At 45.3% G+C, this 144,179-nt stretch overlaps 2 protein-coding genes and 2 pseudogenes across 13 annotated transcripts; all 4 read right to left on the reverse strand.

Moving 5' to 3' along the window:
* Positions 1–16,020: 16,020 nt before the first annotated feature.
* Positions 16,021–20,989, reverse strand: LOC136395467 (regulator of nonsense transcripts 2 pseudogene; annotated as a pseudogene).
* A 6,539-nt stretch (positions 20,990–27,528) lies between these two features.
* IL10RB (interleukin 10 receptor subunit beta) lies at positions 27,529–50,396 on the reverse strand. Its single transcript, XM_066370324.1, has 7 exons — positions 50,241–50,396; positions 48,231–48,354; positions 44,904–45,061; positions 41,395–41,561; positions 35,296–35,443; positions 29,722–29,879; positions 27,529–28,190 (listed from the first exon to the last, which is right to left on the reverse strand). The coding sequence occupies exons 1-7, from the start codon at positions 50,287–50,289 to the stop codon at positions 28,020–28,022; spliced, it is 975 nt and encodes a 324-aa protein (XP_066226421.1). The 5' UTR covers positions 50,290–50,396; the 3' UTR covers positions 27,529–28,019.
* A 733-nt stretch (positions 50,397–51,129) lies between these two features.
* IFNAR2 (interferon alpha and beta receptor subunit 2) lies at positions 51,130–85,884 on the reverse strand. 12 transcript variants are annotated; one of them, XM_066370313.1, is made up of 12 exons: positions 85,636–85,884; positions 79,456–79,732; positions 79,162–79,254; positions 77,134–77,224; positions 74,613–74,654; positions 72,694–72,808; positions 70,449–70,621; positions 67,486–67,646; positions 60,173–60,341; positions 57,810–57,893; positions 55,603–55,733; positions 51,131–53,424 (listed from the first exon to the last, which is right to left on the reverse strand). In XM_066370313.1, exons 4-12 carry the CDS (start codon positions 77,186–77,188, stop codon positions 52,699–52,701), a joined length of 1,656 nt encoding a protein of 551 aa, XP_066226410.1. In that variant the 5' UTR covers positions 77,189–77,224; positions 79,162–79,254; positions 79,456–79,732; positions 85,636–85,884; the 3' UTR covers positions 51,131–52,698. The 12 variants fall into 12 exon arrangements, with proteins under 12 accessions (XP_066226414.1, XP_066226419.1, XP_066226415.1 ...); XM_066370317.1 differs by lacking the exons at positions 79,162–79,254; positions 79,456–79,732 and adding an exon at positions 81,000–81,082 and having other exon boundaries at positions 51,130–53,424; positions 70,449–70,618; positions 85,635–85,649; XM_066370322.1 differs by lacking the exons at positions 79,456–79,732; positions 85,636–85,884 and adding an exon at positions 81,000–81,084 and having other exon boundaries at positions 51,130–53,424; positions 74,613–74,721.
* On the reverse strand, positions 65,223–66,928 carry LOC136393959 (eukaryotic peptide chain release factor GTP-binding subunit ERF3A pseudogene; annotated as a pseudogene).
* Positions 85,885–144,179: the final 58,295 nt, after the last annotated feature.

Raw genomic sequence — 144,179 nt, forward strand, 5'->3', positions numbered from 1 at the left:
AGTTATAGGGTCATTTACTTATAGGAAAAGTGGTACAAATAGCCCAGCAATTCTATGCACATTACTCTCTGCCACCAGACCCCCCCATGACAGTACCTTCTCTATAGTATAACTTGGGTACTAATGATTGACAAGGCAAAGGGACAAGGACTGCAGTCACACCAGGGGCTATCCCTCTTGGTGGTCCTGTGATAGATGATTGTTTACCATCAATACTATTACCAATTTGATATTTATCTCAGTTATCATGCTGTTCTGGCTGTTGTTTACAGACACATTTATGGTTACTTTTTTTTTTTTTTTTTTTTACAGAGACAGAGAGAGTCAGAGAGAGGGATAGATAGAGACAGACAGACAGGAACGGAGAGAGATGAGAAGCATCAATCATTAGTTGTTCGTGTGACACCTTAGTTGTTCATTGATTGCTTTCTCATATGTGCCTTGACTGTGGAGCTACAGCAGACCAAGTGACCCCTTGCTGGAGCCAGTGACCTTGGGTCCAAGCTGGTAAGCTTTGCTCAAACCAGATGAGCCTGTGCTCAAGCTGGTGACCTGGGGTCTCGAACCTGGGTCCTCTACATCCCAGTCCAACGCTCTATCCACTGCACCACCGCCTGGTCAGGCTATGGCTACATTTTAAGGAACACAGGTAATCATCAACTTTGATGTTCTTGTTAAGGTTGGTCAGAAGTCACAGCATGAGAAGATGTCTGGGACTTGGGGGTGGAGCTGGCTTTGTTTACATCTACTCTATACAGTGACCATGAGTGTTTTTAACTTCAAAACAAAGGTTGCCACTGAGGCTGTGGTTTCTAACCCATTTTAGCAACAAATAATAAAAAATGGAACAGAATTGAGATGTTGTAAAATTCTAAGTGACTCCTGATGTATAGTTGAGGTTGGGAAACAACATTAACTCAGTTTAAAAGTACTGTAGTCAGAATAACCTTAGAGCATCAACCCTTTCCCTGGATTTGCTTCTCTCTCTCTCTCTCTCTCTCTCTCTCTTTCTCTCTCTCTCTCTCTTGTGTTTTCTGGTGTTTTGTTAACTTATTTAAATAGAATTACTCTATTTACTCTGCACACGTCAACAGCTCTCTAATCTGCACGTGTAATTATATATTATGCATTCAAGAAGGTTTCAGTTCACCAGTTGTTATTATCCATGAATTCAACAAATATTTTTCAGTACTAGGTGCTGTATTAGGTGCCAACACAGAGAAGGGGGCGTGTCATGTGGTGGGGAGCAGCTTTCCAGGTGAGCAGTGGTGCGTGGACTGATCAGAAGCCTGGATTAGTGCTAGGAGGAAAACGTGTTGGTCATGAAAATATGTCCCAGTGATGCTCACCACCCCGAGTAACTACTGACCTTCCTGCAGAGGCACAGGGTGATGGGTGGACCCTGTTGGCTGGGTATTGAAAGCAAGAGTGACCCCTAGGACTGGAAGCCATCAGACAGATGAAGCTCCCTGGTGTCACCAGTGCATGACCGCACCTGGGAAAACCATGCTCTGGCTCCTACACTGTCTTCTGTGTGTGTATGATGTGGACAACCTCCTGTCTTTCTGGAGACTCATCTTTCCTGGCTGTGTGACACAGTCCACCTTGTTAGGCTGCGAGACTTCACGGGATCATGTTACCCAAGTGCCGATCAGTTGTGGACCCTGGCGCTGGCTGGACAGCCCTGGTGTCCATCCCCTCACCTCCTGATCGTGCAGCCAATTTGAGCGGAAAGAGGGCCTTATAGGCCTAAGCCTTATGTGTTTTATTTGAACTTCGGATTAACTTTTTGTATCTTTCCAAACTGTAATTGACATCCAATACACTGCACATATCTATATCTAAATTACAATTTTATGAGTTTTGACATATGCATGTGCCCTTGAAACCATCATCATAATTGAGACAGTGAACTCATCTATCACCACCAAAATGCCCTTTTTTTGGAATCCTTCTTCTCTTCAAAAAAAAAAAAAAGAAAGAAAGAAAAAAGAGTGACTTCTAGGAAGGCTAGAGAACAGGATTAATTCCAGGAGAGCTGGTGAACTGGTACTTAACAGCCTTCATACCGCTGTCCACCTTGGTTGCGCACTGGAATATCCTGGGGGAGCTTTAAAGATAGAGATGCCTGCATTCCAAGTGGGAGTTAAGCGGTTGGGGTGAGGTCTGGGCATGGTCATTTCTAAAGCTCCGGATGGTGCAATGAGCAGCCAAGGCTGAGAACCAGTCCTGAGAGGAGGAACAGGGTGCCTGGAGGCCAATCCAGCCTGGGGGCAGGGCAGGAGCCCCATGAGGAAGTATAGTGAGCTCCCTGCCCATAAGCTGGGCTGCCAGAAACAGGCCAAGTGAAGGGGGGAGCAGGGGGAAGGGAGGAGGAGAGGGTAGAGGGTAGCATAAGGAAGGGGGAAGGAAAGGAAGGGGAAGGAAGGAGGAAGAGGGAGGAGGAGGAAGGGGAGGAGGGAGGGGAGGAGGGAGGAGCAGGGGGGAGGAGGAAGCAAGGAGCAGGAGTAAAAGGGGCAGCTCACCCCCTGGCTCCCCTCAGGAGGCCTTTCAAGCAAACAGGACACAACTTTCTGTTTCAGTGGCTTTGTGGGAGCTCACAAGCTGACCTGCAGAATCCCCTTCTGGCCTCAGACATTTTCTCACAACTGGGTTTTCCCTTCCATCTTCACTTCCTACCTGCAAACTGCAGCCTCATAGCTGGTTGGTTGCCCACATCCTTCTCAGCACAGCTGGGCTCCTGAGCCTTGGCAAGGCTGCCAAATGCACCGAGTACCGCAGGGCACATGCCACGACCTCTGTCCAGTGTCTGGATGGACTCCTTTCTTCTGTTACATAGTTTCAGATGTTCTTGCTGAAGGTTCAACCACAATCAATTAGATGATAAATGTCAAGTATCTCTGACAAAGCCTGGCACATGGTAAACATTTAGTACATGTTACCTTTGTCATTATGATTAAAGAGAGAAAAAAATGAGACTCATGTATGTTTGAGAGGAAGACACCTCAAATAGTTCTATGATGTGAAAAAAGAGATCTGAACAATTCTGGGGAGAAAAGGCCCCTGAGGGTCTGAGCTGACCATGCAGTGAGCAGGGGAAAAGGAATCAGTTGGCCAAGCAGGGCTCGGGCCTCCAGTCCCGGCCAGTGTCCTCCTGGTGCAGTGGGACTGCCATTAGCCAGTCTTACAGTCCCCCCACCTCTCCAAGCATGCCCCTTGAAGGCTGTGCAGGGACAGGGACAGGCTCAGCTACTCCCTTACCAGCCAGTGTGGACATTGCATCCTGGGGTATGCTGCACAGTACTCTGCTGCTGTTTGCAGCCACCTGTCAGCACAGATGGTGTCCCTTCATGTTGGTGTCCTCCATAAGCACCTTCCTTGTCAAGCTGCAGTGGTACTGTGACCTGTCAGACAGAAAGACGCTGGGACAAAACACATATCAGTTTAAGCAGCAAAACAAATGTGAGATGCTGTAATGCTGGTGGCCGAGGCCAGGCAGGTTCATGTTGGATTCAGGCAGCTAGTAGAGGAACTGCAGAGCCAGAAAGCATTGGACCATTCCCATTTATTGGAGGCTCGCAGAGATGGGTGAGCAAATAAGAAAAGGAAAAGCACTGTGCTTTTCACAGTGGAAGGCAAGGGATTAGGAAAACCGTCCCTCATGGTGGCAGCTGAGAGAATCAAGGAACCACACTTCATGGTGGCAGGAGAGCAATCTGGGACAATCACCTTCAAGGGAAAGTACCCATAGCTTTTCACAGAGACACACATGTGGCTTTCTGCCACGTGTTCACGCACTAATCATGCAAAGTGCTTGCAGGCAAGAAACTAGCGAGCAAGCCTAACACAGTTGTTTTCCCCACAGATCCACAAACAGATTTTTCCCCCTGATACAGTGGCCCTCTACAGGCTGGTTTTAAGAATATTCTGGGTGTTTTCAACTCATATGGAAATTGAGAACACATTGGAATGATAACTATTTGTATATTCATTACAGTTTTCCCCAGCCTTTTATTTTAAAAACTTTTCAAGCTATAGAAAAGTTGAATGCCTGCATACCTTTCATCTAAATCAATATTAACAATTTCCACCTTGGCCAGTTGGCTCTGTTGTAGAGCAGTGGCCCGGCATGTGGATGTCCCAGGTTTGCTTCCCAGTCAGGATACACAGGAGAAACAACTATCTGCTTTTCCACCCCTTCCCCTTTCGCTCTGCTTCTCTCTCTTCCCCTCCTGCAGCCATGGCTCAATTGGAGCAAGTTGGCCCCGGGCACTGAGGAGGCCTCCATGGCCTCCGCCTCAGGTGCTAAGAAGAGTTTGGTTGCTGAGCAATGGAGCAACACCCAAGATGGGCAGAGCATCACCCTCTAGTGGGCTTGCGTGGTGGATAGCAGTTGGGGTGCATGTGGGAGCCTGCCTCTGCCTCCTCTCCTTTCACTGAATAGAAAAAAACAAAAAACAAAAGCCCCCCCACAATTTCCTACATTTGCTTCCTCTCTCTACATCAGGGGTCGGGAACCTTTTTTGGCTGAGAGAGCCATGAACACCACATATTTTATAATGTAATTCCGTGAGAGCCATACAATATGTTTAACATTAAATACAAGTAAATGTGTGCATTTTATGTAAGACCAACACATTTAAAGTACAATAAGTCTCTGAATTCTTTTTAATAATGTTGTTATGCTGTTGCTAACCAATGATGAGTAAAGTACTTCTTAATCATTAATGCGACTTCTAGTGCTGCATGGTTTTGCTGATGGCTTTGTAGTCTGGTTGATATGTGGTGAGGTTAAGCTTCATGCAGGCATTGAGACTTCCATCCATTAAACATGATCGCAGGTTGGTCTTAACGTTCTTTAGATGTGAGAAAGACTGCTCACATGCATACATAGAACCAAACATTGTCAGTACAGAAATACTCACACGCTGCAGTGTGTGGTATGTGACGGGAAGTGCGTTCCAAGTTTTGACAATCAGCTGGTCCGTGGGATGAAGTTTATTCATTTCTCCCCACTTGTGTTTGCTCACCAACTCTGCTTGCTGTCGTGCAAGTCTTTCCAAATCTTCATTCAGTGACTTGAACTTATTCACCCACATGTCTGAGGCCTTCAGGTCAGGAGCTAGTAGCTCAAAATCTCTGATGGAGATACCGGGGATGTAACTCAGGTCGGCGCTGTCCACTGCACACTCGTGTGGATGGGTGATGAACCTAAAAAGACAATTGCACTCACGAAATTCTCCAAAGCACGCTTTGATTGACTGCAGAAGATTAGATGTGAAGCCCGCTAGCTGCTGGAGATGAAGATGTTGAGCAGGGTCACTTGCTGTGCATGCATCTTTAAACTCTCTCATTTTTTCAAAGTGTAGTAAATGACCTGTTTCAATGTTGGCGATGAAGAGTTCCAGCTTGTTTTCAAATGCAAACACTGCTTGTTGAAGGGATAAGACTGTATTTCCAACGCCTTGCATTTCCACATTGAGCTGGTTCAGATGTTCAGTCATGTCCACGAGATAGTAGAACTTCAGGAGCCACTCAGTGTTAGCTAACTCAGGATGCTCGACGTTTTTCATTTCAAGAAAAGTCCGGATTTCTCTCAGACAAGCCACGAAACGGCTGAGTACCTTCCCTCTTGACAACCAATGCACATTGCTGTGCAGAAGCAGACCAGGATAATTATTCCCAACTTCATCCAGCAGTGTTTTAAACCGGCGATCATTTAAAGCTCAGGCAACAATGAAGTTGACCACCCGAATGACCAGCAACATCACCTCACCAAGCTGCTCACCACACACCTGAGTACAAAGTGCCTCCTGATGTAGGATGCAGTGAAAACTTAGGATGGGTCTCTTTTCATGTTCATGAAGAAGCACTACGAATCCTCTGTTCTTCCCCACCATGCACGGAGCACCATTAGTACACACCGGAATAAGTTTATCCATTGGTACATTTTTTTTTCTTTAGCAAACTCAGTGAAAGACTTGAATAAATCCTCCCCTCTTGTTGTCTCTTTTATAGGCAAAACAGCAAGACTTTCCTCATGTAGTGTGTCACCGACAGCATACCTTGCAATCATGCTGAACTAGGATAAATGGCTTACATCTGTTGACTCATCCAAAGTGAGAGAAAAGAATGGTGCTGCATTTATGTCCTTCACTTGTGTTGCCTCAATTTGATTTGCCATCATGATGGTACAATAGTGAACAGTTCTTGCCAACAGAGGCATGTCTTTTATTCGTTTGATTATCTTGTCTTTATACGAAAAGTCGTCATAAAGTTCACTGGCAACATCAAGCGTGAATGTTTTGGCATACTCCTCATCTGTGAATGGCTTTCCGTTTCTCACAGTTGCTAAAGCACCAGCAAAGCTAGCCGAATCTAGTCGCCTTGTTGGGTCCAAACACAGAGTTGTTGCTGACTAGCTTGCACTCTGCACAGTAGCTCTTGACATGCTTTCTTCCTGCTGTTCCCCACTGGATATTTTGATGCAAATGTAGTATGGTGTGTGTGGAAGTGCCGCTTTATATTTGACCGTTTCATTGATGCAATTTTATCATTGCATATTAGACACACTGCAGAACCTGCTCTCTCCACAAAGGTGAATTCCTCTGTCCATTCCTGCTGAAAAGTACGGTACTCCTCATCTTTTTTTCTTTTAGCCATCTTCTTCGTCAAAAGGGTTTCTGCAATTAGCTAGCTGACTACTTGATTAAAAGGAGGCAAGTTTACTTCCTGACCTCACAACGACCCGTGTACATTACGCATTATCCAATAAAAATTTGGTGTTGTCCCGGAGGACAGCTGTGATTGGCTCCAGCCACCCGCAACCATGAACATGAGCGGTAGGAAATGAATGGATTGTCATAAGTGAGAATGAATGGATTGTCATAAGTGAGAACGTTTTATATTTTAACGTTATTATTTTTTTTATTAACGATTTTTCTGCGAGCCAGATGCAGCCATCAACAGAGCCACATCTGGCTCACGAGCCATAGGTTCCCGACTTCTGTTCTAAGTTATCTTGCAGCAACTGCCTTAGGATGGCCTGCAAAGTTCGAGTGACTCCTTCTGCAAATAATCATGTACTGGTCAGGACAATGTTCCATCCTGGCAGACTTGGTGTTTTGAAGTCCGCACACTTATCTGCGCCATGAAACATTCCAACCTCAGGCCATTTTCCCACACCCCAGTGTTTCAAACACTAACGGTGCACCTTACAATTCATCATATCTTAGATCCAACAGACAGAAGAATTGGTAATGTGCTCAGCACAGTGTGTGGCTCACTGCCAAGTCTATGCAGATTCTGGCTATTATTAATATATATATTATATTATTACTATATTAATACAAGGTGGATTTGTTTAGTTTTCTTATGCCTCTCTCAATTAGATCTGTTTTGAAGCAACAGTGTGTCCGGAAAGTCATGGTGCACTTTTGACCGGTCACAGGAAAGCAACAAAAGACAATAGAAATGTGAAATCTGCACCAAATAAAAGGAAAACTCTCCCAGTTTCATACCTATTCAGTGTAGTTCGATGTGGGCTCACGCACAGATTTTTTAGGGCTCCTTAGGTAGCTATCCTGTATAGCCTCTACAGACTCGTCACTGACTGATGGCCTACCAGAAACGGGGTTTCTCCACCAAACTGCCCGTTTTCTTCAACTGCTTATCCCACCGAATAATGTTATTCCTATGTGGTGGTGCTTCATTATAAACGCGCCGATATTCATGTTGCACTTTGGTCACAGATTCAAATTTAGCGAGCCACAGAACACACTGAACTTTCCTCTGTATCATCCACATCTCAACTGGCATGGCTGTGGGCTGCTCCGCTGTATACACGGTGTTATGTCATCATCTGCGCATGCGCACATGCTGCCACATCATCCTACAGAAACTGGGAGGGTTTTCCTTTTATTTGGTGCAGATTTCACATTTCTATCATCTTTTGTTGCTTTCCTGTGACCGGTCAAAAGTGCACCATGACTTTACAGACACACTGTATATTGTTAAGTGCATATGTATTTTAGAACTGTTTTATCTTCCCCATGAACTGAAATTTTTCATGCTCTAGAAATACTTTTTGCTTTAAAATCTATTTTGCATGATATTAATATAGTGAAATCAACTATCTTGGTTAGAATTTTCCTGGTATATTGTTTGTCCTCTTTTTACTTATATTTTTTCTATAGCCTTATGTTTTCTGTGGGTCTTCTAAAACAGCTAAAGAATTACTATTTTAAAAAATAGAGTATGATGATTTTGTTTTTGATTATTTGGTCCATTTAATTTTGGACTTATTTCTATTATATTACTTTATAGTTCTGCCCTACCCCTTAAAGTATCTTTTCTCCTCTTTTTTTATTTATTTTAATTTATTTTTTAGAGAGAGAGAGAAAGAGAGAGAGGGACAGACAGGAAGGGAGAGAGATGAGAAGCATCAACTTGTTGTGGCACCTTAGTTGTTCATTGATTGCTTTCACATATGTCCCTTCCAGGGACCCCTTGCTCAAGCCAGTGACTTTGGGCTTCAAGCAAGTGACCATGGGGTCATGTCTATGATCCATGTTCAAGCCAGTGAGCCCGTGCTCAAGCTGGTGAGCCCACACTCAAACTGGTGACCTCAGGATTTCAACCTGGATCGTTAGCATCCCAGGTTGACATTCTATCCACTGTGCCACTGCTTGGTTAGGCCTTTTTTCCTCTCTTGTTGGAGTAATCTCTTGGCTGAGTAGTTTTTCTCACTCCACTTTTCCTTCAGTATAGTTTCTCAGCCTCTACTCTGTCCACATTTTGGGCCGGATATTTCTTGCGTGTCTTGTGCCTTGTTGGGTGTTCTGCAGCAACCCTGCCTCCTACTCACTAGATGCAGTAACACCCTTCCTGCTGGAACAACCAAAAATATTTCTAATCAAATGTTCTACTACTCTTGTAATAGGCAACTAAATTGCCTATAAAAGAAAAAAACAAACAAACAAACCAAAAACTCAAACAAGGCTAATGCCTCTAGAAACCATAAACTGATTCTTGGTTTCTAAATCATTCTTGAGTTTTTATTTGACCTCACTGACATTTCCCTAATGTTAGGATCCCTGGTTAGGACCCTCGAAACATGGGCATATTCTTCTTCTTCTCTCTTTTTTTCTGTTGTCAAAATTCGGCTCTAGTTTTGAAACAATGGAACAGGTAGAAGCATCACCATACCTGGGTAACACTTGATCACAGGATGGAGCCTTCTGCCCTAGTGTCGAGCACCCTTTCAACTGTGGGTAGACGGAGGGTGTCAAGTACAGTGTAAGGTCAAAGCTCTTGCATTTCTTAGGTGGTGCCCTTGATTTAGCCTATCTGACTGCCTCATCTGTCCTGACCTTTGAGGTCTACTGGCTTACTATCTTGGCATTTGACTAATCATAGACTCAGACTTTACTTTCTGGTTTTCCTGACACTGCATGCTCCTTGGTTTCAATGTTAAAATCAATTTCCAACCTCTAACTTGTCATAATTCATATCAGGCATGGTTCCTAATTTATAGATTTTCTATCTTTGTGGTCTTCCCTAATGGCTCCCGTCTGATGATCTCACTGCCTGGCATGGCAGGTGTGTACTTTAGCAAGTGTTTTCAGTTGAATGTGTTTCTTACTAGTTTTCTGTTAAAAAGTATATGTAGTGCACTGATACTTGAACAAATGACAAGCACATGGTCTAATAACCCTTCTTAAACATTCTCAGAGACTTTATATAAAATGGGTTGAAATAATATTCGAGCAATATGACTTGCATTTCTACCTTCAAAAAAGTAAAAATTAGCCTGACCAGGCGGTGGCGCAGTGGATAGAGCGTCGGACTGGGATGCGGAAGGACCCAGGTTCGAGACCCCGAGGTCGCCAGCTTGAGCGCGAGCTCATCTGGTGTCAGCAAAAAGCTCACCAGCTTGGATCCAAGGTCACTGACTCCAGCAAGGGGTTACTCAGTCTGCTGAAGGCCCACGGTCAAGGCACATATGAGAAAGCAATCAATGAACAACTAAGGTGTCGCAACGAAAAACTGATGATTGATGCTTCTCATCTCTCTCCGTTCCTGTCTGTCTGTCCCTATCTATTCCTCTCTCTGATTCTCGCACTGTCTCTGAAATAAATAAATAAATATTAAAAAAAAAAAAAAAAAAAAAAAAAGTAAAAATTATCCAAAACCTTGAAATAAGGTCCAGAGCAGTGGTAGTCAACCTGGTCCCTGCCGCCCACTAGTGGGCATTCCAGCTTTCATGGTGGGCGGTAGCGGAGCAACCAAAGTATAAATAAAAAGATAGGTTTAACTATAGTAACTTGTTTTATAAAGATTTATTCTGAAAAACTTAGCAAAAAGCTGACATAAAGTACTTGGTAAGTAATTATTATTATATGCTTTAACTTGCTGTAACTCTGCGTTATAAATTTTATAAAGTAAAGTTACTACCCTACTTTATAAATCACCATTACTATGGAACCAGTGGGCTGTTAGAAAATTTTACTACTAACAGAGATACAGAAGTGGGTGGTAGTATAAAAAGGTTGACTACCCCTGGCCCAAGGGATGGCTGCATTATCTTTCAGCGATATATTTGAGGACCATCCCCAAATTATTGAATACACTATTATTAACTTTGAAATTTATTATTGATTGGTACCCAGACACTGTGGAGTTATGTAGTTAGATGTAATTATGTTTAGTAAAGATGCAAGTGATTTTTTTTTTTAATTTTTCTGAAGATGGAAACGGGGAGAGACAGTCAGACAGACTCCCGCATATGCCCAACCGGGATCCACCCAGCACGCCCACCAGGGGGCGACGCTCTGCCCACCAGGGGGCGATGCTCTGCCCCTCCGGGGCGTTGCTCTGCCCCGACCAGAGCCACTCTAGCGCCTGGGGCAGAGGCAAAGGAGCCATCCCCAGCGCCCAGGCCATCTTTGCTCCAATGGAGCCTCGCTGCGGGAGGGGAAGAGAGAGACAGAGAAGAAGGAGAGGGGGAGGGGTGGAGAAGCAGATGGGTGCTTCTCCTGTGTGCCCTGGCCGGGAATCGAACCCGGGACTTCTGCACGCCAGGCCGACGCTCTACCACTGAGCCAACTGGCCAGGGCCGCAAGTGATTTTTATCAGGTAAAACTGTTGCAGGAAAATGACCCTGATGGAGGAGACACTCAGACAACTTAATTAATGGAGGAAGGAGAATTTATTAGTAGCCTGCAGAGCACAAAAACTAGTAGCACAAAAGCATGAGCTCCTTGAATTAGATTTTCTTACAGGTTATAGACCAGGAGTCAGGAACCTTTTTGGCTGAGAGAGCCATGAACGCCACATATTTTAAAATGTAATTCCATGAGAGCCATACAATATGTTTAACACTAAATACAAGTAAATGTGTGCATTTTATGTAAGACCAACACTTTTAAAGTACAATAAGTCTCTGAATTCTTTTTAATAATGTTGTTATGCTGTTGCTAACCAATGATGAATAAAATACTTCTTACCATTAATGCGACTTCTGGTGCTGCATGGTTTTGTTGATGGCTTTGTAGTCTGGTTGATACGTGGTGAGGTTAAGCTTCATGCAGGCGTTGAGACTTCCATCCATTAAACGTGATCGTAGGTTGGTCTTAACATTCTTTAGATGTGAGAAAGATTGCTCACATGTATACATAGATCCAAACATTGTCAGTACAGCAATACTCACACGCTGCAGTGTGTGGTTTGTGATGGGAAGTGCGTTCTAAGTTTTGACAGTTAGCTGGTCCACGGTTTGAACTTTTTCATTTCTCCCCACTTGTGTTTGCTCGCCAACTCTGCTTGCTGTCGTGCAAGTCTTTCCAAATCTTCATTCAGTGACTTGAACTTATTCACCCACATGTCTGAGGCCTTCAGGTCAGCAGCTTGAAGCTCAAAGTCTCTGACAGAGACACCGGGGATGTAACTTAGGTAGGCGCTGTCCACTGCACACTCGTGTGGATGGGTGATGAACCTAAAAAGACGAGCATGCTCACGAAATTCTCCAAAGCGCACTTTGAATGACTGCAGGAGATTAGATGTGAAGCCCGCTAGCTGCTGGAGATCAAGATGTTGAGCAGGGTCACTTGCTGTGCATGCATCTTTAAACTCTCCCAGTTTTTCAAAGTGTAGTAAACGACCTGTTTCAATGTTGGCGATGAAGAGTTCCAGCTTGTTTTCAAATGCAAACACTGCTTGTTGAAGGGATAAGACTGTATTTCCAATGCTTAGCATTTTTACATTGAGCTGGTTCAGATGTTCAGTCATGTCCACGAGATAGTAGAACTTCAGGAGCCACTCAGTGTTAGCTAACTCAGGATGCTCGACGTTTTTCATTTCAAGAAAAGTCCGGATTTCTCTCAGACAAGCCACGAAACGGCTGAGCACCTTCCCTCTTGACAACCAACGCACAGGGCTGTGCAGAAGCAGACCAGGATAATTATTCCCAACTTCATCCAGCAGTGTTTTAAACCGGCGATCATTTAAAGCTCAGGCAACAATGAAGTTGACCACCCGAATGACCAGCGACATCACCTCACCAAGCTGCTCACCACACACCTGAGTACAAAGTGCCTCCTGATGTAGGATGCAGTGAAAACTTAGGATGGGTCTCTTTTCATGTTCATGAAGAAGCACTACGAATCCTCTGTTCTTCCCCACCATGCACGGAGCACCATTAGTACACACCGGAATAAGTTTATCCATTGGTACATTTTTTTTTCTTTAGCGAACTCAGTGAAAGATTTGAATAAATCCTCCCCTCTTGTTGTCTCTTTCATAGGTAAAACAGCAAGACTTTCCTCACGTAATGTGTCACCGACAGTATACTTTGCAATCATGCTGAACTAGGATAAATGCTTACATCTGTTGACTCATCCAAAGTGAGAGAAAAGAATGGTGCTGCATTTATGTCCTTCACTTGTGTTGCCTCAATTTGATTTGCCATCATGATGGTACAATAGTGAACAGTTCTTGCCAACAGAGGCATGTCTTTTATTCGTTTGATTATCTTGTCTTTATCCAAAAAGTCATTAAAAAGTTCATTGGCAACATCAAGCATGAATGTTTTGGCATACTCCCCATCTGTGAATGGCTTTCCATTTCTCACAGTTGCTAAAGCACCAGCAAAGCTAGCCGAATCTAGTCACCTTGTTGGGTCCAAACTGCTGACTAGCTTGCACTCTGCACAGTAGCTCTTGACATGCTTTCTTCCTGCTGTCCCCCACTGGATATTTCGATGCATATGTAGTATGGTGTGTGTGGAAGTGCCACTTTATTTTTGACCATTTCATCGATACAATTTTATCATTGTATATTAGACACACTGCAGAACCTGCTCTCTCCACAAAGGCGAATTCCTCTGTCCATTCCTGCTGAAAAGTACGATACTCCTCATCTTTTTTTCTTTTAGCCATCTTCATCAAAAGGGTTTCTGCAATTAGCTAGCTGACTACTTGATTAAAAGGAGGCAAGTTTACTTCCTGATCTCACAATGACCCGTGTATGTTACGCATTATCCAATAAAAATTTGGTGTTGTCTCGGAGGACAGCTGTGATTGGCTCCAGCCACCCGCAACCATGAACATGAGTGGTAGGAAATGAATGGATTGTCATAAGTGAGAATGTTTTATATTTTAACGTTATTATTTTTTTTATTAAAAATTTTTCTGCGAGCCAGATGCAGCCATCAAAAGAGCCACATCTGGCCTGACCAGGCGGTGGCGCAGTGGATAGAGCATCGGACTGGGATGCGGAGGACCCAGGTTCGAGACCCTGATGTTGCCAGCTTGAGTGCGGGCTCCTCTGGCTTGAGCAAAAAGCTCACCAGCTTGGACTCAAGGTCACTGGCTCAAGCTATGGGTTACTTGGTCTGCTGTAGCCCCATGGTCAAGGAACATATGAGAGGGCAATCAATGAACAACTATGGATGTTGCCAGGAAAAACAAGGATTGATGCTTCTCATCTCTCTCTGTTCCTGTCTGTCTGTCCTTATCTATCCCTCTCTCTTACTCTCTCTCTGTCCCTGTAAAAAATAAAAAATTAAAAAAAAAAATAAAACAAATGAAAGAGCCACATCTGGCTCACAAGCCATAGGTTCCCGACTCCTGTTATAGACCGTTGCCGTATCCAAGCAACGGGCACATGATTCCTTTGTTTAAGGTTTCCCAAGACTCAAGGAGAGGGGAGGAGGAGTTTTGGTGGGGTCAGCAAGGAGGAAGCAGTTTCCAGATTACTGGTTGTAGCTACATACAGATTCTGCTTTTCTTGCTTTGTGTTCCAAGTGGCTCTACGCAACCATTTAGAGAACTAAAGGATGTAGTTAATTTATAACTGGCTGACTCTGTTATCCCTGCTGGCTCCTTTTCTTTGTATTCTTCTGGTTTCTCCTCTCTCAAAGCAGAAGGGAGGCTTGCTCCCTCTTTAAAACAGATACACAGTGGTTTATTATCGTGTAGGACATTAAACTGGTTTTGTGTCAAACTAGCAACCTTATTCTAATATTCCTTTTTTGTTTTAGAAGCTGCCTATGAATAGTTCCTCAAAGTGTCTTTTTTTTTAATTTTATTTTTTTACAGAGACAGAGAGTCAGAGTGAGGGATAGACAGGGACAGACAGACAGGAACAGAGAGATGAGAAGCATCAATCATTAGTTTTTCATTGCGCATTGCGACACCTTAGTTGTTCATTGATTGCTTTCTCATATGTGCCTTGACCGCAGGCCTTCAGCAGACCGAGTAGCCCCTTGCTCGAGCCAGCGACCTTGGGTCCAAGCTGGCGAGCTTTTTGCTCAAGCCAGATGAGCCTGCGTTCAAACTGGCAACCTCGGGGTCTCGAACCTGGGTCTTCCGCATCCCAGTCTGACGCTCTATCCACTGCGCCACCGCCTGGTCAGGCAAAGTGTCTTTTTGAAACAATTCTATGTTCTACTGGTATCTTCATTAATCAATGAGTTGAATAAATTTTTCACATGTTCATTTAAAAAAAATGTTTCCAGGCATTGTTAAACACCTGCCCCCTCTATCTAACTGAGAACCACTTCTCTAGTGATAAAGTTACTCTAGAAATTTTATATTATTTTATTATTTTTTTTTATTTTTAACACTTTATTGCAGCATTGGCAAAGGTCAGATTTCTGAAGCTGGTGAAGATAGGGCAGCATTTCCATGTGAAATGTTACACCTTTACAAGTTTGGTTTCTTATTTAATTCTACATGCAGAAACTGAAACATGGTAAAAGAAAAAAAATGCAAAATAGCTAGAAAAAAGATGTAATCAAGTTGTAGCATACAGATGTGCTCTTTAACTAAATTTACTAAGCCTATTGAAAAGCAAACGAAAGACAACTATCCTAATAAATTAACAGACTGCCAGAAACAGACTAAGAACCCTCATTTCTATTTAGTAGGGGTGGGGAAGTGGGGAGGGAGGAACAAAACAAAACAAAACAAAAACAAAAGCAAAATAAAATCTCTACTGTTTCCTGTTTCCATACTTTGTTTAGAGACAGAGGCTGTAAACCCATGAAGGTCAACAAAATCTTCTGATCCACTGCTTGTTGTCCTTCATTCACTTTGTGACATGCTGACTGGCACGTTGTTTGTTTTCAGTGATACTTACAATGGGCTCAGTATCCCTCCTCTCAGGTTGGTGTGACTTCCCTAAGCCATCTGAATCCATGCTGTTATACTAACAGTCTTTCACATTTTTCTTTTACCCTAATAGGCAATTTATACCACTGGCTCTGGTGGATAAAACTGATTTTTCTCCCTTATCCCTTGCTCCTCTTGAAACAAATGCCTAAACAAAAGCCTTCCTGGTGGATTATCTGGTATTTGCATATCTTTTAATCATTTTGTTGTCCTGCACGTAAGTTTTTACTAGAAGATTTTACTGCTTGTGCTATATTTTTCTACTGTAGTCCTGGAGCCCCCAAATGTATCTTCTTCCAATATGGGATGTTCAATTCAGAGACACGGTAACTCAAACCAAGTTTAAAACTCAAGTTCTTTTCCCCCATACCATTACCATTACAACCATTTCTTCTCCGGCTCAGTCATCTTGTTGATGCTCTTCTGGGTGTAACTGCTCAGTAGTCAAGTTAACCATCTCATTTCCTGACTGCCATTCTCAAGAGAAGATTAACCCTCACATGGTTTCCATTACAAAAGGCTGTTGATGCCTTATCTGGAAGCGGCTTGTTCCGGTGTTGGCAGAGGCTGCTGTTTCCGCCTCCTGGCCCCAGCCTGTCCCAGGTTCATATTCGCAGACCGACATGCTGAGATGTGTCCACTGCTCTCATTCAATTGCTGGAGGACTCCACTATCCACAACATCAGATACAGGACCTAATGAAATGACACGTGCTGCTGGATCAACGTCTTCTCCCACCAGTCTTAAAGATTAGATCCGCATTAGGTACTCCCTTTGGGTGCTGGTAGTGCGGCCACCGCTCCTGATTGGTGTTTGCTGGAGTGGGGCGCTGGGCAAGAGATTGCAGCATTTCTTGATAATCTTCTTGTTTTTGTCATTCATTGATATCTAGTGTGAGCTTTTTCATTCTCATCCTTTCTTCTTGTTCTGCCTGTTGCTGGTTCCAATGATTTGCAGCAAGTTGAGAAGACATGAGTACATTAAGGATCTTAAACTGCTGTTTATTGCTTTTCCTTGTTAACATGACAAATGGCATTGTGTCTGCAGACTCTGCCTCTCCTTCCCACCACCAAGCGGGGGTCCTTTCCTCAGCTGGCTTTTGAGATGCAAGAGAATAGCAACATCAAGTTGGTGCACTTTAACAGATTTGCCACTTCGTTGCTGAAGATTTTCTAGCATCATTTTATCCAGAGCTTGAATGAAGTCCTCATCTTCTACACAGGGTACTTGCTTAAATCCACCTCCTTTGATCATTACCTCAGTGTTTTCTTCATCAGTTTCATTCTCCTTATTTGAATCTGTAAGGTAATCTGTATTCTCTTCCTCTTCTTCCTCTTCTTCATTCTCATTATTATCAGAACCCTCCTCTTCTTCTGGTTCATTTACTTCACTCTCATTTCCAGATTGTTCTTCTGTTTCAGCTTCTCCTTCTTCTTCTTCTTCATCTTCTTCAAGATTTTCTCCTTCTGTCATAGAATCTTTTGAATCTTTGTCATTTACTAGGCCTAGTTTTATTAAGAATTCTTGTTCCAAGTCGTGTATCTGCCTGATGGATTCTTCCAGAGAATTACAGAGTTTGAGCTTTGGTCTTAGCAGTTCTAGTGTGTCACTGATCATGTAATCTATGTCAATAGGAAATGGATGATCTTTTGACCAAACCTCCAAACTTTTCTTCCACCAAACATAACGCTGAAAATATACAAGGAAGCAATCAAGCTTTCGTTTACTGGAACCTCTGTCAAAGTACTGGCCACAGGTATCCAAAATAGTGCACACTAGCCTAATTCTGAAAAGGTGCTCAGGAGGATCCAGTGAACTTGGAGAGCCATCAGGATTATCACCAAATGAAGTAAAAGAATAAAGAGTTCTAAAAATAATAGCTGATTCCACCATTCGGTAATTATAAAGTTCCCCTAAGAACTTGGCACTGCTGATACGTCTCTGATTAAATTTAGGTTGATTAACCTCCATTCCTAATCGAATATCTTCTAACACTCCATCTACAACATGGATTCCAACATCCTCTTGGTAGAGCACTAGTTCTGCTAAAAGGTTGGCCACACAGTGAATACTATTATATTCATATTCCATATGTTTATCATACAACAAATAACATAGTCTTTCACTTCTTGGTCCTGCCAGGGCAACTTTCGCATCTGTCTCAAAACCTTCTCAGTGGTGACCTTAGAGAGATCTTTGTACAAAAGTTTCCGGACATATTCCTGAAGAGGTGGACGTTTCTTTTTCACTGTTTTTTCAGCTGAAGGTGGGTTGCAGTAGTAATATGCATTCTCCACCATTGTGACATATCTTGCATCAAGATGCATTGCTTGTTTCTTTCTCATCATTTATTCAAAAAGTACATTGGTCCTCAGGTGCGATTCTGGAGATCTGAAAAGAAATCTTCCACATGTTTCCAGTAAGGTGCATGCCATTTCAATATGGTGATGAGAAAAGTCTGATAGAAGCATCTTTAAACAATGTAGTGTATCAATTTTTGTGAACATCTTAAACTTAGTTAGTTCTCCAATAAAACGAACAGTTTTGTTCTTTGTTTCAATATTGATCTGGTTCTTTTTTCGTACATGAAATCTGAAATCCCCCCTCAGCATGGAACAAAGATCCTCTGCTACATCAGACATGCAGGGATGCAATGTAGCAACCAATCTTGCATAAAATGGTAGCAAATCCAACCTTTGTCTGGGAACTATAAAGAGTGCCCGTACCAACTTCTTCCTATTTGCTTTTGTGCTCATGTTCATGCAAAAATCCATTGCTGCCTTGTCTATCAGATCTCGGTTGACACAGTTGAGCAATTGCTGGAGGAAAGCATCTACTATCAGCTTGAGATGAGATCCAGTGCTGGCTTCTTCATCCTCTTGTTCTTGCTCATCAAGAAGTTTCTTTGTAAGATTTTCAGCTTCATCTGTACCCTCTAATTCCAAGGTGTCATCATTAATTTCTAGGTTCTCCAACTCAAGTTCCAAATCATCAGGATTTGATACCTCCTTATTATCCTTAGATTCTTTTGCCTCTTTAGAATCATCTTTATTAGACTCTTTACTCTGACAACCTTTTTCATTATCTTTAAACAAGATGGCTGGAACAAAAGCTTTCAAATCAATGAGGTTCTCATAAAAATTCCGAGCATCTTCATCTTCCCATATACCACCTTCCAAGTCATATTCTCCAGGTTTGCCAGGTATAAATATATCAATTCCAGGCCCATGCTCTTCTGGTGTTGGTTTGTCTTGAGGAAGATCTGGCATATTTTCATCCAGAAGGTCTGCTAAGGATTGAGAATTTGCCAGCAGCTTCTGATAAGACATAGCAAATTCCTCATACTGTTTATGTCTATCTTCACTTAGCTCCCCTTTAGAATGTAGAATACGCCTGTTTTGTCTCTCAGTATTCTGTAGCTCCCTGTGGTCCCTTTTCAGGTGTTTGGTCAAAGACGTAAAGTATTCTTTCAAAAGATTCTGGAAAGGCTGTTGTTTCTCTGGACTAATTATCTCACTAGGAGGAAAAGTCAAATGAAACTTCTCTGCAGCACTCTTTACCTTCCTTGGTATAAGTCCAGCAATGTCATCTCCACAATGTTGACAAAAACTAATCACCACAGAAACATGAATATGTGATTCCCGATCAGCATTAATAATATTTTTTAGCTGTTCATAGATCAAAGAAAGACCTTCCTTGTCAGTGAAAATTCCAACTATTGTCAGTTCTGCAATGAAACGCAAATCAGGTCTCAGTTTGGTAATGTTAGGTGTTTTCTCTTCTTTCCTTGCTTCAAAATGTTTTTTCCAAACCTGCAGAAGTGATGGAGCAAAGTCGATATAGCGCTGATGAAACAGAGAACATAAATGCACAGCACAATCCACATCAGATATTTTTAGTTTTGCTTCCACAATAGAAGCTACAGCTTCTGCAATGTATTTGCTTAAATTTAGGCCATTAAAATCATGGGACAAGGAGTCTCTCTGTTGTTCCGTAATAGTTTCTAGTTTCTTGACAAAAGCAGTATTTTTCTTCAAACTTGAGTCTAGTCGGCTAAAGAACTTTTCCTCTGGTTGGTTGTCTGGAGCATTTTGGTTTTTGCTACGAAGTTCCTTCCTTAACTGATGTCGTTCCCAAGCTTCCTGATGAAGCTGAAGAGATTCCTCCTTCTCTTTCAACTGGGCAGCTTCTTCCTCTTGCTGTCGTTTTGTCTCCTCTTCTTGTTTCTTTCTCTCTTCCTCTTCATGTTTCTTTTTTTTCTTCTTCTTCTTTTTTCTTTAATTCCTCTTCTGCCTTCACTTTTTCTTCTTTTTTCTTGCATTCCTTGTCTTCTTTTTTTTTGCTTATCTTCTTCCAGTTTCTTCTTTTTATCCTCAGGGACCTTAATAACCTCCTTCTTGGCAGGGAGCTTGATCTCCTCTTTAGGTTTCTCTCTGCTGCTCACTGGCCGCCTTTCACCACAGTCTTTTTCCTTGTTGTTTAGCAAGGATTCCTTTTCTTCCATACTTGCTGTCTTTTTACGCTCAGCTGGCATTATGTTACCCAGGACAATCTCGAGCCTGTTGTCAACATTAGCCCCGGGTTTCCCAGCACCAACTCGAGCGCTCAGACTCTCCCCTCCCCTCTACTCTAGAAATTTTAACAAATTTAACTATCTATGTCTCAAAGAAATCTTTTTAATTCTCTAAAACACAACAGGGACTTTAAAACACTTTATCTTCCATTTTCCCCCTCTCTGGGTTTTAGTTTTTCGTAAACCCAGAATATATTATTGTTGTTCTGTACGGTTGATATTTATTTGGATTTACTCATGTGTTACCAGTTTCTTTCCTATAAATTTCTTCTTATGTGTTATAATTTTCATCTGGGAGTGGTTTCCTTCTTAAAATACATTCTTTTAGATCTTTTTCTAATAAAGATCTTTTGATGTCAAAAGCTCTCAACTTTTGTTTGTTCCAGTCTTTATTTTATCCCTTTTCCTGATAGATTTTTTTGTTTGCAATTCTATGTTGACACAGATTTTTGATATCCTTAGAAAGCATTCTGTTACTTGTTGGCATCCATTACTGCTGAGATGTTATCCATAAATTTAACTGTTGTTCCTTCTTGTTTTTGAGGTCCTGAGGTTTCACTCTAATGTGATTTCTTCTGGTTTGTTCAGCTTGAGATTTGTAGGAATTCCTGAATTTATAAACTGGTATTTCTCATTAGCCATTGTCTTTTCAAATACTCAAATGCAGGCATTTTTTGGAAATATTGTGTGTTTAGTTCCAGAATACTGCAATAAAGCAAACGCCATAATTAAGAGAGTTATATGAATTTTTTGGTTTTCCAGGACACATACAAGTCATGTTCACACTATCCTGTAGTCTGTTAAGTGTGCAATAGTATTATGTCTAATAAGACAATGTATATACCTTAATGAAAAGAATACTCTATTGCAAAAACTGCAAACTGTCATCAGAGCCTTCAGCAAGTCATAATCTTTTTGCTAATGAAGGGTCTTCAATTTTTTTTAAAAAGCAATCTGTGAAGCACAGCAAAATGAAGTATGTCTGTATTGCATTTATCTCACTCTGTCTCACCTCTCCTTCTGAGATTCTGATTAGACACCTAATAGATCATCTCACTCTACTTCATAGAGCATGCACGTTAACCTCTCATATTTTCCAATTTTATGTTTCTCTGTATTGTGCCCTTGACAATTACTTCGGACTTACCATCTCACTTTTGGTTATGCTTATGTGTCCACTTGACAAAGCCTTAGTACCCAAACGTTTGACCAGTCAACACCAGTCTGAATGCTTCTGTAAAAGTATTGTGTCAGCCCTGGCTGGATAGCTCAGTTGGTTAGAGTATTATCTGGAAGCACAGAGGTTGTGGGTTCAATCCCCAGTCAGGAGACATATAGGAACAGATCGATATTCCTCTCTCTCTCTCCCTTCTCTCTAAAATCAAATTTTTAAGAAAGTACTGTGACAGATAAGATTAACATGTAAATCAATAGACTTTGAGTAAAGCAGATTACCCTCCATGGTGTAGGTGGGTCTCATTTAATCAGCTGAAGGGCCTAAGAGAAAAAAGACTGAGAGGTCTCCAGAGAAAAGAGGTGATTTTTGCCTTGAGACTGCTTTGAACTCAACTGAAATAGCAACTTCTACCAGTCAGTATTCCCTACATATTTTGGAATTGCCAACCTCTACAATCGAATGAATTGGTTCTTTAAAATAAAATTTTCTCTCTATATGTACACACACTCCTCTTATTGATTCTATTTCTCCGGGGAACCCTAATACCCTTCTTTTTCTAGTCAGTTAAAAAAAACATTTTTTTTTTTTTTAATTTAGTGAGAGAAGGTGGATCCAACTGGAATCCACCTGGCAAGCCCACTATGGGTTGATGTTCTGCCCATCTGGGGCCCTTTTAGCACCTGAGGCTGAAGCCATGGAGCCATTCTCAGTGCCCAGGGCCAACTTGCTTTAATCCAGCCATGGCTGCAGGAGGGAAAGAGAAGAGAGAGAGAGAGAGAGAGAGAAGCAAGAGGGGGAGGGGTGGAGAAGCAGATTGGCACCTCTCTTATGTGCCCTGCCCAGGAATCAAACCCAGGACATCCACACGCCGGGCCGACGCTCTACCACTGAGCAACCAGCCAGGGCCTATTTAGTTTTTTTTGTTTGTTTCTCTCTTTAGTTGTGTCTAATCTGCTGTTAAGCCCATTCTCTGACTTTTAAATTTCAATGGTTACATTTTTCATTTCTAGATGTCTGTCTGCTCTTCCTCCAAAGATATTTGGTAATTTCTTAGCATGTGGTAGATTGGAAATATTGCTCCCAATTATTCTCTCCCTTCCTTGTAAGAGAATTTACACATTCCCTCCTGTGGTTTTGTTACTGTATTTCTCCCTGGGGAGCTGTACACATTCCCATGCTGTTGACATGGAACTTTGCCATGACTTTGGCCAAAGGGACATGGGCAGAAGTGAGTGGCTCCATGTCTGAGCAGAAGCTTCAAGAATTATTGTGAGAGTTGTATTTCTTTCCCCTTCCTGTGTGTCTTTCAGCCTGGATCCCAGAACGAAGAAGTCACTGAGAGCAGGACAAAACCACAGTTGACCTTCTGCCACTCATAAAATGAATAGGAAACATGTGTTAGTTTTTGAAAGCCACTGAGATTTAGGGTTCCCGTGTGAATACTGCAAAGATGAATAATTGAGCCTCTGTGCTCTGTAGACCTTAGCATTAGCAATGCTTTCTTGCTTTCTTTCCGTGTGTGTGTGTGAGACAGAGACAGAGAGAGGGACAAATAGGGACAGACAGACTGGAAGGGAGAGAGATGAGCAGCATCAATTCTTTGTTGTGGCACCTTAGTTGTTCATTGATTTCTTTCTCATATGTGCTATGACCGGGGGGCTACAGCAGACCAAGTAACTGCTTGCTCAAGCCAGCAACCTGGGGCTCAAGCTGGTGAGCCTTGCTCAAACCTGATGAGCCCACACTCAAGCTGGTGACCTTGGAGTTTCGAACCTGGGTCCTCCGCGTCCCAGTCCAACGCTCTATCTACTGTGCCCCCACCCGGTCAGGCAGCAATACTTTCTTACGTTTATTGAACTGTACTCAGCACACTGCTGCAGAGTCCCTGGCTGCTTATGGCAGGATCTGAAGTCTTTGTGGGTCTGGTGTAGCTGCTTGCTGTTTCTGCTGGTTGCTCACGAGTTTCCCTTTTGGGTTCTGTAATGTCTAACAGCTAGCCCTGACATTTTATTTGACCCTCACTCCCAGATAGTGTGATTTTGGGGGCTGCAAACCTATACTTCAAGATGATAACTTCTCCAGAAAGATATATTTTGCCTCTCTTTACTTGGAAACATAACTGAAACCAAAAAATGATTCTTTGTAGTTCAGGTGGCGGGCAGTGTGTAGTAGGCTGAATAAGATGCTCCATACCAGGTCCTAGTGCCTGGTACCTGTGCGTGTGACTTGATTTGAACAAAAAAATCTTTGCTGATGTGATGAAATGAAGGCTCTTAAGGTGGGAGATGATTCTGGATTATCTGGTAGGGCCTTAAATGCAACCACAGCACCCTTATCAGAGAGAGGCAGAGGAGACGCATACGCAGAAGAGATCGGGATGTGACATGGTGGTGTGACGGCAGAGGCAGAGACAGGAGTGATGCCGCCACCGCCGAGGGGGGAGGCACTTGGAAGAGGCAAGGAACCGCTTGTCTTTTAGAACCTCTGCAGGCTCCCTCGAAACCTCCAGTGCAGCCTGACTGATACTGATTTCAGACATCTGGCCTCCAGAACTGTGAGAGAATACATTTCTGTTGTTTTAAGTCACCTGGGTTGTGGTACTTAGGGGCTGCTCCAGGGTGCTTCTATGAGGTGGGATGGGATTCATAATTTCCTGGTTCATCCTGACACAGTGAGGGGCTCCTGGGGATTTCCAATTTACGAGAAGTCTCCTTTAGACCCTGTCCTGAGGTGAGTCCTGAGCTCTGTCTTCTGTCCCCTTAAGCCTGTGTGAGTGGCTGACATCTACAGGGCTTATCAGATGACTTTACAGGAAAAGGTGACACTAGACCTTCTTGTCTAAGTTTAACCCTCTGAATATTTCTCTTTTAAAAACATTGTTTTAATTAAAAAATAATATTTCCCCCTCTGCTTTATTGGAGGAATAACTGACAAATAAAATGGGATATATGTAAAGTGTGTAACAGGATGATTTGAGAATACACATGCATAGCTAGATGATTATCATGGACGGGTTACTTAACGCATCTACCGCCTCATGTTGCTATCATTGCTTTGTGTGTGGGAAGAACACTTACGGTTTATTTTCTAAGAAAATCTCAAGTACACAATCCAGTACAACTGGACACAATCCGGTGACCATCCTGCCCTCCAGTTCCCAGAATCTATTCATAACGTGAAGGCTTGTACCCCTTGACCAGTACCTTCCCAATTTGCCCATCCCCAAACCTGGGGGACCACCCTTCTGTTCTTTGTTTCTTAGTTTGACATTTTTGTTTCTTGTTTTTTATTTTATTTTATTTTTTTTTGCATTTTTCTGAAGCTGGAAACGGGGAGAGACAGTCAGACAGACTCCCGCATGCGCCCGACCGGGATCCACCAGGCACGCCCACCAGGGGGCGATGCTCTGCCCCTCTGGGGCGTCGCTCTGTCGCCACCAGAGCCACTCAAGCGCCTGGGGCAGAGGCCAAGGAGCCATCCCCAGCGCCCGGGCCATCTTTGCTTCAATGGAGCCTTGGCTGCGGGAGGGGAAGAGAGAGACAGAGAGGAAGGAGAGGGGGAGGGGTGGAGAAGCAGATGGGCGCTTCTCCTGTGTGCCCTGGCCGGGAATCGAACCCGGGACTTCTGCATGCCAGGCTAACGCTCTACCACTGAGCCAACCGGCCAGGGCTCTTGTTTTTTATTTTATTTAAAAAATTTTTTAATTGAATATATTGGGGTGATATGAGTTCATAAAATCATATAGGTTTCACGTGTACAGTTCTGTAATACATCACCTGTATATTGTATTGTATTGCCACCACTACTCTTTCCTTCTTCTTTTTTTTTTTTTACAGAGACAGAGAGAGAGTCAGAGAGAGGGATAGATAGGGACAGACAGACAGGAACAGAGAGAGATGAGAAGCATCAATCATTAGTTTTTTGTTGTGGCACTTTTTTAGTTATTCCTTGATTGCTTTCTCATATGTGCCTTGACTGCGGGCCTACAGCAGACCGAGTAACCCCTTGCTCGAGCCAGAGACCTTGAATCCAAGCTGGTGAGCTTTGCTCAAACCAGATGAGCCTGTGCTCAAGCTGGCGACCTCGGGGTCTCGAACCTGGATCCTCTGCATCCCAGACCGATGCTCTATCCACTGTGCCACCGCCTGGTCAGGCACTCCTTCCTTCTTTGCTAGGAAACATTTGAAACATTGCTTTTTTAGACATTACATCCAGCATTTCAGTTGATTTAGTTGATTTCATCTGAGGGTCAGAGAGGTCACCTCTTCAACCATGTTGCAGGAAAGGGAAGTCTAATTGTGGCCTCCCTATCACTAAGATCTTCCATAGCTTGTAGCCAAATGTTGGACGTGTCCCCTGCTATTTATTGGACCAGACACATGAGCAGAGTTCATCGTTAAAGAGGGGGTCAGACATAAACAGGTTAGTAGGAGGACAGTGAGTTTGTGGGAGGACTTGTTTTCAGAACTAAACAAACACCCATCAGCACTGGGGGATATGTTTGCCGAGTGGAGGTGTGTGGGCAATAGTGTGAACTTCTCTACATGGTTCGAGTCCTTGGTCACTGAGATGCTGCTGGCTCCACCCAAACACCACAAAACATGGGTGCTTCTCTGCTGGGGCAGGGGCTCAGTCGTCAGTCCCAGGAGGACCCATGCCTTTCTCTCCCCTCATGTGCCCCCCCCTGCAAGTCTCCCCCATTTCTGGCAGGACGTCATAGGCCCCGCAGGCTCCAGTTGTCCCCCAAGGCCCTTCAGGACTCTCACCTCAGGAGGGAAGGCATTCTGTCCACTCCTCTACCAGGAAACCATGCAGAGAATGTGCCATCCCTATCTTGCTCCTGGGTGGACTGGGTCGAGTCTACCTAGAAATCACCCCTTTCGCTCTCGGAGGCCTGCTTGAGGTTTTAGTTGCAAACTTTAGAAACTGACGGTCTGATGAAGGTGCAGAAATTCTTGCACATGTTGATGTGCAAGGATGAAGGTGCAAGAATTTCTGATGAAGGTGCAAGAATTTCTGCACATGTTGGGGAACTCGCAGAATCTCTGGGAGGGGTGGAGGAACAGCCTTGGGGAGTGGGACACCAGTGGGAACAATGTCCAAATCAGACCCAGTCTAGGAGGGATGTCACTGCTGCTGGTGCTGGCACCCCCGGCTACTGAATGCTTCTACCAGAACTCGCTTTCTAACTCAAAGCTGGGCCAGAGCCTGGTCTGTGTGCCTACAGCCCAGCAGCAAGGGACATGAGGACATGAAGGAGAGAGGTTCACACTTGCAAAGTGGACATTCCTCACACAGATGAAGGGGATTCAGGTGCAAATTAGGCAAAAAAGAATGCCAAGGGTCCACAGCAGGGATAAGATAAACAATGGGGCATCTCCTCTTCTTCCCTCTTGAGCTCCAAGTATCCACAGGCCTCCTGTCACTCATCAGGGGGGAGGAGCCTAAAGGAAGGAGAGAACCAATTTCTCCCTTGTCTTCAGACCAGCCCCAACCAGAGTAAGGGGCATTGAGAATCGGAAATACGGTGGTCGCTCCCTCACATTGAAAATAATTTGAAAATACTGAACTGTAAAACAAATGTAAGGAAGGTGCACAGACTTCTGATCTTCCCCCCATGACGCTTCATTTTTTAAAATGTCAAGTTATTTCAAAACAGTGTTTTCCTGTTTGGGGGGGTCTTTGACGAATCTGCTTTACTGGGTGACCTGGCACAGAGAGAGGAACGTCTGTTGTTGAGTTAGCCACACCGTGAGGTTTTATCTTAGGTAAGAACAGCTTTAGGGAGTGCCTACTCCGTGCGGGCACTGCAGTCAGCGTTTTTAACGAAGCATGCGAACCCTTAGGTCTTTTCCTCCCCACAACCAGGTAAGGAAACAGAGCTCACAGGCTAGTAGCTGTCTGAGGTGGAGTTCAAAGTCCAGGGCCCTCTGTTCTCTGATCGTCTTACCCTGGGAGCTCCCAGGTGCTGTGGGGCCCTTGCACCTGGCTCAGCTCTGGGCTGACAGAGAGGGGGATGGAGGAATCCCCAGAGTGAGTGGACATCCAAGTGGCACCCAAGCGCCTCATTCAGTATCTGAGGATTCTACAAATGGAACACACTCAGATTAGAGAATAACACTTTAATAGAGCACCAGCACGGTATAAAACATGCACAGGTAGAAATATACAACCCAGTTGAAGCGTCCCTGAGAATCTTGGCGGTCTGCACTTTGCACAGCGCTGTTTTGGGGATGGATCATCTATCAGCCGTCGGGTCGGATTTTACAGCCTCTGTTTTCAGTCCTCGTTTTACGTATGTTTACTTCCTTATGTGTGTTTGGTTCCGTATGTAAGTGAGCCTAAGAACTGAAAATCAGCTTCAGCGAGCAACTATTGTTTAATCATGAAGGCCTTTATAAAGTAGCTAGTTCCCAAGACGGAGCCCTTGGGCCACGGGAGCCTTTAAAATCTAGCTCTTGGGTTGTTCAGATATGGTCCCAGCATCTGAGAGTTCCAGACTGGGGCTTGCTCCAGAGGTCTCAGCCTTTGTTAGTTGCTCTGATCACCCTCAGAGGCAGCCTTGAGAAGCAGGGAGTGCCCTTCTGCAGAGTCAAGACTAGCTGGAGGGCAAGCCCTGCCCAGGCGGGCTCCTGAGGTTGTCCCCAGGGTTCTGTTTGCTGCTTTCAGAGATGTCTGTGATGACACTCAGTTTGTCAAAAACTTCATTCTCATCAGAGAGTGGGAAGGAGAAAAACAGAAGCCTGTTGTGCTGAGGGTGGCTCAGAAACTGCCAGAGAGAAAAAGAAGGTGAATTCACCCCATCTCCCCACGTCTCATTATGTGCTTACAAAGATGTCCCTCAGGTCGCCCGGCTGGAAAATGCTCTTTTAAAAGTATGACAAGGCCCTGGCTGGTTGGCTCAGTGGTAGAGCATCGGCCTGGCGTTCAGGAGTCCCGGGTTCGATTCCCAGCCAGGGCACACAGGAGAAGCGCCCATCTGCTTCTCCACCCCTCCCCCTCTCCTTCCTCTCTGTCTCTCTCTTCCCCTCCCACAGCCAAGGCTCCACTGGAGCAAAGTTGGCCCGGGCGCTGAGGATGGCTCCATGGTCTCTGCCTCAGGTGCTAGAATGGCTCTGGTCACAACAGAGCAACGCCCTGGATGGGCAGAGCATCGCCCCTTGGTGGGCGTGCCGGGTGGATCCTGGTTGGGCACATGCGGGAGTCTGTCTGACTGCCTCCCCATTTCCAACTTCAGAAAAATACAAAAATTATAACAAGAACAGTATGAGAGTTTCCCCAAAACTTAAGAATGGAATGACCATGTGATCCAGCCATTCTCCTTCTAGGTAGGCACCCAGAAGACCCGAACGCAGGGCCTCAAAGAGATATGCCCCCCTTCACTGCAGTGCTCCAACCCAGTGTCCATTGGTGAGTGAATTGCACAGATGAGGGTCTCCCCAGGAGGTCCCCTTGCTTGTAACTCTTTCCTGGTCATAACCCACACACAGCCCACAGTTCATGTGGGGTTCACAGGCCCTTTGGCCTCATCTGGGAGCACCTCCAAAGGGCCACTGCAGCTCCAGAGACCCCCTGGGATTGGCGGAGGCCTCTGCTGTGCCTACATCATTGCTCACCCTTTCTGACTCCCACCATCTGGCTACTTTACACCCTCAGAGGTATTATTCCCAAGGGTGCTTCCCACTAAGTCTTTGAATGCAAATCTCTGTCTCAGAGTCTGTGTCCTGGTGAATGAAACCAACAATGGCTTAGTCCGGGCTGCGGCCATTGTTAGTGTGCCTCTGGAATGTCATTTCTCAGGGCCTCCAAGTCCTACCGTCTCCATCCAGACACTTCCTCTCTTCTTTCTAAACCTATGGAAACAGCTTTCCTAAAGTCTAGGATACACATCTCATAATTTCAGTCACTCTCAGGTAACCCTGAACTGAAAACACACCTGCCCCCCCCCCCCCCGTTTGCTGGCACACAGTTGAGGGCTTTCCCTTTCTACTCTTTGCCACTCTGAGCACTGACAGTTCTGTCCCAGAGCCTGCATCACCTTGGCTTCCTGACGCCCTGAGGCTTTAGGCAGGGAAGGCAGGCGTCCAGAGGGACAGCTGCTGGGACAACCCTGTGCCGCCCCCTCTGGGCCATGGCATGAGCAGGGGCACCAAGGAACTACCATTACGCAGACACATGCCATTCGCCAGGAGAACACGCTGGCCTGAACGAACGAGGCAGCCCTGACTTAGAAGGAACACGCCCGTGGTCAGGGTTTCTCCTCTACACCCAGCTGCGCCCACCTCCCGGCCACCACCGACCTCCTTCAGGTGCTGCGGGAGTGGGGTGCGATGGGCAAAGGTGTACTTGGTCCTCTTGTAAATGCACCACAGCAGGGAAAAGCAGCCCAGCAGCACTAGGCAGGCACACACTGCCGCGGCCAGGACCACGATGATGACGACCCAGGTGGGGGCTGTTTCTGCGGGAGGACGTGTGTGTCACATTCCTGTCCTGACAGGCTGGGCCACAGCGACCTCAGCACTGCCACGAACAAGAGTGAGAAGGGGCCCCTCCGTTCATCCCCGGAAGGAGGCGTGGGGAGGGGAGGAAGCCCAGCAGCTTTGGAGCGTCACTGTTTCAGACAACTGTCACCTTTTCTTATCTTCTTCCAAGTTCGGTTTCTGGCATGATTGCTGACGTGTACAAAAAGGATAATAAGCAAGAACTCCGATCCGCCTGCCCTACTCGTGGGTCACAAGGAATCTTCTATTCTGGATAGCCTTCTCTTCCCTGGGCCCAGAGCCCCAGACGCATGCACTAGTTTTATACTGAAAACTGTTGATGCTCTTGGCATGGACAGCTCCACCCAAACCCCTGCAGTCAGAGACCCAAACTCCTGCATGGCTTCCTGCAGCCTGAAGTCACCCTGCTGGGGCCGCCCAGCACCCTGTGGAGGGCCTATCTGGGCAAAGTCAAGGCTGCAGAAAGAAGTCCCTATTAGTTTCGCCACAATCTGACCTTCCTTCTTTGGAGCATTTACAATAAAAAGCTGTGAATCCTTCCTGTGCCCCTTTGGGAGGTGTCAGTACCTCCTACAACCCAGGAGGGTCTTCTGCAAGGACCCAAGAGCTATTCCTTTACAGCAGCGGTTCTCAACCTGTGGGTCGTGACCCCGGTGGGGTCGCCTAAAGCCATCGGAAAATACATAATGCATATCAGGTATTTACATTCCGAATCATAACTGTAGCAAAATTACAGTTATGAAGTAGCCACCAAAATTATTTTTTGGTTTGGGGTCACCGCAACATGAGGAACTGTATTGCGGGGTCACGGCATTAGAAAGGTTGAGAACCACTGCTTTACAGTGTAATCATCAGAAGGCCTGCTTCCCAATCTCTGTGGGAGGGCAGAAGCCTAACTTGATCAGGCCAGTTAGCATGAGACACAGATGGCTGACCTGCACTGCCATGGAGCTGCCCTGTCACCACCTTGTATAATTTGTCACTTCCCTTCCCTCCTTCTTCCTTTAAAATGCCTGGCGGCTCCTCCCTCTCCTGAACAAAACCGGTTTTTACTGCTTTAACTAATGTCCGACTTCACCTTTGACAGTATCTATCCAGGATATCACCCTGGTCATTGGGGGTCCTAGCTCCCCTGGTTCTGCACCAGGCCCAGTTGCCCACTTAACTTCCCTATGCCCAACCCTGGCAGCCAGCACCGCCCTCCGGATCGAAACCTGACGCATTTGGTGCTGAGAGGGGACAAGAGAAGGGGCCCTGCCCTTTTAAGAGCAAGTCATTCAGGGGACCTTTCGCGGGGGGGGGGGAAGGGGGGGATGTCAATTTCCGCTGACAGAGAAGATCAAAGCCCCTGAGACAGCAATTGCCCCTGGAGCCCCCTCAGCTGACCACACCTGCTGGCCTCTGCCAGCACCTGCCAGTGCACCAGTGCTTGGCTCACAGATGTTCCCTAAATATCTGATAAGTGGGCGTGGTGTTTGTAAGGGACAGAGGCTGGGGGGGGGGGGGCTGCCTCAGCTTCTGTCTGCCCCCTTGCTCACTCTGGGGGCCATGCAGCTCATGACCTGGCCACATTCTGAGGAATGCCTCATTCCAGTTCCTCTGTGAGTTCTTGTTTCATTTGCCACAATCAAGGGGCGGTGCTGTCTGACTCACACTTTCAATGCAAACATGTTTCCTTGGTGGGCACAAGGTCACGTGGCGAATGAGCTGGCTGGAGTGGCCCCCAGGCTATTCCGCAGTGGATAATAATAGGACATTGACTCAGATCTGACATCCCAGATCTTGAGAAAGTTCAAGGATCCTACACATTCATCTGTCTTTCCTTTTAATATTTCAATATTTCTCTAATTTGGCAAAACACTGCAATCACTCATTACACTCTGATTGAACACTGATTGCGGGGCCCACCCTAGCGCTCTGTGACACTGTGGTAAGCCCCTGGAGAACAGTGCCTGGGTCTCCTCGTGTCTCCAGCCAGGACATCTTAGCATCTCCGACAAGGACAGTCCATAGGCACACCTGGTTGATGGAGATGAAATCCAAAGGACGCTCTGGTAACTGACCCCGAGAGAGAAGGCGGGATAGGTGGGGAGGAGGGGACACGACTTTACACAGGCTGTGAGTGGTGGGAAACTCTCATCAACACCCTCTCTGCAAAGCTCTTGAACCTGTCAGTCCCATCCAACCACGTCGGCAGACCACCTTTCTCGGCTTCATCCACAGGGACATCGTGCCTTTGCTCCCCTATGGAATGAATCTGCAGGTAGTAAATCACAGCAACCATAACCTGGGCTGAGTCTGGCGTGTGTTCTGTCATTTCCTAGCTGAGTGACTTTGGAAAAGCCGCCTCATCTCTCTGAACCTTCATTCTCCGTCTGCAGAGGGAGAGAAGAGCCTGGCAGGGCTCTCCCTGAGAATGTGTTGTGAGGTTTAAAACAAACCTAAAACGATGGTTGACAAAAGCCAGTTTTCAATGGGCCGTACTTTTCTTTTAGAAAATGTTTGGATTTTGTCAGTTAATGGGTGATCAATTTATAGTCCCAAAATATTTGAAAAATTGTTCTTTTTGGTTAAATTAGATGCCTCATGCCATGTATTATAATATAAACCTTTAGGAATACTTAACAGTGTGATTTTAATGCCATTATTTTTTCTTTTTTTCCTTAAGTGAGAAGTGTTATTTCTTTCATTCTTTCTTTTATTTTTTTATTCAGTGAGAGGTGGGGAGGCCGAGAGACAGACTCCTGCATGTGCCCCAACTGGGATCCACCCAGCAAGCCCACTATATGGTGATACTCTGCCCATCTGGGGTGTTGTTCCTTGCTCTGCAACTGAGCTATTTTAGTGCCTGACATAAGGCCATAGGGCCATTCTCAGCACTTGGGGCCAACTTGTTCCAATTGAGCCATAGCTGCGGGAGAGGGACACACACACACACACACACACACACACACACACACACACACAGAGAGAGAGAGAGAGAGAGAGAGAGAGAGAGAGAGAGAGAGAGAAGGAGAGAGGTAGGGGGTAGAGAAGCAGATGGTCTGCTGTGTGCCCTGACTGGGAATCGAACTTGCGACATCCATATGCCAGCCCAACACTCTACCATTGAGTCAACCTGCCAGGGCCAATCATGCCATTATTAGCAACAGGAATACTATCTAACATGCGCTCAGCACTCACTCTGTGCAGGGTTTGGCTCGGAGTCCCCACCCCTCCCCACCCCAGTGTCTGGCAGCATTTCCCATTCCTCCCATCTCACAGATGAGGTAGCTGAGGCACAGAACGGTTCGGGACTTGCCTCATGTCACGTTATGTTGGGAGTTTCCAGTGGGGAAGGACGGGATACGGGGGTAAACGGCATGTACTGAAGGCTCTGGGAAAGCAGACAGCTGGTGTTTAGAGGAAAGAGCGATGACTCCAAGGTCAGGACTGTAGTGATTCAAGCAGGTATGGAATGCAAGTTCAAGCACAGATGGCTTATGAGGGATAAAGTGAGGGAAAAATGCAGAGAGGGTACATGGAAACAGCTAGTGGCACACAAAAGGCAGGGCTGTTGTTCCTCAGAGGTGCTGGTGAGGGGCTCAGTCAACTCAGACCATGGCAGGGAGCACAGGCAGGTCCACTGAGCCACTGACCCCGGGCCTAGGCTCTGGACTCGGGGGTAGGGCGACAGGAAGAGAAAGGAGAGTGATCCCCTCCAAAGAGAAAGCAGACTTTTCACCTTCTAGGTGGCTTTGCCATCCCGAGAACTCGGATGACTCAACAACAGAGTAGGTCTGACAGTGCTGCAGATCATGGACCCAGGAGAGAGGGGGAAGAAGCCTGGATGCAGGCAAGTTATTTGTGTGTTTACAAAAAAAAGAGAAAAAGCCAAGAATATTTGGGAAACTACAGGGCAACTGAGCTTGAGACAATCTCCAGAAAAAGATATAAATAGTCCAGAATGAATCATCAAGTGGTCAATTACTTACACTTCAAAAAGCTAAGGACATCAGCTAAGAAGAATAACATTAAGGCACCAGAAAGAACTTAGCTCCAAGTGGCTGCCTCTCCTTTTTCAGACTGGGTTAATTGTTGGTAAATCACAGCATATTACGGGCTGGTTTTGCTAAGCCTCCAAAAGGGTGTTGAAAGAGCAAAGATGCTAAGAATGCTGACATACAGGGCTCTGAGGAGACAGCACCCCGTCCAAGCACACGTGACTGTAGGGCTCTTAGTATGAGAAGTGTCCAAGCAGGGTGTCAATTTCAGCTGCTTATTTGCCAAAGCCCTTCACAGTGACTTTGTGGACCATAAAACATAGTAGCTTATATAACAGCATACGACATTGAGAGGGACTGGTGACCAGCAAGCCAGTGGTTAAGCAGCCTGAAGGAAGGTGTGTCCAGGAGCACACCAATCGTTTGAACAGCAAGGGGGTAAGGGTCCTTGAGTTCTTCCGAGCCCATCAGGAGATGAGACAAAGCAACAACTGGGTGAGAAACTAGTTCAACGACAAAAACCAACACTCAAGAAGAACCCGATCAGCTGCCATGTACGGGTGTGAACGCAGCCCTACAGTTTTCTCAGATCTGCAGTGACGAGGATGATGGCACACCCTCCTTTGGAGGGAGTTCTCCATTACTTCCCTCTGTGTTTTTGTGGCCCCAGCTCAGTGCCCTGCTCCCAGGAGGGCCTCAGGAAATGAAAGTGGCCAGGGTAGACCTATACATCTTCATCCTTTCAGGGTCTGAACTAGCTGAGCCTCTTGACAACGTCTTTAAATAATAAAAGGTTATGTTTGTGCGCAGATACCTGGCCATGTGTTTGCAGGTAAATCACAGCATCCAGGCCAACTAGTCCACGCTCCTCCCTACATGCCCTGTTTTTCTTGAGAAACATCAAGTGTGGAGGCCTCTGCTGCTCACTGTGTTGAGGTCCTGGCACCATGTGTTACAGTGGTCCCAACCCGAGCATCATTTGCTGGAGTGACAGGGTTTCCAAGCCCTCCCTGTCACGTGTCTGAAGGAACCACTGCTGTACAGCCTGGCGAGTGTGACAGGGCTAGCCCTTTGCTGGGTGGTTCTGGGGATACTGATAGACTTAGTTCAGGGAGCCTGAGAGGACTTACTGAGCATAGCACAGGTGGGTGCACGGAGGTGGACCCAGTGTCCCAAAAGGGAGATGTTTCCACCCATCCCTTTTGTCTAGGAGTGAGCGCACTGCCTCAAGTGGTGGTGGTGGTCCCATCTGTTAGGGCTGTCTTGGGTGGGAGTCTGAGCTGGACGAGGCGACATCTGGGGACCCCTCCAGCCCTCTCAGGTGGAGGTGTCTACAAAATGATGGAAGATGCCCGGAGGAGAGTGACAGAGGCAGTGCCTCCAGACTTACCGTCACTGATGGTGTGCTCACAGACAGGCTCACTCCACTCCCCGGTTTTGTTCCGATCGGGAAGAAACCCTTGTACACGAACGCAGTATGTTGTCCATGGCTCAAGATTTTGGAGGATCTCAGACTCATAGTGACAAGTAATTGGGTTCTAGTAATGAAGACAAAAATGAGAACAAGCCTCAGCAGTGACAGGACACCACCCTTTTCTCCCCCCACACCCACCAGTTACAAATAGGAAGATGGAGAAGGAATCACGCATGTCTCCCAGTGCACTGCGGGGCCCTGATCCGAGGGACGGGCAAGGACCGACTGGGATCCTCCCAAACGTTTTCATTCATGAATTCTCTAGTTTAAATGACATACACACCATCTCACTTCCTTCTTCTTCTTCTTCTTTTTTTTTTTTTAAGGCCAATAAAATTTAATGGATGGACCTTGAAAATCAAATCTCATACAATTTTCATGTAAGGAAATTTTATGTAAGTCTTCTTTTGAGTATTTTTCAACCACTTAAAAAGGGAATACACATTCTTAAGACTATGGGCCACACAAAAATTGACACAGCTGGATTTGACCCATGGGCTGTGGATAACCAACCCTGGGATAATATCAATACTATACCTGTATTACACATATTCTACATCATGTCTGTACTCTGCATATTATAATTAACACAGTATTATATTACTTGATAGCATATCTTTGTATTTACTGCATATTATTTCCATGCTGTCTCCATGGGCCACAGCACTCCAGGTAACCTTCCAGTTTCCTGGGCAGCAGCATTCTGGGTAATTGTCTAGTTTGCCGAGCAGCATACTGGGTAGTGGCCCAGCTCCCTGGGAAGCAGCCTTCTGTGTTAACTTCCAGTGTCCTGGGCAGCACTGCCCAGCGTAGTCCCCCATAACCCTGTGCAGCAGCATTTGGGGCTATCTTCCAGTTTTCTGATCAATAGTGTTCCAGGTATCTTCCAGCTTTCTGGGCAGCAGCACCCAGGCTAGTCCCCCATAAACTTGGGTAGCAAATTCTGGGTTATCTTCCAGTTTACTGAGCAGCAGCATTCCAGGTTATCTTCCAGTTTACTTTGCAGTAGTATTCCGGGTGATCTTCCAGCGTCCTGGGCAGCAGTATCGGGGCCATCTTCCAGTTTCCAGGACAGCATCATTCTGCTTGTGTTGTGTCCTGGGCAGCATCACCCAGGTTAATTCCTCATAAGCCTCAGCAGCAACATCATGGCTATCGTTCAGTTTTCTGGGCAACAGTGTTCTGATTTATCTTCCAGTTTTCTGGGCAGCAACACTCAGGTTAGTTGCCCAGCTCCCTGGGCACAGCATTCCTGGTTATTTTCTAGTTTGCAGGGCAGCAGCATTTCAGGTTATCTTCTAGATCAGTGTGTACCCGCATTCTGGGCAGTCCTCTGTCTCCCTGGGCTGCAGCAGTCTGGGTTATCTTCCAGTTTTCTGAGCAGCAGCATTTCGGGTCATGTTCTAGTTTCCCAAGCAGCAGCATCGCTGGCTATCTGCCAGTTTATTGGGAAACAGGATTCTGGGTTACCTTCCAGTTTACCAGGCAGCAACATCCTTGTTTATCTTTCAGTTTCTTAGGGGGCAGCATAGACCACTGAGCAGCAGCACTCAGGTTATTCCTCCTCTCCTTGAACAGCAGCATTGAGTTATTTCCAATTGCTTGGCAGCAGCATTCTGCGTTATATTCTAGTTTCTTGGGAAGCAGCATTTTGTTTTTCTTTTAGTTCACTGGGCTGAAGAATTCTTGTTTATCTTCCAGTTCCCTGATCAGCAGCATTCTGTGTAGTCCCCCATCTCTCTGGGCAACAGTACACAAGGTTATCTTGCAAAATTTTACTTCCTCACTCAGGTTTTCGGAGACATCGCCTGGTCAGACCTTACAGATTGGAAATTGACGACCTCCTTAACTGGATGAGAGACTTGGCTTGGCAAGGTTCTTTTCTTGAGTTCTCTCCAGAAGAAGCAATAATTTTCCAATTTTTTCTCCTCGTCACCCCTCACCGTATCCCTACTTCCTTCTTGAAATAGGTTAACTAGTTGTATACATTAATTGTGCCCCTCCCCAAAATCACATGTTGAAGTCCTAACCCCTTGTATCTTAAAGAGTGACTTAGTTGGATGTAGCGTACTTAAAAAATTTTTTTTAATTGATTTTAGAGAGGGAGAATGAAACATCAATCTATTCCAGTATGTGCCCTGACTGGGGATCAAACTGGCAACCTCTGTGCTTTGGGACAATTCTTTAACCAACTGAGCCATTCGGCAAGGGCTGGATGTAGAGTCTTTACAGAAATAATCATGTTAAAATGAGGTCATTAGGGTGGGTCCTGATCCACCATGACTGGTGTTCTTATATGAAGAGGAAACTGGACACAGACACACACGCAGGAAGAAGGCCATGTGAAGATGAAGGCAGAGATTGGTTGATGTTTCTACAAGCCAAGGAACCAAAGATGGCCGGCGACCATCAGAAGCTGGGAGAGAGGATGGAAGAAGTCCTCCCTCGCAGCCTCAGCTCAGCTCTGCTGACACCATGAGCTCAAATTCCAGCCTCCAGGACCTTGAGGCAACACATTCTGTTCTTCAGCTGCCCAGGGCAGCGTTGCTCTATTATAGCAGACGAGCTAACTGACACACCGGTCATCTGCCATAAGACTCAAGGTGATTTTCTAAGTCAAGAGCATGTGTCTGATCCTGGCTGCCTGGGGTTCTCTTCTGGATCACTTCTCTGGTGCATCTGGGCGGTCCTCCTCCCACAGCCCACCTCACCTTGAAGGCACATGCACCACAGCCTGCCTCGGGGGGCAGGGTAGCACCCCTGACTCCTTTTAGTTTAATCTGAATATAAGATGTCCTGACTGATGATATATTCCTGAACTGGAGAATCCAAATTAGTTTCTGGCAAAATAAAGAAAGTTAGGAGGCCCTGGCTGACTGGGTCGTGGGTCGAGTGTCGGCCTGGGTACAGATGTCCCAGGTTCAATCCCCAGTCAGGGAACACATGAGAAGCGACCATCTGCTTCTCTTCCCTCCTCCCTTTCCCCCTTCTCTCTCTTTCCCTCTTGCAGCCAGTGGCTTGATTGGTTCAAATGTTGGCCCTGGGCTCTGAGCTTAGCTGGGTTGATTCGAGCATCAGCCCCAGATGGGGGTTGCCAGGGGAGTGGAGGGGGGAGGTGGGTTGCCAGGGGGATACCGTTGGGGTGCATGCAGGAGTTTATCTATCTCCCCTCTTGTCACTTAAAAAAGGGGGGGGGATTAGGAGCATATACTACTTGTACTTCCATCATGAAATACAAGTTATGAAAGAGTCCTATGTAAAATCTGTTACAGGAATACGAAGTTATATAGGAAGTGAACAGATTTTTTCTTACTTTAGTAAGAAAATTACCTAATTTCTAGTAACTTTTTCTTTAGGGGTTGGGTCTGTTGACATCTTGTTGACATCCATTTACTGTAAGAGAAACTAAATTCACAGGGGCCAAAACTGGATTATACCAATGGAATACAGGAAGAGCCTGGTATGACTTCTAAGAATTAAAAACAAAGATAACAGGCCCTGGCTGGTTGGCTCAGTGGTAGAGCGTTGGCCTGGCGTGTGGGAGTCCCGGGTTCGATTCCCAGCCAGGGCACACAGGAGAAGCGCCCATCTGCTTCTCCACCCCTCCCCCTCTCCTTCCTCTCTATCTCTCTCTTTCCCTCCCGCAGCCAAGGCTCCATTGGAGCAAAGTTGGCCTGGGTGCTGAGGATGGCTCTATGGCCTTTGACTCAGGTGCTGGAATGGTTCTGGTCACAACAGAGCAACACCCCAGATGGACAGAGCATCGCCCCCTGGTGGGTGTGCCGGGTGGATCCCGGTAGGGCGCATGCGGGAGTCTGTCTGACTGCCTCCCCGTTTCCAACTTTAGAAAAATACAAAAAAAAACAAACCTCCAAAAAACCCCAAGAGTTCAGACTAATTAAAAACAAACAAACAAACAAACAAAAAAACAAAGATAAAACCCCAAATTCCTGGCTTTTACTTCCAGAAACCCAATACCTCTAAAACCTTGTAATGCTCTTTTCACAGATCACATGCAGAGGCTGACCTGTGGGCAGCAGCCAGGGAAATGGCTCACAAATATCCCTCTGATTGCTTCTCTAGCTTTCCTTCCCTTCTGGGCAGCTTCTGGTTTTATCTTTTCACTTCCTTCCATCAGAAAGCTATTAATGTAAGGACCTAATACGGCACCCTGTTGGGAGCACCTGCATTCTGAAAGAGAACCATACTAGTCTTCCTCCTTTTGGGAGTAAGACAGACTGGGTGGCTTTATAAACAACAAGTGTTCCTCACAGCTCTGAAGGCTGGAAGTCCCCAATCAAGATGTCTCGTGTCTGGTGAGGGCCTACTTCCTGGTTCATTGCTGTCAATTTCTCCGAGTCCTCATGTGGTGGAAGGGGTGAGGGAGTCCCTCTGGGCTCTCTTTTTTAATGGCAGGAATGTGACTCCTGAGGGCTCCACCTGCATGACCTAATCACCTCCCAAAGGCCCACTTCCTAACACCAACACATCAGGGATTGTTTCAACATATGAATTTAGGGTGGTATGGGGTCACAAATATTCAGCCTGTAGCACATATAGACCAGTAACGGTGACACTGCAGGCACCAGTGAGGGTGGAAGTGGCGAATGGGCAGCCAGTGCTCAGCCTGTCCCACCAAAGGCTTCCTTCCACACAAAGGACTCAGTGATAGGACAGATTTGTAACCAGAGATCCCTCCTGTATGCACATTCAAGCTCAGAAGCTATAGATAGGTTTTGCTTCACACCTGGTACAGGAGGCACTCGGGCAATGGCAACCATGGAGCCCAACCCTTAATTAAAGTTCGCGGCGCACACCTTGAGTGAGTGGGTCAAGCCTGTCTTATTTTTGCATTCCAGAGCTTAGCAGAGATACCTGCTTTTGATAAGTGACCATGAACTGTTATGATTCTGTATTGCTTTCTAGACATACGTTTTCTGGGGTCTTCCCATTATGGGCAAAATTGTCTATTTTGTTGAAGAAGGCAGATATCTCACATCATTTAATAGAGAATTTTCCAGGGGAAAAAAATGAACTTGAGCTATTTTGGGGGCTAAGCAGTTTGAACATGTAAATTTAATTACATCATTTCTAAGACGAGACACAAGGGTGATGCTTTCCTCCCAAACTTTTGGGAATTAAGTGATAAAGTCCACATTTAATGCAGAGATGAAAACATAAATATGTAGGTTAGTTTAGGGCCACCAAAGAGCATTCAACTCAGGAGCACGAGGAATAAGAATACAACCTGACCAAGAATGAATGAGAGTAACCTGAACATGTCTGCGTCAGGCATTAGTCAGGCAATGGGACAACTTTATTCTTCTCATTATGTCATTACATTCTCCAACAATCCTATGAAGCAGGTTATTATCCCTACTTTATTAATGAAGTGAGTGATTATGTCCATTTTGCAGACATGAGGAAGCTGAGGTCAAGCCTATGACAGGTCTTTCCTTTCCTAGCCCACATTTTAAAAGAATTTTCCCGTGAAAAGGAGAGCAATGGGGAAAAGTAGTTCAAACAACTAAAATGTAACACAGTTCACCCAGTATCCAGGGGCTGGGCTGCCTGACTATGGCCTTGACCACTCTGTGGTGTATGAGGAACTTAGCGTCCATGCCATGAAACAGTAGTCATTCAGCCGAACACCTGACTCAGCTGACCCCAAGTTCCCCCAGACAACGGCTGAGTCAGCTCTGCCTCGTCCTGCAACTTCCCTTCTGGGAAAGAAAGGCCTGTATTTGGGCACTAGCATCCTGGAAGTCTCTGTGCATTTCCCTTGGAGTCTGGGAAACATCAGCCAGGGATACTTGGTCATCAACCCTCAGAAGGGAACTTCTGGTGCTCAGAAGACCAGGCCTTAGATTCCCTGGACCTCAAGGTACTGTCACTTGGCAAGACCTTGACTAGGTGGCCTCCTAGCTTCTTCTCTCCATTGTCATGGCCTTGGACTAACAATGAGCAAAAGACAGAGAACCTTTATCTGAAATATACACAATTTGCCAAGCTTACCTTTTCATCAGAGCCATTCTTCCAATATTGTACATTATAAACCCACGAGTTATAAATACTCTTCATGGTCCACGTTTCATGTTCTGTCTCAATTTTGGGGGCTAAGAAATTTATGTATAAAGCATGACTAAGTGCTTCTAATTTTATTCCAGGAGGTCCAATAATGGCTAAGTAGGAAAACAAAAGCAAAATGACAATTACAAGACACATTTAAAAATTGTCTGAATTTGTTTTTCATAACTGTGCAGACTGTCTGGTCCACTGGTGTGCTGCTCTTTGATTGATGTAATTAACCTCTGCTTTTAAATCATTTTGGTCCATTTATATTTATTGTGATTTCTGATATATGTGAAATTATTCTAAGTACATTATTTTGTGTTTTTTGCTTTTTTTTTTTTAAGGTTTATTTCTCTCTTTTCTTTGCACTCAGTTGCATTGTCTTCATTTCCCTTGCTTGGTTACAAGCTACAGATAGTATTTCTATTTTTTTAGTGCCTAACATATATATTTAACCACATACATTTTCCAATAAAGCTTGAAGCTGTTCCCCTCCAAATGCTCTTTTACTAGATATTCATGTGGGCTGGCTCCTTTACTCCCTTTAGGTCTTAGTTCAAATGCCACCTCCTCTGAGAGGCTGTCTCTTACCACTTTAAGTCAAGAGCAGCTCCCGCTCTAGCCAGTTAGCTCAGTGGTAGAGTGTCGGCCTGGTGTGTGGAAGTCCTGGGTTCGATTCCTGGCCAGGGCACACAGAAGCACCCATTTGCTTCTCCACCCCTCCCCTCTTGCTTCTCTCTCTCTCTCTTCCCTTCCTGCAGGCATAATTCGATTGGAGGGAGCTGGCCCAGGGCGCTGAGGATGGCTCCATGGCCTCACCTCAAGCACTAAGAGCTCGGTTGCCAAGCAACAGAACAATGCCCCAGATGGGCAGAGCATCGCCCCCTAGTGGGCATAAAGCGTGGATCCTAGTCGGGCACATGCAGGAGTCTGTCTCTCTGCCTCCCTGCTTCTTATTTCAGAAAAAAAAAAAAGCAGCTCCCATCACTTCCTGCCCAGGTGCCTTGCTTATTTTCTTGAGAGCCACAGTCATTATCTGTCATAAAATATGTATCTATTTGTTTATCATCTGTCTTTCCCCATTGGAAAGTAGGCTCCACAAGGGCAGGGATTTTGTGTTGCTCCCTGTTGTAGCTTCAGCATTTAAGAATGTGCTGGCACACAGTAGGTGCTCAGTAATAACTGTAGAAGGAATAATGAATGGCTCAAAGCAATCACACTGTTGGAGTTACAGTCTGTGTTCTTTGCTGGCTGCCATTAATGGGCCCCCTTCGGGCATTCTACCCCATTTCTAATCTGCTGATCGCTAAAAACCAGGTTAAAAAACCTATTAGCTGTCTTTCCAAAGAAAGTATAAATAGGTTCCACATGATGTCTTGATGTGTTTTTCTATCATATAAACTTTAAGAGGTAAATATTCAATATAGGGTACTTGTTGCTAAGAGAATGGGTGCAAGAGCCTGGGTCTGAAGCCTTGTTTTGTGACTCTTTGCCTATGAGACCTTGGGCAAGCTGTTCATCTATTCTGTGTCAGTTTCTAACGGGGACTTCCAAAACAAGGTTCTCTAGAATAGATTCGTCACTAGTTAGGACCTGGTAAATCAGTTACAATTATAGAAGCAGAAACCTATACTATTATGTATTATAGAACTGTACAATTGAAACCTATATAATTTTATTAACACAATGTCACCCAAGAGATTAAAAAATTTAAAAAAATCCTCTCTCTCTCTCTCTTTCTCACACATACATACACACAAAGAAACCTGTACTATATACTCTGTAGACTTGATTGTTATTAAGCTGTATTTTTTAATGGTCACATTTTTTTCTTAGTTTTAGTAAAGACACCTTTTAAAAAGATAATATTACTTTGATATTTTATAACTCCAGAAATAAGAATTTTTTGTTTTTTTCCCCAAGCCTAGGACAGAATTAGGAAGGTGCAGAAGGACACCCTAGGTGCATTCTCTTCTCGAATGGGCAAAATTGTGGGAACCATGGGGGTGCACAGCAGGGGAGTAGTATACAGAAAGTCTTCTAACACTTCCCTCTAGCTATTCCTTGGAAGATTGTGCTTGAGTTTTTTAAATGACATTCTTGCAACCTCTCTCAATTACTATACAGTTTTCAATTCCTGATACTTATAATCTAGTATGTCCATCTCATGACCTTTGGAGGGTCCTCATGGCCCTCCAGATCTAACCTGGGAACACTTTTATTATGTGTACCAGCCAACCTGATCCAACACTTCTGCCATTAGCTGTCTCCACTCCTTCGTCCTTCCTTCTGGGCAAGCTGACAGTCTGCACCTGGTCTTCTTCCTGTCTCCACATCTGCCTAGAATACCTTTATTTTTTGCCTGTGTCACATTTCTTTAAGTCATGATTCCAAACTGACTTCCTCCTGGAAAATACTATAGTCACACCCTGTTTAAGGACGTTTTGGTCCACGATGGACCACATGTATGATGGTGGTCCCCTAAGATTATAATGGAGCTGAAGAACTCCTATTGCCTAGTGAAGTCATAGGCATCGTAATACCACAGAGTGACACACTACTAATGGGTTTGTGGTGATGCTGGTATAAATAAAGCTTATCTGTGCTTCCAGTGGTGTAAAGATATAGCACATAGTTACGCACAGTGCATCATACTGGATAAGGATAATGACTTTGTTACTCGTTAATGTATTTACCATGTCATACCTTGTATCACCATTTCAGAGTGTGCTCTTTCTACGTGTAAAATAAAAACTTTTGCTCTACAACAGTGTGCCATGTTATGCTGGAAGCAGCCTTGCAAACCACGTGTCTACAACATTTCTTGATTGTGTCACTTTCTCTTACGCTTGATTTAAGCTCACTCACTGACTCACCCACGGTGACTTCCAGTCCTGCAAGCTCCATTTATAGTAAGTATCTTACATAGGTGAACCATGTTTATCTTTTGTGCTGTATTTATACGGTACCTTTCTTATGTTTGGATACACAAATACCACTGTGTTACAATTGCCTACAGTATTCAGTCCAGTGATGTTCTGTGCAGGCTAATAGCCTGGGAGCAATAGGTTTAGGTGTGTAGTAGGCTGTGCCATCCGTGATGTTCACACAACAATGAAATCACCTAACGATGCATTTCTCAGACGGTATCCCTGTCAAGTGGTGCATGACAGTACATTAATCATTCCAGATCTCCTCATTAACAGCACTGGTCCCAACTCATTCTTACCCTGAAGGCATTAAAGCTTATTAAGTTTATATTGATTATCTGATTGATTTTATGCCTAATCCTTTCCTGTCTCGTCCATGAACTTCTTTAAGGCCACAGCCCTCTTTATTATATATACATTCCCTATGCTCCCTGGGCAAGGCCATCCACTCTGTGGGCACTCAAAGAACTCTTGCTGATGGGATGACAACATCACCACGAAATGGAAAACAAAGTGACTTACTGTCATCCATAGGATGGAAGGTGATGTTTACCCAGTCTGAATGCTCGCCTGCAAATTCTGCCCTGACTCTCAAGGTATATTCACCGTACTTGGAAAGACTTGAGAAGTCACACTGTGTCAGGGCAGTACTGTTGCACACGTCCTGGAATTTCCTGTAACTACAAAATCGGAAAAAGAACATCGCAAGCCCTCAAACCCCAGTCTCTCACAGGCTGACTGGCGCTTCATTCCTCCTGCTACCACAGAGGACAATGAGCAAAATAGAAAACAAATTCCTCCTCATCAATTCTGATGACTACTATGCATCATCATTTGTTAGCATTTATCAAACTTTGCTCCTTGCGGGGGGGGGGGGGGCTTAATAATTCTTGAGCTATTATGAGATGTTTAAAAAATAATCTGCTCCATGGTCACACAATTCAAGGCAAACACTGGGTTAAATGTGAAGAGGTGTCTGTCTTCATCACAGAACTTCTCAGAGACTTCCCTATCCTCCTGAGCACGCCTGTCCATAGGGGGGTCAAATATCCAACATATTTGATGATGGCAGCTTCCACCCTTGATCACGTGTTTCTGAGAACAGTGGGACAGGCTTTGTGCAATATTGATAGGCATGGGTTAGCTGCAATAAGTGTATTACAATGATTTCAAATAGTGTCCTACATGTGACAATTGTTGCAAAATGTACTGGAAAAATCAAACAATATGTTAACCTCAGATCCCTAGCCCTGACACCAGTCACTGAAGGGAAGGTGGCAGAAATGTGAAGGGGAAGAAAGGATGGCTGGGAACAGCCACCAGGTGTCTGGCACTGAACCTCACCACAGCCTCCTAGAAAGGCGGGCTCTAGTCTTGCCAACAGTGAGAACTTTGTCTGACCGGTTCCTCAGCATACTTTCCTGTCCTGGTGCGTAGCCACTGTGGCTGCGCTTAGAGGTGACAAGGAGGGTGATGATAAAAATACTGACAGCTAACACTTGTTGAGCACTCTGTGTCAGGCGTGGGGCTAGCTGTTTTTTCAGTGTCATGTCACTGAGTGCTCACCACCCCAGTTCTGGGGGCAGAACTGAAATCACTCATTTCATCGGTGACATACAGACATGGGGAACCTAAAAGACGTGTCCAACCAAACTCGGGGTCTACTGGACTTCAGAGCCCACAGGTTTCGGCACCGTGCCACACCCGACCATGTTCTTAGTGAAGCCTGGAACAACCTCTTGCAAAAAGTAGGCAGATATGATAGGGCTCAGAGTGGTTTACAACCTGCCTTTTCCAATTAATGTACCAAATATTTTTGCCAATTGAGCAATTCTTCATGGTTGCCTCGCGTCCTGCCGTTTGGAAAATCCAGGGGTCATTTCGTTAAGGGGCTTTTCTCACATGTGGCTGCTTCCTTCACTTAAACTAATTAATGCATCAATTGGCTGGAATGCAGAGTATTTGCAAAGTTGCAATGCAATAACTTCTCTTTCACTGGGTTAGTTTTATCACATTTAAAAATATTTTTCTCTCCATTAGACCCATTTCCCATATTTACATGAAATTTTTTTGGATGTTTCCATATTAAAACCATGAATACATGCTCTGAAGTGTCCCTCCTCTGGTCACCCCTGCCCAATGCACACACATAAGAGAGTCTGTTGCAATGTAACTGCTTTGGTGGAATTCTAAACAAAGCTTTTACAGAGCCAGGGAAGACTACTCAGAGTTTGCAGGATCTAATTTCTTCCCCAGGGACACACCCAGCACATTTTGTTGTCCTCAGCACTGTCAGGCTGAGGAACTTGGAACCCTGACTCTGTTACTGGAAACACTCATCTCTAAACCAAGAGTTCCACTACAAGGGCAAGGAACAACCACAAAATAAGCCACAGAGGAGAGAGACAGAAAGAGGGAAGTTCACTTTCCACAGGGAACTCTCTAGAGAGCTATGGTGACTGAGTAGAGAGAACAGCCTAAGGGGAAACCGAACAAAGCTGGGACGTGGACTGTAGATTAAACAAAAGCGTCCTATCAGTGTGAATGCTGCCCATTTAGCACTATGGTGATGGGAAAGACTGTCCTCGGTCTTATGAAATGCACAGTGGAAAATGAAGAGGCCAAGAGCATGATGTGTGAGAGGGAGAAAAGGTGGTGAATCTGGCTGTAGGCAACTAAGAGGTTCTTTGTGCTGAGCTTGAAATTTTAAACGTGCTGTTAGCTTGGAATGATTGAACTAGAGAGTAAACAAGGACTATCTGATTCACTTTTCTACTTCTTCTCTGACGTAGCTGGCCGTGGAGATGTTTGTGGAAGGAAAGCTGGATGGGAAGGAGTGTGGGGCTCGTGGCCTCTGGCACCCCTGTTTCTTCTTGATCCACTGAAGGAATTGTCTATCTTTGCATGTCTCTGAGTCACCCTGGAAGCAGGTAGCCCATTGCTGTCTGCACCTGGCATAAAGGTGTGTCACCTGCAGCCTAGACTATGGTGTGTGGTGGCAGGTGGCCAAGGGAGGGCTGACACAGAGAGAAACCAAGCAACAGGCACGGCAGGTCCTGGGAGGTCAGAGCACCATGGAGATAATTGTCTCTGGTACTCACCCTTCCTTCTTTCCTTCCTAAGTCTCCGATGTTTTCAGAGAACAGAGCTTTTACTAGCCAATAGCTGTCTTATGTTCAATTTCAGGACAGAGCCATGGAATAACTGAGCACCTACATTATGCAAATTACACTGGTCACAAAAATTAAGGGGATATTTTATCGCTTCATATTCATTTTGAAATATCCCCTAATTTTTGTGACCAGTGTAGTTTGCACGGAAATATCCACAGCACTGGGGCAAGCCTTGTCATCTATTGGAGGGGGTGGGTGCTAGGATGGTTAGGGCTGAATTTTTGACTTCCCTCCATTTCCTTGCATGGCATACACCTATATATATATATATAGATATCAATATATTGCTGATTTTTCGTGATGCTACTCTAATAATTGGGGATGGTATAAGTGACAGTTTTCTCTTCAGAAACATCCGTGTGATAAACCTGATATATTCGCCCTGTACTAGGCTACCACTGTGCCCGATGATATCACATCTGTAGGATAAAGTGTCTCTATCTACCACTGTCTCTGCACTGGCCCAACCATGAACCATCTCAACAAGGCAAAGTAAAAAAGAGTTTTGCTTGTCTCTTTTCAGAAAACAGAGCTTTCACAAGCATTTCTCAGACAGATAGGAAAAGGGCAGCAAGGAGACTCCCGGGGGTTGTCATGGTCTGACAGCAGTCAGATTTTCTCCTGTGGCCCAAGCCCACTGGCCACCATCCTCAAGCCAAGAACAGCCCAGACTCACCTTAGGTACTGAGCTTTGAAAGTCAGATTCCCTTTGGGAAAAGCAGGTGACTCCCACTCTAGAATGTTCTTGAAATTAACTGAATTCATTCTGACATTTTCAGGAGGAGGCACCATTCCTAATGCTGTAAAAATAAAGAAAAAAAGTCGCCCAAGCAAATGACCATATCACCCAACACTCGGATCTTCCCTACAGCTCCATGTCTTCAAATGGTCACATGGGTGAGGAAGAGAAATGTGTGAAGGGGTGGGCAGGTGGAGTTTAGACACATTCCTGGAGGTATAAACTCTAGACTTTCTGACACATTTGCTGTGAAGTAGAACCTAATCCCCATTCCTGGCTTCAGCACCTGATGCCTTGATTGGGGCTGGGGGCAGGGAAAGCCAGAATCCTATTCTAGCTGCATTTGGTTTGGGATGCTGAGATGTACACAGGGAATGTCAGGGATAGCAGGATGAAGGAATCCGGGGCATGCAGACGGAGACAGATTGGGCTAGGCATGGAAATCATTTTTAAACTTTTTTTTTTTTTTTTAGGTGAGAGGAGGGGAAGATAGTGAGGCAGACTTCCACATGTGCCCTGAGTGGGATCCACCCAGCGACCCCATCTAGGGCCGATGTGAGTACCAAGCTATCTTTAGTGCCTGAGACTGATATGCTCCAATAAAGCTATCCTCAGCACCTGGGCCATGCTGAAACCAATTGAGACACTGGCTGTGGAAGGGACAGAGGGATAAAAGGGGGAGAGGGAGGTGAGGAGAAGCAGATGGTTACTTCTCTTATGTGCTCTGACTGGGAATTGAACCTGGGACATCCATATGCCTAGCCAATGCTCTATCCACTGAGCCACTGGCCAGGCCATCATTTTAAAACTTAATAGAAAATGTCCAACACACACAAAAGCAGAGGGATGAGTATAAAATCCATCACTGGCCCATCGCCCACCTAGTGCCAACAGAGATAGAAATCTAGTCACAGGCCTGTGGCTGGTATTTAATGCCAGAGTTCTGCTGATATCCCCAAAAGGAACGGTGTAGGGGAAGGAGAAGAGGGCCCGAGATATGGCAGAGGTAGAGGATTCCAAGTGTTAACAGCCTAAAGGGAAGGAGAAAACCAGGAGTCTGTGAGTCCTGGAAGGCCGGGAACAAGTACGTCAGAAAGGGAGGGGGTTCATCATTATTTGAACCCGGGCAGGCAATTTAGAGAAGGGTGAAACCAGGAGTCCTTATGACTTTTATCAAATTTAGTTTTAAATTCTAGCGCTAGAAATCCCATCTCTTTTGACACCCCTGAGACCCAGACATCCCCCTTACGTGATCAGCAATCCTCCCAGGCAGCAGAAGACAGTAGCAGGGACCGGCTTAGGGTCGCAGGGTCTGATCTCTGCAGGCTAAAAATCACATCTTGACCTGAGATACCTTTCAGCTTCTGAGCCCTAAGGTGGACTGACCCCTTCTGCTTGCCAGAAACCAGAGGCACAGGAAACAGACCTTACAGCTGTTCTCAAGACCTGAAGAGATGACTGGCCACCCTTACCTCACCTCTAACAATCAGCTCCCAGAACGACCCTAATCTTTAACTCCGGTGGTCTGTGACTCTGCCCTATGTAATCTGTCATTTAAATGCCATCAGGGAGTTGGGGCTTTTTAGCATTAGCTTCCAGTTCCCCTGGATGGTGCCATTTGTGATAAAATAGCCAAATTTTCTCCCCTGTCATTCTGGTGTCTGGTGTCCGGCGACAGAAAAGTTTCACTGGACTTAGAACTGGGAGATCACAGAGCTTGAAGCTGAGGGGGTAGAACTGAGATGTTGGGGTGCTGGGCGGGAGGTCCCGGCAGTTACTTCCAGGGTGCGAAAGGGGTGGCCCCTGGGGTCATCGCTGCCCAACATCGCCGTCGAGCCCCCCTGCTGGCTCCTAAGCGCGCCTCGGTCTGGTTGCGGGGGGCCCAGGTCCCCGCGCAGGTGGCCCCCGCCCAGGGACCGCCCGGAGCCCCTCGTCGCAGAGCCTCACCTGACACCAGAAGGCAGCTGCCCAGCCAGCTCCAGAGGCCGCGCGCCATGGCCACGCGGGGGGGCCCGAGGGCGCTGGGACGGCGGGCAGCCGGCGCAAACACACCCTCCGCGCCACCACGCACCGGCCCGCCTAGCCCTAGGGCAGCTTCCGGGAATCCTCGGGGCGGGGCTACTTCGGGCCACACCTTCTCCCGCACCTCCCCCTTCCCGGTCCTCGCGCGGGAGGCCGCTGCCACTCTGTGGGCAGAGGGACGCGTAGGAGGAAGAGGGCGTTGCTCCTCCTTGCGTGGAAGAGAAACATGAGTTGCAAAGCTGCAGTGCAGTGCCCCGGAATGCACGCTTTGAAAGGACCCCTGGAGTTAAATACAGACCCCCGCCGTCCCGGAGGGGCCATCTGACTGTCGGACTGCGGGGCGGTGGCGGTGTCTCCGGGCTTTAGCCAGCGCTGTGCCTGTTCTCCATTCCTCCCCCACCTCCGGCGATCCAGCCAGCCCCCGAGGTCCCCTCTCTGCACTCTGACTTTAAAGCTCTCCATTAGCAAATCCAGTGTACCCCTGCCGCTCCAGGGACAAACGACACAAACCCACATCACGTATGTGGCAATGGCATCTTTCTATGAGACTGCCGGGAAAGATTTAATTTCCTCTTTCCAAGCTAGCGCGGTGGAGAGGCTGGAAAACCCAGAACCGGGTAAGCGCTGGGACCCTCCCCCCGCCCCGTGCCCACGCTAGAACATGGAACGTGTCACGAGCGCAGAGGGCGAATCCTCTCTCCCCCCACTCCGAGCACCCCACAGAGTTTAGTAAAGGCGGTTCTGTGCAACTGCACAGATGCCAGTAGGGCCACCAATCCGCTGCGTGTGCACGCTCTCTGATGAGAAACGACTCTCAACACCGTGTTTGTATTAAAAGGTGTCTATTACCCTTTCCCAACCTGCAACCATTATACAAAATTTAAAAACACACGCATACACAGGCTGTCATAAGAGGTCATCCCAGGAGATCTCTGGAAGACTTTCAATATATGACAGACGCATTGGAGGGCAGAGAAATGAACTATGAACATGACACAGTCCCTTTCCTACAGAATTTCATTAGATCACCACCTTCTCACGGATCTCTCCTTTGAGTTCCTTTAGACTAGAGCAATTGTAAAAATAATCTCTTCAAAGTCCTTAAAATAAGACTCATGTAATTTCTGTCTTTCCCAGAGGAAAGGTCTGAGAACTCTGCTCCTGGGAGGGAAGGGCCCAGGAAAGGAGGTTTCTAATCCTTTCATTCACTCTGGGAGACTCCCCCTGGAAGTAACACCCCCACCAGAGTCCTTAGGCCTCTTCCATTTCCTAATATTCCTCCTAGCATCATGGGATCTCAGAGATTACCTAGTCCACTCCCCTTATTTCATAAGTGAAGAAAGCCTGAGAGAGGCTAGGCAGAGTGCTTAGGGTCACACAGTGACATGGATTCAGAGGAATGAGTTCAGTCCTTGTACTGTTCTCTCGGGATATATTCTGGAACCCCTCCCCCAATCTCACCCCTCCATTCACAGGCACTGTAGTCACAGGTAGGACATTTGGAATCAGCATACATAGCACTTCTCATAGCACTTTACCTAGCAGTAAACATGACCTCTAGGAAGTTTAGGCTTTATTTCTTCTGAAAACCTTGAGGCACTTTTGCCTTTGTTGTTTCAAGTTGCTTTTATTTTTTATTTATTTATTGTTTTGTTTTTTAATCTTTTTTCCACCTGCTTTTTAAAAAAAATCTTAAAATACGGCACCGCGGTCCTACCCCATCTCCCTCATGCCAAATGTTTGTTTCCTCTCTTCACCACCTGCGTGACATTGGACAGACTGATGTGCGTAAATCTGTCTCCCTCACTCAGATTGAGGAGGGCTGGATGAGGAGCGGAGTAGCCAAATTCCACAGTGTAGGCAACAGAATATGTCCTCTGGGAGGTGCACAGCCAGAGTCGAGGCTGGATCTTCCTCACCTTGACTGGGAACAGGTCTCTTTATGAGTCCCCCTCCTGTGGTCGGCCCTCCTGCCTCTTTTTCTGCCGGTTTCCTGCTCTTTCCTGAACCCCATGGGAGCCACTGCCGACTCTTCCTGCTGTGAACCCTGCTGTCTTCCTGGTCTCCCTCCACTTAACTTCCCAGGGTCCTGGGCCACCCCTGCCAACACCAGGGAAGCCTGTTCCTTGGGGAAAGAGGCAGAAACATTACAAAGACGTGAGCATAGGGCAGGGCATTTTCCCTCCAAACACTGTTGCTTTGGACATGGAGAAAAAAGCACAGAGACACCAGTTTTCCTGCCACCCCTTCCCACACACTGGGAATCTGCATAGGTGTTGTCCCAGGAAAAAGGAGGCACTTGGCCCCTGGAGACTGCTTGCAGCCCATAGGAGCAGTGAGGGTATGCGAGAGGCAGCTGTTAGTTAATTCAGTATTTTGGGACTCATCTCATTATATAACCGTCCCTGATGTCAATGTCGGACTCGGAAGTGTCACTTTTATCAGAAAGAGCATCTTCAGGCCACAGGCACTCCACAGAGGGGCCAGAGAAAGACGGCTGGGTGCCTCCACTGGCCACCAGCAGGCTTGTCTCCGTTACGTCAAGATCCTCCAGGCCTACGGACTCTTCTGGAAGAGAGAACACTGGAGGGGCTTCTGAGTTGTCGTCGTCATCGTCGTCATCATCCAGGACTCTCACAAACACAGAGTTCAAGTTCACATTAAAGAAAATCCTGTCCCCAGAGCCCTCTGTGGAGCTGCTGTCCTCCCTGGAAGAGGGGGCTGCCAACTGAGTCCCTCTCTGGTCGTGGACCCTACTGGTGTATTCAGACTGCCAGGGCCCAGGCCCTGGAGCCACCAGAGACTGGGATTCATTCTCAGGCTTGGCCTCGGCCTCGACCAGCATGGCTTCCTGGGTGTCTGGGTCGCTGCGCTCCCCTGAGGTGTCCGAGAGGTTGGACGCCGAAGCCTGGGGGTTACACAAGCACAGGCCATGCATGGTGTAGCCCCCTGCGCTTGGTCGGGGTACCGCTTCGTTGTCGCTGTCACTTTCGTCATATGTATAGTCCCACACTTTCTTCTTTCTGTGGATAGCAATGACCTCCAACACTGCCACTGCTTCTAAGGGTGGCAGCTCGGGAAACACCCAGGCTGACAAGTTGTTAAACTTCTTTTAAAAAAAGAGAGAGAGGAGAGAGAATCTATCAATTGTGTTTGTTCTTCATTATTTTTTGACATAATAAAATGTTATAAATCAATGGCACAGTGATGAGCTCCGTGATGAAGACAGCAACATCACAGCTAACAGTTCTAGAGTATTCTCTGTGTGCAGGGCACTGCCTTGAGTACTTTACACATTCACTTTACCCTCACGACTGCTCTGGGAAGTAGGCTTACTATTCTCATCCCCACTTGATAGATGAGAAAGTGAGACAGAGAGGTAAAGAAACAGGCCCAGGATTCATGAATAGTCAGGAGAACCTGGATTTCAAACTAGGCAGGTGGCCTGGGCTTGCTTGGCTCAGACGATGTTCTGGTCCAATTCCCCCTGCATCTGCCCCTTGCTGCTGCCTGGGGAGAGTTCAATTCTGGATGGCTGAGACATTCTTGAGGGGCATAAGAATGGTGGTTGGGTAAGGAGACTCTTGTAGGGACCTGAATCCATTGGGATCAAAACCCCTTGGGCTGACCTCTGGGACGACAGAGCCTGGGTACACTCTATTCCAGTCCTGGGAAAGAAACAGCCCAGGACACACAGGTTGGGTGACCTAAGGAGAATACAGGCAGGCCGAGTTCCACCCTGTCTTCAGGTGACTATAGCGGGGCCAACTATGAGGATGGTGGTCACAAGACACCGATCACAGGCTGGGAACCGTCATCAGCATCCTCCTCCTCTCTGTCATCCTACAGCCTGCGTGGGTGGCTCCAGGTGACAAACCTGCCCCTGCTGGACCCAGACCCAGCCTTAGATGCATTTTTTTTCATTGGAATTTCATCTTTTTTTCTTATGGATTCACAGGGGCTCTTTATACAATTCCAGGGCTAATTATTTGTTGATTATTTGTTATATATACTTCGTCCCCCCCCCCCCCGTGTCTGTGATTTTATCATTTTACTCTCTTTATGACATTTGAAAAGAGGAAATTCTTAATTTTAATGGAAAAAATGTATCAATGTTTCTCCTTTATGGTGTTTGCATTTTGGGTCTGAGAATATTCCTTCCCCCAAAGTCACAAAGGATCTCCTATATTGCTTTCTAATCTAAAACATTCAACTTTTGCCTTTCCCATTACAGTGAGGTTGAAACCCAACACAGAGTGGTCTGCACCTCACCAGGCACAGCCAAAGGCCAGCCAAGTTCAAATACTAATGATAATTAAAATCTCCAAAAGTACACATACTTCCCCAATAAACAATCCTCCCCAAACCCACCTGAACCAATAGAAACAACAAGAAAAAGTAGTTTTATCAACTGTGGAGGAATATTTAAATAAGCAGCTGTTGAAAAAATTTGGAGTATAAGGTGAGTAAGTTCAAACAGAGAAAGAAGAGACAGCTCTGAGTGATAAATTACAAAACTAACCTAGAAAGAAAGCAATGGGACAGGGAAAATGATAAGCGATGGGCAAACACATTTGAGTCAAAAGACGGGAGGTTTTAGAAATCTGTAAAGCACTCAGCTGTGGTTGATGGATGAAAGGCTCTGAGCAGAAACCTGGTGCCTCGGGAAGTGCAGACAAGAAACGAAGAAACGTGGCCAGTTTTGCTCACAACGAAAGTAACGTGAATGATAGCAAGTATGGGAGAATGTCATGCACACGATAAATGGACAACAGCAGTAAAAATGATCACTCAATGTCAGCAGAGCTTTGGAGACATGTGCACGCCTGCACATCACCACTGGTGTTGTAGGTTCTCTTTTTAAAAGGTAAGTCCACTTTGTGTATATGCTGGACTGAAAGTCATCCAAAATAAAAAAGGATAAACTGTTTAAAAATGTTACTGCGTTATTCTTAGTGGCAAAAAAAAAAAAAGAAAGAAAGAAAACAGAGGAAATGAAAACGAAATCAAGCCAAACGCTCCACAACTAGGAAGCGATTAAGAGAAAGTTGATACATTCACATCAATGGAATGAGATGTGACCACTAAAAATAACAGGTGGACAAAGTAGAAAAAAGAAAACACAAAATGCAAAGTCTATGGTTAGGGTGAATAAGAACCCAGCAGGATGAAAACACTTTGGTGTTTTTAGAAAATGGGATTTTCTTCTGTGCAAAGAGTCAAGTGTAGAATAAAAACTCTTAAGCTAAGATAAAAAATAAAGACAGAAATGAAAAAGCCTACATACCAATACTTTGGGAAACTTAGGTCGCAAGCATATGTAACCAATCCGTTTCAATGTTGCTATGGTGCTTATGGAGACGGCTACTATTAAAAACAAAATGATCAGTCCTCCTATTCTGGCAGATTCTGATGGCTCTGTTGATGAAAAATTAAATGGCTTTATTTCAAAATAAACCCAACAGATGATGGCAGGTGGGAAATAAATGCACATTGGTCTAGTAATGAAGAAGACATCAAAGGATCAATAGTTGGAAAAACTATTGTCAAGTACAAAAAATATTGGGAAATTACCCAAGTATACATTTAAAAAATATGATAAAAAATGATTTAGTTTTTCAAAGTAAAATTAATTCTACTACATACCGTAATTATGTTCTATGATGGCACTGTCCAACATGGTAGCCATTAACCATGGGGGAGCTATTTAAATTTAACTGATTGAAATTTTGCAAACACCCCTCAGTTTCTGAGTCACACTGGCCGCATGTCAAATGCTCAACTGCCATAAGTCAGCATGCACTGTAGGCGGGAAGAAGTGGGCAATGGGAGTCTGCCTGAAATCAACAACTGGGTCATCCTAAGATGGACGTTGGGTCATGCTAGGACCCCACATCTGGCTCTGCTCAACTCTGTCATAAGTTAACCCTTAGAATCCTGTTCCAGATTCCTTTTGGAAAATGTCCACATTCCTATACAAAATAACTTGACTCTGTAAGTCCGACAGGACTGAGAAGAAATGGGTAGGTACATAATGACCGGAGAAAAAGAGAAAAGTGGAACGATTGGTAGACAGCTGTGGGTGACACCTGGGGCTACTCACATTCCTGAATGTCTGTGGAAACTGTGAATCAACTTCCAGGGGTTGGGGGCAGGTGAGGGGATAGCCAACCACCGGTTCATGCTTATACATGCACATCATTGCCCACAACCAATCAGGAAGTAGTCAACTATCCCGTGCTGGGCATGTCTTCTCCCTCTAGCTGGTTGCTGGTGGCTTAGGCTGCATGTCCCAGAAGCTGGTCCATTGTCCAGCTAACCTATGACTCAATTAACCTATTCTTTTTGAAAAGCTTTTGGCCAGAAAGACTTTTGTTTGACAGTAACTAGAGTTCAGGTAAATTTCCACAATGACCTTTATTAATATCAAAGTTGTAATCACAGCCTCAGGCAAAACAGATACAGGAGAGGAAAAAGGATAGGTCAACCCTCCTAAGAGCCAAGGGTGGTTGACCTTTAAGTAAATATGAGAAAAGGGCAGTGAAGTGAGGGCAGTGGCTAGCACTCCGGCCACCTGCATTCCGGAGGCTCTTAACCAGCAATGCCCGTCACCAGCTGTAACCTCTGGCTTCTCTTCCTTTGAGTTCTCATCCATAAACCGGGATGACCCCGTACCGTCCAGGGTGCTTGTGAAGATTTAAAAAAAAAAAAAAAAGTAAAAACAAGAGCCAGAATGTAGTCACTTTTACTATGCCACTGTCACCAAACCAAAACTTAATAACTAACCTAATTGCAGCCTCTCCCAGGAGTGGAATTTTAAACCCATCAGTCTGGAGTTTCCTGATCAACACTAGGGAGGCACTCTGCCTGATAAGACCCTGTTGTCCCTGTGGGGAAGGTGCTCTCGCCTGCAATAGTCCACTCTTCTCACTTCTTAGTCCCATCCTCTTTCTGCCTTTAGAAACATTCCATTTTGTGCAACTCATGGGGACAGCCTTTTTAGTCACTTGCTGGGATGCTGCCTGAATTGTCAATCACTTCCTAAAGCCAAGCAGTTCTTCATATCGATGTGGTTGAATTTTGTGCATTATGGATTTGAGTTTTTATTAGCATTGTTTATAAGAAATATATGTGTGGGCTTTGACCCAATTCCTGGCATAGAGCTCTGTGAGCTATCCTAAGTGACAAGAGCATGGGTGAAAGCCGTGTCTTTCATAATTCATTGCAAGCCAGATTTTCAACCACACTTGAGTTGATGTCAGTGAATGACTTTTGCAAGGCTCACAGGATGGGGCCTGGTTGCCAGGGAACCAACCATATGATTAGAAGGTTAGAAGTTTCAGCCCGAATGCCAGGGAGGGACTTGGAGGTTGAATTAATCACCGATGGCCAAGGATCGAATCAGTCATGCCTATGTGATGAGCCTCCTAAATGACTGGGTTCAGAGAACATGCGGGCTGGTGGGCACACGGGAGTGCAGGGAGGGTGGCTCACCTGAAGAGGGCACGGAAGCTCCCAGGCCTTCCCCCAAACCTTGCCCCATGTGTCTCTTCCATCTGGCTGTTCCCGAGTTGTATCCTTTTGTGATAAATTAGGAATCTAGTAAGTTAAGCTCTTTTCCTGATTTCTGTGAGCCATTCTAGCAAACTATTAAACCTGAGGAGGAGGTTGTGGGAATCTCTGATTTATAGATGATTGGTCTGAAGCCTAAGGGTGGGGGAAGGGCGGCCCTGTGGGACCAACCCTTTCACCTGTGGGATCTGCCACTATCTCCAAGTAGATAGTGTCAGAATTGACTTAAATTGTGGGATACTGAGTTGCCTTCAGAGGATTGCTCGGTGTTGGGGGGAAAAGTCAAACATTTGGAGTACAGAGTATTCTGTGAGTAGGGAAGAAAAAACAGTTTTTCCATTCAATTGGTTATATAACTTTGTTTACGAGATCATGGTATAATAATAATAATAATAATAATAATAATAATAATAATAAAAAAATGTGGGGCCTTTTCCCCAGTTCTTGGCACAGAACTGGAAAACCCATGGAATTTCCTGAGTGTCCTTGGGACCCTATCTGAGTTTAGGCAAAGGAAGTGGCTGAAGGGAGGGGTGCTAGACAGTTCCAGGCTGTGGGCTGCTCACCAGAAAAAAACAAGGTGTGATTCGAGGGTTAGAACTTAGGGCCCCACCTCGTGATGTCCAGGGACAGGGAAGGGGCTGGAGACTGAGCCAATTCACCAATGGCCAACGATTTAATCAGCTACATAATGAAACCCAATAAAAACTGGGCAGCCAGGCCTGGGAGTTTCTGGGTTACTGCACTTATCTAAGTGCAGGTGGCACACCCTGACTCTGAGGGGACAGAACTGCTCTGGGAAACAGTCCAGACAATGGACCTCTTCATCTAGCTGCTCCTCTGTATCCTTTTTATTAGTCGGTAACCCTGAGTATAGTGCTTTCCTGAGTTCTACGAGTCATTCCAGGGAATTATTAAATCTGAGCCTGTGAATTTGTAGTTAGACTAGACAGAAGTTTAGGGTAGCCTGGGGACCTACCACCTGACATCTCTCATGGTGGCAGTCTTATGGGACTGAGCCCTTGACCTATGGGGCCCGCGCTAACTCCTTGAATCACTCACTGGACATCTATCTGGTTGGTGTAAGAGAACTGGTGTTAGGACATACATATGGAAATCTGTTTGGGGTTTATGTTTTTGTTAAGAGCTACAGGCATAAAGATTCTAAGCACAGGATGTTGGTTTTCTCATATTTAATTGAAGATTTAAAAACAATTTAAGCTAAAAGTTTAAGATGCCTTGTCCTTTAATATCAGTCTGAGCATCAATCACTCAACTCCTAGTGACACCGGAGAATACAATTCTGCCAGGCACTGTTTGGCATAGTCCACTGAATCCACAGAGAAGCCACACCTCTTACAGTCACCTCCTTATCAACCCCACCTTACTCTACCTTTTACTCTGGTAAAACAAAACTTTAGAGGAACTCTCATTGGGGTCAGAAATTCAGAAAGAGTTCTTTGGGGGAGACATTCATAGCTTCTCACTTCTGGCCAAACAGCAGGAGAGACCTAGTGACTTTCTGAGAAAATAAGCAACAGTGAATGTTCCCCAGCCTGACTGTTCTCACTGTCAAGTTCTCCATTTGGAGGAAGGTGCAGCGATCAAACTATTTACTGTTCTGATGCCTTGGAAACAGGAGGGTGCTTAGCCTCCTCGGTGACAACCTGTTCACATGGGCAAGGTTGCCTTTTATCTCTGAGCTGCACGCAGCCAACTTTCTGAAGAGCCAGGCCATACCCACGAACCCCATCCGACCTCACTGCAGGCATCCACTGCTTGCCCTGCCCACCTGTACATGCACCTGCTTCTGCTATCCCTGTCTCCTCCATCGCTTGGCTGGAATAATGCCCCAGCTAAGGGCACACAGGACTGAATTTAATCCTGACTCCCTGAAATAAAACATTTCTACTGCAGGAGGACTTCTGCCTTAGAAAGGTAGAGATCTCATCGTCCCTGTGGTGTGGCAACCTAAAAGTGACTCCCTCCTTCTTAGTTGACACTGACTAGCAGAAAACACCTCCACAATGTGCCTTTAGTGGAAGACAAAGTATCTTCCATACTGTGCCCTCACTGGACATCCATCTGGTTGGTGTAAGAGAACTGGTGTTAGGACATACATATGGAAATCTGTTTGGGTTTATGTTTTTGTTAAGAGCTACAGCATAAAGATTCTAAGCACAGGATGTTGGTTTGCCCCCACCCGACTTTCAGATTCATTTCTTTAAAAAGGTTTTCCCTTGGAGTAAAAGCAAAACACGAGTTTTTAAAAAAATCTGTCATACCTGGTTCCTGTATAGGTGGAAGGCGGGTGCATTTCCAAGGAGATCTCTTTATTGTTTCCATGTCCCGAGGCTCAAAATAAACAGATACACAGTAGTTTGTGTTTGGAATTAACTCTTTGATGACATAAGTAAAATTCCCACTGGTATCTTCATTTATTTTGAGTGTATGCTGTAAAAAAAAAATCAGTAAGACTTGGAGTAGAGTTTTATTTAGAGGTAAGTCCTAAGAATATGTCTGAGGATTTGTCTTTAAATCTTAAATAGGGATAGAAAGATCATAGGCTTGGCAAGAAAAGTACTATCAGTCACTTGGGGCAAACAATTTATCAAAAACTACATGTATGTGGACACACACACACATACATTTTTAAACCATGAAATTTCATTTTACAAATGAGGAGAAAAAAATCCCAGTGAGGAATAAAGGTCTCCATGAAGTCATTTTTGCAAGCTTATTTTATCTTGCAATAAGATTATCTTGTTTTTTACATGCGAAGCAAACGCTCTTTCACTGAGCTACATCCCCTGGGGCATCATCTTGTTTTTTAGTGGTATGTATCTATTTTACCTTTCAGAAAGTGCTTTTATTTATTTATTTTTAATTAAGTGAGGGAAGGGGAAGCATAGGCAGATTCCCACATGTGCCCTGACGGGATACACCTGGCAAGCCCACTACAGGATGATGCTCTGCCCATCTGGGGCTGCTGCTCTGTTGCTTGGCAACCAAGCTATTTCAATGCCTGAGGAGAGGCCATGGAGCCATCCTCAGTGCCTAGGGCCAACCTGCTTGAACCAATCAAGCCATGGCTTCAGGAGGAGAAGAAAGAAAGAGAGAAAGAAGTGGGAGAGGTGGAGAAGCAGATGGTTGCTTTTCCTGTGTGGCCTGACTTCCACACACTGGGCCGAAGCTGAGCCAACTGGCCAGGGCCAGAAAGTGCTTTCATTAATACAAACTTATGGAACCCTCAAAACAGTCTGCAAAGCAGGCATTATTCCCATTCTCCAGATGAGGAAACTGGCACAGAGTGGTTAAGTAACTTCCCTGAGGTCCACACAGCTTGTCTGTGGCAGAACTGAGACTGACGTCCAGTTCCCTGTCTTCTGCCTTAAAATCCCTCGCTTCTCCTTTCCCAGGTAGTTCTGTTCCATTGGAATTAGAGAGATGTTATTAAGGTTCTTCTTTATAACGACTTAAGAGTTTTCAAAGTACATCCTTACTAGGTGTATAAGTTAGGATTTCTGGCTGCTCAAATACAGCCTTCTGTAATAATGCTCTTCTGCAAGTTTCTATTTGAAAAGAGGAAGAATTATTTAAAGACCAGCCAACAAACTAAAACCTCATGCACGGCAAATAAGCAATAAAGAAGAAAAAGGGGACAGAAACCAAACAGTGCCACAGTGGGAGATTTTGCGCCTTGCAGTTGGAGTTGTGGGATAACGGTCGCTGAGCATCACGACCTGTGGGCTCCACATCTGGCACTGTCATCGTCTGCCATGCCAGCTCCCTCCTGTATGCCTCTGTGCCCCATTCTCTGCCTCCACCCGTGACTAAGACCCATGGCTCCTGATCACAGCCAAGGTCTACTCCTCTTGTGCTCACAAAATTCCACCCACTCGCACCTCCTCTGGGATGTTGCCCCACCCTTTCTGGAACATTCCATCTACATACAAACATGGCATAATTTCTCCCTACTCATTCCTTGACCCCACTTTCCCCTCCAGCTACCACAGCATCTCTTTACTTCCCCTTCTAGAAAAACTCATGAGACGCTTTAGTTCTCCTCAACTGTCTCCTCTAATTCTTGCTTCCTCTTCCTATCCTTGAACCCATTCCCACCAGGCCTTTACCCCATGACTCGACCAAGACCCTCATACCAAGGTCACCCTGACTTCCAATTCTCATTCCTCAGTCCTCTTCTGAATAGTCCCATTTATAGGCTTTGACTCACTAGATCACTCGTTCCTTCTGGAACTTTCTCATCTCAACTATGAGGATGTCATTCTCATTCTCTGTCTCTTTTGCTCTTTCCCTCTCATTTGCTAGATCTCTGCATTTTGGAGTCCTCCAAGGGTTCTGTCTTTTTGTCTCTCTGTATGACCCCTCCCAGGTGACCTCATCTGGTCTCAAATTCAATAGACATCGAGAAGCCAACAGCTCCCCGGGACATCTCTCTAGCTGGGAGCTGTACCCTGAACTCCAGACACAGTACATTCTTTTTTTTCCTTTTTTTATATGAGAGGCAGGAAGGCAGAGAGACAGACTCCCACATGCGCCCTGACCAGGATCCACCAGGCAAGCCCACTAGGGGGTGATGCTCTGTCCATCTGGGGCTGCTGCTCCGTTGCTCAGCAACTGAGCTATTTTTAGCTCCTGAGGGAAGGCCATGGTGCCATCCTCAGTGCCTGGGGCCAACTTGCTCGAATGAGCCATGGCTGCAGGGGCAGTGGTTGAGGAAGGGTGGTGGGTAGAAGCAGATGGTTGCTTCTCCAATGTGCCCTGATCAGGAATTGAACCCAGGATATCCACACACTGGGCCAATGCTCTACTGGTGAGCTAACTGGCCAGCGCCCAGACACAGTGCATCCACTGACCTACTGATTGCTGACCATCCACTGCTCTGTCCATGATCCTCCCATTTTAATGAAAGGCACCACTTATCTACCCAGTGCTCATGCTGAAAGAGTTGATGTCCTAATGCCTCTCTTTCTTCACCACAATGTACATCTAGTCCCTCCAAAAATACTAGTGTTGCCACTTGCAAAATACATGCAGAATTTGAGCATTTCTCACCACTGCCACATGGTCTAAGCCACCACCATCTGTCACCTGGATAACACCAGTAACCCTCCCCCGACCTAATTTAATTTAAAGACTAATTTTCATGAACAAAAAAGGTGCTTATTCAGAACAGCTTTCTTCTTATACAGTGTGTTCGTGAAGTCATGGTGCACTTTTTTTTTTTTTTAGAAACATGAAAGTTTATTTATTTTTTATTTTTTTATTTTATTTTTTTGTATTTTTCCGAAGCTGAAAACGGGGAGACAGTCAGACAGACTCCCGCGTGCGTCCGACCGGGATCCACCCAGCACGCCCACCAGGGGCAATGCTCTGCCCACCAGGGGGTGATGCTCTGCCCCTCCGGGGCGTCGCTCTGTTGCGACCAGAGCCACTCTAGCGCCTGGGGCAGAGGCCAAGGAGCCATCCCCAGCGCCCGGGCCATCTTTGCTCCAATGGAGCCTCGGCTACGGGAGGGGAAGAGAGAGACAGAGAGGAAGGAGAGGGGGAGGGGTGGAGAAGCAGATGGGCGCTTCTCCTGTGTGCCCTGGCCGGGAATCGAAGCCGGGACTCCCGCACGCCAGGCTGACGCTCTACCACTGAGCCAACCGGCCAGGGCCCATGGTGCACTTTTGACCGGTCACAGGAAAGCAACAAAAGACGATAGAAATGTGAAATCACCAAATAAAAGGAAAACTCTCCCAGTTTCATACCTATTCAGTGCAGTTTGATGTGGGCTCACGCACAGATTTTTTAGGGCTCCTTAGGTAGCTAACCCGTACAGCCTCTACCGACTCGTCACTGACTGATGGCCTACCAGAATGGGGTTTCTCCACCAAACTGCCAGTTTCCTTCAACTGCTTATCCCACTGAGTAATGTTATTCCTATGTGGTGGCGCTTCGTTATAAACGCACCGATATTCACGTTGCACTTTGGTCACGGATTCAAACTTAGCGAGCCACAGAACACACTGAACTTTCCTCTTACCGTCCACATCTCGACTGGCATGGCCATGGGCTGCTCCGCTGTATACACGGTGTTACGTCATCATCTGCACATGCGCACATGCTGCCACATCATCCTACAGAAACTGGGAGGGTTTTCCTTTTATTTGGTGCAGATTTCACATTTCTATTGTCTTTTGTTGCTTTCCTGTGACTGGTCAAAAGTGCACCATGAGTTCATGGAGACACTGTAGTTTTGCCAATATCCTAATAAGAATAGGTCTCTTATTTTAGAAATCATCTGAAACAAAGTTAGTAGCTTATGGGTAGAATGTAAGTTAGATGTGGCTGGAATATGATATTTAATGAAACTTGATACAGTCTCTAAGCTACATTAGCTTTTTTCCCCTTTCCATTATTCTTGCTGTTCTGTGATCAAAGGCTTAGAGTGTTGATTATAATTAGGTGGATATTAAAGGAAAACTGCAATAATTATATAATTTGTTACATCTTATTAAGTAGATACCATCCCAATAGCCTCTTAACTGGTGTTATAATTAGGTGGATATTAAAGGAAAACTGCAATAATTATATAATTTGTTACATCTTATTAAGTAGATACCATCCCAATAGCCTCTTAACAGATACCATCCCAATAGCCTCATAACTTCTGCCTTTGGCCTCTATGGGCTTTTTTGGGGGGGAGTTCGAATGGAATATTTGTTATTTTACTAACATGGTAGTTTTCTTTGTAACATGGGCACACATACTCAGAGTGATCTGCCTGGGGGGTGGGGTAGGGGGGATAAAGTATGCCTAAGGGGAAAATGAAAAATGAAAAGATTTCTGTAGGTTTTCATTATTGTAGGCAATTAAGGCCACATCATGCACAAAGAAAGTTATTGTCAAACATATCCAAGGAGGAAGTTTGAGAGGGGAAGAAAATATTTTGGGGACCTCCACTGTGGCAGAGCAGAGCTCTCAGTAGGAGAAAGCTGGCAGGACGTGGCTTCTGATGTGAATTCTGCCTTTGCAAAATATGGACAGAGGTGTGATAATAAAGAAAAGGGGGCGTAAGGCTTGGTTAGAGTGAGTTGGCCCCAGGTGCTGAGGATGGCTCCATGACCTCCATCTCAGGCGCTGAAAATGGCTCCAGTTGCAACAGAGCAAGGGCCCCAGATGGGCAGAGCATTGCCCCCCTACTGGGCTTGTCGGGTGGATTCTGGTGGGGGGGGGCATGCAGGAGTTTCCTTCTGCCTCCCCTCCTCTAAAATAAAAAAATAAAAATAAAGAAACAAAGAAAAAAAAGGGAGTGTGACATCAGCTTTGCAGTCAATTTTCCTCACAGTCTGGGGCAGGGTCATCGAGAAAATGCTTCATCTCTCTCTGGAACCAGTGTCAGAACTTTTCCCATTGCAGTGTGTCTTCCTCTCATCCCTGAGGTCACTCAATCCACCCGAGGGACGCCTTTCAGGGTCTCAAGGCAGATGTCCTTCTGTCCTTAAATGAGCAATGCAGACTTGATCTTGTTTCACAAAACGGGCTCTAGTCTTTTTTCTCTCCCCTGATATTTTTTTTCCTAAGATGCAAATTAAGACTGTGATTTCAACTTTCTCAGTACAGGTTTGAGTACATAGCACCACGTAATTACCTGGGCAGGTGAGAGGTTTGTGCTCTGTAATCACCGTCTGAGCATCAGATGTGCATCCAGAATGACAAAGATTATTTGAATCCCAACATATGGGTCCTGGAAGAATCTCCTCTTCTCCAAGTTCCTTAAGCCTGATTTTGAGGTTTTCACTGGGGGCTGCTGGATCGGTTTCTACACCATCAGAAAGGATTCCAGGAACCTCCACCGGTGCTCATTCAGCATCACCATGACAAACAGATCCCGATTCCAGCTTCCTCAGGACCACACAGCCCCATATCTTTGTGTTTATTCACACCAGGCAGCCCAGCTGGTCCATTATCCCAGTATGGAATAAATGGGAATCCAATGTACCAAGGACAGAAATCTGACCACTCTTTTAAGATCCGTTCCAGTTGGTCTTGAGCAGGGCATCAACGAATGTCCCTTTTGGGATGGAAGCCAACTCTTCCCAAGAAACAGCACTGGTGTCTCTTTTCCATTCTTCCTGTCTCTCGTTGTGCCAGTTCTCTGCCGGGCCATCCACCTCGTCCAGGAGCAGTTAGGTGTTCTGCACCAGCTGCCTGGGCCAACATCGCATGTTCTCTCATCTGCCCTTCTTTTCTAAATCCAGGTTTAAACCTCGCTCCTGGCAGGCGTTACCAGCACAGCTCGGTCAGCTTGAGAAGCAACCCCCGTCACATCTGGGACATAACTGCTGTGACCAGGGGCAACTAGAGTTGTGAAATAATTCCCTTTCTGTTTTAAAAGAGGCATGATCCACTTCCCTCTGTTTTAATCCTGTCATTCTCCCTGATCTGTGTCTAATGTCCCATGGCAAGCACCAAGTTTCTGGGGTTTTTTCTTTAGTTTCTCTTTCATATTCCTCAAGTGTCAACAGTTCCAGTCAAACGCATTGTTTGTCCTCCACTGGCTGACTTTCCAGCATCTCCACGCCCAGTGAATACTAACAAGTACATGTTTATTTTTAGAAGCACCTGGTGGTGCCACCACAGATTTAGGTCTGGGTATTTCCTTTTCTTCCTCCCTAACGCTGTGGTCTCTTCTTAACACTTCAGCCAGGATGCTCTGTTAAAGCCGTGGGTCCTCCAGTGGCTCCATCACACTCCAGAGACTTGAACCTACAGAGCTCTATAACATCTGGCCCCATTATCTCTCTGACCTCACCTTCTTCTTGTCTCTTGTCTCGGTCACTCCATTCCAGCTCCCTGCTGTTCCACAAACCCACTGGCACCACTCTGGCCTCCAGACCTCTGACTTCCTGTGCTTTCTGCCTGAAATGCCCTGCCCCTGATATCTGGCAGGCTGATATGACCTGCAAGGGCTTTGTACTTGACAAAGGGCTAGGCAAGTATAAGCTGCCCCCCAGCAAGCACAGTTTGTCCATTTTCACCCATTTCACACATTCATTGTGAACAAATTGAGTATCCAATAATTCAAGATCCAGGTCTTTCTAACATCTTTCTAACACCAGATCATCCTGAGCCTACTGACATTCAGCTAGGTCCTTCGGGAAAATCAGGACAGAACAGGATTGCCGGAAACAGCCCCTTCCCTTAGAGCGCACGAGGGCTGGCATGGTGGAGACTGATACTTTTTGTGTGCTGCTAAACCCTCCATTTCAAAGAAAATCTTACGCTGACATGCCAAAATCTGCCTGTTCGCCCATCTACACCCCACGCCTCTCTCTCTGTCTTGTGTGTCCCTTGTGTGTAGCTTATTCTTTGGAAGGAGACTGCACCATTGGGCTGAATCAGCGTATTTCCGTGATGAATGAACAGCAGAGACTTTCTTTCCTAAAATCAGGCCGCACTAACCCGGTCCCTTTAGCTCTAACTGTTCAAATCATTACAAATACCTTTCTTCTTCTTCTTCTTTTTTTTTTTAAAAAAGGAGAGAGTCAAAGGTATTCCTTGCCAACTCACAACCGTTCTTACCACTTACCTTCTTCACAACCCCCTCTGACTCCACTTCGATGAGAAGTGATAAGTAAAGCCATATTTCTTCCCCATTTGGCATCTTGGGCATGGTGGGTGGGAATCTCAGTGTCACATTGATGTGGTCCATAACGTCAACAATGTCGAACTTCGGTGGTTCCAAGGACACTATTTAGGAAACAAAGTCAGAAACAAGCCCCACATCAGCCAGCAATCTCCCCCATGGTCGTGATCCTAACTTCTGTCCAGCTGCCTTCTTTTCCATCTGCCCATGGTCCTCACTGAGGTATGGGTTTCACTCATTCATTTATTTATTTTGGATACATTATTTTATTTCTTTTTTTTAATTGGTGGAAAACTGAGACCAACAAAATTGATTTGCTTAGTATAACCACAAGGAATAGAGGACAGATTTTGGGATGGAAGTCAGTACTTTCCCAATTTTCAGGCTATCTTTGAAATATAAAAGTAAAAGTGAGTTCTTCTCTCATTACAATAATAATATATAACCACTGTAAAAGTATCAGAAAAGATAGATAATTGTCTCTGAATGTGTGTGGTTAGTCATCTTCTCTCTGCTCTATGTGCATAAACATATATAGACATATATAAATGGAACTAGTATACACACACACACACCTTAAGCTAAAATTAAACCATTCTTTTCTTTTTAAAAAATTTTATAAGAAGTTTATTTGTGCATCTGTAAACAGATGGGCTGAGATCCTAGTGGTGTCAGCCTAAAATTTTTTTTTTAATTTTTATTTATTTTTTATTTATTTATTTTAGAGAGGAGAGGGAAAGACAGAGGAGAGACTGAGAGAGAGAAGGGGGGGAGGAGCTGGAAGCATCAACTCCCATATGTGCCTTGACCAGGCAAGCCCAGAGTTTTGAACCGGCGACCTCAGCATTTCTAGGTCGACACTTTATCCACTGCGCCACCACAGGTCAGGCTAAAATTTTTTTAAAAGAATTTTATTTATTTATTTTAGAGAGGAGAGAGAGAGAGAAAAGGGGGAGGAGCAGGAAGCATCAACTCCCATATGTGCCTTCATCAGGCAAGCCCAGGGTTTTGAACCAGCAATGTCAGTGTTCCAGGTCGACACTTTATCCACTGCGCTACCACAGGTCAAGCAATGTCAGCCTAAAATGAAACCATTCTTTATCCACACTGTTCACTTATTTCATAAACATACCAATGCATATTTATCTATATCAGGGACTGGCAAACTATGGCTGGTGGGTTGAATTTCTGCATAGCCTGCAAGCTGAGAATGGGTTTTTTTTTTGAGAGGGTTGTAAACCCATGAAGAGTATGTCAGAGACCAGATGTGGCCCACAAAATCTTACAGGGTTTTTTTCTCTGGCCCGTCACAGAAAGTCAGTTGGCCCCTAACCTCTGTTATAATTTTTTGTGGTTAATTCTATTCTACAAAGTGGCTGGACCATGACTGAATTGATTCACTATTTCGAACATTTAGATTGACTCCAGTTTTCTGAATAGAACTTGTGCATCAATAAGTATTCTTGGAGCTAAATCTTTGCTTTTGTCCATAATATCTTGAGGACAAATTACTAGAGAGAATTCTAGATGAGGGCAGGTAGGTGTTAAGATTTTTAATACAGACTGCAAATACCTTCAGAGAAACTGCCAGAGTATATACTCCCCACGTTTCCTCTAGACCCAGGTGTCTATGTAGTCTTAATATTTGCCATTTTGAGTCTTGAAAAATGATATTTCACTAATATTTTAATATACTTTCTCCTGACTAGGCAGTGGTGCAGTGGGTAGAGTGCTAGCCTGGGAGACTGAGGACACAGGTTTAAAACCCTGAGATCACTGGCTTGAGCATGGGCTCATTTGCTTGAATGTGGGGTTGCCAGCTTGAGTGTGGGATCATAGACGTGACCCCATGTTGGCTGGCTGGGGCCCAAGGTCGCTGGCTTGAGCAAGGGGTCACTGGCTCAGCTGGAGCCCCCTGGTCAAGGCACGTATCAGAAAACAATCAATGAACAACTGAAGTGATACAACTATGAGTTGATGCTTATCTCTCTCCCTTCCTGTCTGTCCCTATCTGTCCCCCCCTCTCTCTCCCCTTCACTAAAACAAACAAAAAACCCTTTAATATACTTTCTTTAATGATCTGAATACCATGACCTAGACATTGTACTTTTCTTTCTCTTCTATGTAGAGATACATAGCTATGCCTATTCACACATGGGCAGAGACAGGCCCACAACCCCAGTGACCCCCATAGGCATCCGGGTTTGGCACAGTGGGACTCAGCTGTTACTATCTTCGCTATGCACACCCGCACAGCCTTTAATAGGGAGCTAAACCGAATCTTGCTCTTGGAAACAGGTTGCAAATTAGGACATTGAGAAAGTGATAGAGTGTGGCTGAGGGCTACTGACACCTATCCTGCAGCTGTTAACACAAGTGCCACAGGAAGCTGGCTACCATCACTGGGAAAGAAAGAAAAGAGGGAGGACCCATTCCTGGGCTACAGCCTTCTCTGAGTTGGGGCTTCAGGTGCATGTACACCTCAGTGACCACAGGTCAGAAAGCACCTAGGGAATGCTCTGGGGCAGGGGTTGCAGTATTCAGAAAAGTGCTGGCCCAAAGAGTTGTGACAGCTCAGATAACAGGCTGTGTAAGCCTGTTCCCTACGTCCCATCAGGTTGTAAATAAACAGCAAAGTGGCAGCCACTGCCTGAATGTCTGCCTTCTACAGGCCCTGGGCAGCCATTGGCAAGTGCAGATGATCACCTCACTTTCTGAATAGGAAAACTGAGGCTCAGAGAAGCAGTGCAACCACTCCACAGTTACAGAGCTAGGATGTGGCAGAGCCAGGAGGTGAACCAAGCCCCGAGTTAAAAAGCACCTTTTGCAGACCTGCCCCTTTCACAGCGGGAAAAATAATGGTGATCTTGACAACCTATGAAGGTGATAAACAGGGACCAACTCACTTTGTGTGTCCGGGAAGACAGAGACCATACAGTTGACCTGTGTTGTGTTCCCTTGGACGCCAACAACATTGAAGATGTACGTATCAGACATGGTTTCCCATATGGATGTGAGGTCACAAAAAGATCTCGTGATGTTGGCACAATCCTCAGCAATCTTCATATCTTCTGACCTACTTTAATAGGAAAGGAAAACTTTAGCATTCATGGGCAGAGAATCCATTCAGTGCACATGGCCTGCGTCCTTGTTCCTCTATGGCCCAATCATCTTGTTTAAAACGGAACACCTAAAATAAAAATTTATTAAAAAAAAAAGGGGGGGGAGGGGGAGGGGTATGGGGAGGGCTAGATAGAAGGTGACGGAGGACAATCTCTCTTTGGGTGATGGGTATGCAACAGAACTAAATGACAAGATAACCTGGACATGTTTTCTTTGAATATATGTACCCTGATTTATTGATGTCACCCCATTAAAATAAAAATTTATTTTAAAAAAATAACAAACAAACAAACAAACAAAAATAAAACGGAACACCTCATCTGACCTGTGGTGGTGCAGTGGATAAAGCATCAAGCTGGAACGCAGAGATCACTGGTTCAAATCCCTGGGCTTCCCTAGGCAAAGCACATACGAGAAGCAACTACTACTATGAGTTGATGCTTCTGGCTCTTTCCTTACCCCCTTTATCTCTCTCTTTCCTCTTTCTAAATATTAATAAACAAAATCTTTAAAAAAATAAAAAAGTAAAATGAAACACCTCATCCTGCCCCGCCTAACTCTCTCCCCATTCCCCTTACCTGTATATTTTTATTTGTACCATTTCCCACCACCTGTCACATTTTATCTTTGTTTATTGATATCTGCACCTACTTTCAGAATGTCTGCACCAGCAGGGGCAGCAACTTTGGCTCAGGGTTGTCCCCTGGAATGTAGTAGGTGCTCAGTAAATATCTACTGGATGAACGAATGAGCGAACCTTGGGCTTTCACGGTGGAGGCCCCGGATCTGGCTTGCCCCTCCAGGACAATCACGAGTGCCTCCCCCACCGAGACCCTGTCTCACTCTGGCTGGGGATCCCATGGCCCAGTCTTAAGTCAGCCTGTATTACATAGGACAACACAGACATCTGATCTTTTCAGCTTCAGAGAGGCAGGTCGGTGATACATGTGACCACTTGGTGCAGAGAGAAACTTAAGACTTTAGTGGGCACCAGGGAGAAAATCAGAAGGTCCTCCGGGTCAGTGAGCCCACCTGGGAAGAAGAGCGCCAAAGGCGGAGCTGTCCATGAGCCAGGAATCCTGCATCAACCCTTACGTGGAAGGGTGAGCTCAGAAGACTTAGCTCTGGGCCCAGGGTCACAGCTGTGACAGAGCTAGACATTGGACCTGCATTTCTTAGTCTTGGCCAGAAACCTTTTTCACATGCCATCTGTCTCCCTGAGCAAATAAAAATGAATACAAACTATCGATCCGGTCACTGGACCTTTGGACTCCTGTCGTCAGAAAATGGAGCACTTCTAAACATTCAGATCACTGAATTAGAGAAATAATTGTGAAAACCATACAATACAATAATAATAATTTTTTTTTTTGCGTTTTATTTTTTATTTTTGTATTTCTCTGAAGTTGGAAACGGGGAGGCAGTCAGACACCCGCATGCGCCCGACCAGGATCCACCCGGCATGCCCACCAGGGGGCGATGCTCTGCCCATCTGGGGCGTCGCTCTGTTGCAACCAGAGCCATTCTAGCGCCTGAGGCAGAGGCCATAGAGCCGTCCTTAGTGCCCAGGCCAACCTTGCTCCAATGGAGCCTTGGCTGCAGGAGGGGAAGAGAGAGACAGAGAGGAAGGGGGGGGGGGTGGAGAAGCAGATGGGCGCTTCTCCTATGTGCCCTGGCCAGGAATTGAACCCGGGACTCCTGCACACCAGGCCGACACTCTACCACTAAGCCAACCGGCCAGGGCTGTATTATTTTGCTTCTGAGGATTTGAGCGGTAGAAATGGGATTTGGTTAAAAATATGAGTTTTGTCAAAAATAGTCTTGAGTTGTTAAAGTATTCAATTTAATTAAAAAAAGATTTGTATTTTGTCTTTGACCTTTAAAGCTCTGAATAAAACACACACACACACAGGGCAAGGGGGAAAAAGAAGAGAGAGAAAAGCTCTGTTAAAAGATCACCTCCTTCCCACTACCACATCATAGAAAGATAATGTATTCAGCCAGAGAAAAACAAAATGCCACACTAACCTCATGTATGTGTACCACAATGTGTAGTGAGTTGGCACAATGGAATGGTTTTTAAACTCCCATGATAACACTGGCCGGAAATTTCTTAATGTTATGCTAAAAATGCAAGCGTCATCTGAAAATTTTAAAGGGAACAGGAGGAAAAAAAAAGAAAAGATTAAAAATCTGGAACTCAGTATTGTTATTATTTTTTTAATTTTTATTTCATTTTTAATTTTTTGTATTTTTCCGAAGCTAGAAACGGGGAAGCAGTCAGACAGACTCCCGCATGCGCCCGACCGGGATCCACCCGGCACGCCCACCAGGGGGCGATGCTCTGCCCATCTTGGGGCATCGCTCTGCCGCAATCAGAGCCATTCTAGTGCCTGAGGCAGAGGCCATAGAGCCATTCTCAGCACCCGGGCCAACTTTGCTCCAGTGGAGCCTTGGCTGCCGGAGGGGAAGAGAGAGACAGAGAGGAAGGGGGGGGGGGTGGAGAAGCAGATGGGTGCTTCTCCTGTGTGCCCTGGCTGGGAATCTAACCCAGGACTCCTGCATGCCAGGCCGACGCTCTACCACTGAGCCAACCGGCCAGGGCCTGGAACTCAGCACTATATCTCAGCCACCTTCCAGACAGTCTCTTGGGATCTGGAGCCCACACTGTGAGCAAAAAGCCCTCCCCAGGGCCCAGGGGTCCTGGCAACACAGGAAGGAAGTGGTTCTACTGGATCATGAACTAATGCAATTAATTAATGAGCAGCACAACATCAGGGCAGGCCAGCTTAGGAAACAGGAATTCAGCAATGTGTAAACAGGCATGGGGCTTATCTGGTTGACACTGACTTTCAGTGGCTCACCGGATCACAATACCAAGTCATCCTGGGCCACTCCATTCTCTCAGCTTATCCCCAATTCCTCTGGCATCCCTCCCTAAGCAGCTCTGCCCACTGCAAGTGTCTCGCCCTGAACTCATTCCCCATCCCAGAGGGGCGGGAGACAATCAGTGTGCCCCGATTGGCCTGGTTCAGGTAGTTAATCCCACAACAATGCAGAAGTAGCTGTTATAGACCCATTCTACAGACTGACATTAGGAAGTTGAGTTCCCCAATGTTAAGCATCTGGGAAGTGGAAGCAGCCAATGAGCCTCTGAAACTGTGCCTGTCAAATCTGCCTCATGGCTATAGTTCTTAACACTGTTTATGTTTCCTGTGGTTAGAGCTGGGGCCTCTGCTTCTCGGTTGCCACCCCTCATCCCCAGTGCTCATCATAGACAGGACGTGTATCTCACACAGAGTAAAGTTTTGTGAAAAGATTCATATATGTAGGCAAAAAGTTTAGTTTAAACAAATTATTTTCCTGGCCCTGGCTGGGTGGCTCCGTAGATAAAGCATCATTCCAGAGCACTGAGCTTACTGCTTCAATGCTTAGTCAGGGCACATAGAAGAAGCAACCAATCAGTGCACAACTAAATGGAACAACTACGTGGAATGAGTTGGTACTTCTCTCTCCCTCTCCCTCCACTGCCCCTCAAATCAATGGAAAAAATTTTTTAAATTTATTTTCCTTTATCTGGTACTAGCTATTGAATAATAGAAGGATCCAAATTAAAGGGAAATGACTTCTGGGTCATTTTTTTGTTTGGCTTATTCTGTGTCTCCTTATCCTTCTACTAAGGGATTTTAAATGGAATATTCTTTTAAGGGATTTTAAAAGGACCTCTGGTGTTAATTTCTTACAACAGTTTTGTGAGACATGTGTGAAAACCAGAACTGGCTGACTGGCTTCTTGTACAGAGGAAATGTTTGAGAAAAAGGGTTCAGACAAAGTGGGCAACAGATCTGGGATCGGATATCCAATTTCCCACATTTTTAGACTTCTGCATGGTCACCCCAGGACTCTGACCCATATGTAAAATTCAGTCAAGGCACAAGGAATCTTACCAGGCAAAGCTTGTAAACTGCCAAACATGGGGCTGATGTAGGCTGGGAAGAAGAAGGAGACATTAGACAAACTGCGCTGTCTCTGGGCTCAATTCACCAGTCTGGCATTCTGTCATGCACATATGTTAATACTGAATTAAGACATTCTCATGCAAAAAAAGTAAAAAACAATAAATCCTCCCCCAAAACAAACAAAAAACCCCAAAATACCAATGCTCAAGGCAGTGGTTTTTATTTATTCTTTAAATTTTTACTTATATATAGTGTGTCCGTAAAGTCATGGTGCACTTTTGACCGGTCACAGGAAAGCAACAAAAGATGATAGAAGGCCCTGGCCGGTTGGCTCAGCGGTAGAGCGTCGGCCTAGCGTGCGGAGGACCCGGGTTCGATTCCCGGCCAGGGCACACAGGAGAAGCGCCCATTTGCTTCTCCACCCCTCCGCCGCGCTTTCCTCTCTGTCTCTCTCTTCCCCTCCCGCAGCCAAGGCTCCATTGGAGCAAAGATGGCCCGGGCGCTGGGGATGGCTCCTTGGCCTCTGCCTCAGGCGCTAGAGTGGCTCTGGTCGCAATATGGCGACGCCCAGGATGGGCAGAGCATCGCCCCCTGGTGGGCAGAGCATCGCCCCTGGTGGGCGTGCCGGGTGGATCCCGGTCGGGCGCATGCGGGAGTCTGTCTGTCTCTCCCCGTTTCCAGCTTCAGAAATGAAAAAAAAAAAAAAAAAAAAGATGATAGAAATGTGAAATCTGTACCAAATAAAAGGAAAACCCTCCCAGTTCTTGTAGGATGATGTGGCAGCATGTGCGCATGCGCAGATGATGACATAACACCGTGTATACAGCGGAGCAGCCCACGGCCATGCCAGTCGAGATGTGGATGGTAGAGTTCAGTGTGTTCTGTGGCTCGCTAAATTCGAATCTGTGACCAAAGTGCAACGTGAATATCGGTGCGTTTATAACGAAGCGCCACCACATAGGAATAACATTACTCAGTGGGATAAGCAGTTGAAGGAAACTGGCAGTTTGGTGGAGAAACCCCGTTCTGGTATAGGCCATCATCAGTCAGTGACGAGTCGGTAGAGGCTATACGGGATAGCTACCTAAGGAGCCCTAAAAAATCTGTGCGTGAGCCCACATCGAACTGCACTGAATAGGTATGAAACTGGGAGAGTTTTCCTTTTATTTGGTGATTTCACATTTCTATCGTCTTTTGTTGCTTTCCTGTGACCGGTCAAAAGTGCACCATGACTTTATGGACACACTGTACATTTATTTATTTTTATTTATTTATTGAGAGGAAGAAAGGCAGAGAGACAGACTCCCACATGCGCCCTAACTGGAATCTACCAGGCAAGCTCCCTAAAGGGCAATGCGCTGCCCATCTGGGGCATTGCTCTCTTGCTTGGCAACCGAGCTATTTTTAGCACCTGAGGTGGAGGCCTACAGAGCCATCCTGGCATATGAGCCAACTTGCTTGAATCAATTGAGCCATGGTTGCAGGAGGGGAAGAAAGAGAAAGATAGAGGGAGAGAGGGGTGGAGAAGCAGATGGTCACTTCTCCTGTGTTCCCTGACTGGGAATTGAACCTGAGACATCCACATGTGGGGCAGATGCTCTATCACTGAGCCAACCAGCCAGAGCACAATGGTTTTTAGGGAGTTGACACTGGTATCAGCAGCATCTGATCCAAGGATTTTATCCTGTGAGGCCCCCAGATGAGATCCATTTGGGAGCTGATACTAATAACAAGGGTTGGCTGGTTGAGGGGTGTCCCGAGAAGCAATTACCTGTCTGGAAAAAGTCTATGAATATGAGTAACAAATGTGGCTCATGTATAAGCTTTAATGTTAAGCTAGTCACCAAGGTTAGTAGAGAAAGAAAGGTGTTGGTGATGGGCATGGGGCTTCTCATCTACTTTCTGGATGTCACAGTGAGTTGAGGGGAAGGGTTACTAGCCTTCTTCCTCGGTGGAGGCCATGGATGTTATTTACACAATGCAGGGCATGGGCAGTCCTGTGGGGGGAGATGGCTTATTCAGGGGTTAGGGTAAGGGTTAGGGTTTTGGAACATATGACATAGTGATACCAAAACAGAATCAAGAGAAAGGTAGAGAAAGGGCACAGATACCACCATGAGAAAAATCAGTAATAAATGAAGCATTAAACCAAATTTCAGAGATGACTTTTCAGTCTGGTGACACTGGTAGGAGATCAGAGGTTTGGTCTCTTTCCAGATATGAGTGATAGTCAACTCCATCCTGGATTAGAATGAGGGTATTAAGAGAAATTACTCTTCAAATCACATAGGAGGACATTCCTCAACATAACTGAACTTTAAATCATTTTTGTTTATTTGTTTGTTTCCCTAAAATTAACAGTAGGGCAGAAACCAAACGCAGACCTCCTATCTACAATCCACCTGGCTCTTGGCCTTGGGCTCAAGCTTGCTGCTCCCCAAAGGGCTCCTGGTGATGGTGACTTCACAGGCTTGCTCCTGCAAGAACTATGATAAATAGTAACACTTACCCATGAGATACAAATTAAGTAGACTAATCACACAGGCACTGTGGTCCAAGAACATCTTTGTTAGCTCATAAGTCCTTCCTTACTTTCACACCTGAAAAGGAAACCAATATTGGGTGATCAAAATTCTGAAGTGTCTAAAATGAGTGAAGACAAGACAAGGGGAGACCAGTGGGTGATTCCTGGTTCCAGGTTTCCTAACCCCTCCTGGGAGCTGAACCATTTACTCCTGTGTATATGAGCAAAGTGGGTTCAGCTTCCGGGACCAATTCCTCACCTAATCTGGAAGATATTTTAAATTTAACTTTTGAGGCCCTGGACGGTTGGCTCAGTAGATAGAATATCACTTTGGCGTATGGACGTCCTGGGTTCGATTCCCAGTCTGAGCACAGAGGAGAAGCAACCATCTGCTTTTCCCCCTTTCTTCCCCCTTCTCTCTCTCTTCCCCTGCTACAGCCAGTGGCTCAATTGGTTTGAGCATCGGCCCTGGACGCTGAGGATGGCTTAGTTAGTCCGAGTCAGCTTCAGGTGCTAAAAATAGCTCAGTTGATTTGAGCATCGGCCCTAGACAGGGGTTGCCAGGTGGATTTTGATTGAGATGCATGCAGGAGTCTGTCTCACTATCTCCCCTCCTTTAACTCCTTTAACTTAAAAAACATGAACTCTTCAACAGGTAACAGTCATCTGGTTCCAAACTTTTAAACATCCAAAAAAAGGAAATGGTGAAGAGACTTGTTTCCTTCAGAAAACTACTTTTATTATTATTGTTATCTGATGAGTCCTTCAGAATATCTTCATGCATAAGCAAAAACAAACTTATTACTTCTCCCATGTTTTTACACAAGAGGTAGCATATACATTTCCTGTCCTACCCCTGCTTTTTTCCAGTTAAAAACATACCTGGGAGCCTGACCAGGCGGTGGCGCAGTGGATAGAGCGTCGGACTGGGATGCTGAGGACCCAGGTTTGAGACCCCGAGGTTGCCAGCTTGAGCACGGGCTCATCTGGTTTGAGCAAAAAAAAGCTCACCAGCTTGGACTCAAGGACTCTGGCTCAAGCAAGGGGTCACTCAGTCTGCTGAAGGCCCGTGGTCAAGGCACATATGAGAAAGCAATCAATGAACAACTAAGATGTCGCAATGCTCAACGAAAAACTAATGATTGATGCTTCTCATCTCTCCATTCCTGTCTGTCTTCCCTGTCTATTCCTCTCACTGACTCCCTCTCTGTCTCTGTAAAAAAATAAAATAAAATATTAAAAAAAAAAAAACATACCTGGGAGATCTTTTTGCATTAGCACCAAAGAGAACTTTCTTCTTGTTGTTGTTTTGAAGTAGTTGCCCTGCACCATTTATATATAGGCATGCACCATTTATATCGTCAGTCTTTGTGATGACTTTTTGAATTGCTCCTAATCTTTTCTGCAATGATTTATCTTGGACAAGTGTCTGCACATAGGCATGTCAAAGTGAAGGGACACCTTCCGAAAGTAGGATTGCTAGGCTAAAGGGAGTATCAGCCAGTGAGTGAACCAGCAGCAAACAGCACCATTACGTTAGGAAATTTTGAGATAGTTCTTTAATCAAACATGTGAACAGGATGTAGGCAAACTATAAGAGTGTAGCAAGCACCTGATGTTACTAATCGTGTGGGCTGTCCCCACCCTGGGCTTGAGGGACAAAGGAAAGGTGCCAACACAAGACTTTGGGAGAAGAGAGTCCTATGTGATAAGCTGTGACCTCAGCTAGCCGAAGGTGACTGTGCAGGGACAGGGCTGAGGGATGAATGAGTAATCCACTGCTGTCTTCCCTTCTCTTGGGGCTTCATGTTGGTTGACTCCAACCAGAAGTCAGAGAACAAGGATGCTGGTGGCTGTACCCACAGTGGACAGGATCCTAGGGCAAAGTCAAGGGCGGGAAGGTGGAGGAGGGTCTGGAAGGGCAGACAGAAGAGATCAGGCACAGACGAGCTATGCATTTGTAATTCTGATGGAAAAGGCCACCATGTCACCGTGGTGGCTGTATCGACTTACACAACGGCCTGCAATGTGTGAGAATCCTGTGCTTCCCCAGGGCCTCCTCACAGAGCTGGTCATCAAACTCCGGAGTTTCTAAGAATTAAATTCCTAAATGAAAAAAATTTGTTCTCTTAGTCTCTGTGGGCTTGAGCGTGTTTTCATATCTATAAGAATTATTTGTACTTCCTTTCTCGTGAACTGTTTGTTTCTTAATGCATTTTTCTAGTGAGTTGCTGGTTTTGTTCTTATTGGTTTGCAGGAGCTTTTTTTTTTTTGCCAGAGGGAACCTGGCCCTTTGTGATGATTCACCTGTTTTCCTCTTTCCTTGTCATCTGCCCTTTGATTTTCTTGTGCTTATTTCTTTTGTTTTTTCAAACCATGCAGAAGTGTCTGAGTTCCATTTCCATATTTAAAGGATTTTCGTTCTCTCTTAGCGTCTGCATTTTGAATCTGAAAGCCTTCCTCACTCCAAGGTGGGAATGAAATTCTCTTCCTCAGAGCTTCTGTCTCCATCCAAACAATGACAATGACGCAGCTCTACAGACACTGAGTGCTCTTCTGTCCCCAACACTGGGGCAGCATCAAGCTAAAAATCAAAATTAAAAATGATTGCAAAATAGCAGGCTTGAGTTCAGCAAATGTATAAGTCCTCTTGACTATCACGGTAACAGTGATGGAACACCACCCAGGGGACTCTCCTGGAGAAATCCGAGGTTTCAGGTCAAAACTGCTATCCATGCTGCAGACTCTACCCTCCGGGAGATATCCTGGCATCTCTGTCCACAGCTCATCCTGTAATATGCACCTGCTTAGAACGTCTATAGAAATGTCTTTGTTACATGTCAACCGTCCATATTACTCCTCAGCAGATGGCTTGCATGGTTATGGACATTTCTTGGATGCTAGGCGCACCTTGATTTTGAATGCCACATTAAGAGTGACTCCCTTCTACCTCTGTTTTATTGTTTTTCTGACAGCAGTACATCTCTGCCTTCATTCTGCATGAACTTGGTGCCTTCAGCAGCCCAGAACACACACCCACACACACACCTATACACAGAGGTGCTCTCCAGCTCTGGGTAAGTAGACCCAGGGGATGTGCCTTCTCCTCTTTGTTCCTGGTGACTCACACTTTACTTTCAACCAGATGTCTGGTAACTAGATGTTTGTGGCTTGGAAAAATCTAATTTCTTGTCCTTGCTTCCTGCCTGAAATTGTTAGTGAAGCTCCTCAGAACTCATCCCACCTCTGACCTCCGACTAAAGATACAGTAGATCTGCCTCCTACAGGCCCGGCTCTTGTTACTATCACCCTGTAGCCAGGGCCGGCTCTAGCCCCCAGGGCCCTTACACGCAGAAGGGTCCCATTCTTGGTTCGCTGCTGTCCTGTGGTCAAAATTCTGAGTAACTTTTATCTTTGAACTGGTCTTTTGGAGCTTCAGCTCACTTGGTCTCGCTCCCCCGTCCCCTGCCGAGTGAGGGTCCCAGGACCTGCCTGGCCTTTCTCTACAGCCATGACTACCGCGGCTTGGCTGCTGTTGGAGAGTCCCATGATGCCTTCCTGGTGTGTGTGCAGGGTGGGTGGAAGCTGTCCCTGTCTTGCTTCCTCCAGGGGTGTTTGGTTTGGTGGGGGTGAGCAGCTAGGTCAGCTTTGATCCCAGCATGCCCAGGAGCAGAGGACATTGTCAGCATGCTGTGGCCTATGATGGCAGGTTTTTGGGGAGGGGAGACTGGACTTCTCCAGAGCCCACCCCAGGTTGGGGTGTGGGGAGGCTCACAGGAGGGGGATCTATCTGGCATGCTTCATGCCTAAGTGCATGGGCACTCAGTCGCCAGGGCAAGAACCCCGCGTACCTGTGGGAGCTGCACTGTGCCTGGGTGACCCGTGGACTAGTAGTGAGTGCTCCTGGGGCAGGCTGTGTTGTAACAGGAAATGGCCCGCAAACGAAGAATAATAGAAGTTTAGACAACTTGATGGAGGAAGAATTTATTAGTAGCCGGTGGAGCATGTGGTGCTAGTAACACCAGAGCACGAGCTTCCCAAAGTTAGGTTTTTTACATATTATATATCTTTTACAGTGTCCATGCAAGGGGCACATGACAAGTGCCTGATTTCTTTGTCTGCAGACCTATATATGACTTTTGAGTCTCTGGGAGGGGAGAGGGTAAGAGGGGAGGTTTGGACTACCTGTCCTTGACTATTCATATATCCTATTATCCTTGCTGGTGATGCAAGTTTATTTCAGGGAGCTGATAAAGGGGCTACAGCTGTGGTTTAATACTTTTCAAACTTTCTCAGTCAGTCTTTTGAGCCCTTCCTCCCTCAGTTTGAAACCCTGAGGTCACTGGCTTGAGCGCAGGATCAGACATTGTAGGCCTCTTTTCCTGCACTTTTCTGGTTTCTCCCCTCTCAGTGTGTCCAGGGAACCCTTTCTTCCTGAGTCTGGCTTTAGTTTGCTTCTGGTGAGTTGTGCTACAAAATGTCAACTATGGAATTTGGTGATTCCCCTTACAAATTAAATGCTCTTATATTTGCAGTTAGATCTCGTTTTGCACAGTATAAAGTCAATTGGTAAAAAACCATGCTAATAATTAAACACTATATATTTTTTTAACTTGGAATGACATTAAATAACAAATTTTTAAAATAGCAAGTTGACACACAGAAACTGAAACAAAAGAAAAAGCTTTCTATTTTTGTACCTCAGTGGCACTTTTCCCGGGAAATGGCACTTTCTTTTGACCAAGACCATTTTTGTTTCTTTGAATAAAATTTCTTTTATCTTATTTTACTGGAATTTTCTGTCCCATTTGTTGGTTCCTCTCTACCAGGGGACCCCCATTATCCTAATGCTTCATTGTGCTGTTTGTCTTCCACATCAGATCCCTTCTCATACACTTACCTTTGTCTTTTTTCATCTGCGCTCATTCAGTTTAAATCCAGCCTTCCCTCCATTAAAATATATTTGCCATCAGCAGTACCTATTCTGCTCTTTCCTCTTATTTCTTGTTATTATGTTTCCATGGTCTTCAATTCATTCCTTTGAGTCTGCAATTTTCCTTTCCATCTCCATTTTCAAATTTTCTCATCTTTGAGCTCCTTTTATTGAATTACTATTTTTATCAAGTTGGTGTAGGACCTAAGGCTATTGGTAAGAAATTTCCTTCTGTTCCAAGACTAATCTTTTCTTTCTAGTGAGACTCCTTGCAAGCACGTTGTTCTCCCATTTCCTCTTTCTGCTCACACCATTTCTGTTCACTGTGCTCGTACCTGGACGGCTTTGTCACCACCAGTTACTGTGACACAGTGGAGTGAAATTGTGACCTCTTCTTTTAACTATGCCTGATTCCAGTTTGTTCTGTAAAGACTTTAGCTCAAAGAATTAGTGCTGGGGTGGGGGAACATAGGGGTGCTCATCTGCGAGGACACCTGGGCCCTGCTCCCTCCTGAAGGTTTCCTGTAGGTGGGTGCTCTGTGGGCTGCTCAGGCCCTAGTAGAAGGAAGGATGAAGTAGGGTCCACCCCTTGTCTGTGGGTGGTCCTCCTGATTCTGCTGCTGGCTTCTCCCGCTCAGTCAGCCTGCTCCCCATCTCCCTGGCCTCTAACCAGCATGAAGAGCCCACTGCTCCTTTGTCAGAAAAGGAAAAAAGGCTAAATGTGCTAAGGCTCATTTTCTTCTTTCCTACTTATTCATGGAGAGTTTTCAAGATTTTTGTTGACTCACCAGTATAGTTTCGGGTTGTTAGGCACATGCAAATTTTATTTATTTTTAGTAAACCTCAGAATTAAAACAACAATGGCAATGCTTAAGAATACCTTTCCTATCTGACCTGTGGTGGTACAGTGGATAGAGCACCAACCTGGAATACTGAGGTCGCTGGTTTAAATCCCCAGGCTTGTCTGTTCAAGGCACATATGAGAAGTAACTATTACAGTGTTTCCTCCTCTCCCCGCCCCCACCTCTCTCTCTCTCCTCTCTCTAAAGTCAATAAATAAAATCTTAAACAAAACAAAATAAAAATCTTTCCCCTGTATCACTTTGTAAAACCCTGGCTTGTGGGAGGACTAAGTGTATATATTTTCTTTCTGGCTCTGGAGACAATTTTTAGTGGCTCTGAACTACTCCCCACTCTGCATCCATCTCTCTCTCTCTCTCTCTCTCTCTCTCTCTCTGTTTCTCTTTCTCTCTTCTCTCCAGTGCTCAGTAACCTTACTTCAGCCAAGCTACTCTCCCATATAACTGTTTTATTCTTCCCAAATTGCACACAACCCGTTTCATTCTCAGAGCAACGGAAAGACCCTGGGGAAAAAGTATGGTCAAGCTCTACTCAGGCTCAGATTGTTTCCCGAATTGTAAATGGACATTTCCTCCTGATATCTGACTGTCTGAGAAATTAGACCACTTCCTCAGTGCTGTAGCATGACTGACAAGGTTTTCTTCTTATTGGGTTACATCAAATAAAAGTGTAAGATGTTAAGTACATCTTATACTCAACAGCATTTTAGATTTGGTAAAATATAATGACTGAAGATCAAAGAATATATGTACCATTGACTCTTCAACAGTTTGAAGGCTTATAAATGTAATGATAAAATGAGTCTAATAAAGCTGTGTATGTGCAAGTGGATGGAATGCAATATATATTTTAACAAAAGTTTCACTTCTAAGACAGTATCTCTGGGTCCATGATTCTTGTATTTTTTTTTTTTCTTCTTGAAAGAAAGGAAGGGAGAGAGGTGAGAAGCATCAACTTTTAGTTGCGGCACTTGAATTGTTCATTGACTGCTTCTCATCCGTGCCTTGATGGGGAGGGGACAGTGCTCAATCTGAACCAGTGACCTCTTGCTCAAGCCAGTGACCTTGGGATCATGTTGATGATCCTGTGCTCAAGCTGGCTAGCCTGTGCTCAAGCTGGATGAGCCCACACTCAAGCTCAGGACCTTGGGGTTTTGAACTTGGGACCTCAGTATCCTAGGTTGACACTATTCCCTGCACACCACTGGTCAGGCATGGTTCTTCTAAAAAAATTTTAAATACAAACTACCATTTATCAAATCATAGGAACCAAATTTTGGGGCAGATTTCTTTTAATGTTCAAATAAATACAGTTAGGAATAAAAGCCATGCAGATTTGATGATTTAAAATAAAAAAACAACTTGTGAACTACAGCACTTAAAACTTCAAGTCATTTCCTGGGACAAACTTGTCAAACCTTACCAAGCATACCCATATTGTTAGAGAAGTCTATCTGATGTTTCTTTTAGATTTTGGTCAGGCTTTCTTCCTGTCCCTTTCCTCCCTACATCTGAACAGCAGGTGAGTGTGTGTTGGGGAGGGTACTTAGAAACCTTGCTAAGGTGTGGAGCAGTTAAGTGTAGCCTGTGTAGGGTGAAATCCGGGATGGAGGGGTGGGGGTGGAGGAAGGGGGGGGATGGCGACCCCAAGACTCCTGGCGCCTGTCTCTGCCCCTCCCACTTCCTCACTCAGAGCTGATGGTAGGTCATATCATCACATTAATTTTAAAAAAAAAATTTGATTTAGAAAATTAAATTTAACAGTGACATTGATCAGTACGAGTACATAGGTTTCAGATAAACATTTCTATAGCATTCGAACTGTTGATTATGTTGTGAACACATCATGCGAAGTCAAATCATTTTTCGACACCCTCTATTCGTCCCTCTTTACTCCCTTGCCCCCCGCCCCTCCCCCACACCCCCACTACGCTTTTACCTATGTCCATGAGTCTGTTTTATATCCCACCTAAGTGAATCATCATATTAATTTCTAAGACCTCTTGCAAAAAACAAAAACAAAGAAATAATATAAATACATTAAAAGAAAAAGCAAGATGGTGAGATATCTAGCTTTTTTCCAGTAAAGCCATCGCTAGACACATGAGTTGTTTGACGGACAGAACTTATAACTGGGTTTAACTGGTTGATTTTCCCGGGGCTGAAACGCAGACGACGGCTTGCACCCAGTCCCTCATCTCCTCCCCACAATGGAGTGGGGTCCACTACTCTGCCCGCAGCCCCCATCCCCTGCTTCCAAGCGGCGTACTCGGCAGGACGTGGGACACTCGAGTCGCGGTAGCTCCTCTGTGCTCCTGTCCCGCACCGCTCACCTCCCCCAGAGGCCAGCGTCTTGGCTGGGGGAGGGGGAAGGGTGGGGGAGAGGGAAAGGGAAAGGGAAAGGGAAAGGGAAAGGGAAAGGGAAAGGGCAAGGGAAAGGGAAAGAGACAGGGCGAGGGGCGCAGGTCCCACTGGGACTGGAACCGCGGGCAAGGCTGAACGCAGCGCCGCGCAGCGCGAGGGACACAAAGACGCCCAAACATACCCCGCAGGGCCGTGGGGGCGGGGACTGCGGGAAGCCCAGGCTTCCCCGGGAGGATTCCGGGAAACGGCTGCAGGGACGCGCGTCTGCCGCGCGATCGCCGCAATGGCGTCCTTTCCCTCGGCTCCGTAGTCCACCGGTCCCCGTGTTACCTTCACAATTTGGCGTGTCCACTCCTGTCCGGGGGTCTGGTTGCGGCCCCACGCCGCCCTCCCTCCCTTCGCCCCGCGCTCCCGGTCGGGTGCGCACCCGTGTGGCCTGTGTGGCGCTGCGGCGGCGACCTTCCCGCGCGGGCGGGCAGAAGTGGGGAGAACGAGCCGTGGGCGTCCGGGATGGACCCTCAGACTGTCCTCCCGGAGCCCAGGGAAAGTCCCCAGCGCGGGTGCGCGCGCCGAGAGGGGCGGGCCGGGGGCGGGACACGGAACACTGACATTTCCTGAACCGGCCGCTAGCCATCCCTCCGCACCGCTACGCCCCACATCTTGAGATGGGTAAAGGGACTCTGGCTGTTTTGTTTTCTGCAGTATCCTCCGGGGCCAGAACCTTACCTGGCTCTGAGGACAATGTCTGTCTGGTACATTTTATTCATTCAATAAAAATGTATCCAATGAATGGATAGGAGGAATTAACATCGTTAAAATGGCCATACTACCTAAAGCAATCTGTGCATTTGATGCAATCCCTATCAAAATATCAGTGACATTTTTCACAGAACTAGGACAAATAATTCTAAAATTTATATGGAACTACAAGAGACTCCAAATAGCCACAGTAATCTTCAGAAAGAACAAACTTGGAAGTATCATGCCACCTGATATCCAACTATACCTCAAGGCTATAGCAATCAAAACAGCATGGTACTGCCTGACCAGGCGGTGGCGCAGTGGATGGAGCATCGGGCTGGGATGCGGAGGACCCAGGTTCAAGACCTGAGGTCGCCAGCTTGGGCGCTGGCTCATCTGGTTTGAGCGAGAGCCCACCAGCTTGAACCCAATGCCCCTGGCTCCAGCAGGGGGTTGCTCGGTCTGCTGGAGGCCCACTGTCAGGGCACATGTGAGAGAGCAATTAATGAACAGCTAAGGTGTTGCAACGGGCAATGAAAAACTAATGATTCTCATGTCCCTGTCTATCCCTCTCTCTGACTCACTCTCTGTCTCTGTAAAAATAAAAAAAAATAAAAAAGATAAAACATTTAAAAAACACAACAGCATGGTACTGGCATAAAAACAACACGTAGATAATCAGAACAGAATAGAGAGCCCAGAAATAAACTGATGCCTATATGGTCAATTAATCTATGAAAAAGGAGGCAAGAATATACAATGGTGTAAAGACAGTCCCTTCAGTAAATGGTGTTGGGAAAAATGAACAGATATATACAAAAAAAAAAGAAAGAAAGAAACTAGACTACCTTCTTGCACCATATGCAAGAACAAACTCAAAATGAATTAAAGACTTAAATGTAAGACCTGAAACCATAAAATTCCTGAAAAAACAAACAAACAAACAAAAAACATAGGCAGTAAACTCTTTGACATCACTCTTAGTAATATTGTAATATTTCTTTTTGGATAGGTCTTCTAGGGCAAAGGAAACAAAAGAAAAAATAAACAAATGGAACTACATCAAACGAAAAAGTTTTTTTTCACAGCAAAAGAAACCATCAACAAAATAATAAAACAACCTACTGAACAGAAGAAGATATTCATCAAGATACATCAGATAAGGAGTTAATATCCAAAATATATACATAAAGCACTCACACAACTTAACACCAAAAAGAAAAAAATAATCCACACAAGTCAATTAAAAAATGAACAGAGAATCTGAATAGACACTTCTCCAAAGAGGACATATAGATTGCAATAGACATATGGAAAAAATGCTCAATGTCACTAATCATCAGAGAAATTCAATTTAAAACCACAATATTAACTCAGACCTGTCAAAATGGCTGTCACCAGTAAGTCAACAAACAACAAGTGCTGGCAAGGATGTGGAGAAAAGGGAATCCTCGTGCACTGCTGGTGGGAATGCACATCACTGCAGCCACTGTGAAAACAGTATGGAGGTTCTTACAAAAAACGTAAGATGGGACTACCTTATGACCCAGAGATTCCACTTCTGGGTATTTATATGAAGAAATTCAAAACACTAATTTGAAAGAATATACACAACTCTATGGTCATTGCAGCATATACAGATGTCGATATGGAAGAAAAACATCTCCATCTCTGTGCCCTGGATTTCATCCTCATTTTTAAGTTTTGTGCTGTGACCTTTGACCAACCTCACTGTCATTAGCAAGCATGTCAAAGCTTAGTTGATGTTCCTTAAAGTGTAGCCATAAATATTTTTGTTAGTTGCAGCTGGAATGGCATGACAACATAGCAAAAATATGATAGTATTGATTATAAGCAATCATCTACTATAAGACCACCGGGAGGTCTGGTCCCGGTGCAAATGGATTCTTTGTCCCTGTATCATGTCAATCATTAATACCTGAATTATACTATAGAAAGACACTGTCACAGGGGGTATGTCAGGGGAAAACATTTTGCTCAGATGGCTGCATTGTCTCTTCCACTCTGACCCAGTTTTCTGTAAGTAAATTGCCCTATAATAAATTCTATTATATTCTATGGAGTTGTCTGCTTCATTTTGGGGAGGGGGACTGGAAATACCTTCTTATTACTGAGGCTATTACACCTTTGCTCCACCATCAGATATAACATTATTAACACTAGCCAAGCTATGGAAGTGACCTTAGTGCCCATATCAAACAGATTAAAAAGATATGTATGTATATGCAATGTAGTATTACTCAGCCATGAAAAAGAGTGAAATCTTGCCATTTGTGACCACATAGATGGACCTGGAGAGCATTATGCTGAGTGAAAAAAGTCAGACAGAGAAAGACAAGTACCATATTATTTCACTTATATGTGGGATCTAAAGAACAAAATAAGGGAACAAACAAAACAGAAACAAACTCATTGATACCAGAGAACACTGTGATGGTTGCCAGATGAGAGGGGTTGAGGCTCTGGGTAAATATGGTGAAGGGATTAAGAAGTACAAATTAGTAGTTATAAAACAGTCATGGGGATGTAAAGAACAGCATAGAGAATATAGTCAATAATATTGTAATAATTATGTATGGTGCCTGGTTGGTGCTAGAATTATCAGGGGGTTCACCTCATAAATTACACTGGGGAACAATTTTTTTTCATTTTTCGTTGCATGAGGTTTTAGAACTGTTTCTATATATTTCTGCATCGCTGATTCCAAATCTGAAATCCATTTTTTGGTGCATGCTCTAGTTTTTATGCAATTTTAATTTTCTTTTGTTACAGTTAATGGCATGCATTGGTTTTTAAATTAGAGTTAAAGGGCAACCACTCTTGGATTGAACATAATCACAAGGCAACTAATGTTTTACAAACATTACTTTTACATAATTGTAGTTGTTTTTAAATGTAAAAAATTATTATCTAAAAAAACACCCTCTTATTTTGTTTTAAGATTGAAGCATGGCTTCTTCGAGTAGGCGTAAATATAAGAATAGTCCTGACACCTTCTGTTATATATATTTTTTATTTTTATTTATTTATTTATTTTTTGTATTTTTCTGAAGCTGGAAATGGGGAGAGACAGCCAGACAGACTCCCGCATGCGCCCGACTGGGATCCACCCGGCACGCCCACCAGGGGTGATGCTCTGCCCACCAGGGGGCGATGCTCTGCCCTTCCGGGGAGTCGCTCTGCCACGACCAGAGCCACTCTAGCACCAAGGAGCCATCCCCAGCGCCCGGGCCATCTTTGCTCCAATGGAGCCTTGGCTGCGGGAGGGGAAGAGAGAGACAGAGAGGAAGGAGGGGGTAGGGGTGGAGAAGCAAATGGGTGCTTCTCCTATGTGCCCTGGCTGGGAATTGAACCCGGGATTCCCGCACACCAGGCTGACGCTCTACCGCTGAGCCAACCAGCCAGGGCTACACCTTCTGTTATATATATGGCTGTTACACACTTCAATGTCAAAGGCGCAATATTTCATCATTTGTGGCATGTGCATATATTGCCTATTTTCAAGTTCCCCTTGGCGATCAAGACAAGAATTGGGCTCCTCATATTGTGTGTCATAATTGTGAGGAAATGCTTCGTGACTGGACAAAAGGAAAACGCAAAGGAATGCCATTTGGTATTCCCATGGTTTGGTGTGAACCTAAGGACCACAGCAGTGACTGTTATTTTTGTCTGATCCATACAAAGGGCATCGGCAAGAAAAAAAGGCATATGATCGCATATCCTAATATTTCTTCAGCAATACAACCTATCCCACACTCTGAGACACTCCCGGTTCCAGTTTTCAATGGTTTTATTTCTTCTAAGGATGAAGAAAGTGAACATGGTGATCAAGTGTATTTTGATAAGATGCATGAGGAAATGGTTGTAGAATCTGAAGGATCTTCTTCTGATGCCAAGCAGTCATTAACCCCTCAGCAGTTTAGCCAACCCGAATTGAATGACTTAGTTAAGAATGACATAAAAATTGTCCTCTCCCTGGCCGGTTGGCTCAGTGGTAGAGCGTTGGCCTGGAGTGCAGAAGTCCCGGGTTTGATTCCCGGCCAGGGCACACAGGAGAAGCGCCCATCTGCTTCTCCACCCCTCCCCCTCTCTTTCTTCTCTGTCTCTCTCTTCCCCTCCCGCAGCCGAGGCTCCATGGGAGCAAAGATGGCCCGGGCGCTGGGGATGGCTCCTCGGCCTCTGCCCCAGGCGCTAGAGTGGCTCTGGTCGCAACAGAGCGACGCCCCGGAGGGGCAGAGTGTCGCCCCCTGGTGGGCGTGCCGGGTGGATCCCGGTCGGGCGCATGCGGGAGTCTGTCTGACTGTCTCTCCCCGTTTCCAGCTTCAGAAAAATACAGAAAAAAAAATTGTCCTCGACTTTTGGAAGTATGAGGAGCATAACTGGATCATTTGTGTGGATCTTAAAATAGTAAATTTCCTACTATGACAACAGAGAGGTTTCACAAAGTATCCTTGCTTTCTGTGTTTGTGGGACAGCCGAGCTTGGGAGAAACACGACACAGAAGGAGTGGCTGAAACATGAAGCTCTGAAAGTAGGGATGCAAAATATTGTGAATGAACCTGTAGTTAATCAAGACAGGATCATTTTTCCCCCACTTCTCATCAAACTTGGCTTAATGAAACAGTTTGTTCAGGCTTTGAATAGAGAAAGTGAATGCTTTCAACATATTATTTCTGCTTTTCCTGCCTTCTGCTTTTCCTGTCTTTCGAGAAGATAAAATCAGGTTTATTTGATGGACCTCAAATTCAAACCCTCATATGTGATGAAGAATTTGCCAGGAAGATGAATAAGGAGGAGAAAGCAGCATGGCAGTCTTTTGTGGCAATTACGAAGAATTTCCTTGGCAACAAAGAAGCAAAAAACTGCCCTGGCCGGTTTGCTCAGTGGTAGAGTGTCGGCCTGGTGTGCAGGAGTCCTAGGTTCGATTCCTGGCCAGGGCACACAGGAGAAGCGCCTGTCTGCTTCTCCGCTCCACCCCCTCTCTTTCCTCTCTCTCTCTTCCCCTCCCGCAGCCAAGGCTCCATTGGAGCAAAGTTGGCCCAGGCGCTGAGGATGGCTCTGTGGCCTCTGCCTCAGGCGCTAGAGGGGCTCTGGTCGCAAGAGAGCAACGCCCCAGATGGGCAGAGCATCGCCCCCTGGTGGGCATGCAGGGTGGATCTCGGTCGGGTGCATGCAGGAGTCTGTCTGACTGCCTCCCCGTTTCTGGCTTCAGAAAAATACACACACACACACACACACACACACACACACACACACACACACAAAGCAGCAAAAAACTATGATCTTTTGGTTCAAAGGATGCTGTTGGCTTTCCGTGACATTGGATGTAACATATGCATTAAGATTCACTTCCTGAACAATCACCTTGATAAATTTCCTGAAAATCTTGGAGCTGTTAGTGATGAGCAGACTACTGCTGGAGCATCAAACGAGATTGTCCTCAACAAGTATACAAATGCAAGAGCTACAAACTCAAATTTTTGCCTGAATAGAATTTAAATAAGTTTTGCACAAATTTTATGATGAAAATAAGTGTTTTAATATGTTCTATTTTGAAATTGCAGACAAATTCTGATGCAATCATATTTTTTAGTGTATTAGTGTATTTACTGCATTATATAAATTATTATATTTTCACAAAGATGATGCCCAAGAAGACATTCTACTTCATTACGTTAAACTAAATGTTGACAATTTTACAATAAGATGAAAACCTAAAACCTTGAACTGCAAAAAATCCTGTAGCTTACAGAGAAAAACTAATGTCAGATTTGAGATCAGCACACTCGAATTAGGTAAGAACAAGTGTTTATGTGGATGCAACAAAAATTTTGTTCCCCAGTGTTACATAAATGTCTAACGCTGTGCTGTACACCTGAAACTAATACAATATTACAGGTCAACTGTAATTGAAAAATTAAAAAAAGAATGAAAAAATGAATCCAGAAGAAAGAAACAATTTACTTGTGGAGGAACAAGGATAAGAATTAATCTGACTTCTCTTCAGAAACTATGCAGGCAAGAAAGAATAAAGTGAAATATAAAAATCCTAACTCTAGAATTAGTATCCAGCAAAATTATCTTTTAAAAGTAAAGTAGAAATAAAAACTTTTCAAGCAAACAAAAACTGAAGGAATTTGTCACCAGTAGACTTGTCATGCAGGGAACATTAAAAAGAGGTTCTTCAGAGAGAAAATAACAATATAGGTCAGAAACGTTCATCTACCTAAAGAAAAGGTGTCAGAGAAGGAAAAGAAAAATGAAGGTAAAATAAAAGCTTTTAATTTTCTTATTCTAAATTGATCTAATAGGTTACTGTTCAAAAAATAATAGCAGCATGGTTTCAGGTAATTATAGCTTATAGATACGTGCAATGTATAATAGTAATGTTATAAGAGATGGGAGCGAGAAGAGGCAGATTTAATGGCGGGTGCACCAGGTGCGCGCCCTGGGCTCCGACGTCTGCAAACCCCTTCCTGCAAAACCCCAACTTTACACTTTTTTCTAATGATACCAAGTTAGCTTTTCTTATGTGCAATTTTAAGTTTAATGGTACATAATATTTTTTGTCTGTTTAAAAGTATAGTTAACATGTATTTTATTTTCCCTGTCTCTCTCTTCTTTTTTAAGGGCCCCAATATTTTCTTCTGTGCTTGAGGCCTCAACCAACCTTAATCCGCCTCTGGGAGCAAGGAATTGAAATACTCTGTCACAAAGTCCCTACCCTATTCACGAAGTGGCATGGTATTCTTTGAAAGTAGATTTAGATTAGTTGCAAATGTATATTGAAAATGTAAAAGACAAAAAACCAACTCACAAAAAAAGTAAGTGGAACCGGAAAAAAAGTAAAATGGAACCGGAAGGGAGTTGCTGTCCCAGAGGAAGTGCTGTGAGTGTCTTATGTTAAAACGAGGCACAAACACCTTCGCACTGGGACTAAGCAAACTTATGTCCCAGAGAACTGTTTGCAGAGATAATAAGAGAGCAGTTATTATGACTGTTGGACTGATAACTACCAGACTGAAAATTAAAAACATTGTTTAGAATTGAAGCACTATGTTATTTGCACCAATAGAAATACGTCTGAATAAAGGTGATATAGACATTTGTGTGCAGGGTTTTGCATGAACGTGTTTGCAAATCATCTGGATAAATATCAAGGAGTGCAATTTTGGGTCATATTGTTGAAAGTATTTTAGTTTTGACGGAGACCCAAGATAGCAGCAGAGTAGGTAGAAGCTACACTCACCTCCTCCCAGGACCAAACTGGAATTACAACTAAAACATAGATCAGTCATCTGAACAACCAACTGAAGACTAGCTGAAGAGAAGTCTTATAACCAAAGATTTACAGAAGAAGCCACATCAAGACTGGTAGGAAGGGTGGAGGTGTGAAAAGGGATGCCCCTGCTCCCATGAGTGCAGCTGAGATCCTGGTGGGATATCTCAGATGAAAAGGTTTCTCCTGAGAAGTGTGAAAGGTCTCAACCCTTAGCCAGGCTCCCCAGCCCAGAGCACCAGAGATGGGAAGAGGCATACACATAACATCTGGTGAAAATCGATGGGAATTCTGTCCACCAGGGAGAGATGGGAGTCCGCTAGGGACACAGCACCCTCTTAAATGGCCAACACACAAAATTTTGTTCACAGTCAATCACACTGGGCTCTGGTGAATGGAGGGTGGAGTGGACTAGAGTTGTGTGAGAGACTGGAGTCTGTGGCTCTAGGGAGAGAGCTGAAGGAACAGCTGCCAGTCCCCCTGTGCTGAGTCCCTCTCCCACACCAGAGATGCCATCTTTCTTGGGTGGAGCACTCCTCTCCATATGGCATCAGCCTGGGGGGATGCAACAGCCCCACCCTCTGGACTCCTTCTCCCCCCACCCTGCCGAGGTTGCATGAAGCTGAGGAGTGAGCTGTCTTGGCCAGGGTATAGCGGTCAAGGCAGACTCAGGGGGTGTCAGTGACTGAGTTGTGAGGCTTTGGGGCAAGGGCCATTCCCTCGATTTTATCACAAACCTGAGTGGCACCTCCCCCTTAATGGGAGACTCTCTAGCCCAGTGGTCAGCAAACTGTGGCTCATAAGCCACATGCGGCTCTTTGGCCCCTTGAGTGTGGCTCTTTCACAAAATACCATGTGCAGATACTACCTTGATAAGGAATGTACCTACCTATAGAGTTTAAGTTTTAAAAATTTGTCTCTCAAAAGAAATTTCAATCGTTGTACTGTTGATATTTGGCTCTACTTACTAATGAGTTTGCTGATTACTGCTCTAGCCCCACCCTCCAGGCTCCCAGGCACCTCACCCTTCTGACTCCTCATGGCTCTGCCCTGCTGAGGTTGGGCAGGATCTGGGGCAGAAGTCACTCTCTCTGTGTTCTCCCAAGCCTGACTGGCACCTCCATATCATGGGAGATCCACAAGCCCCATCCTCCTGACTCCCGGAAGCCCCACTCTGCTCCAACTGAGCCCCGGGCAGGATCTGGGACAGGCTAGTTGTGTGGCTATACGACAAGGGCCATTTTTTCCTTTTTTTCCTCACATGCTCAACAGGTGCAGAGAGCCCTCCCTTCACGCAGCCAAATTTTGGTTTGTTTGGGCCTGATAAACTGCTGCTTCACCCTGAGGGCTCCCTGAGACTCCGCCCCTTCATAAAAGTCTGTGGGCACTTGGCGGGTGGCATCTAGATTTGGTATACCCTGGGACATTTGCTGAGTGGCCTCAGAATCTATGTCAGTCTGGTGAACACCACTTGCCCCTACCTCGTGACTCACTGAAAACCTATGTCATGCAACTCAAGTACCACCAGAGGCTCTTTCAATAACAGAGGCAGGTGGAGGGAGGTTGAGGCTGACCTCTGGGTGACCCTGGCCTTTTGCTGACCTGCTCCCACACCTGGTGCTGGTAAAAAAAGTCTTGGTATACAGCTTTGTCCTTTCCATGCACACCCAGGCCCAGCAGAGGAAGCCAAAGTCTGTGGATCCCTTTGTAGCTCTAAACAGGTTGCCAGGGCCAGTCACAGGCAACATCTGACATTGGCCTGCAACGGAGTCCATCTCAAGAGGCTTTAGAACCAACATACCCAGTGGCCAGTTTCAGACAACATCAGAGCAGATCAATTAAGCTTCACAAAAAGCAGATCCAGAGGGAGATATGAGCACCAGACACTGCTGAGGCGAATTTCACTACATGTGTGAGCACCTGCACAGTCGCTTGTACACTGTGATCAGGGTCGATCCTCATGGTCAGCCAGCCTGAGGGTCCACCCCATGCATGAATGGGCTTATAGCAATCAAGACTCAATTATAACAAGAGAGCCAACATGACATACACAAGAAACGTTCTGGGAACACCCAGTACAGGTGAGCAAGGAGACTATGCCACTGGGTCCCACAAGACACTTATTACATAAGGCCACCCCACCTAGACTGGGAGTCATAGCAGATCTACCTAATACATAGAAAACAAACACAAAGAGGCAGCCCAAATGGAGAGACAAAGAAAACACCCCAAATAGAAGAACAGGAGAACTCCCCAGAAAAAGAGCTAAGTGAAATGGAGGCAAGCAATTTATCAGATACAGAGTTCAAAAATGGTTATAAGCCTGCTCAAGGAACTTAGTGAGAAATACAACAGCATGAGAAAGGACATAGAAACTATGAAAAAGAACCAGTCAGAAATGAAGAATACAACATTTGAAATGTGTTCTTAAATGCTCCATTCAAAAAACATAGGGTAGCTTAGTGAATAAGAAAACAAGACCTGATAAACTGTATATTTGCTGCCTACCAGAGACACACCTCAGAACAAAAGATACACGTAGGCTAAAAGTGAAGGGAGGGAGAAAGGTATTTCATGCAAATGAAAATGAAAAAAAAAAAAAGGTTAGGGTAGCCATACTTACATCTGACAAAACAGACTTTAAAAAAGGCTGTATAGCCTGACCTGTGGTGGTGCAGTGGATAAAGCGTCCACTTGGAAATGTTGAGGTTGCCGGTTCGAAACCCTGGGCTTGCCTGGTCAGGGCGCATATGGGAGTTGATGCTTTCAGCTCCTCCCCTCATCTCTCTCTGTCTCTCCTCTCTCTCTCTCTGTCTCTCCCTCTCCTTTCTAAAATGAATAAATAAAAAATTAAAAAATAAAATAAAAAATAAAAAAGGCTATATATAGTAAGGGAAAAAGAAGGACACTACATAACGATAAAAGGAGCAATCCAACAAGAGGATACAACCCTTGTAAACACGCACCCAACACGGTAGCACCTAAATATATAGAGCAAATCTTGATGGACATAAAAAGAGAGATTAACATTAGTACAGTCATATTAGGTGACTTGAAGACCCCACAGACATCAATGGATCAATCTTTCGAGACAGGAAATCAACAAGGAAACAGTAGCCATAAATGACACACTGGATCAGATGTATTTAATTGGTATCTTCAGAGCATTTCACCCCAAACCAGCAGAAGTCTTCCTTTTTTCATTCCCTGAGACCATGGTGATAACACTGGTAGGAGAAGGGAAGAAGAGAGGGACAAATTTGGGCAGGAGCAAATGCCAAGGTTGGCTTTGTCAAAGTGCCTGTGTGCATCTCAGGAGAAGGTGGCTGCAGAGCAGATGCCCGGCCACAGGGTCCAGCTCGGACGCAGACGTGGGAGCCGCCTAGGGAATACTCTTGTGTCTCAGACTTCATCAGGGAGATGACCCAGTGGTGGCCTTCTCTGGCCTAGAGGGACTCCAATGACCTCATAACACCCACACCCCCACACACCACTCTTCCGAAGGGTCAGGGGAGAGGACGCTATTAGGAGTTTGGAGAACTGGATCTGGTCTCAACTCTGGCATGCATAGCTCCTTAATCAAGTTTATTTCTGAGGCCCAATGCTCAGCTCTAGCTTCCTCTCGATGGGTCCTGGCTGAGGTTCTAGATGGCTATGCCCACGATAAGCCATGACCTCTTCCACCAACTTGTGCATGTGAAGACAGTGGGGGCCAGTTCCCTTTCTGAATCTCTGACTGAGAAACCCTGACCGCACTTAGCAGCTGCAGAAAGAGGAAGTGGGCAGGGAGGAGCTGCTTCTTCCAGGTCAGCTGCAACGTTCTGTGCTAACAGTTCAGGGCACAGCAGCCTTGCTGCCTCCTTCACACCCAGCCTCAACTCAGGGTCACGTGCATGTGACCCTCTTTCCTCACCTGATTCTCAAAAATACTCATTTCCTTCCTCTTTCAGCTGCTCTTTAAGCAAGCATCACGCATACCTTCACACTACTAGACTTCTTATGGGGCAGGTGTTGGGGCCCAGGGCTAACCGCAGTCCTGCAGAACCCAGACCGTACCCCAAGCTTACTTGAGAGATGGGTGCAACCAGGAAATTAAGGGAAAGAAAAAAGAAGGGGAGGGATTCAAACCAGCATTCCCTACTAGAACCTATTGATGGCCCCGTGGAAGAAAAAGGAGTTCTATGGAAAGTAGCCTCACAGGATGATCTGATCATAAATTTCTAACTGGGTAGGACATGGTGGGCAGTCACACCCCAAGCCTGTAACTACTTTAGTGCAAAGACTTCTCTTAGCCTTATGCCAGCCCTGTCCCATCTATTGTTTCTATGCAACTAGGTTAACAGAAACACCTTTGAAATGCCCCCCTTTCTGTTTTTTGCAAGTAACTCTGATTTGCTTCTCTTATGTAACTGAGGTTATTTGTTTTACGCCTCAATATTTCAACAGCAGTTTGGCCAGATGTATAGCTTTATGTCTAGGTTCTATCTAAGGTAATTTCCTCAACACTTTCAAGCACACAGAAAGTGTGCTCTATCCTCCGTCCCCGGCGCTGCTGGGGAATCGGGTGTCAGGCTGCGTCCTTCCACATGAAACTCTCCTCTCATCCTGAGCAGCAATGCTCAACCTTTCCGTCTCAGGGCACAAATAAACTAATTCCTAAAATCTGCAGCACACCAAGAGATAGTATAGATTATGTCAATCAGCCAAACAAACAAACAGACAAACAAACAAACAAACATATATTTTTGATTCATTCACAGCAGAGGGATATGGTGTTGGCTGATGTCATTTTTTTATTTGACAATCTAAGGGAAAAGAGGTCAATGCCCCTGACTAAAACATCAGGTATTGCATGTTTTAAAATTTTTTGTGATACCCCAGCATACCTGCCATGGTGCACAGGTTGAAAAACACTGCTCTGAAAGCTTTCAGAATTTTCTTTTTCTTTGACAGTCCCATATTGTACTCCAGGTGTGATTCCCTACCGCTTTATTCTTCCTCTTTCTCATTCTATGGGTCCTTTCATTTTGAGGCCTTTCTTTCTTTCTTTCTTTCTTTCTTTCTTTCTTTCTTTCTTTCTTTCTTTCTTTCTTTCTTTCTTTCTTTCTTTCTTTCTTTTCCTTCCTTCCCTCCCTCCCTCCCTCCCTCCCTCCCTCCCTCCCTCCCTCCCTCCCTCCCTCCTTCCTTTCCTCCCTCCCTCCTTCCTTTCCTCCTTCCCTCCCTCCCTCCCTCTTTCTTTCTCTTTCTCTCTCTCTCTCTCTTTCTTCCTTCTTTCCTTCCTTTTTATTCAGGGAGACAAGGGAAGACAGAGAGATAGACTCCTGTATGTGCCCCTACCGGGATCTCCCCAACAAGCCCACTAGGGGACGATGCCCTGCCCATCTGGGGCGTTGCTCCATCGCTCAGCAACTGAGTTCTTCTTAGTGCCTGAGATAGAGGCCATGGAGCCATCCATCCTCAGCATCCAGGGTCTACTCGCTCCAATTGAGCCATGGCTGCAGGAGGGAGAGAGAGAGAGAGAGAGAGAGAGAGAGAGAGAGAAAGGAGAAAGGGAGAGGAGAAGGGGAGGAGGGGTGGAAAAGCAGATGGTTGTTTCTCCTGTGTGCCCTGACCAGGAATGGAACCCAGGACTTCTGCATACTGAGGTGATGCTCTATCACTGAGCCAACTGGCCAGGGCCCTTTCTTTCTGTTTTTAGTTCTAGGAAATTTAGCTCCATTATTTCTGTTGTGATTTCCTTTTTTTTTTTTAAATTCCTCTGAGTCTCATTATCTGGATGTTAGCATGTGTATATAAACCACCCACCTTCCTTTGTTATTCTTTAATACTTTCTAATTTTTGTCCTTCTTTTACATAATTTCATCAGCCTGGATTTCCAGCTCACCCTTTTGTTTTTGAGTTCTGCTACTGGTTCCTGTCAGTGTGTTCCTCAGTCAACTACTTATTATTTTTTTTTCATTATGCTTGGTTCCTTTTTAATGTTTATTATTGTTTCATTTCCCCTTATTGCTTAATACTTTATAAGGCTAATTTTTAACTTTTTAAACTTCAACGACATTTCTTCTGCAGATGGAATCTGCAGTTCAATATTTGTTTTTGTTTATTTGTTTTTTGTTTGTTTTGGAAGCAGTTGTGCTTCTCAAAGTCTTTTGCTAGTTTGACCTGTGAGCTCATTTTCCGTGGTGGGGCTGGTGGGGTTGGCACCTCTGTCAGGCAACCCCTATGAAGAGGGCTGGCCCTGGGGAGGTGAGCAGGGACAGATCAGCCCGACACCTGCGCCACCTTCAGTCACTCCACACTCAGCAAAACAAACTCCCCAGGTCTGCTCTCCATCCTTTGCTTGAAGGAGAAAGAACTTAGGAAGAGGTGCTCATTGGTCTGTCACCTAGAGACTTAGAAAAGGGGGTATCAGAGAGGGGAACCGACTGCTTGGAGTTCATTTTTTTACCATTTGTTTTTCTCAGCTCCTCACAAGCACAAGACTTCAGAAAAGCCTGGGTTTTTCTCCCGGGGACCTGTCTGAGTAAGTATGGGTGGTGGGCAGGCACTGTTTGCCCCTGGCATTGGTAGGGAGGACCAAGTGCAGAGCCCACCCTTCCTTCCACAGCTGACCAACCAAGTCCTGCTTCTGACCAAAGCCCCCATCCCTTCACAACAGCCTCACGCCCACATTCCCCAGGAGTTTCTCATAGTTTAATCAGCTTGCTCCCTATAGTTCCTCCTGGGTTTATCCTGGGTGAATCAGCATTTTTGCTGATCAGCATCTTAGTGGAAATTAAAACTGGAATTCATTTGTTAGATATCTACTCATTATCTATGCTGCTGGGCCCTATGCTGAGTTCCACTCTCCTCATCCCACAGGGCTACTTGCAGAACAGTGAAAAAAAAAGACATCACATAAACAGCCACACAACCAGGTAATTCGTGCAATTGTGATCAGTTCCAGAAAGGAGACAGACTAGGAGCCTTACGTGTTGTGAGACTTATACTAGGGGGGTTAGGGAAGTCTTCCTAGAAGAGGTGGCATTTATTTTTTATTTTTAAATTTCTAATTGATTTTTAGATAAAGAAAGGAAAGTGGGGGAGAGAGAAAGAGAGAGATAAGATTTGTTTCACTTATTTATGCATTCATTTGTTGCTTCCTGTGTGTGCCTTGACCTGGGATGAAACCAGCAACCTTGGTGTATGGGGACAATGCTCTAACTGACTGAGCTACCCAGCCAGGGCCAAGAGGTAGCATTTGAAGTAATACTGGAGAAAGGTCAGCATTAGCCACTGGGAGGGTCTGGGTGGGGGGACAAGAAAGAGGGGCATTTGCTAGGTGCTGTGGTTTATAAAGAATTGCTTGTGTAATTAGAGTTAATTACAGAGTAGAGGTTTGGTTAACATAATACAATGTTCTTACTATTTAACAAATAGTGACTAGTTAGTTTATATATTATTAGTTAAATGATCAGAAACAGTACAAATATATTTTTGCTGATCAGTCTCAAAGAAGTTTCTTGTGAGGTGACCTGAATTGCCCCTTTGGGTAGTAAAAGCAATGATAATAGTGGCTGGCATGTGTGTGCCACTGAGGAGCTGGCAGGAGGCCACCATGGCTCTGGTGTCTGAACAAAGGGTGAGTAATGCTGGAGGGGCAGGCAAGGTCTTCTGCACAAGCAGCGATAAGGAGCTGGGCTGATCTGCAGGCAGTGTGAGGGCATCAGTGCCTTCAAGCAGGACAGGGACAGCGTCAGCATTGCCGGGTAGAAGATGAGGCTAGTAGCAGTGAGGACAGGGACTGGAGGCAGGGAGGAGGCTGCTGCAGGGGTCCAGGTGGGGATGGTGGCTGAGACTGATGCTGGCAGCAGGCATGGGGAAAAGCGGGTGGGTTTTGCAGATGTTTAGGTGCTGGGCTTGGCAGGCTTTGGTGATTGGACAGAAGGCCACATGGTGGTGCTGAGCACAGAGGGAGGCCATCCTGGAGGAGAAGGAGGTTTGAGGGAAGGTAGGAGGTAGACTTGGCGCTCCAGACTCTGACGTGCCTGTGGAATGTCAGAGCCAGGAAGAGAGGCCTTTAGAGGGTAACTGCATCCACGGAGCGGAAAGGGCCACCATGTTTCTCAGTGGGGACGAGTACTGGACTTAGGTAGGCAGTTCTTTGGTGATACTGCCCTCTGTTTGGCCTCTCTGTCCCCACGCACTAAATGCTGGAAATGCAACCTCCACCCCATCGTCGCCTTGACAACCCCAAACTGTCCTCACCATTTCCAATGCCAACTCCCCTTGAGAGCTTGAAGCTTGGAGAGAGAACATGGCGTGGCAAGTGTCAAGGGCAGGATTCGGACATTGAGGTGTCATCTGGGAGGAGAAGCAATGGCCAGAGAGGCAGGAGAGATATGGGGGACATGTTGTCAGACAGACGGAAGCCGAAAGAAACAACAGTGTTTACAAGAGGGAGGTTGATTGTGTTGAATGGTGCTGAGAAGTCAAACAGAGAACCAAAATGTGTCCTTTGCTTCATTGAGCCTGTAGACTGATGAAGGTCAGCAATACTGGGTCAGCAGAGTGCGGGGGTCCGCCGGGGTGAGGAATGGAGGATGAAGATGGCCAAGGGTTTTTTGTACACCTGTCTGCGCGTGCAGACATATTCACACATGGAGGCTGCTCGTCTTAGATTTTCTAGGACAGTACCATCAAAAAATGTAATTCTTTTCCACAAAGACAATTCATTAAAAATCAATTTAACTGTATAAATTTGTTAAATTAGAAAAATGATCAAATCAAAACTCCCCATCATAGTCCTTAGTTGCAAAAAATATTTTTTTAATCTCTTGTTTTTGAGAAAGAAACCCAAGTAACCTTGAATATGCTAGTGATGCTGCCGTTACTCAGAGAAGCGGCGCTCTAAGAACTGAATCACAGCTTTGAGGGAAACCCCAGGAGTGGAGATTCCACATGTTCTCAGCATGTAATGCCCGCCTCTCCCCCCACCCCCGAAGAAGCAAAACAAGATGTTGGTCTGAGGTCTACAGTGGCTCTTAGCGGAATGAGTTAGTCCTGGCTGTTGGCCTGTCTTACTCAGGCTTGTTCGAAACGAGGAGTAATTAGCTAGATTGAACATTAACCAGGAAGAAAAAACTGGCCAAGAGAATAAACGGTTCAGCTGTCTCTGAGTCATCATGTGGCCTCGGGCTGCAGGCACGGGGATTTCCTGGACTCTTCAGTCCATAGTTTCTTGAGTTGCTCCATTCTGTACTTCTGTGTCTGAGTCACTGGGCATGACAGATGCTCTCTGTCCTGGATTCAATAGCTGGTGTGAAGAACAGTTACAACACAGTATGCATGTGCGCGCGCACACACACACACACACACACGCTAGGACTTAGTCTTACAATGTGTCAGTTACTGTGGTCTACTCTACCCTCCCCTCCTCTACCCTCCCCTACTTTCTCCTATCCCACCCTACTGTACTCTACTCCATTCCGTGCCTTCTTTTTCATGATGTCTGAGACTCACTAAAGCAATTTCATGCCCTGCCGGCAAGTCCTGAGCTGTAGTTTGGAAAAACAACGATGTAGAAGAAGGTGGAGGAAAGCCACAGGCCACTGTAAGTGAAGAGGTGATGAAAAACAAAACTGGTGAGGTTGCTTCTGGGGTTCAAATCAGCCACACAACTGCAACAAAAGGGCCTTTCTTACTCATGGCCCCGCAGGCTGCAAGGCAGGCATCCCCGCTTAGACTGCACCCTGCAGCCCACTCTGCTTTGAGAGCAGCAGCTGGCAACAGGTCACAGTGGGTGGGGAAGGTCCAGGACTGAGGTGCGGACTCTGGTGAGGGGGCATAGTGTGTGAGAAGGGGAAAGAATGCTCAGGCATGGGCACAGGCACGGGCACGGGCATGGGCATGGGCATGGAAGAGCTGTGACAGCCCTATCCCCTGTCCCATCCCCTGCAGGCAGGGCACAGGAAGAACCAAAGCATCAAAGTACATATTGTGAGGTTGTTTGCTGTGGTTTATGTGATGTAGCCATTGTGCACTACAAGTCCTCATCCTGACCTGAATACAACATTTTTCTGACTGTTCACAATGCTTTTTTTGCATGTAAGTGGCTTCTTTCGGCTCAAAGATGTTCTGAAACCATGCTGCAGTAAAGAGAAGGAAGTTCTAAGAATGCAGGTCCAGTAAGCAGACATCTTGGGTCATGGCACTGATGGCCTATCACAGTTTGATATCCAAAGCGAAAGGGGTCCCAGCTGAGATCTGGGAACTAGAATGAATGGCTGAGAGAGTTCAGGGTTGATTCAGAACTACCCCCTTATCTCCTTAGAGCTGCCTCTGTCCCACAGCCTTGCCTGCCTCTGGACCCAGACTCTGGCTTTCCAACACTTGAACTATATACTCAAGTGTTCTGACATACCGGGTGAATACAAGCAATCTTATGGTGAAGCAGGTGCTCTTTAAGCAAAGAATTGTTCTTCCTGGTCACATAGGCTGTACTAGAGGTGATAATGGTGTATTTTACAGAAAATCTGTGACACGTAAATACGCAAAGAAAAAAATACCATCTTTTTCTGATCCTGTTTATCTGCAATGAAGTAACTTTATGGCTGAATGGTTACTATTCAGATGCATTTGCTCATCCTGAAGACAACTCTTTAGATTGGTGGGCCCCATTTTAATGTGCAGTGAAATATGGAGGTAGTCCGACCTCCCAAGACACCATTACTGCCCTTGTCCCCACTCTGAGGCTCTAAGTCAGGAGAATATTGACTGCATGAGGTTCTGTTTGTCTGGGCTTGCTCCATCGCAGTCAGATTGCTTTTGTCTAACGCAGGTCCAGTGAGATTTCCCTGAGCCACTCCAGGCTAAGCAATCAGCACAACAGCCAGGCCTAGCATGCATGAATCTGGGGGAGGGGTGGGGGAGGGGAGTCAGGATGGAGGGATACGTCCATGAGAAGGGGCTGGAGGCTGGTTGAGGTGGCCTTCAGTCTCCTGGCTTCATCATCCGCCATGGTGCTTCAGGAACCCGACTTTGCCTCTGCAGACGGCTGCCAACCACCTGCTTGTGTCTTCACCTCACCAACTTTCTTCTGCATCTTTAGATTGTGAACTTACATGACTCTCCCAAGAGGTGGCTGGGTCTGGGCTTCCTGGCATTTTGAGCACACCACTAATGCGTGCCAATACGGCGCTGGGACAAATACCTTGGGACCATTGGCTTATCATCACATAGGTGATCTAGTTTTTAGAGAACAATGGAGAGACATTTAAAATATACATATGAAGTTTTAAAAAGTTAACAAAATTGAAAACACGGTGGCTGTTATGGGCTGAATTGTGTCCCCCAAATCCCCAGGTTGAAGGCCTAACCTCCAGTGCTCAGAATGTGAGTGTATTTGGAGGCGGGCCTCAAAGAGGTGATGAAGGTGACATAGCATCATCAGGGTGGGCCCTAACCCAACATGCTGGGGTCGTCATCAAGACAGGGACTGGGACACAGACTCAGAGGGAAGGCCATGCTGGATACAGACAGCACATACCTGTTTGCCAGCCAAGGAGAGAGTTTGCCAGCCTCAGAAGGAATCAACCCTGCTCACACCTTGACCTCAGACGTCCAGCATCCAGACCAGGGAGGAATGCATTTCTGTTGTGTAAGTGGCCAGGTCTGCAGTGCTTTTTTGCCGCTGCCCTAGTGGACTAATAGCACAATGGCGGCTTGTTAGTGTCTGTAGCCAACTTTAACGCTGTGGGATGGCTCCCTCTGCTGGGCCTTTGTGTTAAAAGCCCAACGATGCCCTGAAAATACCCAGTTTCCTGATGGGACAGCACAGGATTAGGAACAAAGTGCTTACCCTCCCGCCATGTGAGAACACAGGGAAAAGAGGGCCACTTATGAACCAGACACAGAAGCTGCTGGCACCTTGATTTTGGACTTCCCTGTCTGCAGAAGAGTGAGAAATAAATGTTGTTTATAAGCCAATAAATAAATGGATAAATAAGCAAACAGACAAATGCTTAGATGCTTCTTTATAAGAATCCTTTTATAGGATCTACATAGAACAAAGAATGTAGACTCTTTGTAGACTAAAGAACATAGAATCTATAGAATTATTTATAGAATAAAGGTTAATACTAAATTATTTAGCCACTGATGTGGCTCCCTACCGTGCCAAGCAGGAGGTGGGACTATGAGGGATGGCGGGAAGGGTCGTGAGGTGAGGCTGAGTGCTAGTGCAGTGTGGGAGGACCGGGGGAAGGCCTGTATGGAAGATGCAGCTGTGCTGGGCCTCTGGTTGAGGATCAGTTCATAATCATATCAACATGGCTTCCTAACAACACCTGATGAAATGCAAATCTTTAACAGTCTGGCGCTCCTAGAGACAGCGTGTAAGCAAGTACTCTTTTCTGAGCAGGAAATCAGTGTTCTGCTGCAGTATGTTGGCTCAATGCTATTAGCCGTACTCTCCTCCTGGTGGTGAAGTTGTATCGCCAAGGCTCCTTACAAGACAGCAAGCCCAGAGATCAAGCCTGGTGCATCATGGTTAGAATGTGAAGCTTTCAGCCTGTGCTATTCCTACAATACAGAAGGCAAGCCAGGTGATGTGTACTCCAAGAAAGCTATCATGAGTGGAAAAGTCAGCCCCTAGGAGAGTTAGTGCTTGGCATAGTAGATGCCCAATAAATCATTTTAGAATAAATAAGTGGTGATTAGACACCATGAAATGAAAACACCGGCAGCCTGTGTTCCAAACCTGCCCAATGCAGAGAGGACTTTTCTTCTGTTGTGTGGTCTGGGGATGACCACGGCACATTTTTTAAGACACACAAAGCACATTTCTGCTGGACACCAAAGAGAAATGTCAAGGTGAATGTGCAAAAGAGTCTAGCCTATCCAGCCTCAGGTCCATGACCCCATCTGCTAAGAGGATCTGGCATTTAAAACTGGGACTGTCCTGGCATGTCCAGGCTGCACGGAGGGGAGAGAGTGGTCAAACCAAGCGACTCCAGAGGGTGGTAGCTCCAGTGACTCCTTGCTTCACCCTCTCATCACCCCATCATTCGCGTGTTCAGGAAGCAGTTCCTGTGTGTGGTCCAGCACGTGCAGGGAATATGGCAGTGAACGGAGGGACAGGCTCTCCTTTCTGGGAGCTTAAGCACTCATGGGGAGGAAGACACAAGTGCTTGTCATTGTCGTGAAGCTAATTGGGAGAGTTACAGGGTGCCAGGGAGGGGCTGGGAAGGCACCTGAGACAGCCCCACGGTGAGACCTGAAGGGTGAAGAGCAGAGTTGTTGTAGGGAAGCGGTTTAGGAAAACAGAACAAGCCATGGCACAGTGCACTGTCAGAACAGGGCTGGGGGTGGCGCATGGGGCTCACGTTTAGCTGGGGGGGGGGGGCTGTGGGTTTTACCTGGTTTTCATGCAGGTGTCCTCTGCTTGCCAAGCCCACCCCTGGGCTGCACCAGCCCAGAGGTGATGCCTGTCCCAAACTTGCCCAGAGCAGTGCTGTGGGGTGGTGGGTCTGAGACCTGGCTCATTCAAGGGACTGAAAGTTTGCCAGGTCACCAGGAGCTGAATGAAGCCTCCATGCAAGGTGCTCCTGGTAGGTAACTTGTCTTTTTCTGTTGGTCTACACACGTTCTGTTCCTTCCATTCAGGTAAAGCCACTCTGCATTGTTCCACTCTGCCTCTCAGGGGGACCCCGCTCACCCCCTGCAGGAACTCCTGCTTCCTCTGGATCTAACCAAATGCCCCACTTGCTTACATTCCATTCAAATTGCCCAGACACTAGTTTGCTGCAGTCGATGCTCTATGCTCAGTGCATGGCACATAGTAGGTATGCAATTAAATGTGTACTTGGCCTAATCTGTGGTGGTGCAGTGGATAAAGCATTGACCTGGAACACTGAGGTCACCGGTTTAAAACCCTGCACTTGCCTGGTCAAGGCATATATGGGAGTTGATGCTTCCTGCTCCTCCCCCCTTTCTCTCTCTCTCTCTCTCCTGTCTAAAAAAGTGAATAAATAAAAAAAAATAAAAAAAAATGAAGCATTTAAAAAAAATGTGTAGTTGAATGAATCTGTTTTCAAAAACATGGGACTTCCCACCACCACCATGGGAGTGAACACCTGAATCTGGTCCTCACTCTGCACCCACTTAGCACTCATTTGGAGGCACACTGTCTGCTACTATCAAAACTGATGACTACTCTTAAATCTCTGGGATTCACACCCTGGAGCTTTGGCAGCCCTCCAGACACCACCAAGCACAAAAGGAAGGAGCCTCAGAGAACAGTGTGCCTGTCTGTGTGCAGTGATAACTATACCTGACCTCTGCTGTCCTCACCTGGAGATGAGGTATCATAGAAAGGAGGCATGGGTCATTGAGGGTAGGGTGGGAAGAAGGAAAAGAGGGGCTAGCAGTGTAGCAACATGGACAACACTGACAAACGACAACAAATCGCTAATCTACCATCATTATTACTGGGGCTTGAGAAGGGTTTTACCAGGTTCCAATCAGGATCAGGTAGCCAGTGCTGCTGGTGTGGTGGCCCGCTGCCCAGCAAGCTTGCAGGGACACATGCTGTGTGGACAGTTCTGCTTTTCTGCTGCAGGTCACCTTTGGTGGTTGGCTCTGTGCTGTCAGCCCTGAGCTGAGCTGGCTCCGTTCGTTTCCTCCTTCTCAGCCTTAGCTTCTGAGACACTCACACACGGAACCGATGCGCCATTCTGATTACTTGCAAAAACCAGACACCAACCATCAAGTAAGTGTTTTTTCTCAGCTTCTAATTAGTTGCAACTTGGGGACCCCTCAACCTTGAATAACATAATTTCCTCTGCATGTAAGATGTTTAAAATTGAGCAATTCCTCGCTTACACAGCATATTACTCTCTCTTTTTCTTTCTCTGGCATCTGCCTCGTGGGTTAGATGTCATCTCTTAATTTCTCCTACCCCCAGGGTCAACCCAATGTTGGTGTCCTGTTCTCCCTGGGCCTTTTTCTACAGCCACCTATGACCCAAGTTCACAGGCACTGCTCTCATCCCTGTCTCAGCCTGGTTTCTTCCGTAGGCTCTGTCCTAAAGTAACTCAGCTGTTGTCACAAAAGTGTCCACTTACCCTAGCTTGTATAATTCCTACTTTCTGCATGTGGACCATATTTTTCGTGTGACTATTTATTGATGTCATATTTAATTGTCCAGTATTCTGTGAAGTGTAATGGGGATACAAAGACTGCAAAGCCTCATCTCATCAGCCAGAATCATGAGGCAAATATGAATATAGGAATGTGTGAGAGACACAGCCCAGCCCACCTGGCACTGAGCCATGCTCCCCCCCCCCCAATGATGTACAGGAAATATATACCCAGAAATGAGGCACTCCCAGGGGCTAGCCATGGCTCCTTCCCTTTCCTGACCAAGAAAACCTTTGGAATTTAGGGAGTGACGGGATAGTATCAAAAGGACAATCTGAAATAGTCTCTGCTCTATGTCTCAGAAATGTCATCATTCAGAAATGGTGCCAGTGTATCTCACCGCAGACTGAACCCCATCCATGCAACTTAAGGAGCTGTAGCCAAGGATGGCTGGTAAAGATAGGGTAATTTTTTTTGCATATGATTCACATTTCAAAGACATAAACTGAATTCTTGAACTGCCTTAACTGCTAGTTGTAATTAGCAGAGCAGCACTATGCTGAGAGAGAAGCCCCTGAAATGGGGTGGTGGTTGTCCTGACCTCGGTGGACTGTGGTCTTTTCTTACTCAGGACTGTGTGACTGTGTGTTTGCACCATCAAGCTTGGAGGCCAGATGGTCACTTCTGGGCCTCTCTGATTCTCAATGTCCTTGTATTGAAACATGGGGATCTTAATTCCTACCTTGCAAGGGCTATTGTGGAAATGCAAAAAAACAAACAAACCCAAAACAAAGCAAAAAAAATTTTTGGGGGTGAGATCCCTCAGCACTGTGCTGGCTTTAAGTGGGTGCTGGATAAATATTTGTTGGGTGGAATAAATATTTGCTTAAGAGTCTACTCTGTAATTTTTCTTCTTAAAAATTTATTGATTTTGAGAGAGAAAGAAAGAGATTGATTTGTTGTTCCACTTACTTATGCACTCATTGGTTGATTCTTGTATGTGTCCTGACTGGGGGTGGAACCCGTGTCTGAATGATGCACTAATCAATTGAGCTACTCAGCCAGGACCTGTAATTTTTCTTAATGAATGTGTACAAGCGGTATCTTCAAGTAGATATCATGCTAATGTAAGAACAGGTGGAATGGCTTGAAGAAGAAGTGTGTCCATTGCCATAGTTTCATGGGTTTTGGCTAATCCAGGGTGCTCTGGACTTCCTCTGCTCCCACCAGGAATTGCTCTGTGGGTGAGCTTCCTTAGCTGGGGGCTGTGATAATGAGACCAAGGTCACGCATCTGTTCCCTGCGGGACCGTTAGCTCAGCTTGGCTCCATGTCCATACACACTGATTTTAACCCAGCTGGCTGACTCACAAATGTGTGACGGTGTCCCAGAGGACACCCAGGGATCTGGCAGCGACCTGCTAGAAATGGAACGCTCTGTTGTAGTCATTGTGGCCTGAAGGTGGCGCCGTTTCTCCAGGAAGAAAGGCATGGGGTGCTCATACCTTGTTTCCAAGGGCATGTGACAGAGAGGACATCATTTTAAGCACTGACAGTGTTGAACAGAATCTGCAATGTAATTTAATGTGGTTCCCTCACTTTCCAGGCAAGAACATCGAGACTCAGCAACATAAAACTCTTGCCTGAGCTCACATCATCCAGGCAAGCCTAGACTGCAGGTCTGCTGGATCATAAACTTCTACAATTTTCACTACCCCAAGGGTTTCCCGATCTTAACCAGTGTCAAGCAATTAGCAATGCTTAACACAAAAATGAATGAGCCGCTGCTATCTAAACTGGTGATGTTTCCGAGTAACTCAATTGACATTGAATTTTAAATGTCTATTAGTCCACAGGTCAGGTTCAAGCTGTTTTGGTTCTGTTTAAATGATCACCATGGGGACATGTGGGTCTTTAAAGGGTGTGCACTGGTAGCGAGTGGCCTGATAGTAAAAATAATCCCAAGGGAGTTATTTTTAGTTCTTCATGATTCATAGAAGGTAGAGCATATCAGGGATTGCACATGGCAGGGACATGCCACAGTCACGTTCAAAGGCTGAATTCAATCTTCTAAATTTTTTCTGCTTTGAAACTAACTAACATATATTATATATATATATGCTTTTGTTTACTTTCTGGGGAGAGTGAGAACTGAGGAGAGTCAGAGAGTCTGTGCCGTGTTCTCATGGGCAGGGGAGTGTCAAGGTGTGGTCAGTGAGGGCCGTCTGGGTGCTGGAAGCCTGTGGTACAGAATTAAAAGTTGCTAAAAAAAAAAAAAAAAGACAGGGCCTGTACTCTGCTTTTGGAGCCAGGTACAACTTTTCTTGAGACCCTGAACAAGCGGAGAGGTCTTCTGGCACTGACTAGTTAGTTGGCTCAGCGGTAGAGTGTTGGCTCGGTGTGTGGAAATCCCGGGTTTGATTCCCAGTCAGGACACACCAGAGAAGTGACCATCTGCTTCTCCAACACCCCCCCCCCCCCTTCTATCTCTATTTCTCTCACTCTCCTGCCCTCAGCCATGGCTCATTCAAGCAAGTTGGCCCTAGGCACTGAGGATGGCTCCATGGCCTTGCCTCAGGCACTAAAATAGTTTGGTTGCTGAGCAACGAAGCAGTGGCTCCAGATGGGCAGAGCATCGCCCTCTGGTGGGCATGCTGGGTGGATTCCAGTTGGGCACATGCAGGAGTCTGTCTCTCTGCCTCCTTACCTCTCACCTAATAACAACAACAATAATAATTAAAGCAGAGAGGTGGTCTCTCCTTGAGAGTAGCACCATTCCCCCATTCATCTTGAAGGGGTGGCTTTCATCATTCTTGTATTTGTCTTTTCCTTCAGCACTAAGGGAGACTAATTTAGAAGGTTTCTGAAATAAGCATCTACTGGATCCGGGAAGATGATTTCTATTTTCTGAAAAATATAGTCTCTTCTGTCACCTAGGTTTTTCCCCCCACTTGCACCATCCTATGATATAATGTGATTGTGGAATCTCCAGGCTGTGACCTGCTCCTTGTTTTCCATTTATCCATGCCCTCGGAAATGACCCAGCTGGACTACCTCAGCCTCACAGAGGAGTTGGTTAGGGACACAGAGTCTCCAGCCCACCTGGACCTAAGGAACTTGCACCTGAGTGTCAGGTTTCCCCAGGTGAGTCATGTTTGCTAGAACACACAGATCCACCAGTAGAGCTGAATCACCACACGTGCTGGCCCCAGTGCAGTCTCTACTTCCGCGCTCAGGTGGGGTCCTCAGGTTTCCCCACCAAGTCACTCTGGTTCATGCAATTCCAAATGTTTGTTGAGGCCCACTGTGTGGCGGCCCCATTGCAAGGGCTGAGAATAAAGCTGAGAATCTTGACCTCATGGAGCTTATGTGGAGAGATGGAAAATAAATTTCACTTATTTAAAATAGATAGTATGCCATGTAGTGAGAGGTCTGGAGGAAAATAAGGCAGGCTAGGGGGATGGGAATGTGGGGAGAGTGCAATGTGGATGGATGGTCAGGGGGGATCTCTAAGCAGATATGGAAGGAAGAGGAGGAGGGTTCATGTGGGGGGCTTGGGGAAGTCATGTGACACCCTCCCCTGAAGTCACCACTCAGGTCATGTGTGCCAGGGTTACCAGAGTTGGCAAATAAAAATACAGGGTATCCTGTATTTTTTTATTTGAAATAGAATTTAAGATCAAAATAAATAAGTTTTTAGTATAATATACAGACTTTTAATATCATATGTACATATAATGTAGTACATAAACTACTGCTCATACTAAATTATAGAACAATTTTTTTAGTATGTCCCATGCAGTATTTGAGACATATTTATACTAAAAGAATGTCATGATTTTGTTGGAATTCAGATTTAACTGGGTGTCCTGTATTTTACCTGGTGAGTTCCTGTATGACCAATGGTATAGGGGCTGCAGTGGATAGAGGAGGTGGCCTTCACCGCAGAATAGCCACTTGCTTCCTCTGTCAGTCTGCACCTGGCTCTCCGGGCCCTGGCCAGGGGCACTGGGAGGCAGTGGCTGTCTGGGACCTCGTTGCATCATCCCCACAGGTGACCCCTGAATGTGGTTCCTTAGACTTCAGTAAGGAGATAAAATTTTCTGGATGAAATACCCCTAAAGTGTCTTTTCTAGTAAAAACCCCCACATGTTAGAACACCTGTTGTACTCACACATTATCCTGTGAGTTCTTCGTACATCACCCGGTGGAGAGAAAGCGCAGACCGTCTGTTCGTTTATGCAGTGTGTTTGGGAGAAACTTCTGATTTATTTTCTGAGGACCTCTGCACCATGCAGCATTTGAAGTTTCCCAAGTTCGGATTTTGATGGGATGCATGGCCTCTCCTGCCTTTTCCCAGAAGATGCTATGCTGCAACACCTCTGGGTTTGTTCTCGGCCCACCCTCCACATTCAAATGAGGGGAAACTCTCCCCCCTTCTTCCTCCTCTCCTTTATTTTATTTTTTATTCTTTTGTAAAATATCACACCAAATGCTCTCCAAAATGTGGCTGCTAAAATAACAACAGCATTATGTTACTTTTTGGTAATCACTTCTTATAGAGCCCAAGACCAGAGGGAAGGTTCTAGAACTAGAAGCTTTTTTATTTTTAATTAGGGGAATGATGACTGTGTACAAGTCACCTAACTTAGCTGTGATAGCCTGAGGGGCCACTCTGAGGTCTTCTCTCTGATACTTTTGAACACCTGTCATCACAAGTTAAAATACTCAGGACACCCAACAAACCCAACTGTAGTTGCCTGTCATAATAACAAATCCCTCCAGTGGGAGATGACAGTTGAATTTTGGAAGAGAACTTCCCCTTCGCCTCCTGACTTGGGGCCTCCCCTGGTGGCAGTGGGGACCCCACTGGCCTGTTGCAATGAGTTGGAGGCCCTGATCTGAAAGTCAGACAGGTTCCTGGGGTGAGTCCAGAGTGGGCCAAGCAATAGAATAAGTGTTGCAGAAATATTTCATACAAAGAATGGCAATACTGTGGAATGAGCTTCTGACCAATTTTCAATATGTTGGTTTAAAACAACCTGGAGCTAACAATGTTCTCCAAGTAATTAGGAGTATACTTTGTTTTTCTTGCTCTATTGCTAGTGGAAAGGGAGAAGGTCTATATGGAAATAAATCAAGTTGCTATTTAAATTACTCGGTGCCTCTGTTGGGGGCGGGGGTAAGAGAATTTAGAATTGTTTTCTGCTCTTCTCCAGTGTACACAAGCATATTTGTTGAAATAGCTGATTTGCAATTTAAAAAACTATTCTCAAAATTTGGGGTAGTGAAATCAGTTGTGTGTGTGTGTGTGTGTGTGTGTGTGTGTGCGCGCGCATGTGTGTGTGCGTGTGCGTGTGTGTTGCATTCGTACCCTTCACATTCTATGGGCTTTCCTATTCATAAGTTATGACTTGGATTTGCAAAATTTGTTAGAAATCTCAGGGTGACAATAAGGCAAAAGGCTCAATAAAAGTGAAAAACAAACAAACCTACCACCAAAGTTCAAACAAAACCAACCAACCAATCAACCAACCAACCAACTAATCACCAACCAACTAATCACCAACCCCCCAAACAAACAAACAAAAACCAAACAAACAAACAAAAACTACACAAAAAATACAAAAGAAAGAACAGCTGCATTTTAATTACTCACTGGGGTATATCGGAATAAATTTGAAAAAAAAATTAACTTTACAAAAGTGAATTCTCTATACTTAAAATTTAAGCAGGAAAATTGGTGGCAATATTAACTTTTTTTGTTTATAGTTTTTCCTGTTAACATAGCAGTGAAGTTATATTTGATTTGCACATGAACAATAGAAGTCACAGTACTTGTAGCCGTTGTGTATTTCAAATGCAGTTGTTTTCTTATTACACTAGTGCTACATCTACATTGTAGGAGATTTGGGAGATAGTGACAAGCACAAAAAGAAAATAAAAGTCACAGGGAACCATACTGGGCAGAGAGGATGTCTGTGATTCTAATGTTCATCTTTCCAATCCTTCTTTCTGCATGCATTTAGTTTTTAAAAGTGGTATTGCCTAGGTTCTTTTAAAACTGTCACTTTGTTTGTATATATGATAATTTGGAGAAGGGAGGATATTGGAATGGAGAGGAGGAGGGACACAATTCTGCAAGGACTCTCTTATAATCGTGAGTGGAACAAAGAATGGCTGGATAAATGGAAAGTGATGGCCAGTTCTCTGCTGCCCGTGTTTCACCTGCTGGCCACGGTGCACGATGCTTTACCGTTCCCAGTGTCTGAATCATATATACATTTGTGCAGGCAAAAAGCACATGTCTCTGTATGATTTAAGAATGAGTAAGTAGGATGAACTCTTCCTTTTTAGCTGATTCGTTTTGGAAACATTGGACATGCCCAGCCTTGACATAGCTGAACCTTGCAGCTTAAGGACGAGGATTGAGTGGTTAAGATCCTTAGCGCATTTTCCTTGCTGCTTTCCACAGACGAGGGCACTTGTCAGGAACTGTCCAGTTTTTGGCTTCCTGTGCTTGGGCCATGTGGGATGAAGGAGGAACTGAGAACACACCTGCGGTAAATTTACATGCAAGCCAGAGGCCTCAAGAGGGGCTGCTTGTTTAAAAACCTAGCGCAAGAAACTGTATAGGCAAAAAAAAAAAAAAAGAAAGAAGGAAAGAAAGAAAGAGAGAGAGAGAGAGAGAGAGAAAGAAAGAAAGAAAGAAAGAAAGAAAGAAAGAAAGAAAGAAAGAAAGAGAAAGAAAGAAAAAAGAAAAGAAATCTCACACTCACCCCATCCCTGAAAATAAACAGTTAGACAATGGTCAGTCAAGGAAGCAAATGTCTTCATCATCATTAGAAATATTTGCAACAGCGTGCAGACAGAATCCGGTGTTAAAACAATAAGAACAAAAATAGCCCTGCATTTCAGACTGGCGTCCCTCCATATTGCACTCAACATGAGGCTATTAATTTCATGGTTTTTGTAGATAAGTTTAAACATAGGAACCATGCCACAAATAAGCAGCGGTCTCTGCGAGGCTACATCAACTGGGATTTCACAGTCTGTAATTTTTAAATTCAGCTGGGTCCCCAAGGGCCAATCAATATTGTTGGCAATTATTCTTAGCACACAGTCCAAATAAAATGGGTGTGGTTTTTTCTTTTTCTTCTTCTTCTTCCTCTTTTTTTTTTTTTTTTTTTTTTTTTTATCAAGGTGGGAGATTGTGATGTAGAAATAAGCCCATTCCCCTGTGGATGGCAATTGCCCTGCCTAACAGCTGCACCACGACGGTCGTGGGTTCCTCCTGCCCGTTTCTCGGGAATAGCCCAATAATGGCCCCATTATTTTAACCTTCCGTGTGAGCTGTGTTTGGTTGCAAGCTCAGAAAACCTAGCATGTGTCAAACAAAGGGAGAAGGGAAACAATAAATAAATAAACACACCAGGAGCACCTCCCAAAGCAGGTGCCGGGAGGGCATATCACCGTGTACACACAGGTTTTATTTACATCCCAGTTTCTAAGCCACAACCTCTAGAGGATCAGTGCTTGGGACACAGGGGTGTTTTCAGAGTCACTTTACATTCTAGAGGGAAAGGTGGTAAAAGCCCATTTTCTGTATTTTTAAAAAAAAATTTTCCAAACGGCAGATACTGAATTAATGCAAATCCCTAGAAAGTTTTTTTTGTTTTTTTTTTTTTTCCTTTCTTTCTTAAGTTTTTGTCTGTTTTGGGAGAAATCAAAGAAGTGGGCCTCATAATGACGGTTCAAGTTACTTTTCCTGGTGGGGCCCAAGTTGAAGTTCTTCAGCACTATCTTGGCTGGAGAACCTAACAAAATCCAGGTCACCAAGGGAGAGAAGCGGGGACAGAAGAATGGCGTTCATGACAACGTATTCTGATTGGTGTGTCCTTGGGTTTCCTAATCTTTGGAGTCTGGGCTGCTTTTGTCTTCAATCTGGTCCCAAATTGGGCTTTTCATCCCCTTGGTGCTAAACACCTGGGCAGATTACCTAATTAGGTGACAGAAGTTTACATAGTCATTAGCAGGTAATTATTTTAACTTTCACTGCTTATTGGGTACTAAACACACTGATGGAAGATACCTCCTTTCTCCCCTTGTAACCACCAGACACCAGCTTGTGGCCAAGGCAGCTGGTACTACCTTCTAAACTGACTGTGTGAGTCCATTCTGGGACTCATGGGTTTGGTGTGTTCCCTCAGACACAGGAGAAAATGCATGTACTTGTGGTTCCCACTGGGTGCCCCTTTGAGCAGGCAGTTTCTTTTGATGAGAAGGGAACTGGAATCTCCCTTTGGATACACGGCACCCCTGGGTGTTCTTGGACGTGCACTGGTCTGTCCCAGGGAAGAATAACGTTGGGGGTGGAGTCTCCATACTCTGAAAATGGGGTGTATTCCTGTTTAAAATTCAGAATTGGAAACCCACTTTACAGCACTCCTACAACATCCTTGGGACAATGCTGTTGGCCTCAGAGCTGCTGTCCAGGTCTTCTATTACTGTGTAAGAGCCACTCCAGAGCTGAGGCAGGCAGCTTCAAACCGTAGCAATATTCATCATTTTGCTTGTGAACCAGCAATTGGGGCTGCACTTGGCAGGGCAATGACCTCTATCCCACTCAGCTTTGGTTAGAGTGATCAGTGGGTGGGTGGGCTAGGACCATCACCATGGACAAGGCTGTGCCCTTGGCTGGATCTGTGGCCAGAATACTACATGTTGTCTTCTCATGTGGCACTTGGCTTCCTTACAATAAGGTGACATGGTTTCAAGAGGGAACAGAGAGAGAGAGAGAAAGAGAGAGAGAGAGAGAGAGAGCAAGAGAGATAGAGCCAGGCAGAAGCTGTGTCACCTACCTTCAGAAGTCCTGCTGCTAAAGCTGGCCCACCTTTACTAGGACAAGTGTCTAAGAATTGACAGCCAGGGTTTTTTTTTATTATTATTATTTTTTTCTGACACACTCATGTTTTGGATGCAGCAATACAACAAAGTATGTGAGGCTGTGAGTCCACCAGGAAGTTGGGAACAAGCATGATTTATCTGCTGGCAAATGAATCTCCACCACACCTAATCATTAAAATACATCTTGAGCTTCTCAGTCCTGGACATCAAAGTAGTCAATTACCGGCTCCTTGGCTATTTTCTGTAAATTATTGCTCCCAGGATTCTTGTCTGGCTGATGTCTGTGATGTGGAATTGGTGGTGGAGGCCGTGACTGCATTTCCTTTTCTAGTATACCTGTCAGCGAGATAGGAGGACAAATGGACTTCCCTCTAATGGCAGTGACCACGACATTGCGCTTTGGTTCACTGTCATAGCTCATGCTTTCCAGGCCGTACACTTGGGCTAGCTCGTGGATGATCCGGCGGTGGTCTAAAGGTCCTTCCCTGCACACCAGAACAGCCTAGGTCAATAACGAGGTGTCAGAGTTTTAGAGGCTATAGTGTATAGCATTTAAGCGACTGCCAAGCAAGCTGAATGCTTTGGGAGGACTAGAGCTGATGCACTTAATCTACTTGTGAGCCGCATGGTAGCAGCGGGCCAGGGTTAGGTTAGGGACAAAGGGTAAGTGAATAAGACTGACAGATAGTGAACAGTTCCTCCTAGGTGATGGCAAACCTCCCCATAAAAACCGTCCACTTTTGCAGTGCTGGTCAGCCTGGTCCCCCCACCACCACCAGTGGGCGCTCCAGCCCCCATGGTGGGCCAATCGCGGCACCGTTTGGTTGCTCTGCTACCGCCCACCATGAAAGCTGGAACGCCCACCAGTAGGCGGGAGGGACCAGGCTGACCAGCACTGCAAAAGCGGGCGTCCTTATAAAAAGGTTCGCCATCACGGGCCCAGGGGAACCACAAGTGGGAAGTGAGCTATAGATCCAAAAAATGACTAAATAAATGTAAAACTTATAAAACAAGAAACTCTCACTTCAGTACATTCTGCACTGAAACCATGAGTGTGCAGATACACACAGGCAGAGGTTTCCTAATTTGGAGAGGAAGAATGATTCCATTCCCTCCTCTGTGTTAGTATCCTGCTGGGAGGTGGGAAGAGGGAGGAGGGGAAGGGGTAAGACAGATGGCAGAAAGGAAACCCTTTATTAGACATGAAGTTAAAGCAGCATCTCATCCTCAGAGTCCCGCTCAGTGAAGAGAGAGGCCTCACTCTCTTAAGACTCTTGAGGGAGTCTATGCCATTACTCTTCAGCTCTAGTCATTCACCCTTTTCTCTTTACCCAAGGCTTTCCTTCCTACATCTGGGGTAACAAGAATGAGGATGTCCTATTTTACAATAGCCCTTCAGAGATCTGAGGGCCCAGCATGTCTCCCTAAGCATCTCAGTTATTCAACCATCACTATTGAAACCCCTTGCCTAGGTTTCTCCACCCATTCTGAGGCTCTGACCTAGGATTTTTATTTACATGTAATTTGAAGATATCTTTTCTGAACCAGGATAGGGGTTCTGTGGATAGTATTATGGCTGGGCTTTTGGGAAAGATAAGGATCCTCAAAAGGAAGTTGTGAATTTTTCTATTACATTCTGTATCAACTATTCTATATCAACAGTGTTTCTGGGACTTGATTTTTTATCAAGCTGGCCTTAGAGACATGTCCAATTGGATGCTTTGCCTTCAACCTTTTTCACGGCTTCCACAAGGGCTTCCATTTCCTTCTCAACGTCACTAACAAACTTTAAGTCCTTCCTGGCATCTTCTTTCAAACTGTCACTGAATTTTGATGTTGAAGAACGTATATTGAAAGGATCAGAGTCATCACTGATATGAAATGCCTCTGCTAGCTGCCAGATATTAAGACTTGTTATAATGGTACAATAATTAAGATGGTGTGATATTAGCACAATGAAACAGAATGAGCTGAGAAATAGACCCACACACATAGTATGGATATTTGATTTAAGACAAAGGTGGTACTATAGAGTGCTGTAAAAGGACATCTTGATAAATGGTACAGGTCAAATAAATATTCATGGGAAAAACACTGAATCATGAATCCTCCTACACTGTGCTAAAAAAAAAAATCAGCCCAGGTCATCTGTAGATCTAAATGTGAAAGGTAAAATAATACAGCTTCTAGACAATAACAGGATGATATCATCATGACCTCAGATAGACAAATATGTTTTAAACAGGAAATAAAAAGCACTACTCACTGAGGAAAAGATTGATAAATAGGACTACTTAAAATCAGAATATTCTGTTTATAAAAAGACACTGTGGGGCCCTGACTGGGCAGACAGGTTTTAAAAAACAGCATAGCTTGTATGCCCAGTTCCCTACCTTTCCATTCTCTACGAGCTAATATTTAAAAATATATTCCTTTTAGGTTTAAACTATCTGAAGTGGTTTCTATTATCTTATTTAGATAACTGGTATGGATGGGTCAGGCCTGCATGCCCAAGACCGTCTGATTGCAAAGTCTGTTCTCTGAACCCTGCATTGTCAACCTCCTGGAACACACAAGAACAGAGCCCTGATGGCCAATTTATTGATTCATTCAGCCAACCAACCAAAATCACATGTGACATGGGCACCTCCCATTTGTTAGGCCCTGAAGATACAACAAGAAACACACTTCCCTGCACTACGTATACAGCCCGAAAAGAGGTACAACAGGTGGTGAGCTGTTACAATACAGTGTGATGAGCGCTGAAACAGGAAAATTGTAGGGAGGCAGGAAGTGTGTCTGACCCAGAGGAATTAGGGGGTTGTGGAAGGCGTCCTAGGGCAATGACCCCAAATTGGGATTTGAAGAGTGAGTATGAATGGAATAGGTTAGGGGTGGCACTGGTTGTGGAAGAATGCTCCAGTAGAGAGAGCAGGATGTGCAAAGGTCCAGGGGCAAGCAGAGGCCTGGCCCTTTATAAAAGTGAAGGGAATTGTATTTGGGTGGAGGACAGAGGTGGATTAAGGTCAGTTGAGACCCCTAGTGCAGAAGAAAATATTGGGCCCATTACATTAGAAAAAAATGTAAAGTTGGGATTTTGTGAGGCCCTTCAGAAGTTAGAACCCAGGGCGTGTGCCAGATGTGCCCGCCATTAAATCTGCTTCTGGTGGAGGATGTTGATAACAGGGATATGAAGCTGAAGATGTGAGTTCAGGGCAGGTCATGTAGAGCCTTCAGTAGCCTGGACACTTAAGGACAACCACAGTGTTGGACAACAGAGGTACTTAAGAAAATAGGATTATTTGATAAGGTCAGGGGCCCACATTTAACTTCTGATCATTCGAATAATTATATAGAAATATCTCTCAGCAACTGCCTGCATTGATACTCATTTATCCACTCCACAAATATTTACCTGAGAGTCTAGTACACTGTGTTACAGTTGGATAGCCAGTGTGGGGCAGTGTTTGTTTTTCTGTGACCTGTCAGGGAACATTGCTTTCTTCTTAATGGACACTCCTGTCTCACAGATCAGGAGGAAGGGCCAGATGAGTGTTGGCAATGCAGTGACAAATGTTAACTGGCCAGTGTCACAGATGTGGTGCCACCGTGCAGCTCAGGTGTTCCAGTCTTGGCTGCAATAGGGCAAAATCATATGGCTACCTTCCTGTTGCGGAAGCCCCAAAACCAATGGCATTTTTTTGGACTGAAAAGTGACAACGTGCATGCTGCCTGTGGCTTTTTTAAAAAAATTGAGCTATACATTGTTCACAGTGGCCAGGACATGGAAACAACCAAAAAGCCCATCAATAGATGACTGAATAAAGAAGATGTGGCACATATACACTATGGAATACCACTCAGCCATAAAAAATGATGACATCGAATAATTTACAGCAAAATGATGGGATCTTGATAACATTATACGAAGTGAAATAAGTAAATCAGAAAAAACCAGGAACTGCATTATTCCATATGTAGGTGGGACATAAAAGTGAAACTAAGAGACATTGATAAGAGTGTGGTGGTTGCGGGGGGAGGGGGGAGAGGGAGAGGGAAAGGGGGAGGGGGAGGGGCACAAAGAAAACTAGATAGAAGGTGACAGAGGACAATCTGACTTTGGGTGATGGGTATGCAACATAATTGAACGACCAGATAACCTGGACTTGTTATCTTTGAATATATGTATCCTGATTTATTGATGTCGCCCCATTAAAAAAAAAATAAAAGCATCTTATAAATAAAAAAAAAATTGAGCCATAATTGACACATAGCATTATATTAGTTTCAGGTGTACAACATAATGATTTGATATTCATGTACATTGGGAAATGACCACGGCACAGCCAGTCAACATCTGTCACCACACGTGGTTACAGGACTCTCTTTTTCTTGTGACAAGAACTTTTAGGATCTACTCTCAGCAACTTTCCAATATACACTAGAGTATCATTAACTATAGTCACCGTGCTGCATGTTACATCTCCGGGAGTTATCTTACAACCAGAAGTTTATGCCTTTTGACTTCTTTTGCCCATTTCATCCACCCACCACCCCCCTCCTCTGGCAACCACTAATCTGTTCTTTGTGTCTGTGAGCAGACTTTTTGTTTTTCTGATTCCACATATAAGTGAGATCACAAGGTGTTTATCTTGCTCTGACTGGCTGTCTTCACTTAGCATAATGCCCTCAAGGCCTATCCTTGTTGTTGGAAATGGAAAGACTTCATTCCTTTTAATGGATGAATAATATTCCATTGGGTATACATGCCATATTTTCTTTATCCTTTCACCATGGACACAGGTTGTTTCCATATTCCTGTTGCCTTTTTGGATTGATGGAACTCTCTCTTTGACAAAAGGCACATGAGAAGTGGAGAAGGTGGGCGAAGACTTTCAGTCAGACAACCCCTCATCCTGGTCTGTTGGTTTTTAGCTCACTCAGCTGTTTTGGGAGTATCTGTAAGTTACCGCCTGTAGGGAACTGTAGGGAGGGATGGTTGGATTCTGATTTGTATAGATAGGTCCCTTGATTCCAGACCAAGAGTTTAAAAAATAAGTTACACATGAAGCTAAAGCTCTAGAGCCTCACTGATGAAGGTCCACATAGCTAGCGACTTTCTGTTCAGACAACCAAGGACAGGCAGGTGGGTGGGCTAGTCAGAGGCTGAGGAGCAGGGAGAGTGGATGACCATTGTGAACACATTACACCATGATACTCATTTCTATGGATTTCCGATGGATCAACTTTAGAAGCAGATAAATGAAAGGGGTGATGAAGGCATAGAGCCACCCTTTTCGTGCACCCCTGGGTCTGGAAACACTCTTTGGAAACCCTTTCCTTTGCTTTGTGTTGCAGGCCATGAATGCCCTGATATTGGTAGAGAGAGATGGGCTGTCTCCAGAGAGGAGTTCCTCCAACACCCTGGGGAGGAGCAACAATTCTGTACCTTTTAGCATCAGGAGACAGCCGTTGCTCTCATTACCCTCAGGAGCAGCATGGAGCCTATATCAGGCACCTACTTGCATGTGGAAGGACAAGTTGAGGAAGGCACAGCCCAGAGATGCCAGGGGCTGGGTCGAAAGGAACTAAACTCACACAGGGGCTGTGCAGGCCCCAACCAGAAGTGTGAACGAGCACAGAACACACAATACGGGGCCTCGTGTAAGACTCCATGAAGACAACTTGGTGTGGGAGAACCATTTTGCATTCAGGTCCTCCTGGTTCTACCAGTTACTGAGGCTTAAGGTCACTTGGCAGAAAATTAATTCCCAGAACCACCCATTATCTGAAACCATAAAATAGAGTCCTTAGTTTGGGTCGGAGCAGACTTTGGTTTTGATGCTGAAGCCAGAAGTGGAAGCAGAAACTGGACATCAGTTCTCAGAAAGAGAGGGAAGTAATTCAGGCAGGACCCAGCTTATGCAGTCATCTATAAAACATGGTGTGACGGGCAGGGCTTGACCCCAGAAATGTGAGTCCCTGGAGGGCCAACATTCTGCTCCCACAAATGTGGAGCAAATCACCTGCATTGGAAAGGCAGAAGGAAACTGCAGTAAGTCCACAGGGAAACAGGGCTTCCGTCCATCACCATAAATTCAGCAAATAACTGCACGGTCATTCAGCGAGTTGTTGATCACTCAGCCCCAGATCATGCAGCGAGTTGATTTTTGCAGGTCCAGCTGGCTTCCACATACGCTCTATGACCTTGAGCCCATTTTCTCCGTCAAGTGGAGATGACCAGGTAGTTGCTACCTTGCAAGATAAGATAATGAGAAAGTGCTTTGGAAAATGTCAAGTGAACAAAAGGACTGGCCTTTGAAGAGAGGCACAAGTCCATCTGAGCAGCGGCTGGTGTGAGGATGAGTTCACAGAGAAGTGGGGTGAAGCACTTTTATTTGGGAAGCGTGGGAACCATCCCCGATGGCTTCTCATCCTCTGGGCCTATCTCCACAGGAGAAGCTAGACAAGGGCCCTCGTCACCTGGGCCCTTGTCTAGCTGGCCCCCTTCTTTCTCTTAAAAAACATACATTCTGTTTCCCAGTACCAAAGTTTGTATCAGTCTCCAGAGGTTGCCTGTGGTACTCACAGCAGAGGACCACAAAGCGGTGGTTTAAAACAAATTTATTGTCTTATCCAGAAGACTGGAAGTCTGAAATTGGGTGTCAGGAGGGCCAGCATCCGGAGGCTCTAGGGAGGATTCCTTGCTTGATCCTTCTTAGCTTCTTAATTTTAAAAAACTTTTGTTTATTCATTTTAGAGAGGGGGTGGGCAGGAAGCATCAACTCACATATGTGCCTTGACTGAGCAAGCCCAGGGTTTTCAACCGGTGATCTCAGTGTTCCAGGTTGACGCTTTATCCACTGCGCTACCACAGGTCAGGTGTTCCTTCATAGCTTCTGACAGTTGCCAGTAATCCTAGTGTTCCCTGGTGTGCAGTTTCATCATTCTAATGTCTTCTTCTTTTTTTTTTTAACTAGAGAGAGAAAGAGACAGAGATTAAAAAAGACAGAGAGCTACAGGGAGAGAAAGACAGGGAGAGAGATGAGAAGCATCAACTCATATTTGTGCCTTAGTTGTTCATTGCTTTCTCATATGTGCCTGGACTGGAGGGGGGAGGCTCCTGCTGCACCAGTGACCCCTTGCTCAAGTAAGCAACCTTTGGGCTCAATCAAGCCAGCAACCATGGGGTCATGTCTATGATCTCACACTCAAGCCAGTGACCCTGCACTCAAGCTAATGAGTCTGCACCCAAACTGGCAACCTCAAGGCTTGAACCTGGGACCTCAGCATCCCAGGCTGTTGCTCTATCTACTGTGCCACCATCGGTCAAGCTCATCATTCTAATTTCTGTCTCCATCATCACGTGGCCATCTTCTTTCGTCTGTGTGTCTCCAAAGTTCCTTTTCCTCATGAGGACACCTGTGATCAGATTTAGGACCTAGTCACAATTTCATGACATCTGTGATGACCCTATTTCCAAATCAGGTCACCTTCACAGAAGCCAGGGTTAGGATTTCAACATATCTTTTTCTGGGGGGGGGGACACAGTTCAACACACAATAACTTCAATTCACTGAACACTTTGTATATGCCAGGGGTTGGGTTAGGTGTGCTGCTCACAGAACCATATATCATCACCCCTCAACCCTGCCAGGTAGGAGAACTGTCACCCTGATTTTACATACATGGCCTCTGAAGCTCAGTGAAACCACACAGCCAGCTGAGAACAAGACCACCCTGGGGTGTGTGGATCATATATCGTCAGCTCCATAGCCTGCGAATAAGATGGTTTGGAGCCAGGTACAGAACAGAGGAGCCCAGGCCTTATCTGCAGCAAACTGAAGTCTGATGGTGGAGTGAGGATCTAAATATCTGAAGGAAAGGGAAATAGATGTGCGATTACACACTGGGCATCTCAGAGCAGAAGCTGAGTGAGGCTAGGGCTATTATTATTTTTTGTGAAGCTCCCAACATATTGGGGCAGGGGAGAAGGCTTGCCTAAACAGGGCACATAAAGAATGAGATATTTTAAACACTTACATTGAGCAACTGGATACTTTGATGTGTCAGTAATAGAAGCTCAGAGGACTTAACCTCAGCTAGAGATTGCAAGCCCCTGGGGTGTGAGCTTCTGGTTCTGGGCTGAACACAGACCATAGGGACGAGCAGCACATGACGGTCACACAATGAGAAAAAGGGACCGAATGTCTCCCGGCACACGTGTGGGGGTCAAGAGGGGAGAGGCCCATGCCAAGCAGCCCGACAGAGCAGTTGGTGACCCCGTTTCCCCAGCTTTCAGCCGAAGACCTCCCAGATGTCCTGGGAGAACCGTTGGGTGCCCTTGGCTCTCTCTGGGTTTCATGCCTCTGTCGGTTCAGCACCAGACAGCAGCCTCCATCAAACAGAAGTTTTTTAGAGAAAAGCTTTTCCTGGGGAGCCAAAAGCTGGAGGCTTCAGAATTAATCCAAAAAAAGATCCCTGTTGCGAGGGGAAAGGAGCTGCCTGCCTCAGTACAGCTCCTTGGGGTGGGCACTGGGGGCTTGGAGTCAAGTTCAAGTATCCATCCATTCTGCCTTTTTATCTTCTTAGGACAAAGTCTCCACCTGTAATCAGAAGTACCTGGCTCCCCTCAAAAACTGCCAAATCAGAATCGGGGTGGAGGCAGGTGAGTTTTACGTGCACTGAGGCCTGTGGTCCATCCCTCTAAGCATTGGGCTGGAGGCAGGCTGGAGAAATGATATAGGTTGATGATTTTTGAGTAGCAGGGGAGTCCATTCAGGTGACCGGGAAGGAGGAGGCCCACGTGCTCCGTCGGGTGGAGGGCGTGCCACTGTGCTAATGGCTATTTGAGAAGACTGAGCCAGGCAGCATCCCCTGAGCCTGAGCCACTAAACAATTCTGCCTCCCTACCAACCGTTGTCTTGCCATTTATTATGGTTACCATTGCTGTGCTACACACATCACCCCCAAAATTAGCTGTGTCAACACCAACAATCATTTAATTTTCTCTCACAGTTTCTGTGGGTCCCGAATTCAAGGAAAGGTTCAGCTGTGCAGTTGTAGTCGGGTGGTTGGAGCCGGAATGCGGGGGGTCTGGACAAGCTGGGGGCTGGATATCCTCACGTGCTTCTCCAGGAGGGACTGTGTGGGACCGTGGGCTGCGTCACCCAGCAGCCAGCTTGTGAGCTTTTTCATGTATGTTCCAGTGAGCACGGTGGATGCTTCATGACGTTTTACGACTCAGCCTGGACAGTCACAAAGCATCACTTTGTCACATTCTATTGGTTACAAGTGAGTTACAAGCCTGTGTAGACTCAAAGCGAGTAGGCCAGTTGCTCCCTCGTTCAGAGACCGCCATGGCTCCTGGCACCCATGGGATTGGGTCTGCAGCTCTGCCGGATGTTTGGGGCCCACCATCATCCGATGTGCTCCCAGGAGGACTGACTACCTTGATGATCTCCCTCCTTCAGTAAAACCAGGGGATGAATGATCAGGTTTCTTGTACTTATCATTTCTCAAAATCAGTTAGTTCACACTTGTTGGAGGCTGACGGGCATTTGGTAAAGGTTACAGTTTCTGGAAAAGCCACTGTCTCTTTTTTTTTTTTTTTTTTTTCTGAAGCTGGAAACGGGGAGAGACAGTCAGACAGACTCCCGCATGCGCCCGACCGGGATCCACCCAGCACGCCCACCAGGGGGCGATGTTCTGCCCCTCCGGGGCGTTGCTCTGCCGCGACCAGAGCCACTCTAGCGCCTGGGGTAGAGACCAAGGAGCCATCCCCAGTGCCCGGGCCATCTTTGCTCCAATGGAGCCTTGGCTGCAGGAGGGGAAGAGAGAGACAGAGAGGAAGGAGGGGGTAGGGGTGGAGAAGCAAATGGGCGCTTCTCCTATGTGCCCTGGCCGGGAATTGAACCCGGGTCCCCCGCACTCCAGGCCGACGCTCTACCGCTGAGCCAACCGGCCAGGGCAAGCCACTGTCTCTTTATCTTCCCCTGCCTTCAACACCCACCCACTGTTCCTGGAAGAACTCTTGTGGGTTTTTAACAAAGGAGAGAGACCCACTTTGAAATTTCCTTTGTTCCTCTGAAGCTGAAAGAGAATAGGCTTGGCCACCTCAGGACTTACAGAGGCGGGGTGGGGCCACTGCGCGGAGGAGGCAGGAGCAGTCTTGGGGAAGTTTCCATATGCTGAGGAGTTCAGGGAAAACTTGAAGCCAACTATGCTGTTTTGAACAATGCTTGAACTGCACGGATCAAATGTGTCTCCAGTGGCCCAGAAAAATTTTACTACAGTTTGTCCACCCGTGGATACTGTGCCCTAACGTGACCCAATCAAAAATCTGTTTTGGCAATGTTTTCAGAGGGGATCAGGATGGCCCCAAGGCCGTGGCTGTGTTGACAGTGTTTGCTGTAATCAGGAATGATGGCTTCTGGTGGGAGCAGGAGGCAGGTGGTGCGGGGAGCCGTGAACTTTGTCACAGAGCATTGACGTCTGTAAAATTTGCAGCAGTTCCTTCCAGTTCTGTCTCCGTCAAGTGGAGTGACTGCCTATGTGTCCTACAGGCTTCAGGTAATGATGCAGATGGAGCCTCATTTCAGTCTTTAGCTCTGGGACAGAAGCTTCGACGGGTGAATCATGAATTGTTTTAATATTAGAAAATACTTTACCCCATTCTTTTATTTTAATAACCCAGATTAAATAAATGAAATATATGGCCCTGGTCAGTTGACTCAGTGGTAGAGCCCAGTGTGTAGATATCCCAGGTTTGATTCCCAGTCAGGGTACACAGGAGAAGCAACACTCTGCTTCTCCCCCCACCATCTCATTCTCTCTCTCTTCTCCTCCTGCAGCCATGGTTCTAGTGCATCGGCCCCAGGCACTGAGGATGGCTCTGTGGAGCCTCTGCCTCAGGTGCTAAAAATAGCTTGGTTGTGAGCATGGCCCCAGATGGGCAGAGCATTGCCCTTAGACAGGGGTTGCCAGGTGGATCCCAGTTGGGGCGCATGTGGGAGTCTGTCTCTCTATCTCCCCTCCTCTCACTTGGAAAAGAAAGAAAAAAAAAGAAATATATGAACTGATTTTTCCAGTCTATTACATATCTGTTTGGGAGATATGCCTTCTAAATCATCATTGAACTGCCCATGGTTGGATAAGACACCTCCAAGAACAAGAAGGTTTACTCAAAAGTGTTTAGCTTCCAAAATGATAAAACTGCTTTTCTTCTGAAGTCCCTGAAAAGACTTTTCTCAGTGTTCCTCAGTGTAAGATGTTATCAACAAGGTCTTCTGGATTACTGTCTATTGGACTCAACACTGGAATGCCTCTGAGCCAGTCTGCTTCTGCAACTGTTCTGAGATGGTCTTGTCTACCACTTTCAACTTCATGTGTCCTATACTTTGTCAGTTTCTCATGAACCTGGCATATCAGTCCGAGGCATCACAGCCGCATTACCAAGGCTGTTTCTGGCCACAGTAACACCATCTTGGTGAATGCAAACTAATTTTAAGTGAGTCTACATGACTTAGATCACCGGTTCTCAACCTGTGGGTCGCGACCCCTGTGTTTTGGTCGTTCGACCCCCGCCGGGGTCGCAACCCACAGGTTGAGAACCGCTGACTTAGATAGAAACAGAAGCAAATAAAAAATTTTATGACTTTTACGAAAATGTATTAGATGCCAACTTTCCTAGACTGAGTCATGAAGAAGCAGAAAGCCTAAACAGACCAATCAGCAGGAGGAAATAGAAAAAACTATTAAAAACCTCCCCCAAAATAAAAGTCCAGGCCCAGACGGTTATACTAGTGAATTCTATCAAACATTCAAAGAAGACTTGGTTCCTATTCTACTCAAAGTCTTCCAAAAATTGAAGAAGAAGCAATACTACCAAACACATTTTATGAGGCCAACATAACCCTCATACCGAAACCTGGCAAGGATGGCACAAAGAAAGAAAACTACAGACCAATATCTCTAATGAATACAGATGCTAAAATACTAAACAAAATACTGGCAAATCGAATACAACAACATATTAAAAAAATAATACATCATGATCAAGTGGGATTCATCCCAGAATCTCAAGGATGGTTCAACATACGTAAAACGGTTAACGTAATACACCATATCAACAAAACAAAGAACAAAAACCACATGATCTTATCAATAGACGCAGAAAAGGCTTTTGATAAAACACAACACAATTTTATGTTTAAGACTCTCAACAAAATGGGTATAGAAGGAAAATATCTCAACATGATAAAGGCCATATATGATAAACCATCAGCCAACATCATATTAAATGGCATAAAACTGAGGACTTTCCACCTTAAATCAGGAACAAGACAGGGTTGTCCACTCTCTCCACTCTTATTTTATGTGGTGCTAGAAGTTCTGGCCAGAGCAATCAGACAAGACAAAGAAATAAAAGGCATCCATCTCGGAAAAGAAGAAGTAAAGGTATCAGTTTTTGCAGATGATATGATCCTATACATCGAAAACCCAAAGGACTCCACAAAAAGATTACTAGAAACAATAAACCAATACAGTAAGGTCGCAGGATACAAAATTAACATACAAAAGTCCATAGCCTTTCTATATGCCAACAATGAAATATTAGAAAACAAACTCAAAAAAATAATCCCCTTCATGATTGCAACAAAAAAAATAAAATACCTAGGAATAAACATAACAAAGAATGTAAAGGACCTATATAACGAAAACTACAAGGCATTGTTAAGAGAAATAGAAAAAGACACAATGAGATGGAAAAATATTCCTTGTTCTTGGATAGGAAGAATAAATATAATTAAAATGGCCATATTACCCAAAGCAATATATAAATTTAATGCAATTCCCATCAAAATTCCTATGACATTTTTTAAAGAAATGGAACAAAAAATCATCAGATTTATATGGAACTATAAAAAACCCCGAATAGCCAAAGCAATCCTAAGGAAAAAGAATGAAGCTGGGGGCATTACAATACCTGACTTTAAACTATATTATAGGGCCACGATAATCAAAACAGCATGGTATTGGCAGAAAAATAGACACTCAGACCAATGGAACAGAATAGAAAGCCCAGAAATAAAACCACATATATATGGTCAAATAATCTTTGATAAAGGGGCCAACAACACACAATGGAGAAAAGAAAGCCTCTTCAACAAATGGTGTTGGGAAAACTGGAAAGCCACATGCAAAAGAATGAAACTCGACTACAGCTTGTCCCCGTGTACTAAAATTAATTCAAAATGGATCAAAGACCTAAATATAAGACCTGAAACAATAAAGTACATAGAAGAAGACATAGGTACTAAACTCATGGACCTGGGTTTTAAAGAACATTTTATGAACTTGACTCCAATGGCAAGAGAAGTGAAGGCAAAGATAAATGAATGGGATTACATCAGAATAAAAAGTTTTTGCTCAGCAAGAAAAACTGATATCAAAATAAACAGACAGCTAACTAAATGGGAAATGTTATTTTCAAACAACAGCTCAGATCAGGGCCTAATATCCAAAATTTACAAAGAACTCATAAAACTCAACAACAAACAATCCAATAAAAAAATGGGAAGAGGACATGAACAGACACTTCTCCCAGGAAGAAATACAAATGGCCAACAGATATATGAAAAGATGCTCAGCTTCATTAGTTATTAGAGAAATGCAAATCAAAACTACAATGAGATACCACCTCACCCCTGTTAGATTAGCTATAATCAACAAGACGGGTAATAGCAAATGTTGGAGAGGCTGCGGAGAAAAGGGAACTCTCATCCACTGTTGGTGGGACTGTAAAGTAGTACAACCATTATGGAGGAAAGTATGGTGGTTCCTCAAAAAACTGAAAATAGAACTACCTTATGACCCAGCAATCCCTCTACTGGGTATATACCCCAAAACCTCAGAAACATTGATACGTAAAGACACATGTAGCCCCATGTTCATTGCAGCACTGTTCACAGTGGCCAAGACATGGAAACAACCAAAAAGCCCATCAATAGAAGACTGGATAAAGAAGATGTGACACTATGGAATACTACTCAGCCATAATAAATGATGACATCAGATCATTTACAGCAAAATGGTGGGATCTTGATAACATTATATGGAGTGAAATAAGTAAATCAGAAAAAAACAAGAACTACATGATTCCATACATTGGTGGAACATAAAATAGAGACTAAGAGACATGGACAAGAGTGTGGTGGTTACCAGGGGTGGGGGGAGGGAGGATGCAGGAGGGAGGGAGGGAGAGAGTTAGGGGGAGGGGGAGGGGCACAGAGAAAACTAGATAGAGGGTGACAGAGGACAATCTGACTATGGGCGAGGGGTATGCAACATAATTTAATGACAAGATAACCTAGACATGTTTTCTTTGAATATATGTACCCTGATTTATTAATGTCATCCCATTAACATTAATAAAAATTTATAAAAAAAGAAAATATATTAGATGCAAAACCTCAAAGTGGTACATGTGCTTGGCAGACATAAGGGTATTTGAAACAACAAGGGAACCACTGCCCTGACCACCTCCACGACCAGGACCACCACCATCATTGGAACCCCGTGGGCCACAGCCATCTGGGAATAGTGACCCTGCAGAGAGCAAGGCCACTGGAGCAGCTCTGCCTAGCTGTGTGGTGGCTTCTTATGGTTTCTGATTTGACCACTTTTTGCAGAGTCATGACCTTAGCAATTATGGCTTTTCTCAGACTGCCTTCTGGCCTCATTTAATTTGCTTCAATGTTATGGGAAAAATAATGTCTGCTGGCCAAATCCAAATTCACAAAAATTCAAAGCACGAGAGCCACCAGTAATTGTGACTTATTCGGTCAAGTTCGTGGCATTGGGGTGAGTGACCAAAACAAACTTCCTTTTCCCATAAAACTGTGTTTCCTACCATTGTGGAACTGTGACCCTCACTCATTGATTATTTGGTTCGATGTCATTTCCCCTTATTTGTAAAAGAGCTATTATAAAATATTTATATATGCTTAAATAGTGTGTGTGTATGTGTGTGTGTATGTATGTATGTGTTTCAATTTTGACAACATCAATTTAATTTTCTTTTGAAAATATTTTATTGATATTCCTATTCTGTGCAAGTGATTTGGAGATGCTTTGGGTTTTATAAAGCCAAGGCTGAGAATGGTCATTTCAGATACATGGGCTGCACTATTTGAGCCCCTGTCAAATAACTTTCCCAGTCCCAGAGTGTTGGAAGCAAGAGAGACTCAATGACTTTTGCTTGGCTATGGTGAGTGGGAAGCTAAGACTTGGAGGATAATGGCTGAGCTGTGACAGTGCTTAGACATTTTAAAGTGGCCCTTCTTTGAGCTTTAACAGATGTTCTTGGCCACCCAGACAGAAGTTGTTAGTTGCTGTGCCCCAAATCCTCAGTTCTCTCTTAGAAGTTCTGATTCCTGGTGGGCATGACTGCTGGAATTAAAACTGAGATGTCTGCCTGACCAGGTGGTGGCGCAGTGGATAGAGCATTGGACTGGGATGCTGAGGACCCAGGTTCGAGACCCTGAGGTCGCCAGCTTGAGCACGGGCTCATCTGGTTTGAGCAAAGCTCACCAGCTTGGACCAAGGTCGCTGGCTCCAGCAAGGGGTTACTCGGTCTGCTGAAGGCCCGCGGTCAAAGCACATATGAGAAAGCAATCAATAAACAACTAAGATGTTGCAATACGCAATGAAAAACTAATGATTGATGCTTCTCATCTCTCCATTCCTGTCTGTCTGTCCCTATCTATCCCTCTCTCTGACTCTCTCTCTGTCTCTGTAAAAACAACAGCAACAACAACAAAAACTGAGATTTCTAACATCTCTTGCTGATGGTATGGTCATGTGACCGCTTCCAGGCCCATTGGTCAGGACGTGAGTAGGAGAGAAATGCAACAGCTTCTAAGGACTGTCCTTAAAAGAGGTAATGGGTTCAGGCCCCTCAGCCCACCTTCCCTCCCCTTAGCCACCCCTAGAAATGCCAGAGTAAGAAAATTGGGAGAAACTCAACTGGGATGCCTAAATCTAGGGTCTCTCACAACAGAAAGAAACATAGCTTCTGTAAGCCCTTTTTTTTGTCATAACCCACACGACAAATATATTCCAGGGTCCCAAGCAGAAATGGTACGAAATTAATGAATATAGACAAAGAACTAAAGACACATAAAAGATGGGTTTCAGAAGGATGCCACAGCTCCTGCTAACAGTAAAATTACCACTCTAGCAGAACTGCAGAAAACATGGCCGCAGCCCTAGCTGCATTCTTCTTTATTCCCTGGGCAAGGTGGAATTTAGCAATTCAATGACGTTTCCAAGGCAACCCAAGAACTCCACCAGGTGCAGAAAACCCCCCACCAATACTTAACATACACAACCTTACTCAAAGAAGTAACTTCCTTCCAGTCCTTCAGGGGAACATGGGAGACAGGACAAGCATCATAGCCTTTTGCAATTTAGGCAGGTGAGGTGGAGGGTTGGGCAGACTGTCAGCTTACACTCAGCTCCCAGCACCTCTGTCCCCCAGATATCCAAACTCTAAAAATCCTGTTGGCTTTTTTGGTCCCCAACACTTTTTACTAGGACTCTTACTGGGAACCAAACCTAATTTTAATTAGTAACCCCCCTTCCTTTAAAAGGTACCTGTTTGTATTCATTCCCGCAGACCAGGGCCATTCTTGCTACTAGATGGTGATTGTTTAATCCAGGGGTAGTCAACCTTTTTATATCTACCACCCACTTTTGTATCTCTGTTAGTAGTAAAATTTTCTAACCGCCCACCGGTTCCACAGTAATGGTGATTTATAAAGTAGGGAAGTAACTTTACTTTATAAAATTTATAAAGCAGAGTTACAGCCAGTTAAAACATATAATAATAATTACTTACCAAGTACTTTATGTCAGATTTTCGCTAAGTTTGGCAGAATAAATCTTTATAAAACAATTTACTATAGTTAAATCTTATCTTTTTATTTATACTTTGGTTGCTCCACTACTGCCTACCATGAAAGCTGGAATGCCCACTAGTGGGTGGTAGGGACCAGGTTGACTACCACTGGTCTAATCCATTCACAAACCAATACTCTGAAAACTTATTTTCAAAAGAAATTCCATCCCCTTTGCATTGTTTCTGAGGCTCTCTGGGCATGTGCCCTACCTCCTTCCTGGCTGTGGTGTTTTCCTCCACCATCATCCTTGTTGGAGTTCATCGACACCTGCTCAGTTTCAGCATGGTTTGCATGCTGTGCGCTGGCATCATCTGAGAGCTCGTATTCTTGCGTGTTTGGAGTTGGTGCTGATTGTTGGCTGAGATCTATGCTGGGTCACTGCCCTCTGATCTCTCCACGTGGCCAGGGCTTCCTTACAACATGGTGGCCAAGTGTGAAAGGTGAGCATCCTGAAAGAGTGAGCCAGGCAGAAGCTGTTACCTTTTATGAGCTCAGAAACCTGTAGAATCATGTCCACCACATGATATTTGAGGCAGTCACACAGCCCTGCCCAAGTTCAAGGGGAGTGGGAACAGACTCCATCTCTTGACGGAGGGTGACAGATTCTGGAAGAGCATGTAGGAATGGAAATGTTGCAGTGATCATTTTGGGGAAACACAGTTGGTCACCTCCATCAAGGGGCACCCTTTCCTGGTCATCGCTCCTAGGGTCCTGGGATTGCTGTCTGCCACTGGGCTCCCTGTCCACCTCTGCTATCCTCAGGTTATTCCTCTCAATAAACTCCAGTTTGGGTCAATCTATAGAAAACTGAAAGCACCCACTTTAAAAATTATAATTATGCAGAGACATTGGGTTCTCCTTGACTCTCCCTTCCCATTCCCAGCTTTGCTCTTGACCTTACCTTTCATAACCAAGAGGCCCATTAAAGTCTCTCTTTAATCTAAAGACTGGTTTTCTTCTAAAGTAGAAATGGGCATGTATAGTGGAAGTGGGGGGGGGGCTTTGGAATAGGTGGAACAGATGACAAATCCTTACTTTACCATTTAGTAACAGTGCTCTTGGAAAAATTGCTGGTTTTGCCCTTGTTTCTTCATCTGTAAAAATAAACATAATATTCTCCACATTGAAAGTGGGGAATTTAACAGGGTAACCATGTGTGAGGAGGGCAGAGCACCACAGGAGGTTCGGAAAAGTGGAAGCTGGTGGTCAGCTTAAGGCTGAGATGAGAGTTGGGTGAGGGGACAAAAAATTTTTAAAGTTGTTAATTTATCAAAAATCCCCAAAGGTGTGTTCTTTCAAAAGCACACTTATTAAAAAAAATTTATCAACAAAAGGAAACTTCTTAGGAGAGAAAAAGAAATATTAGCTGATTTTATAATATTTCAGCAAAGCTTAGGAGAAAGAGTGTCCAGTAGAAAACATCCTTGAGTCTCTGGACTCAAGGGTGGTCGCATAAGGGTATCTGTGTGGGGCTCGGTCTTACCATCTGTGAAATGAAGAGTGTGTAGCACCAGCCTCCTCCTGATGTCCCATACACCTTGACGTCTGAGCCTTTTATGTCATACTATATATAAATGAAAACATGTTACCAGATGTTTGCTTAGTGTGAATTATTTTTAAGAAACATACTTTTTTTCTTGCCTGAAAATCGCTATGGTAAGAGCAACTGGGATCATGTTTGGGGTGAGATGCTTTCTTTGGTGGTCTCTAGCTCAAGGTCTCATTTATAAGAGAATGGCCTGACCTTAGCAGTTCTGGAAAAGCAGGGAAGGGTTCTTGGTGCTGAATCGCAGGCAAGGAGTCTGGTAATCACACCCAACATCTGCATCTCTGGGGGGGGGGAGGAGAGAGAGGAAGGGAGGGAGGAAGAAGGGGGGAGAAAGGGAAGGGGGAAAGGGAGAAGAAGAAGAAGATGATGAATAAGAAGAAGAAGAGAAGGAGGAGGAGACATCTGACACATGATACATTCCTGGGTTGTTGTTTGTAGAGTTTTTTTTTGGGGGGGGGGGATGTGCTGATCAGAGAAACTCTAGAAAGAACAAGATTTTTAAAAATAAATACATGGAAATACCCAGGGGGCAGGTGCTGCCCAGAACTTTTCAGGGCTTCCTTGTGTTGTCATGAGGATTAATTAGTCAATGTTTGTGCCTAATTTTGGAGTCACTATGAGTTAATCATGTGTGAGGCACTGTGACTCAGATGCTAAACTAGTTCCAAAAGGGAAAAGTGTGTGTTAGGGTTTCTCAGTGGTGGGACCCATACATGTAGTATGGCACCTTGAGAGCACTGTTTTGAACACTGTGAATGATATCTTGCCAAAATATACTGAGTCGTTTTTGCTAAAAATCTTTGTTAAAATTAAACTTGCAAAGTGACATTTTAGAAGAGTTCATTGGAAATCTAGGGAGAATTGCAATCAATAGGATCTTTAAAGAATGTTCCCTTCTTTTCTTTTTATCCCTCCTTTCTTCCTTCCCTTTGAACCCTTTTTGTACACTGAATCTGCATAAGAAAAATAGGACTTTTCTTGATATAAAGTCTTTATTGGTAGATTAAGCAGCTCAAGTTTATTCAACCATTATTTATTCTATATCTTTCCCATTCAGAAGACCTGATGTGCTTTATTTATCTCTGATGTTATCAAAGTAGCTAGAATTTAATTCATTTGTCCATTCATTCATTCATTCATTCATTCATTCATTCAACAAACGTTCATTAGCACTTACTTTGGGGTAGGCCCTGGGCATGAAGTGGTGTCTTATGGAGCTATTCATTTATTTATTTATTTTAATTCAAAGAGAGAGGGGGAGGCAGAGACAGACTCCTGCAGGCGCCCCTACTGGGATCTACTTGGCAAACCCACTAGGGGACGATGCTCTGACCATCTGGGGTTTGCTCCTGTGCTCAGCAACTGAACTCTTCTTAGTGCCTGAGGTGGAGGCCATGGAGCTATCTTCAGCACCAGGGGCCAGCTTGCGCCAGTTGAGCCATTGCTGCAGGAAGGGAAGAGATAGAGATAGAGATAGAGATAGAGATAGAGATAGAGATAGAGATAGAGATAGAGATAGAGATAGAGAGAGAGAGAAAGAGAAATGAGAGGGAGAGGAGTGAAGAAGTAGATGGGTGCTTCTCCTATGTGCCCTGACAAGGAATTGAGCCAGGGACATCCATATGCTGGGCTAACACTCTACTACTGAGCCAACTGGCCAGGGCCAGCCTTATTGAGCCTTGAATCAATGCTTTCACATAATAGGAACCCCAGAAATACCTGTGGATCGATTTTCTTATCTAATTACCTATCAGAAAATAGAAACTCCTTAGATTCTTAGGTGTGTATCAGGTACATGTATGTTTTTATACATATGTACAATGCTTCTATTGTTTGTGAATGTCTTAAAATAGAACTTTATGATCATCAATTGTTTCTGGAACTTTATATGTAATGTAAATGATCTTGCCCTTGCTTTTAGTGAAACTTTGCTTTTTAGTGTAACACTTTCCAGATGAAAAGATGCTTCCTGGTGCCTGTCTTGCTCTGAAGAAGCAGATCTGTCCTCTGGTCCAGGCTGCTCCCAGGGAACCACCAGTGTCCAATGCCTTTCCAAGAGGGCCAGAGAAGACGCTGGTGGTCATAAGGAAATGGTTCATGTCTGCAGGAAGACTGAAGGTTAAAAATAATACCTACGCCAAATATCTAACATTACCATTATTATTGACAGGGTCTTGTTTGGAAGACAACATAAAGTAAAGTGCTTATAAATTGGTTTGTATAAACTCAAATATACCAATCTATATACCTCCTTAACTCACTAAGAGTACTTTCCATATGCTCCATGCATAATAAATCTTATTTGAATATTTGGTCAAATAATTACTGATACAGTTTGCAATTTTTTTTTTAATTTCTGTGGCATGCATGTTGGTCCCAGGGAATCTTAAAGGGTTATATGTGGCAAAGCACGTATCTGTAATTAATATTCATATTTCGGCAACTGCTCAGTTATACCGGTGTGGGTTTTCAAAACCCTGTTTGTTAAATCACCATGTGGCATTCACAGCCGTTTTCCTTAATGGAAGTGCCACCATACACATCGTGAGCCTTTGTCTGAAGGCTCACTGGGGGCAGGGCCGAGGCTTCCTCATGTCGGTTCTCGGGTACCTTGCTTCATGTTGCTGTCAGTACCTGTTTGTACTGAAAAGAATGAGTGTCCCCCCTCTTTCTGGATATCCCCTTCCTTCCCTCTACCTCCTCTTTTTCTTTGAACTCTTCAAGATTCAGCTGAAATGCTCCACACCTGGGTGGAGCCTTCCCCCAGTGACCCCAGGCAGAACTAATTTTCTTTTCTCAGCAACCCCCTAGCATTTTCAACAGGTACCACTTATCACATTACATTTCCATGAATTGGTGACAAGTTTCCTGGTGTCCCTGTCAACCTCCTGAGGGCAGGAAGCTAGTTCACTTGCTGGTGTACCCCTAACACCTAGTCCAGTACCTGAAACCTGGCTGTAGCTCAATAAACATTTAGTCGAGGCAGTACATATTTGTTAAGAGGAGCAGGCCAGCCGGAAACAGTTAGTGTAACCTGTGATGTGGCTGGACCCTGTGCCTGTGGAACCTACTGGGGGTAATATAGTTTCGAAGGAAAAACTCATTCTTAAATTCAATGTTAAGAAGAGACGTGTCCAGGGTGGGGGAGGGGAAGGCCTTTGGGGGAGGGGAACTGAGAAGAAGAAGGGAATCTCAGGAATTTCCAACAGTGACACAGCAGTCCAGGGGGAGTTCCAGGACCTGCTCTGGGGACATATCCTAGGCAAGGACTACCATTGACATAGAAGGGATGGACAGCACATTTGGAAACCAGAGTCCTTGTCAGTAAACACCCACCTTGTCTCTCTCTCTGGCTGGAGGCTTGGCATTTGGAGAGCCAGGGAATGGGTCTGGGGCTCTTCCACTCATGCTCCTGTGACAGAGGCACTCCAGCCTGGCTCATGGGGGCTGCAGGATGGGCAGCATATGAGGCCGCTACTGGACACGTGGCTTGCTCTGTGCCCTGGGGACAGGTCACACTGTGTGTTCAACCCACCGAGTCACGAGGAGGGACTCAAACATCTCTTTCATGGGAGCCTCGTGCTGCAGAACTAGTAAGAGAAGAGAAATGTCCAGGGGCCAAGAATGACTGACTTAGAACACAAAATCAGAGCAACTGACGGCCTCTAAGAAGGGACCTCTGACTTCTGGCTTCAAATTGGTCCTTCTTTCCAGCCTTCACCTTCGCAAACAATAGGTCCATTTTACTAAGTGCTGGCATTTAGAGCTGGCTCTTCCTTGTCTTAGCCCTATACACGCACTGTTAAATTCAAAGTGGGATGTGGATGGAGAACCAGGGAGTGTGCTGGCAGGGCGGGGGTGTGGTCGTTGCACGCTAGGCTCTCCTGGGCAAGGCAGGAATCAAAGTTTCCCCCTGCTTGGGCCTGGAGTCCGCTTTGTTCCGTCTGTCAGGTCAAACGTTAGAAAGAGAGCTACCGCTCTGGTCACTGGAGGTGGGTGTGCAGACGGAATGGGGTGCAGGAAAGGATATATTGAGAGACAGGATTGCGGACACAGATGAAGCGTGGTGACGGCTAGCGGCTCTGTCTCGCTGCCGTGGGGCAGAAGGCCGGGAGGAGGGGAGCATAAACAGAGGCATCTGGTCCCCCAGCATGGAGCGGCGGGGCTGTGAACCGTGGCAGATGCAGCCTCAGCTGTGATTGGGCACCAGGCATCGGTGTCTAAGCCTGGGTCACTCACGGGGCCTGTTTTAACTGTGACAGTGCAGTGTCAAACTGACATTCTTTCTTCCTCGGCCATTTTTTTTCCCTCTGAAATCTGCCAGCTCTGGGAAGCAGCCTAGACTGGGCCCCTCGGGTTCAGAGGCTGGAGGAAGCTGTGAGTGACATCCAGGGAGGGAAGCTGGAGGGGGCGCGAGGAAGCCAGTAGCAAGCGCAGAAAGATGAGAAAAGAGGCGTCTTTGGGTTTGCAATGTGAGCAGAATTAAGTTTGGATAGGCCCCGTTGTTTACAAATTATATGGAAGGACTGGCAGGACGTTTTGAGGCTCTGCTTGTGAGGTGTAAATGTGCCTCTGGGAAGACTTAAAGAAAGTGTTCTTTAAAAAAAAAAGTTTATTGTATTGATTTTAGAGAGAAAGAGAGAGACAGGCAGGAACATCAATCTATTCTTGTATGTGCCCTGACCAGGGATCAAACCGGCAACCTCTGCACTTTGGGATGATGCTCGAACCCAGTGGTAGTCAACCTGGTCCCAACCACCCACTAATGGGCATTCCAGCTCTCGTGGTGGGCGGTAGCAGAGCAACCAAAGTATAAATAAAAAGATAGATTTAACAATAGTAAGTTGTTTTATAAATATTTATTCTGCCAAACTTAGTGAAAATCCAACATAAAGTACTTGGTAAGTAATTATTATTATATGCTTTAACTTGCTGTAACTCTGCTTTATAAATTTTATAAAGTAAAGTTACTTCCCTACTTTATAAATCACCATTACTGTGGAACCGGTGGGTGGTTAGAAAATTTTACTATTAACAGAGATATAAAAGTGGGTGGTAGGTATAAAAAGGTTGACTACCCCTGCTCTAACCAATGGAGCTACCCAGCCAGGGCAAAGAAAGTGTTCTTTATTAAAACTTAGCAAAAAAGCCAGTCAAATCAATTTTCTTAAAAATCACATGATACATTCCTGGAGGAAACAAACAAAAACTATTTGACTAAGAGACCCTGCATTCTGGCAAAATGTGCCTTTGCTCTCTGGAGTGCTTCATTACTCTAACTGGGCTCACCCGGTACTCATCTGGGAAAAGTTTGGTGGAAGGGACCCTTTTCTCAAGGTCCTCTGGCAGCTAACAGCCGTGAAACCTCTTCTGGAAGTGATTTGCAGAATCCTGCCTTTTTTCATTTGAGGGTTTGCTTGGTCTCCTGTCTCTCTAGGAAGAAGGAAATTATGTCCAGGTCTTGGTTTAACAGGAAAAACCACACTCCCAGGTTAGGACATCCTGGAAGTGGGGAGGTGGGAGATGAGGCCACGCAGTCTGGCTCAGGAGAGTGTTTTATCACCTGGCTGAGTCTGCGGTGGCGGCAAGCCGTGTGACCTGCTCACCTTTCCTGCTGTAGCAAGGTGCTGTGTTTAGCCTTCCCTGTTCTCTTTTTGTTTTCCTTTCTGCATGTCCTTGGGGTTCATCTCAGTTTTGTCTTATCTCCCTTCCTGCCCCTCATCTAGCATGGGGCGGGGGGACTAATACATCAGACTCAACTTAGAAAATGGTAGGCAAAAATGCTCCCCAAGTCTGGGTGGAGAGAACAGGAAAATAGCCTAGTGATGGGGCATCCGTGAGCCTGGGGCCTCAGATGCCCAGAGAAATGTGCCAGGGTTGTGCTTACTGTTAAAACAAACAAACAAACAAACAAAAAACAAGCAAGCAAACCAACAAACAGGACCTCTAATCACATTACTCACCGTAGTCTGATTTCTATGAAGCTCAGATTAATTCCTAACAAACGTAGATTCCTGGGCCCCCAGATCCTGCAATTTCCCACAGAGATTGCATCCCCCTCACTTTCCCTCTCTCTGTAAGATTTGCTTCCTTTTCTCACTAGATGAGGGCTTTGTACCTACACTGAAATTGCTTCCGACTGCTCAGCTCGGTGACGTTTCCCTGTCTCTTCGCACCTCCACGTCTCTCTGTGCTTTTGACTTCCTTATTGTGTGGTTCCATGTGCCCTGCCATGCCCCACCCCCCGCCCCGTTCCCAAGGGGCAGGTCAGCTTCTGGTCCTCACTTTGGCACCCTTTTTCACTCAAGCTCTTTTGAAACAGGCCATGGAACAGTGCTCTGACATCCTTACTATTTCTGGGTCTCAGAACAGGAGAAGTTGCATAAGCACGCTGGCTTGAATTGTGCAGAGAGACAGCGCTTAAGTAATGTGTCACCCGATGTCGGAGCCATTTGGTTTCAGCTGAATTTGTCCTTGTCCAGACGAAGCCTTCTATCCTCCCCAAGCAACATCCCCCTGAGAAGACCATCTTTACATTAATTAACCAGAGAGTGCACCAAACAGCAAACTTCTGCACGGTGTCCGCACACGGGGCCTTTTCTCTCCAAACATCTGGACCCCTGATAAATTGTTCCAGTGCTCCGGCCCGGCGCGGAGCCCATTTGTGCTGCCTGGGATCTGTTCTCAAGTTGTTGTGGGGACCCCGCCGTATGATGACAATTAGGAGCTGTTAGTGTGCAGATGAGGCCTGAGAGTGGCAGGTGGTGGGAACGGGCCTCAATTAACTAACAGGCACCAAATCCCTTCCTAATGAGGCTGGGCCACCCAGATGAGCCAGGAGGCGTGTGTCAGTGACAGCAGCAGAGGATTTGAACTGGAGGGGACAGGCTGGTCAACAGGTACCTGGCTCAGCTGCAGAAGCAGCCCTTTCGGTTACATGGCTTGGAAAGACAAGCTGGCCCAGGCCGGCCAGGGAGCAGAAGGCATGGAGTGGCACCTGGTGGACTCCGTTTGCATGTGTCATCTCTCTGGGTGGCCCCCTGGGTCAGTTCACCTCTTTCCTGTGTTTGAGTAAAGAGGTATCTCCCATAATAAGTGGTACATGAGATATGACAGCCATGCAGCAAGATGATAACTGTCAGAGCCTCATAAAGGGCCATTGTCTGGAGTGGGGTTTGAATTCCAAATCTGTCACAGTTGGGTTGCCATTTTCATTGCAAATACCCCAGGGCTTTGTGTGAATTCATCTTCTCAACTGATATGAGCATGAAACTTCTTTGGCTCATTGTGGGCTTTCAAGAGTTAAGAGAAGGAAGAGCTTGGAAGCAGGCACAAAGTGTTAGCAGGGAGAGTGCAGTCACTGGGAGAGGGCTGTGCTCCTGTGTGCCTTGCTTGTAAGTTCTGATACTTGCAGAAGCAAGACCCATCGCCCCAGAGTGTGAGTGCCCCCAGGTTTTCAAGAGCTGGAAACAAGTTGGAATCTCTTGTGAGCTGCACAGTCATCACTCAGCTGCGTGTGAAGAAAAGGCCATAAACCAGCATTTTCCAGGTGGTTGGGTGGGGGCACAGCTTGCCCTCTGGGGAGGCTCGGGAGGGGCTTTATGCTGTGCACAGTTCTTGGATCATAAATTCATAACCAATCCAATCCAATGTGGGCGTTAAGGCTGTGCTTGAAACTAGTTATTTGTGATTCTTTCCCCACCCATATTCTTCTCTGGCAGAGCAGAAATAGTGTTGAAAAAGAGGGTCCAGCGCCTTAGAAACAAGGCACAGAACTGGAATTGGGGATATGGCTGTGCTTTGTTCACATGTGTGACAGTGAGTGTGAACCATATGTGCCAGGCTGCTGGACTCAGAGACAATGGGTAAACCAAGAACCCACCGGGGATTGCCCCCTGTTTCTCTCCGACTGTTGTTTCTGAGCCAAACAAGGTTTAACCAAACGTTTCTGTCCTTTCCCTAATTTTGTTGTTATAACAACATATGTTTGAAGAGGATTCTCCTTTGAAAGGGGGGGTTGGCCAATCTTTACCCATCCAATCAATGTTATCTTTACATGGTTTGCACTCTGTCACTTGGAAAACTAAAGACTCTATTTAAATTCTTTAGCATCAGGGGGGCCATTCGTTGTCATGGGTACTGTGTCCTTAGGGGCTCTCCATATCTTTTAGGGACAGTCCAGAAACATCAGTGACTGTCAGAAACACCAGTGAATTGTAAGACTAGAAGATGATATGACTTCATTCTTTTTCTTTCCTCTTTTTCCTTCTTTCCTTTCTTCCTCTCTTTCATTC

Source organism: Saccopteryx leptura, chromosome 2, assembly GCF_036850995.1.
Source record: "Saccopteryx leptura isolate mSacLep1 chromosome 2, mSacLep1_pri_phased_curated, whole genome shotgun sequence".
Classification (NCBI taxonomy): Eukaryota; Metazoa; Chordata; class Mammalia; order Chiroptera; family Emballonuridae; genus Saccopteryx; species Saccopteryx leptura.

What these genes read in the sequence shown, in the direction of transcription:
- IL10RB (XM_066370324.1), bottom strand. Translation starts at nt 50,289, where the DNA reads ATGGCGCGCGGCCTCTGGAGCTGGCTGGGCAGCTGCCTTCTGGTGTCA. An exon ending in TGAGCACACCATCAGTGACG is followed by an intron (nt 29,880 to 35,295) that starts GTAAGTCTGGAG and finishes GTCCTCCCGCAG; the next exon opens with AAACAGCCCCCACCTGGGTC. An exon ending in TCCCGCAGCACCTGAAGGAG is followed by an intron (nt 28,191 to 29,721) that starts GTCGGTGGTGGC and finishes TCTCTCTGGCAG; the next exon opens with TTTCTGAGCCACCCTCAGCA.
- IFNAR2 (XM_066370315.1), bottom strand. Translation starts at nt 77,188, where the DNA reads ATGTTCTTGGACCACAGTGCCTGTGTGATTAGTCTACTTAATTTGTAT. An exon ending in CAGTTTACAAGCTTTGCCTG is followed by an intron (nt 72,809 to 74,612) that starts GTAAGATTCCTT and finishes TAAAATTTTCAG; the next exon opens with ATGACGCTTGCATTTTTAGC. An exon ending in CTAAGTTTCCCAAAGTATTG is followed by an intron (nt 53,425 to 55,602) that starts GTATGTAGGCTT and finishes TTTTTTTAAAAG; the next exon opens with AAGTTTAACAACTTGTCAGC.